This window comes from Orcinus orca, chromosome 16 (genome assembly GCF_937001465.1).
Source record: "Orcinus orca chromosome 16, mOrcOrc1.1, whole genome shotgun sequence".
Classification (NCBI taxonomy): domain Eukaryota; kingdom Metazoa; phylum Chordata; class Mammalia; order Artiodactyla; family Delphinidae; genus Orcinus; species Orcinus orca.
The window spans coordinates 70,344,953-70,486,814 of NC_064574.1; the positions used below are offsets into that span (position 1 = coordinate 70,344,953).

The 141,862-nt window shown below is 49.6% G+C and overlaps 3 protein-coding genes, 1 long non-coding RNA gene and 1 other non-coding gene across 23 annotated transcripts; 3 read left to right on the plus strand and 2 right to left on the minus strand.

Moving 5' to 3' along the window:
* Nucleotides 1–14,787: 14,787 nt before the first annotated feature.
* Nucleotides 14,788–14,860, minus strand: TRNAK-UUU (transfer RNA lysine (anticodon UUU)). Its single transcript has one exon. It is a non-coding gene; the product is annotated as a tRNA-Lys (tRNA).
* A 1,111-nt stretch (nucleotides 14,861–15,971) lies between these two features.
* On the plus strand, nucleotides 15,972–49,185 carry KDM8 (lysine demethylase 8). Its single transcript, XM_004268598.4, has 8 exons — nucleotides 15,972–16,109; nucleotides 24,613–25,108; nucleotides 27,445–27,611; nucleotides 29,121–29,253; nucleotides 30,991–31,035; nucleotides 35,128–35,277; nucleotides 36,135–36,227; nucleotides 36,320–49,185. Exons 2-8 carry the CDS (start codon nucleotides 24,641–24,643, stop codon nucleotides 36,482–36,484), a joined length of 1,221 nt encoding a protein of 406 aa, XP_004268646.1. The 5' UTR covers nucleotides 15,972–16,109; nucleotides 24,613–24,640; the 3' UTR covers nucleotides 36,485–49,185.
* On the minus strand, nucleotides 41,075–74,389 carry NSMCE1 (NSE1 homolog, SMC5-SMC6 complex component). 4 transcript variants are annotated; one of them, XM_004268599.4, is made up of 8 exons: nucleotides 74,299–74,389; nucleotides 66,550–66,696; nucleotides 49,606–49,727; nucleotides 48,759–48,836; nucleotides 47,407–47,553; nucleotides 42,710–42,826; nucleotides 41,762–41,882; nucleotides 41,075–41,292 (listed from the first exon to the last, which is right to left on the minus strand). In XM_004268599.4, exons 2-8 carry the CDS (start codon nucleotides 66,683–66,685, stop codon nucleotides 41,213–41,215), a joined length of 801 nt encoding a protein of 266 aa, XP_004268647.1. In that variant the 5' UTR covers nucleotides 66,686–66,696; nucleotides 74,299–74,389; the 3' UTR covers nucleotides 41,075–41,212. The 4 variants fall into 4 exon arrangements, with proteins under 4 accessions (XP_004268647.1, XP_049555063.1, XP_012388106.1 ...); XM_049699106.1 differs by having other exon boundaries at nucleotides 41,075–41,317; XM_012532652.3 differs by lacking the exon at nucleotides 74,299–74,389 and adding an exon at nucleotides 73,804–73,895.
* LOC125961386 (uncharacterized) lies at nucleotides 56,997–62,309 on the plus strand. Its single transcript, XR_007472064.1, has 2 exons — nucleotides 56,997–58,150; nucleotides 59,602–62,309. It is a non-coding gene; the product is annotated as an uncharacterized LOC125961386 (long non-coding RNA).
* Nucleotides 74,390–99,574: 25,185 nt separating the features above from the next.
* Nucleotides 99,575–140,842, plus strand: IL4R (interleukin 4 receptor). 16 transcript variants are annotated; one of them, XM_033426030.2, is made up of 10 exons: nucleotides 99,575–99,663; nucleotides 117,936–118,023; nucleotides 118,423–118,597; nucleotides 120,319–120,470; nucleotides 121,639–121,790; nucleotides 126,781–126,937; nucleotides 130,099–130,198; nucleotides 131,996–132,074; nucleotides 133,493–133,542; nucleotides 135,028–140,842. In XM_033426030.2, exons 2-10 carry the CDS (start codon nucleotides 117,954–117,956, stop codon nucleotides 136,562–136,564), a joined length of 2,472 nt encoding a protein of 823 aa, XP_033281921.2. In that variant the 5' UTR covers nucleotides 99,575–99,663; nucleotides 117,936–117,953; the 3' UTR covers nucleotides 136,565–140,842. The 16 variants fall into 16 exon arrangements, with proteins under 16 accessions (XP_033281921.2, XP_004268649.2, XP_033281934.2 ...); XM_004268601.4 differs by having other exon boundaries at nucleotides 118,459–118,597; XM_033426043.2 differs by having other exon boundaries at nucleotides 99,634–99,663; nucleotides 117,933–118,023; nucleotides 118,459–118,597.
* Nucleotides 140,843–141,862: the final 1,020 nt, after the last annotated feature.

Below are 141,862 nucleotides of genomic sequence, written 5' to 3' on the forward strand. Positions count from 1 at the left end.
ACCATTACAATCTGAAAGTAGCCAATATATTATTTGTCTCATTGTCACAATTCTCCCAGAGGAGAGTCAGCTCCAGGAATACAGGGCCATGTTTGCCCTTTCTACCCCCCAACACAGCGCCTGGCATAGTTTATTTACAAGACTGGGGAAAACCTATAAATAGAGGTTGGTGAGAAGGGGGCTTCCATCTTCACCATCAACCACCTTCCATCTTCGAGAAGCAGCCTAGCTAGGATGACCAACTGTCCCATTTTGCCCAGGACTGTCCTAAGTTTAGCACTCAAAGTCCCACATCCATCCTGGGACAGACCTCCTCGGTCCCAGGAAAACCAAGACAGCTGGTCACCCTAAGCACAGGACAGTGGTTAGAAGCACAGACGTTAAAGCCAGGCCACCGCATCCCAGTTCTGTCACTCACCAGCTGTGGGACCTTGAGCAATTTATTTAGAGGTTTGTGCCTCAGTTTCCCCACTGTGCAACGAGGATAACAATAGCTCCAACCTCATAGGGTTGTGGTGGGGATTTAATTGAGTTGACATTTGCAAAGCACTGTTGAAGCAGTAAGTAAAGGGTGCTGTGCCTAGCACTTAACAAGTGCCCTGTTAAATAAATAACCTACCTCTCCCTTCACCTCGAGGGAAATACCAGTTGAATAACGGAAGTCACAAGCTTGCAGCGATTCCTCTCTCTCTGAGAGTTGATAGCTCCGAGGTGGCGCTTACTCTCTCTTACTGGTCCTGAGAAGCAGCTTGTTCAAATGCCAACTGCCGCGTGTCACCTTAGCTGGAGGAAAAAGTTGTTCCCCTTGGTCATAACCCAGAAGTTATGATGCTTTGCTGTTCTACATGGAAGTGCAGGTTGGGACTCTTTGTAAGTTTTGGCACCTGCCAGTCTCAGCAGAGCAGATGAGGGAGAGAAAAGCCCAGGGCCAGGAGCAGCTGACGAAGAGCGGCTTTTGCACGCGGCTCAACCAAGATGCATGAAATGAGTCAGGCCTTTCCTACTCTTCTAGACCTGCCTGCCCAGCGGGCGTGATAACTCCCTAAAAGGGTCGCAAGGTCAACTCCAGCCCAGCCCTAAAGGCTTTCTCCCAATAAGAGACCCTGGAGCCCTTCACTCCTTAAGTAAAGAGGAGATAAGAATTGGTCCATTCTGACTGAAAGTCAATGTCATAGAAGGGGGGGTAATCTGGAGCCTGAAGGAGGGTGGCAGCAGCCCTGCATCTCATCCACAAACACGGTTGCTCAAGAAATATATTCGTTTCTTAAATTCTTCTGTAACCCATTGAATCTCTGACGCTTGCCCTCCGTTTTGGTTTTGCCGTGCCAGCATTAGAGTAAACTTCAGTCCGCTTGACTTTCCCCCTCCCTTCTGGGACTGGGCCTCGGCTCTGGGGTTCCGCAGTGCCAAGATGTTACAGTCAGTGTTGGTCAGTCACTGTCTCTGTGGGTTTCCATCCTTCCTGACCACACGACCCCTTCAGAAGCAGAAACTCTCTGTAGCTTCCAGAACATGCCCCAGAAACTTCGCTCAAGCTGTCTCTGGCACCATCATCCGGAACCTGAGAACTCAGATGCCCCCAGGGACCAAGACTAGTCATTGAAAGAAGCCAGGTAGACTGGCTGTGACACAGCGGCAAGAGGTAGGGGCTTCGGGAAGTAGCAAGTTGGTGTCAGGCTCACCCGTGGGGAGGGGCAGCCTCACAGGAGCACAGGCCCAGGGCGACTGGATCTCTCTTTCACGAGAAACTGCAAATCTGAACCTGAATTTTCAAGAGAATTTTGAAATATCCAATCTCTTATGGACAAATAACTAAAAAAAAAAAAAAAAAATTAAGACAATCCATGGGCCAAACGAAGCATAGTTGTGGGTAGGATTCAACCCAAGGGGAGGCCTTAGAGGAAGCCTCCTCTCCGGGACCTGGCCGGGGAGGTACTCAGGCCCCAGCCCTCCACCTCTCACCCCTCCCTGCGTCAGCCAAGGGAAGTCTCTCTGCAGCCTGGGGAGGGGGTTCGTTCTCCCCACCGTTATTCCAAGACGGTTCCGAGGTGCCTCAAATCCCCAGCAGCCTCTTGGTTCCTCCGAGAGCACTCTAAATTCTCCTGAAAGAGAAGAAAAGCCAAGGAAGACTTATGGGCTATTTCTTCCTCCCCTTCTCCTGTATCCCTCCCCTGAGGCAACAGCTGCCTGATTTGATGAGAAGGGAAAGGGGAAACTGGAGGCAGGTGGAACAACAAAAAAGATAAAGTAATAGATCCAAATAAGATGCCGCTTCGTGTACAAAAGCAGATGGGAGGAGGTGGGGGGAGGGGACGGAGCAGAGAGGACCGAAGTCCCTGGGACCTCAAGGGATTCAGGCCATTCCTCCCCGTGAGGCAGGGGGAGGGGATGGGTGACTGGTTGAGATGGGGTAGTCCCAGAAGGCCTCTCCGAGGAGGTGACATCTGAGCTGAAACCTGAAGGATAAAGGAGCCGGCAGCATGGAACCAACCAGAGAGAAGGCATTCCAGGAAGAGGGAACAGCAAGTACAAAGGCTCTGAGGGATATTCAAAAGAAGCCAGGGGGCAAGTGTGGCCTCGCCGTGAGGGAGGGCAGAAGAACCGGACACGTGTGCAGGACCACGGTGGCCGCAGCTTGGATTTCGGTATTAGCCCCTTTGGGAGGGTGGCGAGCATGCGAAGGGTGAGATCTGATTGACAGTTCTATGAGCTCACTCTGGCTGCTGTTTGGAGAACAAACAGTAGGGGGCGCAAGAGTAGCAGCGGGGATGGGTCCCCTGGGTGGGAGGTGACGGCGGCCCAGGCCGCGGCACTCAGGGAGGATCAGGAGACTGGTGCTTGCAGGAAAGGTATATTTCAGAGGTGCTGCTGGTCAGACTCTCTGGTGTTGGGCAAAGGAATAAAATAATAATAAAAAATAACAAGAGCAACAACAATAAAATAGAAGAAAGACTCTGGATGATGCCATGGTTTTTGCCCTGAGCATTGATGAGTGTCATTCACCTGGGCCATTCAGTCATCTCTCAATAACTATTTATAGAACAACAATTTATGAAACACCTACTGTGTGCCAAGCTCTGGGCTAGGCCCTGGGGAGCTACAGAGCTGGAGAATACAGGGTTGGTGTCCCCAGGGCGCCACCCTAGGTGACCTGGGCTTTCTGTGACACCTCCCCCTGAAATTGCAGAGGAGGAGAGTGAAAAGGGCAATGTGTCCCTCCAAAGTAAATCCTTTCATCGAGTCGAAAATATTTCCTGAGCACCTACTATGTGCCAGGCACAGTTCAGCAGGAAAGAAGACAGGCAAGGTCCCTGCCACTGTGCAGCTTCTACAGAGCAGACAGAAAATAAACGTTTATTTAAAATGCATGTCACTTTAGAAAAGCTGTGAGTGCTGGGGAGAAAGTCAAACCAGCGGAGAGAGGAGAGGAAGGCTAGAGCTGCAGTGTTAACTAGTAGGTTCTGAGAAGGGACATCGGAGCACAGATGCGAAAGCAGAGAGCCCTGGAGACTGGAGATGGAGTTGGAGAGCTCCAGGCAGGGGAAGCTGGAGCCTCAGAGGCCCTGAGGACAGGGAGACGCTGGAATGTTCTAGAAGCAGCAAGGAGCCAGAGTGGCTGAACAGACCAAGTGAGGCAGGTAGGAGTGAGAGAGAGTAGGGCCACATCAGCAGGGCTATGTGGACCATGGTAAGGACTTCGGGTTTTCCCCTGAGTGAAATGGGAACTCAGCAGAGGGTCCAACTTGCCGAGGTCCACTCCCCTCAGCTACTCTGCTACCCTCCCCCATATACCCATCAACCCCCTTGAGTCCCAGGGAAGGCCAGACAGAGCCCCCTACTCTCATGGGCTTTTCCAGCTCAGCTGCCATCTCTGGGGCCAGCAGTGACGTGATTTACAAGTCCCTCCCCGGGATGGTGTGTTTTGAGGCATCTGTTCGTTTTTATTGCTTCTGTCCAGGGCTTTGGTACTCCTTCACAGATCAAATCACTGCCTGCCTTCCCACTAATTCAAACAGCTGGTTACCGCTCACCGGTTCCCCCGCTCTAATTGCCAAGGGAAGAATTATAAATAAATGTGTACAAGCAAACAGATGCTGTCATTTAAAAAATCAATCCATCTAGCAAAAACGCCCCACTTAGGACTGAAGTGGCAGACTGCAGAGCATGTGTCTTGGTGGCATTTTGAATGAAATCAGAAAAACAATGACGGAGCTTCCTAATGGATTCCCAAGGAGGAAATGACCAAGGACGGAAGGAGGGATGAGGGGGTATGGACACAGTTTACAGCTCCAACACGTGGGACTCAGAGCCATAGCAGAGACGCAGGGCTCCATTGTTGTTCTGAATGTGATTCTCTCCTTTCCCCTCCTTCCAGCCTTCCCCTGCCTGTTCAACTTGTTGTGACATCAAGTCAGATCATTTGTTACTACATTGTGAGTCTCAGACGCAGTTGGCGGTCCTCACTTTGTGGATCCGGGGTGAGGTGTCGCCCTCTTTGCTGTCCTGGGCACACAGCTAGACCACCTGCCACCCTTCCTTGTGGCCAGCTTTGTACTGAGAGACCACTGGAAGCAGAACAGAAGTGACCATTGTCAGGCCTGGCCCATAAAAATCTCCCACATGAGATCTGCCACCATCTTTCCCATCCATGGATGGAAGGAAGAGGACTTTGAGGCCCCTGCAGAGGGTAGAGCCTCGGCTGGAGGGACTGTGGGTCCCCAAATGACTGTATGGCGCAGAGCCTCCTTGTACCTCTACACTGGGATGCAGTGAGAGGGAGAAATAAACTTACTGTGTCTGGCCAAAATGTTGGGGTAGTTTGTTACTGTTGGGATCCTACTCTGACTAATACATGAGTCCCAAAATTCCTTCCTTCCTTCCTTCATTCACTGAGCACATAATAAAAATAATATCTAATTATCTCCTTCAGACATCACAGCAATCTGGAGTAATGAATGGAGAAACTGAGGTTCGGAAAGGTTAAGTAACCTGCTAAGAGACACACAGCTGATAATAACAATAATAATGGGGGCTTCCCTGGTGGCGCAGTGGTTAAGAATCCGCCTGCCAATGCAGGGGACGCGGGTTTGAGCCCTGGTCCAGGAAGATCCCACATGTCACGGAGCAACTAAGCCCGTGCGCCACAACTACTGAGCCTGTGCTCTAGAACCCGTGAGCCACAACTACTGAGCCCACGTGCCACAACTACTGGAGCCCGTGCGCCTAGAGGCCGTGCTCCGCAACAAGAGAAGCCACCGCAATGAGAAGCCTGCGCGCCGCAACGAAGAGTAGCCCCAGCTCACCGCAACTAGAGAAAGCCCACATGCAGCAATGAAGACCCAAAGCAGCCAAAAATAAATAAATAAATTTATTTAAAAAAATAAATAATGGCTATCATTTATTGAACACTTTGTATGTGCCAAACACTGTACTATATGCCTCATCTGCAGGAAAGATATTTTTTATTCCTCATAAAAATTCTCATAGGTATTGTTATTATCCCTATTTTACAGATGAGGAAACTGAGGCTTAGAGAGACTAATCAAAGGGAGGAAGGGAGAAAGGAAGGAAGGAAGGGAGGGACGGAGGGAATAAATAAAAGCAGAAGGATTCAAACTTTCTAGTTTGAACAGGCTAACACTACCTGTTCTTACAATCCCAAGGAGTCTCTAATAAGTGAATCACATTGCGTCTTAAAATACCAGCTTATCTCAAATCAGGCAGCCCTAGAGAAACACACACACACACACACACACACACACACACACGCACGCATGCACGCATGCACACACACTCCATAAAGGTTAAAATCATTACATCAAAATAAAACATATGGCCACCCAAACCTGCATTTATTACATCTAATTGGAAGAGACACAGTCAAGTACTTGAATATTTTAGCAGTTTCCAACATGCAAATCACTGTGCCAAGACCCAATTACTCTCTAATCAGCACATGGCTGGCTGCTGGTGGCACTGAGTTGGAAAGGGCTCCATCCTTCCCCTCTCCGCAGCAGTGTTTGGGTGGTCTCTCATTCTGAGTCAGTTTGCATTTTTTTCTGCCTTTGAAGAGCACCCCATGAACAGAAAGACTTGAAAAGCTCCCTCTCACCAGGTTTATACCCTTGATTAGTGTCTGGGGAACACAATCGTCAAGGTATTTCGCTCTAAAACGAAATTGAAAATTCAGATCTTTTCATGTAATCTCTGACTAATCAGTTTTAATGAAGAGATTCTAGTGATTGTTGTTTAAGCCCTAGGACATACAGGGAACAAATGGGAATTAACAGATATTTATTTTTTCTGGCCAATCCCAATAAAGGTCAGAGGTCCCGTGCAGAGAGCAAGCTGAGAAAACAATGGCAGTATTTCCCCAAATGCTACTCATTTGAGTCCTTGCCCTGAGGATTTTCACCATATCTGGGTATCATCTAGCAAATGATTCACTTATTTTTCTTCGAACAAATTCACTTTTTACTTTGGTGAATTTTGCATCATTATGTAAATGAAAATCCGGTATCACTCACTCTATTTAACGTTTATTAGTCTGGAAAGGTTAGGCGATGCAGCAATAACAGTTGATCCCAAGAGCAAAGTTTCACACGACACATGTTGCATCTCCACAGTGGGTTGGCAGGAGGCCCGCTTTACTCACTCAATGAGTGTCAGGCAGAAGCAGCAATGCCATCTTAGAACAGGCGATGAGAGAACAGGAGGGTCGCTCACAGGCTTTTAAATCTTCCACACACAGCCCATTAGCCACAGAGAGTCACAAGGCCCTGCCAGAGTGCAGGGGACTGAGACATAGGGGGGCGGGGGAGGAGGGGGGGCGCATGCAAACTGGTAAGCAGTGACTGTCTCTGCTGCAAAGAGTGATTGCCAGAGTAAAATAAATAAATACGCTTAAATTCTACCCAGAAGGCTGTGTTGTAAGAACGCTCTGAGCCAGAACGTTAAAAAAGAGAAGAAATGAGCAAGTGTTAGAAGTGCTCCATTTGTAGCACCAAACTGAGACTTTCTCCTTGACCCCAACAAAAGGACTAGGAGAGTAATGAGAAGGCAATGATTGTCTCACAATGTGGCTCAATGTTATTGAATGTATGTCCCTCTATCAACTAAAACCATTGTCAAGAAAAACCACACCATGGGAAGAGTTTCTTTGAAGCAAAATAGAAACCAAACAGGGGTGAAAGATGTTTTAAATCAAATAAGAATCCTTGGGCGGGTAGCAGAATCACTGTCGTGACAGATGGTGTTTTCCAAAAACGATGGCACCAGTATATCCCGTCTCATAAGCTCTTATGATGTGACGGTAACAGACCTTCAACCAACAAGCGGGAAATCTGTGTTCTCTCCCCTTGATTCTGAGCAAGGCTGTGATTATGACAGAAGAGAAATCCATGACTTCGGAGGCTATGTTTAAAAAGGCAATACACCCCAGTAGCAATGAGCCCACCTAACACCCAGATCTTGGTTTCTAGTACCATTCTCCAATAAAAGGAACCAGGGCTCCTTGGAGAAATGGCTGATTCTAGACAAAGGCAGGAAATAAACACGATAAGTCTGGAGCATCTTGTAGTGCCTAAAGGTAAGGAAGTGCGCGCATGCACGCACGCTCACACACGCACGAGGAGGGGAATGAAAGGGACACAATAGTCAACCTGAAAGAGCTCCCAATGGCCAAAGCTAGAACAATTCAAGCAACAAAAAAAGAACGCACCCTAGCACAAAATAAATAAGTGAGTCAATACTGATATAAATAAATGATTGCATACATAAACAAATATGGGAAACTAGACAAATCTCCCATGCAGAAGAATTTCAAATAATTTATGTTAGATACTCTGCCCTCAAGAAGGTGGAGCCCAACTCCCCACTTCTTAAGTGTGGGCTGTGCATATTTAGTGACTTCCTTCCCAAAAATACAGTATGAAAAAGGGGGGAAAGAGTAATTTTACAGTGGAGAAAACTAATAATCACCACCTCACCACATGATCAAAATTAACATCAACAGTGATCAGTCATGCTGATGGTATATACCCTTGGTATAATGTGATAAGAAGGGCATTTCACCAGTGTGGTTTTCTCCCCCCAAACCCATAACCCCAGCCTAATCATGACGAAAACATCAGACAGATCCCAGTTGAGGGACTCAAAATTGTCACCGTCATCGAAAACAAGGAAAGTATGAGAAACTGTCACAGGCCCAGGGCACTACGGACACTAAATGTAATGTCATATCCTAGATGGAATCCTAGGACAGAAAAAGGATATTCAGTAAAAACTAAGGAAATCTGAATAAAGTATGAGCTTTAATTATATAAAGGTATCAATATCGGTTCATTAATTGTGATACACGTACAACACTAACCTAAGAGAATAGGAGAAACTGGGTGTTGGGTACATGAAAACTGTCTATATCATCTCGGCAATTTTTCTGTAAATCTAGAGCTCTTCTAAAACTGTTTTGATTTTTTTTTTTAAGTGATACAGCTTCCTTCTGGTACTCTTTTTCTTGGGTCGTACAACTTAGATGTCCTGCACTGACATGGAGAAGTCCATCTCCCTGACACCATCCCGTTGCAGCGACTGTGTAGCGGCTCCCTGAATCCTCCCAGCCCAGGGACCAGATATGTCGGTGAGCAGCCTTTCAGATGTCTCCAGTCCTTGGCCTTCTAGCTGCCCCAGCTGCCACCAAGTGGAACACAGGCAAGCTGTCCCCACCATGCCCAGCTCAAATTGTAGATTTGGGCACAAAATAAATGTTGTTCTAAGTCAGTTGTGGTGGTTTGTTAGGCAGCGTTAGATAAATGGAGCCACTGGTCTGCAAAACCAACTTTGGTGATTGGTTGGTTGATTGATTGATTGATTTTTTTACGCATATGTATTGACCTTTGCTAGGTGCTGGGCAGTGAACAGCGATTCACAAGACCTGGTCCCTGCTCCTGAAGAACCCACATTCCAGAGGAAGAAACTGAGCTCCATGAGAGTAAGAACAAATGATGACAATACTGGATTTGAGCAAAGGGATGGATGCCGTATTTCAGAGACACAGAGAAGAGAGTGAATGACTCTGGGGGAATCCTGGGGATGTGAGCAAAGAGGAGAAAGAACAAGCATTTATTGAGCACCCAATGTTACGCTGTTCTAAATGTGTTACAACAGTCATATGAATTAATCCTTCCAATTAACCCCATATATATACATATACATATACATATACATATACATATACATATATATATATATATATATATATATATATAGGCAATGCCACGCAGCATGCGGGGTCTTAGTTCCCCAACCAGGGATCAAACCTGTGCCTGCAGTGGGAGCGCAGAGTCTTAACCACCAGTCCGCCAGGGAAGTCCCTCCAATTAACCCTATGATGTCATTATTCTAGCCAGTTTAGAGATGAGGAAACTGAGGCACAGGGAAGTAAAGAGATTTCTCAGAGCTTGCCCAGTGGCAGAGATGGGATTTGAAGGGTCTCCCAGTTTTCCCATCTATAAAGTGAGGGTATTGGATAAGGCACACCAAGGCCATTTCTACCTCTGAGGTTGTGTTATGCATGGGTTTTGCCTGCCCAGCATCTGCTCTCCTTCTTCCAGTAACAGCACCCCAATTTTTGAGAGCAGAACTGCTCAACCTCCACTCTCAATTAAGGGGGAACTCATACCTAGCCATGGCCAATCACAGTATCAGAACGACTTTACACAGTGATTGGCTCAGGCATATATACAGGGATACAAGCCAGACCAATGGAAGTCTTCTCCAGGACTTTTGCTACAACTCTCAGGAAAAAGCACTCTATTTCCCCTGGAGTTGCTAATACTAGGATGTAAACTTGGAACTGCCAGGGGCCACTATAAGAAGAGAGTCTGCCTAGAAATAAAACCAACCAGTTCAGAGGAAAAAAGAGAGGCCAAAAGATGAGGCAACACCATCTGAGCACCTAGGTCCAGCCTTGCCTGAAGCCAAAACAATCCCTGGGATTATCTGTCATGTGATTCAGTAAATGTGACCATCTGAGTTGGATTTCTATAATTTATAACCAAAATATGTCTGATACAAATCAATGATGATGATATGTGCTAGGGTTTGTCCTTATTTTTATTCTCCCTGTTAATGTTTAAGTTCCCAAGAACATAAAATATGCCTTTTCATCTTTGCAGCTTCATCCCCACCACCCCTGCCAGAGCCTCACAGTGCCTGGCTCATCAGAGGACTCAGGAAAATATTCGTGGAATTGCCCTAATGGGCATCACTGATCACTTTCACCCCAAGCTTCTCCAGCTCCTTCACTAGATGTAAGCCTTCTGAAGGTCTGGGCTACCCAAGCTTTGGTCTGATTCTTTAAAGAACACGAGGCTCTGAGCAATTAAAGTGTCTTCCTGCAGTTTCTGTAACCAGCCAGGACTAGAGGATTGGGGCACAACTGCGCCCCAGCAACTGTGCGACCTTGGGAGGGTTACTGCCTCAAGCTTCCCTTTTCTCATTTTTAAAATGGAGTTTTAGGGAATTCCCTGGCAGTCCAGTGGTCAGGAGTCCGAGCTTCCCCTGCAGGGAGCACAAGTTTCATTCTTGGTCGGGGAACTAAGATCCCTGAAGCCACGTGGCATGGCCAGTAGCTAAATTAATTAATTAATTAAAAAATAAAATGGAGTTTTAGTATCAACGTCTCCAGAACCACCACTGTTGAAAACAATGGTAATCGCAATCCTGATGATGATGACGATGATGATGTTAAATGGCCCTTCGAGTCCCCCTGGGGAAAATCAACTAAGCTCTTTGTCTATATTTGCCCCCTCTCTGCTCGCGGATGATGGCCTCTCCCCATGGACACAGGGATGGACACAGGGCGAGGACAGGACATCCTGACTCTTCCTTCTGCTTCATCCTCAGAGGCATCATCTGCTGCTGGGCGCAGCTCCCAGAAACCCCCTGCAGCGGGGGCACAGCAGGGCAAAAAGGCAGCCAAGCTGAGACGTCTTGGTGGCAACTGCAACGTTCTGTGAGGAGCAGAGCCCAGGCTGCTCCCTCTCAAGACAGCCCAGAGACCTCCCTGGCGGTCCGGCGGTTAAGACTCCATGCTTCCAATGCAGGGGGCGCGGGTTCAACCCCTGGTCGGGGAACTAAGATCCCACATGCCCCGCGGTGCAGGGCCCCCCCCCAGAAAGAAGACGGCCCAGGATCTCAAGCTTCTTCCCCACCCCACCCCACCCCACCCCGTTTTCAGTCTGCACTGAAATTGCTAGAGGAAGACAGTGCAGGAAGACCCCAGGCCTCTTCAGGTTATCGGATGGGATACCTGGGCTACTGGAGATGTAAAAAGCCAGGGGCTGGGCCTGGAGGCAGCAAGACCTGGTTCGGGCAGGTACTGACTACAGAGCCGAATGTAAAGATGGCCAGAAAGGGCCACCCCCCCGCCACATCCCTGGCCCCCTGCCACACGCTCACCCAAGCCGCGCATCGTGAGTTCTTCCCAAGAGGCTCCCATTCGCGAAAGGCCTTTGCCAGTTTTCCCATATTCTGCCAACCCCTAATGATCGTATTGTTTTCTTACCCCTCCTTATCTATTCTAAGATGCATATTCTTTTTCACATTTAACGTCTGAAGCCAGGATGCCTCTTGCAGACGATGTCATCATGTAGTCGCCGTAGAGCCGGTGGTGGTTGTGACCAAGATGCTATTGCCTATACATGTGCAAACTGGGCGGCTATTCCTGATGAAATGACTGCCACGATGACACTTCAACGTTCCCGGGCGTGGGAGAAAATGCCTCCCCAGGCAGCCCTTGTATCACCGGTAGGAGCGCCCATACTTTGGGGATCTTTGCTCTAAATCACCCCTATGGTCTCTCCTGCCCTGCCCCCCGCAGACAGGCTGTTTTCTCTTCCTGGAACACCCCCTCTGCATGGAAGGTATCTGAGTTACTCCCCTTCCCTTTATTTAATCCTGAGCGACTCTAAAGCTCGTACATGTACTAACCATTCTATCTACTTGCAGATTCGATGGGGTGGGAAATGGCACGGCAGAGGCAGCTTGTCTCTGCTGCATCACATCCAGGATTCAGCTGGGAAGACTTGTATGGTTGGGGGTAGAACCTTCTGAAGGCTCATTCACTCAAGTACCTGGTACCTGGGCTTCAGGGGGGTCAGACGTCTTACATGGGTGCTCCAGGCTCCTGAGAGTTCCAGGGAACAAAGCAGAAGCTGCATTATTTTCTAAAACCCAGCCCCAGAGGTCCCATAGCGTCACTCCTGCCATATTCCATCGGTCAAAGTAGTCACAAGCCTGACAGAAACAAGGAACAGGAACTGGGGCCTGGACCAGTAGGCAAATGGGAAGTTGGAACATATGGATTCTGGGACAAACAAGAGAATAGGGGGTATAGTTTGAGAGGTACAGCTGTCTTATTAATACTCACCACCACTTTGGGATGTAGGTTCTCTTACCCATTTCCTGGAGGAGAACGCTAGGGCTCAGAGAGGCAATACGTGGACCAGTCTGTCTGACTTGACGTCAGAGACTTTTTGCCTCCATCCCAGTGGAGTCCACTTAACAAAACACCTTGTTTTTTCCTGCCCAGACTTTTAAGATCATCTTAGACTCACTAACTGAGGCAGTGAGGATAACATACCAAAGTGGAAGGAAGGCACAGAATAGGTAATTGACCAGCCCTAGGTCACTCAACCAATCAGTGGAAGAGCCAGTATGTGGGCGGTTTTCACATCATCTTTAAACAATTGGAGTAAATTAAACATCTCTTCTGTTGCCAAGCTAAATGTTGTTTTCCAGTTTGGAGTTTTGTTTGTGTGTATTTTAAATAAATGTGATAATTAAGCCGCAAACGTTCCCAGCACACTTGGATATATTAAAGTTACAGGCTGTTGATCAAATGGAGAAAAATCACGAACACGGACATAAATGACTCCTTTTGTTTGTTCAGTGCCTCTTGCAGCACTCAGATGGGTCTGTCAGCTTGATGGCGGGGGAGTGAGGGGAGGTGGTGGATTGGCAAGGAGACTACAGAAAGTGAAACCCCATGGTGAAAGATTGTCCTTCTTTTCTTTTCTAAAAACATTTCATCTGTGCCTGTATTTCATCTCAACCAGCCAGTTTTGAAAACACAAACAAGCTGGCAAAAGGGCTGTTTCTCTCTGCCTGGCTGGCAGCACTTCACACTCAATGTTAAAGGCCAGAACCCCTTTCCTGATTGTGGAAGAGAATCAGAGTGTCCTTCTAGAATCAGGGGGTCCTGGTTTCGAATCTCCTTTGGTCCTTGCAGTGGGGCCTGTCTGGGCTCTTAGAGGCCAAGTGCCCCCCCCACACACACTGTCGTCTCTGTCCATTCACTGTCAAATAAAAAAACAAAATCAGACTTAGTAAGGGGAGACTTTGATTTGAAAGGATGATTGCAAAGGGGGAAAGGGGCTATTGTAACAGAGACAGTGCTGTGACCATAGTTCTGCAAGCATCTCAAGGATTAGGCAAAAGAATTTTCCTTTTATAAGAGGAGAAAAAGAGGCAAGAAGGAACTGGGAGGTTGGATGAAAGGGAGGCATGATGGGACAGGAGGTCAGGGAGTGTTTTATCCTGAGGCCGGTCTATTCTCAGGAGGGGCTGTCTGCAGGCTCAGGCTGAGAGTGGGCCAAAGTTCAGGGGCCTGGAGGAAGGAGAGAATTTAACCAAAGTTTAGTCAACAAGTGTCAACAGGGAATTCCCTGGCGGTCCAGTGGGTAGGACTCCATGCTTTCGCTGCTGACGTTGCGGGTTCAATCCCTGGTTGGGGCACTAAGATCCTGTAAGCCAAAAAAAAAAAGTGTCAACCGACAAAAAATGTACAACCTAAACACTGAGAGTTATGTTTTATTCGGGGACATTACTGAGGACTCCAGCCCAGCATATAGCCTCTCAGATAGGAACTGTTCCAAAGAAGTAAGGGAGTAGCCTAGACATATAGGAGTTTTTGTAAACAAACAAAACCTATGTAGTCAAACAGCAAAAGATTACTGCTAATCACAAATATCAGACATCTCACGTTAATTATTTCACTGCTTTTCCATGTTTGGGAAGATGCAAGAGTCTGGGCTCATTAAAACAATTCCTTTGATATGCATCTTAACTATCGAGGGCCGGTATCCTGTTTTTCTCCATCCTGAAATCTCCTCAGGGTGCACCGGTAGGTGTGGCTACAGTAGCTGACAGCTTGATGGCAGGCAACACTTTTCTCATCCACACAGGAATTTTGCTCAGAATGATTGGTGGAGACAAGCAGTTCAGCTAGTTACTTCTGAGGCAAAGAACAGGGATTTGGAGGCTCTGTGGCTGGCCCTGTCATAGGTAAATGAAGTGGGCATCCATGAGTTCCCCTAAGTCACAGGAGGAATGGTGGTTCATTGCAGCAAGCACTTTTCCAGAACAAAAAAGGGTAAGGGGTCTTCCTCTAACCTTCACTGTTTCCAGGAGCACAGGGCTCAGGTAAAATTCAACGCTATCATCACCCAACTGGGGATGATAATTATGATAGTACTATCTACAATTTTCATATTTTAAAAGTACCTCGGAAGTGCTTGGTGCATAGTAAATGCTCAATAAATATTTGTGAATCTCACCTGTGAGATCTGTGAGGCCTGGGTAAGTTGATTCAGTGTGTTTTCTTTGGTGCCAGCACAGTACCCAAGATCCACTGATCAGCTGAATTGGCCTTGAGCAAGCCTCAGTCTCCCTGACAGTACAGTTACTTTTTTTTTTGGCTACACCACGCAGTTTGCAGGATCTTAGTTCCCCAACCAGGGATTGAACCTGGACCCTCAGCAGTAAAAGCACAGAGTCCTAACCCCTGGACCATCAGGGAATTCCCACAGTTTCCTTGACTGTAAATAAGACATGATAATCTCCACCTCACAGGCTTGTGAAGAGAATTACACAACTTGGAGGAGTCTAGGGGGCCCAGACAATGCCTGACACATCTCTGGTAACCAGTGACAAAGACTCTCTCCTCAACTTAACTCTGGTCAGACTCTTCTGAGACCTCTTTGTAACTACACCTTGCCCTTGGGCTCTGTCTTTGAACTGCTTTGTCTAGTCTTAGCAACAATTCAGCTGGGTCAGTTTAGCAAAAATCCCTTACCCTTCATATCTGATCAAAATCCTTATCCTTCACCCTTGATATCTTATCACCCTGGCCTGCCATCAGCAAAAAACCTGGGACCTTGGTTGAGCCAAAATTCCCCTTACCCATTATGTTTCCTCTTAATAAGTTTCCATCCACTGACGCAGACCCTGCTCCTTGGCTATCAATCTCCACTTGTCCTTGCTGTATTCAGAGCTGTGCCCCATCGCTCTCCCCTATCACAACACTTCCACCCCTCCCATCGCAGCAGTCCCAGTGAATAAAGTCTGACAAATAAATTTTTCTTTAACACCAGTAAATAAATTTCCCTCCTATTTCCACGTGGATTCCAAACGCTGTAATGAGCAGAACTTTCTATCGCCTCTGTTCAATGCTTCAAAGGGCCTAGTCCTCGGAGACCATGGGGAGCGTGCTCAAAACCAAAACCCCAGCGACGCCCACACCACTCAGCACCAAGCTAGCAGGGGCAGAAGGACGGACTCTGACCCCTAGCCCGCCACTCCGTACTGAAACCCTGAGTCCTCCTCACTCCCACAGGCCGTGGATGCAGCACTTGGGGGTGAACTTCGAAAAGTCGGGATCTGCGACTTTCCGAAAGTACGAGTATTTGACCACTTTATCTCCCTGAGCCTCGATTTACCGCTCTCTAAAACAGAGAGAAAAATCCCAGTTGTACGATTAGATAAAATGGTAGATGTGAAGCTGCCTTGTACACGAAGTTATCGTTACAGAGGCAATCGCAGGTGTTACCCACTTGGAAAGAGAAACCGAGGCGAAAGCACCCTCCGGCTTTTAAACGGGGCGGGGCTGGGCCACGGCATCGATCACTCGGCGCTCCTCTAGGCACGCCTTGGTGATCGATACTCCTCGGGCAAGCCTCTGACTACTCGGAGACAGCCGGAGTATTCGGTCCAGAAGGAAAAGTCGTCGCCGGCCTCCGACGACTCGACACTGTCCAAACTCGAGACAGGTGAGTTTGAGCAACTCGAGAAGGCGGGCAGCTCTGGCTCCTTAGAAGCGGGGAGGCCGGGCTGAGAGGGGAGGACTGCGCAGGCGTAGCGTGAAGGGGTGAAGCAGGAAAGGACGGTCTCGCGCGTGCGCTTTGGAAAGCCCAGGGCGGCCCTTCAAAGCAGCGAAACTGAGCCGGGTGTTGGGGGGGTCGGGGGGCCAAGAACCTGGGGTAGCGCATGCGCTCTGAGAACGCAGTTTAGCCGTTCAACTGCAGAGTCTCCAGGGGTCGAAGGCCCTGCGCGTGCGTGGTGCACTTCTTACGCCAGTCGTTTCTTTTTGCGCGTGCGTGAGACTAGGCTGTAGTGTCCCTGCGTGGTTCTTGGTGTCGCGTTGATGCGACTCTAATGCACTTGCGAGGCTTCCGATTTCTGCCGTGTTTGTAGTGGCAGGTGGTTGCTGGCTGACCCTCCCGGGCCAGTCGTCTTTTGTCGGTCTGGAGCTAGGCCCACTGGGCACGCTTAAACCATTGGGCCCCAAATGTGGACCAAGGGAAATGAAGCCCCGGGGGAGGCGCCGGGGAGGGAAAAGGTGTGAGATCTCGGGGTGGAGGGTTGGTGGGTTACGTAGAGCCCGCCCAGCCCACTCGTCGTGGGGGACCCAGTGGGCCGTGTGCATGTGGCCGCCTGGAGGACGGGGGTGTCTAACTCGATAGGGGTTAATTATGAGCAGAGATGGGTCACTGTGCTCAACAAGTTTGGAGTAAATCCAGGGGCAGGAGGTGGGCAGGTGTTGGGGCCACACCGACGGCCCAAGCCCGATCCTGTCTGCTCGTTACAAGACTGGGCAGCCTGGTCCCAGAAAGCCAGATTGAGGCCGACGTATTCTGGGAGGCGCTTTAGAGTTTTAAAGATAACTTAAGAGAATTCTGGGATGACTGCGGTGGCTTCCTAGAAGGCTTTATTTTATAAACGTCAGGAACCTACTTAACTAACAGCCAACCAAAGGCCAGCTTACATAATGCCCTCTATCTGGATGGTGAATTCATGAAGTCAGGACCTGAGTCGGGCTGTTGTCTACAGCCTGTAGTTGGCTTCTTGGTGTTTAACGTAACCAGCAAGAAGCCGTTTATGAAGTTCAGATTAGGCCGGTTTATAAAGCCAAGACAAAAGCCACTCTGAGAGGTTAGCTCGTACAACCTTGGTCTGACCCCCTTTTCAAGATGATTTCCTGTGCCAACAAACAGTCCACTGAGAAGAGCAGTTCTATGCTGCCTGTACCTGAGCTTCCTGTGGAAGCTGTCTCATGTCATGAGACCAGTACAGACAAGTGGCACTCCAGAAGGTCAGTTTACAAAGCCAGGACACACGACCACTCAGGACACAAGACCTTCCTCTGGAAGATTTGTTCATTTAATACAACCTTTTATAAAAGGCAATTCACCTCTACCCTCACCCCCTTCAAAAAAGCCTTATGTAACCAAGAAGAAGTCTTTTAAGACCAATACCTGTCTAGCCCTAGGAGACTGACTTTAAAGTGAGGATACAAGGCCACTCAGGCTTTTTCATATGGCCTGTGATTATGGGGACCATGGGTCTCAATGTGCCTGGAATAATGCCAGTTTATGATTTGTCCCTGAAAACTACTATCAGTACTTCCAGTATTCAACTTGTGTAAGATGAAATTCCTACGTGCAGAAATGGCAGTTCCAAACCGTGAAAAAAAAAACATTGGCAAAAATGATGAGAGTAAAAAATTTTGCAAAAGAAAAACGTATATTTTACCAAGCTAAATAAAGAAAAGTCTTATATATAGCATCCTGGTTTGTATGATAAATTCCGTAGTTAATCCACCTATACCTACTAGAAGGCTGTTTATGCAACTTGCTTATCCCTTTTACGTGGAGCTCTGGGAAGCCAATGTAAAGGCCAGTTTGCAGTCCCACTCTGAAAGACAGTTCACACAGTTTACCCTTGATTCCCTCCTCTGGAAGCCTCGTTCGTTTAATACAACCTTTTATAAAAAAAGGCAATTCAGTGAGGAACTCTGGGAAGCAAATCAGTAAAGCCAGGCCATGAGGCTACTCAGGCTGATATCTTACTCCAGAAAATTGCTTGATACAATTGTCAAGAAACCTTTCTATCAGACTGATGTGTGGGGAATGCTGGAAGCCTGATTTGTAAAGCCTGGGCGTGAGGCCATTGAGAAAGGCAGCGTAATGTAGCCTCTGCCTGACCTTCAGTGGAAGGCCGTATCAACTGGTTGGTTGTTTGAAGGCTGCTGGTTACAGCCCACATGAGGCCAGCTCCTCTGGAAGGTTGTTTCACACAGCTGACAAGAAGGTGTTTCACCCAGCCAGGGAAGGACCTTGCTCCTGTAAGGCCATTTCAGATGGCTAACAGGAATCATGGAACATAGGTTTGTACAACTAAGACAAAGTCCAGCCTTCACCTGGCCCTCAGATGAGGGCCCAATATGTAATGAAGCCAGTTTTTAAAACAGGTCATGAGGCCACTTTGGAAGACTTTTATGTAACACGCTGTGGCTCCTCCTGGAAGGCTGTGTGATTCGGCAACTAGAAGGCCAAATCATGAAAGATTCTGGGAGGCCGATGGAACCAAGCCATACGTAAGACTACTCAGGTGGATGGTGGCCAGCATGGCAGCTCACCAGGTTGCTACAGGCTGCAGTTGTAAGCCCCCCCGGGACACTAGTGTTTAAGATCAATCGTGAGATGCGCAGGGCCGTTTCAGGTGGCTAACACAGAGGCAACCTGTAAAACCATTTTGAAAATGAACTCACAGCCATCCCGAAGCTCTCACCTCTGAAAGGCTGTGTCGTGCAGCATCAGCGTAAGTCTCTCTGAAGGCTTTGTTGTAAGACGTTCACTGAGGAGCTCTGGATTCAAAATAAATTACTCAGGCTATTTTATGTGGCCACGAAGAGGCTGTTCTGTACAGCCAGCTTGAGGCCCTCTCTCCCAGAGGGCTGGTCCACATGGCCATCAACCTGAGGCCCACCCCTCAGCCAACTGGCGAAGCAGCACATCAGCCGCCTTACCAGGCCAGTTTATGAAAACCAAACAGAGACCACCTTGGGAGGTCATTTTACAAAGCAGCACGTGGGGCCACCTTAGAAGCTGGCTTTGTAAGGCCTTTGCGAGGGACTATTTTGTAAGGTCACCCTGGGAGGCCTGTTTACAAAGGTTAAAATCTGTCCCAGGGAACTAGTTTATAGCCCATTTGAAACCCTCCAGGAGGCTATTTTCTAAGGCCACCAAGAGACCAATTTACAAAGTTGGTACGTAGGCCCCAGCAGAAGCCATTTTTATATTAAGGCAAACAAGTCGTCTTCTGGGAGGCCTTTTTGTAGACCTTTGTGAGAAGCCAGGATATGAGGCCTCTGAGGCCTTTTGCACGCTCAAGGTGAGATTTTGCGAAATTGCTTTATGAGACTCATGTGAGACACTCAGGGGATGAGCATTGAGGCCACCCAGGAAGGCCAGTTGGTGGGTCCACGTGCTGTTTTGCGTGTGGCTAGTGGATAAGACCATGCTGGAAGGCTGCACTGTGAACCTTTTTTTAAAAAATATATTATTTATTTATATTAGTATAGTATTTTTTAATAAATTTTTTTATTTTTATTTATTATTTTTGGCTGTGTTGGGTCTTCATTGCTGCACACAGGCATTCTCTAGTTGTGGCGAGCGAGGGCTACTCTTTGTTGCGGTGCGTGGGCTTCTCGTTGCAGAGCACAGGCTCTAGAGTGCGCGGGCTTCAGTAGATGCAATACATGGGCTCAGTAGTTGTGGCTCGTGGGCTTTAGAGCACAGGCTCAGTAGTTGTGGTGCACGGGCTTAGTTGCTCTGCGGCATGTGGGATCTTCCTGGAGCAGGGCTCGAACCTGTGTCCCCTGCATTGGCAGGCAGATTCTTAACTGCTGCGCCACCAGGGAAGCCCTGCACTGTGAAGCTCTTAACGAGACCAACACAAGACATTTATGAATCTTCTAGGAGGCTGGAGATAGAAATCATCCTGGCGGGCTTGGGCCAGGCCACTCAGGCTCTCTGAGTCCTGTCATGCAGTAAGCCAGCTGGGAAGGATATCCATTGGGAACCAGGGACTGAGCTGGGATCTACAGCTCCAAAAGCTGATGCAGTCCTCATGCCCGAACATGGAGAGTGTCTGAGTGGACACTGCCACTTACTGTGAAGTTTTGGACAAATTGCTTAATCTCCCAACTCTCAGTTCATTCATCTGTAAAGCCTCACACTGTAGAATTGTGAGGGATATGTTAGATAATGTACATAAAACATGGAGCATTGGGATTTCCCTGGCTGTCCAGTGGTTAGAACTCCGTGCTTTCACTGAAAGGCCCCGGTTTTGATCCCTGTTCTGGGAACTAAGATCCCACAAACCGCGTGGCACAGAAAAAAAAAAAAAAAAAAAAAAACCATGGAGCATTGACATGGCACATACGGAAGGGCACTGAGGTTGAGCTTAATCTCAGTTCTGTCTCTGCACAATCGATTGACTGTGGTCTGGACTTTTTTTTCTGGACTGTAGTTTTCTCATCAGCAAAATCGGAGGGTGGGGTTGCAGGGGAAATGATCACATACACCCCTGTCCACTTCACAGTATGGTGAGGAACAAATACAATTCGAAAGCGGTGCTGGGGATAGACTGCAGAACTGAGAAAAACTCTGAATTACTGCACTTACTTTAGGACAGGCCCAGGAAGAGGCACCTCAAAAATAATAACAAGCGAGAAAGGTACACCCTTCTCTTATGTGAAGTGATAGGATTTTCTCATCTGTAGAATGGGGAGAATAATAATTCCTTCCTCAGAGTTTTCTTGAGAGTTAACCCAGATGTGCAGCTTCATCATGTGCTGGCTTGTGATCTTGTGGCTCTGGTCCCTTGTTTATAAGATCATGGATTTGTGAGCTGGACTGCCTGAGTTTTAAATTTCTGCTCCACCTCTTATTAGCTGAATTGCTTTGGGACATCATTAACTTCTCTGCTTTAGCTTCCTTGTCTGTAAGATGGAGATGATAATACACAGAGTTTCTGTAAGAATTAAGAGTATATATAAAGGGCTTGGAGCACTCCTGGCTTTACAGCAAACGCTTTGTAAGTACTTTATCAGCTTCGTAGGGTCATTGTGGGGGTGAAATGAGGCAAGTATTCTGTCTGCTGAAATGAGCTGAAATGGAGCCCAGCAATGGAATGGCTTGTCCGAAGCACCCTCAGGGACCATATCTCTAGCATCCTTCACACATCTTTGTTTCTCTGTCTACTGCTAACGTCTTCACACACATTAGAGCTAAAGGGAACCATGCTTTCTCCTCCTGTTCTTTGGTGTGAGTTATAGATGGAGTCCCAGCATGTCCAGGAAATCTGGTAGGAGTGTTTATTATCTATTGCTGCGTAACACATCACCATAAATTTAGTGACTGTAAAACAACACACATGTATTATCTCTGTTTCTGTGGGTTGGGTGTCTGGACAGGGTTTAGCTGGGTCATCTACATCAGGGTCTCTCACAAGGCTCCAGTTATGGTGTCAGGGCTGAGCTCTCATCTGAAGGCTCAGCTGGACAAGGATCTAAGTGCCTGTGGTTGTTGGCAAAATTCAGTTCCTGGAGGGCTGCTGGACTGAGGCCCTCAGTTCCTAGCTTGCTGTTGGCTCTAAGCCACCCTCAGTTCTTTGCCACATGGGCCCCTCCAACAGGGCCACTTGCTTCATTGATGCGTGCAAACCAAGAAGGCAGTAGAGAAAGTCTGCCAGCAAGATGGAAGGTCCAGTCTTATGTGACCTGATCCCAGAAGTGGCATCTCGTCACTTTTGCCATCTTAGACCAAAAAGTAAATAGCTACACATACCAAACCTACACACCTGTTGGTTAGAGGCAAGTAATAATAGTTTTCTATTGCTGATATAACAAATTATCACAAACGTGATGGCTTAAAACAATAAAAATTTGCTAGCTTACAGTTCTATAGGTTAGAAGTTAAACATGGAACTAAAATCAAGGTCTCAGCAGGGCTGCATTCCCTTCTGGAAGCTCTAGGGGGGAATCCATTTCCTTACCTTTTCCAGCTTCTAGAGACCACCCACATTCCTTGGTTTGGGACCCCCTTCCTCCATCTTCAGAGCTGGCAACATTGCATTGTCTAACAATTCTGTAATCACGTCTCCCTCTGACTCTGACTTTAGCCAGGAAGGATCCTTTCAAGGACTCCTGTGTTAGGTTGGGGCCAGCCAGGTAATCCAGTATAATCCTATCTCACAGACCTTATTCTTCATCACATCTGCAAAGTCCCTTTTGCCATGTTAGGTAACAGACTCACAGGTTCTGGGGATTAGGATGTGGACATCTTTGGGGGACGTTATTCTGCCGACCACTCAAATCACAGGTCCTGCCCGTACTTAAGGGGGTTAGATAAGCGTGTTCGTAACAGCAAGCAGGGATCATTGGGCTCTCTTGCGCCTTAGGGTGACTTTCTTCCCTCACGAGAAGCGGAGCATGTGATGGGGCTTTATCACAGCAAGTCTTCGTTTTTGCCTTCACCATCTGCCAGTGGCTCTTGAGTGGCAGTTACTTTTAAGGGTCAAATAAGGTTCTTTTATTATTAACCACAGAAACCCTGGTTGACATAAGCAAGAAGAAATTTCTTGGGAGACTGTGGGGCCCACAGAATCGACGGAAAGCTGGAGACCTGGGCTTGGAAAGGACAAGAACTAAAGTGCATCCTAGGAATTGCGGACAATAATTGTGAGGCCCTAGCAAGAATAGTCTGGTCCAGAAACTGCCACTAGGACAAAATGAAATGCCAGCTCTCTCTGGTCAAGTTGACCTACTTAAAGTTCACATTCAAAGGAGGCAACTCATTGTCTAGCTTGGGTCACATACCCACCCCTGGGCAACATCCCACCAGACTGATCTCAGTGGGAATGATGGAATTTCTCAAAAGGAGATGGAGGTATGTTGTCAAGAAAGAGAAGAGGATTCTGAGCCACCAGAACTCAACAAATACCCTCTACTATGTTCTCTGCCATCTGTTTCCTCAATAATAGAAGGAAGTTGTTGCTTCATTCAGGGCAGGAACACTGCTGCAACTGGCATCAACACCGTAGTGGCTAAACACAACACCAGTTTAGTTTTTGCTCCGGAAGCATTCCAGTGTGGATATTCCTAGTTGGGGGGCTGTCTTACGGCTCTGCCATCCCCTAAGGCCTCAGAGTCTTTAGCTTCCAGCCAGTGGATAGGGAAAGTGTGGAGGATCATACAGGAAGTGTTTATGGACCAGGCCTGGAAGGGGCATACGTCACTTCCATTCATTAACTGGAACAAGGTGCCGTGGTCACATCTAATTACAAGTGAGAAATGGAGTCTGTGTGCCCAGGAAGAAGATGGAATGGGCTTTGGTGAGCTTAAAGCAAGAGTTTGTTTTTGTAGATAAAGTTTTATTGGGACACACCATGCCCATTTGTTTACATACTGTATAAAGCTGCTTTCACACTACAGTGACAGAGTAGTACCAACAGTGACTGTATGGCCTGCAAAACCTAAAATACTTGATATCTGGCCCTTTACAGATAAAGTTTGTTGACCCCCAGCATAGAGCAGTCTCTGCAACAAGCATGATGGTCCCTGTTTCTTAGTATCAGATGAGGTGGGGCATATAGCAGCTGTTAGTATAATACCTACAACATTGTAGTGCAAATAAATCACCAGAAGTTGTGAGCAGTAGAACCTATTCACATGTTAGTACTTATTCCTAGAGACTGGGCTGCCATCTGTATATACTGTGCAGGCTAAAGTCACTAAAGGCACCAACTGTGATAAACCTTTTCGTGTAGGATTTATGTATTTCCAGGTTTCCTCCAGAGACGTTAAGATCTCATTCTTTCAGTAGCCTTAATTGAGTGCCTACTGTGAGCTTGACTCTGCAAGAAGCTCAAGGGCTATTCAAACCCAAAACACTCTCAGAGCATCTTGGCAGGCTTCACATAGGGGATCATTTAAGTTGGGCCTTAAAGGTTGGATAGGAGTTTGCCGGAGAAGAGGGGTGTTGGAGGCATTTCAGACAAGAATAATACATGTTACTCTCTGAACAAATATGGGTCCGGTGCCCACTGTGTGCCTAGTGTTACGCCAGGCCCTGAAGATGCAGTGGTGACACCAGACAGATAGGGACCCTGCCCTCACAGGTGCCCTCACAGGGCGGAGAAGACCGTTGTTGAAGAATCAGTGCAGATGAGATGTGTGTTATGTGGGACAAGTCCGGAAGCCTTGGTAACCTATAGGGGTCCAGGTCTGTGCGTGGTCTCTCTCTCAGTCTCTCTCTTTTTTTAGGAAAATAGTTTATATATATTTAAAATTTCAGTGGTTGACATTTTGGCCACTGGATGTCATCACAGATAGCTTGTTTTCCCCCAGTCTTATTTTATGAAAATGTAGAACTGTAAATATGTAGGTATACAACGTGGTGTTTTGCTGTAACTTATCTTTCCCCCCAGCACTCATCGGACTGAGCCGGCTGGGCTGATGGCGGGGCCGGGCGCGCTCTGGGAGGCCCTCTGGGCACTCCTGCCCCGCACGAAAGAGGAGCTGAAGCTGGAGCTGGGAGAGAAGGTGGAGGGCAGCGTGGTGACGCTGCTGCAGGAAGCCGCTGAGCTCTTCTACGGGGACAGGAGGCAAGAGTGTCTGCAGACCTGCGAGGCGCTGCTCGACTACTCCTGGGAGAAGCTCAACACAGGGCCCTGGCAGCACGTGGACAAGGGCTGGCGGCAGGTGTACTCCTTCAGCTGCCTCCTGAAAGCCATGTGTCTGTGCGCGCCGCCGGGGGATGCTGCCTCCGTGGCCGCCGCCCTGAAAGCCTGCGACATGGGCCTGCTGATGGGGGCGGCCATCCTTGGGGACATCCTCCTTAAAGTCACTGCCGTCCTCCAGAAGCACCTGCTCTCTGGAAAAAGGCCCGCCCCCAGCCCGAGCCAGGAGCCGCTCGGCATAAAGGTATCCGGGGGCGGGGGGGTGGGCAACCGCCACTGACCGCACCCAACAAAATCCATCAGCCCTGTTTTCCTAGAAGTCACAGGTCAGCTCTCCCCTGGGCTGAAGCCCCTGGCATGCTGACCCCTCTGGTTGAAAAATGGCATCTCCATTGATCTGGAAATGGAGCAGCCTCTTGTCTCAATTTTTTTTTTTTTCCCAGTTTGTGCAAAAGCCGTGCCCCTTGGGGAGAGCAGGAGGGTGAAAGCTTTGTGGTTCCTGAGAGAAATGGCTCAGAGGGATTGTGTGGCCGAGCCCTGCAGCCAGCGGGAGCCCTTCTCTTTCAGCTTCTTCCTGGCCCCTTGGTTGAGGTGTCCCCCACTTTCCTGGCTGCCTCTGTCTCTGTGCTGCTGAGTTTGGATGAGATACTACAGCTCACGTGACTGGTCGGTCCTGCCGTTTAGATACTTGACCGTGTCCTCACTGGTGTTTAAGTGCATGTGAGTCACTGAGGGTGGTTTCCTCAGGCTTCACATCCCAGCACTGACACGCGGACCCACTCACAGCACCTCTGGGCAAGTCAGTCACCTCCTCTGAGCCTCAGTTTCCTTATCTGTAAAGTAGCAGAGTGCTGACCCCCGGAAAAAAAGGGCCGAGACTGTACTGGACACTGGGTGAGGGAGTTATGGGGTGTTTTCGACATTTTTCTAAATATTTTCTTGTTTTCAGAATTCCCTACAGTGAGCATTATTTTTCTATAAGAATAATGCAAATGGATGTCATAAATACACCATACATGTAACTGAAATAAAAAGTGAGCCTGTAAACAGGGAAGAGAAATTTGCAGCAAAGCTGTCAGAGAGGAGATATCTTTATTGTATAAGAATTACACAAATCAACAGGGGAACAGAAAAAACTGGGCCCCAGGAGGTAGAGAGACCAGACACACGAACAGACTGTTCACAAGGAGGAAACAGATCTGTTAAACATGTGGGAAATGTTTAACCTCACCTCTGGTTTAAACAAACAAACAAACAAAGCAGCCGTTCTTGGCTCTGAAACTATCAGATGAGATTTTATACAACACCCAGTGTTGCCAAGGGTGCCACAGGGCCAAGGGCATGGGGTGTTGGTGGACCTTTCAGAGGGTCGGGCAGACATGCGGATCAAGGGACAAATATCTGTCCCCTTGGACCCAGGGGTTGCACCCACCCTTGCCCCGGCCAGGGCTGTCCCAAGGGATATGGCGGTGGCTTCATGGCCAAGGTGGTGTTCGCGGTCTGGAGCGGTGTATACGGTCAAGGGGGTGGGAGCTCAGGCTCTGAAGGCAGCTGCCTGGGTTCACATTCCTGCGCCACCCCCCGCTGCCTGTGCCACCTCCATTCCCCTGCCTGTAGGAGGGGCTTTGCTCAGCAGCCTTACTGAGCCCCAGCGGTGGCCCAGATGTGCCGGGAACCAAGGGCGTGGTCCAGACGCCCGTCCTGGAGCTGACATTCTAGTGAGGCTGTGAAAGAATGTCTTCTCCCAGGTGGTGAGAAAGGTGGGGAGGCTGCTTCAGACAGGGTGGTCAGGGAAGGCCTGTCTGACAAGGGAGTACAGGGAAGTCAAAGTCTACACTGGGGACAGTGAGAAAAGAAGAGGCAAATACAAGGCCTCGCACATCGCCTGCAGGGAAGAATGTTAGCTGTTGCTGCTGCCACTGCGTGAGTGTTGAGAACGGGCTTGGGGTCCAGCAGGGGGAGCAGAGGGAGGTGACAGGTGCCAGGCGGCAGTGCTGGGTGCTTTACGTGTGAGGTCTCGTCACCCAGTGGGGTTTAACGTGTGGGGAAACGGGCTCAGAGACAGTAACTTGTTCAGGTCCCTCAGCTGGGAGATGGTTAAGTAAATGATGAGGCAGCCACTCAACACATTGCAAGGACTGAGTGGCAGCATGGAAACTACTTTAGAGAAATTATTGGACAGAAGAGGCAGAGTTGCTTATTCATCGTGAATCTTAGAGTGGATCAGAGATGCATATGTGTGGACAAAGTGGGAAAGGAACATACAGTAATGAGAAGAATCCTTGTATGTTAGATGGTGGAGTTTGGGATAGTAAGTTTTCCTCTATGAAAGCAATATATTAGTTTTATAATTAAACAAACATTTTAAATGAACCGGTAGAGAAGAAAACATCTTGGTATCATGAAACGTCAGTAGTCGCAGTAGCAGCAGTAAGACTGACAATAAATGTTAACTGTTATTATTGTTACTAATGACACCTCAGCTGTCTTACTACCATTGATGCAAATTCCTAGTGGAATGCCTCGAATTTTGGCCTTTCTGCAGTTGTTGCCATCTTGTTTTGTCTTAATTTTGAACAGAAAGCAAGGAATGACCACGTTCCGATTCCAGATATGACGTCAGAAAGCACGGTGCCCCGGCTTCACTGTCCATCCCTCCAGTATTTCAGGAAGCATTTTCTGGATCCAGGGAGGCCTGTGGTCTTGGAAGGTGTGGCCAACCACTGGCCGTGCATGAAGAAGTGGAGGTGGGTGTCTGCTGAGGGCGGTGTGGTCCCTCTTCCCAATTTAGCATCCCCAGAGACCCCCAAATTCCTCCTCCCATCCCCAGGTGAATACAGCCCCACAGACACTTCACTGGCAGTGAAGTGAGGTGAACGGCCGAGGGGCTGAACAGGCGTTAAAGGCACAGTGCTCTGAAGCGATGCCGGCCGAGGGGCTGAACAGGCGTTAAAGGCACAGTGCTCTGAAGCGATGCCGGCCGAGGGGCTGAACAGGCGTTAAGGGCACAGGGCTCTGAAGCGATGCCGGAGGTTGTAGGATTCTTAGCTTCTGCAGCTTGCCGGCCCTAAGCAGTTTTTAAGGAGTGCATCGGGGAAGCCCAATGTTAAGTGCATTATGCAGTTTTGCAGGATCTCAGGAATGCTTTGGAGTTTCTTAGGGGTTCCTGAGCCTTGAGAGTAGAAATAAGAACCCAAGGGCTTCCCTGGTGGCGCAGTGGTTAAGAGTCTGCCTGCCAATGCAGGGGACACGGGTTCGATCCCTGGGCCGGGAGGATCCCACATGTCGCGGAGCAACTGGGCCCGTGAGCCACAACTACTAGAGCCCACTCAACTAGAGCCCGTGCTCCGCAGCAGGAGAGGCCACCACAATGAGAAGCCTGCGCACCCCAACGAAGAGTAGCCCCCGCTCTCTGCAACTAGAGGAAGGCCGCAAGCAGCAACGAAGACCCAATGCAGCCAAAAATAAATAAATAATTTAAAAAAAAAAGAAGAACCCAAGACAGCCCCACCCCCTCTGCGTGGGCTCCAAGGGCTCCTGTGTTTATTCTCTCCTCATGTCTGTTTCCAGTCCCTCCTCAGATTCATGGTGGAGAGGTCAGATCAGGCAGCTGGACAGTAGCCTAATTTTGAAATGAGGAGGCGTGTCTCAGGCAGGTGGATGGAGCCAGGCTGTCTCGTGGCAGTGGTTTTGCGGAGGGAGTGGTTCCCGTTGACACTTGTGTGCTTGACCACGCAAGGCAGGCACATGCCATATCTTCCTTCATTGTCCCCTCCCTGGTTCCTGTGCGATGGGCACTGTCATTACCCACAGTTTGCAAACTGGGAACAAGGGCTCAGAGAGGTGAAGGGACTTGCCACAGGTCCCCTGGTGGGTGACGGGCAGGGCTGGACTCGGCACCAGGCCACCGGAGCTGAGGACCCAGGCCCCTCACCACCCCGCACTGTCCTCCACTGGCCCAAAGAAGATCTCTGCTTGTGACAGGGCGAGCAAAGAACGAAGTTGAAAGGCACTAGGCAAGCAGGGAAATAGAGCTGCCCAGCAAGAATCAGATTCATTGGTTGTATCTGCAAAGCTGCCCAGCGCCAGGTGGGCAGGTGACCTTGCCTCTCTTGCACCTGTGTCTCCTCAGCAGTGAATTGGGTCTTCCTCCACCTCGTTTGTGCCAATGAAAGGAGACCAGCGTAGCACATTTAGCAGGGCACCCCATGGGTGTTAGCATACGAAGGCAATGCCAATCCCTGTTTTCCAAATAGTCTGGAGTACATCCAAGAAATCGCTGGCTGCCGCACCGTCCCAGTAGAGGTCGGTTCCAGGTACACGGACGAGGAGTGGTCCCAGACGCTCATGACTGTCGATGAGTTCATCAGCAAGTACATCAGGAATGAGGTGTGTCGTTTGACTCCTGCCCCCTAATACTTAGGAGGGAGGGGACGCGTTACATTTGGACAAATAACTTCCATGTGTCGCCAGGGGAGGTTTTGGAGGAGTCAAGAAGCTATTCTTTAAGGGCCTGTGGTCAGTAGGCTGGCCAGCGCAAGAAAGGCAGGCGGGACATAAGGTTCCCATTTCAGGCCCTTTGTTTTTTGGAGGTTTTTTTTTGTTTGGGTTTTTTTGGTTACAATTTAGTGGGTTTTGGTATATTCACAAGATTGCGCAACCATCACCACTATCTAATTCTAGAACATTCTCATCACCCCAAGGAAGCCCCGTACTCATTAGTAGTCACTTCCCATATCCCCTTCCCCACCATCCCCAGGCAACCACGAATCTGTTTTCTGTTTCTATGGATTTGCCAATTCTGGACATTTCACATCATTGGAATCATATAATATGTGGCGACCTGTGTCTGGCTTCTTCTATTTAGCATAACGTTTTCAGGGTTCATCTCTGTCGTAGCACGTACCAGTGCTCCGTGCCTTTGTATGGCCGAATACTGTCCCTTTGATGGATAGACCACATCTTGTTTGTCCATTCCTCAGTGGATGGCCGTTTGGGTTGTGTCCACTTTTTGGCTGGTATGAAAAATGCTGCTGTGAACATTCACGTACACATTTTTGTGCGGACGTGTGACTCTGTTTCTCTTCGGTGTATACGAGGAGCGGAATTGCTGGGTCAGATGGTAACTCTGTGTGTGACCTTTTGAGGAACTGCCAGATTGTCTTCCAAAGCAGCTGCACCATTTTGTCATTTCTTACAGTGAGGGCCTTGGGTGTCTTCCTCTTCCTGATACCTGTTGGCCACTCTGGCCGCAGTTTGGGTCAATGGTGCCCAGCATCCCGTCTGCCCTGCCCCCATCTGACCCTTGCAGAGGCCCTCGGGCATCTTCAAAGAACCCCTGAGCGTCGGGGAGCCCGGTTTGTAAAGCACTGATCTTTGAACTCATCTGATTGGTAGAAATTTTCACAAAATGATCATCTCCAGTGCAGGCAGTTGTAGGAAAGTGGACTCTCACATTAACTGCTGGTGAGATTGTAAATGATGTAACACTTGGGAAAACAACGTGGCAGAAGCTATTGAGATTTAAAATCCACGTACTCCCTGACTGCATTGTTCTCCTCTTGGAAGCATGTAAACGTCAGGACCAGAGCATTCGGCTGTTTATTGAAGCACCGCGGCAGAAGCACCTTAGTGTCCACCAGCAGGGGGATGGTTGAATGAATAATGATGCATCCTGTCTATGAAACGTGCATGCATCAAAGGAGTGAGTCACATATGCATGTACTGACCTGAAGAGGTCGTCATGGTATATCATTGAATGAAAAAAGCAGACTTCACAGTAATACATATTGTATGATTCCATTTTTATTTTAAAAAATCCTTATGTGTGTACAGCCCCTTCACGTTTCATGTGAGAAAACTGAGCCCCGGGGCTCAGGGTGACTTACTCAGGGCGGAGGCAGGGCCAGATCCTGAGTCCCCCCATCAGCCCAGTCTTGCTGGCTGGCAAGGGATCACATTCACCCCCGGGTCGGAGGAGGGGGTACCAAGCAGGCCGGAGACGAGGGCCCTCCTGGTGACGCCTAGGACAGGGTGCTGAGAGCCAGCCACACGGGCAGCTGAGGAGGTGTCCCACGACTAACGGGGCTTTTCTGTGTCGCCTCTGGTCTTTCTCCCATGGAGTAGCCGAAGGACATCGGGTACCTTGCTCAGCACCAGCTCTTTGACCAGGTAAGTCCGAGCCCCTCTACCCTTCACCCTCTCACCTCCTCCCACCTCCCTTCCTAGGCGCTGGCCCCGGAGGGTTGGAAAGGGGTCGCAGCCTCGTTTGCTCCCCAGTGGTACTGCCCCCTGCGGTGAGCAGGGAGGCCCCTGTGCCGCTACCCGTGCCCTACTCGCCAGCGGACAGCAGGGGAGCAGAGCAGGCCCTAGGATGGCCCCCAGGGGATGGAGTCTAAAGCCCAGGTGTGGTCAGAACCGAGGAACAGGTCCCCCAGGTGAGGGTGGCAGGCTGTGACCTGACCCAGAACGAGCGAGTGGCCGCTGACCTGGACTCACAGAGTTCCCTGGGCAGGGCCTGGAGCCGCCCTGACCACCTTTCGGTCGTCTGCTTACGAGGCAGGCTCCCCGCACCTGGGCCTGTGCGCTGTGGCAGGGCCCGGGTTCCACTCCTCTGGGTACCCTGACTGGCTGGATGGAGGGCCCTCAGGACGAACTGGTGGAGACTGAAAGAGGAGGGGGCCGTGGGCTGGAGCTGAGGGGAGGAGCAGGGCTCGAGGCCGAGGCCAGTCCCAGGGAGAGGCGCCTCACGAGCCAGGGTCAGAGGGCAGAACGAACCCCACGTGCTGGGCGCGTCCACCGGCGTGAGAGGGTTTGGTCAGAAAAGCAGAGCAGGAAGCCGAAGAGGGAGGCTGGGGCCAAGCTGGCAGGGCCTTGAAGGCCAGGCCAAGACAGCGAGGAGCCTGGGACGTTTGTGAGCTGGAGGGTTCCCACTCCGAGGTGGTATTCCCAGGAGAATCCAACAGGGGCGCCGGGGGATGCAAGGAGAGCGCCCAGGGGAAGAAGAGGGACGGTGGCAGGCTGTGCTAGCTCTGTCTCTGTCACACATCCTCCCCTGAGACCGTCCAGGTGTGGCCCAGACAGCGCCAGCGTCCTGGCTTTTAGAGGTGCAGGGTCCATCCTGGGCCGCACCCAGATCAATGGCACCAGCATCACCCATCACCCAGACCTGCGTCAGGTGGGGCCCGTAGCCGCCAAATGCAGAGCTGGGGAAGTGCTGGCAGGAACCAGGACCGTCTGGCTCGTGGGGAGTGAGGAAATGGGGCTGTGCAGTGCTGTGCAGGATGGCCATAGCTGAGTTGGCAAAGGACAGGAAGAAAGGCCGCAGAAGGTGAACAGGGATTGTCTGCGGGGGGCGAGAGGGCGAGGGGGTCCCTCCCTCTCTTTTCTGCAGTTTCCAAATCATCTATAATGAGTATATATAGTCCTCATAACGAGAAGAACAGAGACTTTGTTTTCAAATGCAAACAAAACAGAACAAAGTGAAGTGTAGCGTGAATCAGATTCATCCTGTGCTTTCAAAGCCGTCCAGTTAGGATGCCGAAATGCTCAGAGGAGGGCTCACCCTGGGGAGCCCTCCGTCCACCCCTTGCCTCATCCCCCGCTCTCCTCTTCGCTCTGTACTTGGGGGGTGGCCCAGGCTGTGACCCTGGTGGCGGGCGGCAGATGGCTGCTTTGTAGGCCCCTGTGCACCGGCGCTGAACCCTGCCCTGGGGACGCAGGGACAAAGGAGACAGTCGCTCTCCTGCCCCGTGGACCTGAAAAACACACGTATCTGATGGTAATGAGCGCCTTGAAGGAAAGGAGAAATGTACCCTACAAAGGAGGCTGGGCGGGGCAAGGGCTCTTTCCATCTGATGGTCAGGGAAGGGGTCTTGGGGAGGTAATGTCTGAGCAACAGCCCAAAAGATGAGCAGTAGGTACCCAGCCACATGGCAAATATTTTGCCCATTTCTTTTTTATTGGGTTGTTGGTCTTATTTTGAATTTTAGGAATCCTTTATATATGTTCTGGATGCAAGCTAGTTGTCAGCCGTAAGCATTATGGGTATTTTATCCCTGTCATCAACTTGCATTTTATTTTCTTCTTGTGTCTAAAAGGACATGACAAGCGCCATGCCAGCTGGGAGAGCAGCAGGTGTGAACTTTCACCTTCAAGGGGCAGGAGAGTTCAGCGTGGCCAGAGCCGAGCGCATGAAGGGGAGGGAAGTGGCAGATGGGGCCTGAGAGGGAGATCAGGGCTGGAAGAAGGATGGTTTTCTTAACGTGAAGGGAAGTATTTCCAGGATGGCTGTGGCACTGTCTGGGGAGGAGTTGAGGTGACAGGTGTGGAAGCAGGGAGACCACTAGAAGGCTGCTGCAGCGGTCTAGGGAGAGCTAACGCCGTGCGTGGAGAGACGGGGTTAGGACGTGTGTGAGCTGCCAGCACCTGACGTGGTGGGCGTGCAGAGATCGAAGGAAAGGGAGCAGCCCAGGAAGACTCCTAGGTTTGGGACCCGAACCACTCGTTAGATGGAGCTGAGGCATCCGGGGGGACTCGGCAGATGCGGTCTTGGCCAGGCCTTATGCCACAGCTGCCCAGAACGGGCAGTGCTGGGCGGGAGGCGAGGTCAGGGGCTGGGTGTGTGCCCTGAACAGGGAAGACCTGGGTCATTCGGGGTCAGGACCACAGCCAGTGGGAAGCTGGGGTCCCTGTCCTGACCGGGGGGCCCCAGTTGGGGATGTGCCAGCCTTCAGGAGCTGCAAGTCCAAAGTTACAGGGGGGCAGGAGGTGATGGGGCCAGGTGGGCTGTGTCCTCTTGCCCAGGCATCCCCATGTGAGGACTCGTGGGTCCTGAGTCCTGTCCTCTCTTGCTAAGTAAAGAAAAGGGGGATTCAAGTTGATCAGGCCCCTGCCACGTGATCTCAAGAGACCGGCCTGTCCTATCCCCTGGTCTCAGTCATAGTGGGGCTCGGCCTCCCAGGGCCTCTGGAAGCCACAGGTCAGCTTAGCTCCCTGTCCTGGAGCAGCTTCCCCGGGAGCCCTAACTTCACAGCCTCCCGGAGGCCCCTGATGCCGCCACGCAAAGGAGCAGCACAAGCTCACTTCCAACTGGGTCAAAGTCCATGAATGGTTTTAAGACTTCCACACCTGACCACGTCGCTTTTTTTTTTTTAACCCAATTTTTATTATTTGTTTGTTTGTTTATTTTTGGCTGCATTGAGTCTTCGTTGCTGCCTGTGGGCTTTCTCTAGTTGCGGCAAGTGGGGGCTACTCTTTGCTGTGGTGCACGGGCTTCTCACTGCAGTGGCTTCTCTTGTGGCAGAGCACGGACTCCAGGTGCATGGGCTTCAGTGGTTGTGGCTCGCGGGCTCTAGAGCGCAGGCTCAGTAGTTGCGGCACACGGGCTTAGCTGCTCTGCGGCATGTGAGATCTTCCTGGACCAGGGCTCGAACCCATGTCCCCTGCATTGGCAGGCAGATTCTTAACCACTGTGCCACCAGGGAAGTCCTGACCACATTGCTTGATGCCACCAGCAGCCTGGCATGAGGGTGCTCCCTTTACCACATCCTCACCACCACCGTGTGTTACCACTTTTTCAACTTCTGCTAATTTGATCAGTGGGAAAGGATGACAATGTTAGTGCTAATGAGACCGAAACTCTTCTTTATATCTAATTCATCTTTATGTGTGATCTGCTTTTTGTCCTTTTCTCATTTGTATACCTTATATATCGGGATCCTTATTATTTTTCCTTATCATTTTGTGTGCATGCTCTACATTAACCTTCCTTTACCACAGTTCAAATGTTTCCCATTTCACTCCCCATCTTTGTATTAAGTAACTTCTCTTAAACGTACCAATTGTGACTGCTTTACCATTAGGAAAATTTGGAAAATCTTCCCTTCCAGAGATTTCATTAACTGCTCAGTCCCATTTTCTTTCTGTTTTTCTTTAATTTGATGTTCTAAAATTAGAAAATTGCAAGCTGGTTTATTTTTAGGTACAAAGCAGTGGTATCAGGTTTTTAAGAAAAGGAAACAAAGTTAAAATGCATATGACATGGAAAGAAATCGGAAAATAAAATTATAACCCTTCCCTAGCAATTATGTATTTACTTTTTAAAATTGATTTTTAAACTCCTATACAGTAAAATGTGGCTACAGTCATATTATTACACAAGAAGAGAGTGTGTATCGGCCTTCTGGGAGAGTCAGTGGACTTCTAGGCTGCTGTGTCCCACAGGCCTGGTCTTGAACCTCCACGTCTGCTCTGACCCTACAGATCCCGGAGCTGAAGCAGGACATCAGCATCCCCGATTACTGCTGCCTGGGTGCCGGGGAGGAAGAGGAGATCACCATCAACGCCTGGTTCGGTCCCCAAGGCACCATCTCCCCGCTTCACCAGGATCCCCAGCAGAACTTCCTAGCCCAGGTTGGAGCTGCTCAGAATATCGGCCTTCCCCCTCCTCCTGGCCCAGCCACACGCAGCCTGGCCCAGCCACACGCAGCCTGGCCCAGCCACACGCGGCCTGGCCACATTGTCCACATTTAAACATTAAAGAGATGAACCACTGACAGGGACGTGGACAGAAGTGAAAACAGAGACAGAAAGGTACCAGGCCTCAGCGGGGGGCCCTCTGCCTGGTCGGGCGGCTTCCAGACATGGCTCCTGCATCGTCTGGGTTCCCAGACGCCTCCTGAGGGCAGAGTGGGGCCGGGCGCCATCTCCGGATGGAGCAAGTGCCCCGACGGCTGCCTCTCCCCTGCCGTCCATCAGAACCAGGCCAGCTTCTCCTGCCAGAACCCTCCAAATACAGGGAACCTGCTCAGCCAGTGGGTGGTTTTATGGAGACCCAGATAGAGCAGCGCGCGCACGTGCGAGCATGTATGTTGTAAGGGGAGGGGCACCTGTAATAAAACCACCTTCCGTCGCAGGAAGAGAGGTTTGACAAGTGAGAGTGTTCTTCCAGCCCGGGGACCAGTCCCCAGAGGCAGCAGAGGGGCCGGGAGCCAGACCGCCTCTCAGCCTTGCGAACGTGGCCATTCACTTAACCTCTCTGTGCCTCCATATCCTCACCTGTAAAATGCGGGGAAAGGATGAACCACCTGGGAGGGGTGTGCTGAGGCTCAGAGTTAACACACATGCAGCACTGAGACCGCGGTGCCACCGTCGAGGGCCTGTTAGCAACAGTAGCGCAGGCAGTGACTCCTAACCTGACGCGTGTGCTGGGCGCGGGGCGGCCGGGGTGGCCGGGCACCTGCTGAGGAGGGCGGCTCTCTTCCTTGCAGGTGATGGGCAGGAAATACATCCGGCTGTACTCCCCGCAGGAGTCAGAGGCCCTGTATCCTCATGACACGCACCTTCTTCACAACACGAGCCAGGTGGGCCTGGAGGACCCGGTGGGACCCACCATTTCCCCTCCTCCACACCCCGTCTCTGAGAGCAGGCCAGTGACTTCCTTCGCTTTCCTCAGGTTGACGTGGAGAATCCTGACGTGGAGAAGTTCCCCAGGTTTGCCGAGGCCCCATTCCTGTCCTGCATCCTGTCTCCGGGAGAGATCCTCTTCATCCCGGTGAAGTACTGGCATTACGTGCGGGCTCTGGACTTGAGCTTCTCGGTCAGCTTCTGGTGGTCGTAGCCCGAGAGGAGGGTGCCCGGCAAGCAGACGCGCTCGTGGTCACACATCCTCCGCCCTGTACCCGGCCCGGCCTGCGCCTAAGGACTCCCTCGCCTTGGCACACGCAGGGCAAGGGGTGCCCAGGCCAGTGTGGGCAGCAGAGGCAGGCGGGGGGGACCCCAAAGGGACATTCCCGGCCCACAACCCGCACAGAAGCTCCGGGGCTCTGAGGTTGGCTGCCTGGATTCAAGCCTGGCCCTGTCGCTTAACCGCTGCGTGATGTGGGGCAAGGAACTCCACTGTGTCTCCATCTGGGGAACAGGGCGGCGCTAGTCCTCACCACAGAGGGCTCTGGGGACGCGGTGTGGGCAGAGCTGCGCTACAGACCTCAGCCACTGTCACCAGCCTTCCTGATTGTAAATACTGTTGTATTTACTGTTGTAAATACTGTTGTAAATACTGGCCTGTCGGGACAGCCATGGCCCGCAGGCTCTGGAGCAGGGTGGCCATGGCCTGGTCACGGGGGTGCTCAGCTCAGGCCTCTGCTGGGCAGTGGGGAGCCTGGGGCAGTTTCTATCTTGGTTACTGAAGTGTAACCTGCCTTCAGGGAAGCGCACAGCCCTGCCAGCTTGGCGAATTTCCCACTCCACACGCTCCCAGCAGCCAGGAACCACCTGGCGGCCCTCCTGCCCCTTGCTGCCACCATCGCCCGGGACCACTCCTCTCTGAAAGAGGGTTTTAGGCCAGGAGAGAGGCCCAGGCTTCAGACTTTCCATAAACACGTTTGTTTTGTTTGTATAAAACATGGGTGGTTCTGTTTGAATTTTGACTAGGTAAGGATGCTGGGGGCAGGGGTGTCACAGACCTGCAGGAACAGCTGCGGAGGCGGCCCAGGGCCATGCCTCTACCCACCAGGCCTCTCTCTCTCCGTGGCCACCTCATGTCTGTTGGTCTGACCTTGGCCTCGGTCTCTTCCCTCTTGTAAGTAGCCTTCTTCCCGGGGGGAGAAGATGGCCCCAGCAGGTCAACTCCAGATCCCAGCACCTCTACCCACAGCTCAGAAACCTCAGGGAAGGTTCTGACCATTGGGCCTGGGACCTTCGCCTATTCTGGGGCAATGCCGTGGGGCAGGGAGTGGCTGCTCTGATTGGCGGGGCCTGGCTCACAGGCCCCCCTTGAGTTACTGTGAGAAGGGGGGTGGGAAGCATTGATGGGCAGCTAAAACTAGCTACTAATGTCCTCTGTAACCAGGCCAAGGAATTTGAACCTTATCATGTAGGTCTTGGGGCTTCAGCGTTTTGAGCAGAGAGATCATCAGAACATACGTTTGATTCTCGGTAGGGAAGAGGAGGGGCTGATGGGCAAAGCTGCAGGGAGGCCGTGGGTCTGATGCCGTGGGTGAGCCCGGGCGAATACGAGAGCTGTTTAGAAAGGAATTGAGGGCTCTGTGAGCAGTTGCTTGTGAGGTCGTTTATTCCCCTACCCACCATTATTGATAGTTATTTACCTCATTTTTCATATGAAGAATTTATAGCAAATATCAACGCCGCTGAAGGCAGTCAGGCATAAAATAGGGATGCCACCATGCCCACAGGCTCACCATCAGTGAGGAGACGGGCTGCAGACGAGCCATAACTCCAGGGCTGCCTGCATAACACCCACTCCTTCCCTGGCTCCAGCTCCCACGGTGGCCCAGCCTTTAGGACCCCATCCATCCCAGCTGGCAGGTCCCACTCCTGACGAAAAGCGGTTCTCCTGTAATGTCATGGTTCTGAAGTTAGGGACTAGAGGAAGCGTTCATTAAAACATATTGAGGCCTGGCCGCCTCGAGCAAGTGTCCCTTGTCAGATGGGAAGATGAAATCTTCATCTGCTCTCCGGGCAAGGCTCCCGTCTTGCTAGTATCCCCACTGGAGGGCTGGCTTCAGCTCTGAGGGGTGTGGACTGAAGGCGGCTTAGAAGAAAGGTGCCAACCAGCTGCTCGCAGGGCCAAGGGGAGGTACGGGCACCCACCCACTAGAGCTGCAGAGAGGCCTGCTCAACACCGGAGTCCTGTGCCAGGCAGGGCGCGGCATCGAGCAGGATGGGGGCCTGCCCTCCTTGTGTTTCATGCTCTGGGGGGGTCCGGAGAGGAGACGGACAATAAAATAAGTAGTGCGGATAGTGATAAGTGCCATGAAGGCAAGAGAACAGGGTGACGGTGGAATGTGACAACAGGGGAGGGATTGGGGACGTGACTTTCATAGCTGACGTCTGAGTAGAACCTTGAAGGACCTGGAGTCCAGAACTAACACTGAGATTTGAGGACGGTGCTCCCAGCAGCAGGTGCAGCAGCCCCGAGGCAGGAAAGCCTTGGCCTTGGGAGAGAGGAAGGGGCTGGTGCAGCACGAGCAGAGGGCGCTGAGGGAATGGGGAGGGCAGGGCCTGGACTGTGGCAGCGGGGGGAGGGATGAAGGTGCTAAGCAAGGAGAGACGAGGGCTGATCACATTGCCGTGTGAGAAGAGCCCAAAGGGGGAGACTGGAGGCCGGAAGAGCGGTCAGTGTCCCCGGTCCAGTAATCCCTGGAGTGACACGCTTGGGGCACCAGTGGGAGGGCAGAGCGGTGGGAGACAGGCTGTGCCTGGGGGCAGCAGGGCCGGATCACCAAGGCCTTGAGTGCCAGGCAAGTGCTCTGGAACTTGGGGTTAGGGCTTTGGTTGGGCCGTGCCAAGGGGTCCTCAGGAAGTTCATGCTGGCGTCACCGCAGGGGAGACTGGCAGCAGGAGGGCAGTGTCCCAGCGGCAGGTGCTCAGAGCTTCCTTGACACCTGCGTGGTGTGACCCTGCCTGGCCTTGACCGACCAGCCACCTGCCCGGACAGGCAGAAGGGCCACGACGTGCTGCTCTGCTTTTGGGCCCTGGCCTCCATTCCCCCTTGTCCGGAACAGCATTGTGGAGGATGCCCTTCCTCCCAGGAATGCAGCCTTGGAGGGTGTGTCAACCCGGAGCCCTTCCTGCACCTGCATCTTGAGGGCGCATTGGGAGGACGAACAGAACAGCTGGAGCTGCTGTGCAGTGGCTGCAGTCCCCACCGTGACCGGGGAGTGGGTCTTCCCCGCCGGAATCCCCGAGCCCAGGGTCCATATTTTCTCAGACCCTCCCAAGAAACCCCCTTTCTGGGTAAGCTGTCTGGGGCTGGTTTCGGTGGCACAGCTGCGCCCACCCACCCGCCCGCCAGTCGGGGCTCCCGCAGGGCTTCACCCAGGCTTGTGTTTGCCTTCAGAAGGCTGGCCCAGGGGCCGGGCCGACGCACAGCTGAGCGCCTCTCGCTGCCTGGGGGTGGGCCTCAGGGCCCAGGCCGGACCCGGGTCCCGCCCCACAGCGGGTTGATGCAGGTGAATCGGGCAGAGGGTCCTTGCCGCACAGGTGGAGGACACCCCACCCTTTGGGCGCCCACATTCATTCCCTCTCTCCCAGGTAACAGCGTCTTCAATTTGCTTAGAGAACCTCCTCCTCACTCAGCCACGTGGCTCGGGAGGGGCTGCCCTACTCACGGCTCAGAGGTGGCCCAGGCCGAGAGTGCCCATTGGACTATCCCGCCCTCCCGCACAGGTATCCCGATTGGATGTTTGCTGGGATGGAGGAGCCACTAAATGAGGCCCGCCCTCTTCCTCCTGACGGCGGGGCCTGGGTGAGCGAGGCCTGCAAGTATGGAAGCCATTTTGCTACCCTGAAGAAGGAGGCTGGATTTGCTGGAAGACCGTGTTTTAGGTGCCAGCGTGAGGCCAACACTCATGATAACAGGGCAGAGAGAGAAATAGGATGCCTGGTGACATCACTGGAACCACTAAGTCAAGCCTCTCCTGAAGGACCTCCTCTGGCCAAGTCCTTCCTTGTTTAAGCCACTCTGAGTTGGGTTTGCTGTCATGACTGAAGGGGTCCTGATTGATTCTGGGATGGAAGGGAGGCGAGACAGGGAGTCAAAATAGTGCGGCAAGTGTGATGGTCAGAGACACGCGGGGAGGTGGGGAACTGAAGTGGAGGTGGTGACAGCCTAACCAAGATCTAAAGGGTGGACAGGTGTTGCCCGCAAGGGCGGGACACACGAGGGGAGGGCAGGCAGGCTGGGGAGACGTGTGTGCAGAGGCCTGGCGGTGAGGAACACGATGGTTCGTTCAGGGACAGAAAGAAATGCCATGCCCTGGAAGGTAGGAGGGGAGAGGGGCTGCGGTACATGGAGCCCCATCGCGTGGCCCGGGCCCGCGGGCAAGGGCAGTCAGCAGGGGCGTGCCAGGCCGCCTGGCATGGTGGGAAGGTGACTCCGCGGGAGAAGCCTGGAGCCGGTGGGTGACGCCGTTCAGGCCGGTGCGTCTTGGGCCAAGGAGGGTGCAGCCCGGGGGGCGTCGGGGGGCCAAAGCCAAGGCCCCCACAAGCCCAAGTCGGGCCGGCCAGTGTGGGTGGGATGGGTGACCACAGCTGGGGACCGAAGGCAAAGCCGCCCTCAGCAAGTGGCCTCGGACGGTGCTGGGCAGGAGGAGCTCTGCCAGCCTCACTCCGGAGCCCAAGCCGGGGGGCTCCCAACTCTCAGTGAGCTCCAGGAAAGAGGGGCACCCAACCACAGACGAGGCCGAGGTGGCTGCTTAGTAAGTTTATTCCAAACCTGTTAACAAGTGAACGTAAAAGATAAAGGAGGTGAATCACGGGAAACACGAAACTGATGCCTCTCTTCCAAACGGGGCGTGCCGGTCACTCCCCTGAAGGCGGTGGCCGGCTAGTGCTGCCTGGATCGCAAGGACCTTTTGTTCGATTTGGAGATGCTGGCCTCCCTCTCCTTCTCGGGGTCAAAGACTTCTGTATGCAGAAAAGCCAGAAAATACTGTGAATGGTGTGGCCGGCTGCCATCCACAGCCACGGCTGTGTGCCAAGGACTCTGTCCTATGGAACATTCTACTCTCCAGGAAGGCAGAATTAGTCCCAGTTGACAGATAAACAGAGGGAGCTGGGGACACTGCTTATACCTCCCCTCCCGAGACAGCTGCCGGGGAGAGAGCCTCGGCTACACCAGACCCTCACATGCCTCAGGATGTCTACCAGGGTCTAGGGAGCCCTGTGGAACAGGGCAAGCAAAAGCTGGCCTCAGCTTACAGCAGAAGCTGCTTCAGCGTGTGCAGCTCGGGTCCTGCGCACACGTGGCGGCTCTGTTGGCGCACCCTGCCTCCCTGCCCCCCGTGGCCCCTCAGGGCCACGCACCACAACTCGGGCACGCTCGCAGCCCAGCCGCCCAGAGGCCAGGAGGAGACAGCGGCTTAGGGACACGAACCTGGTATCTCGTGGGGCCAGTAGTCGTTACAATGGGGGCAGCGCGGCTCCGAATGGGACTGGAAGTACTTGGCCACACAAGGCAAGTGCATCCTGATTCCACAGGTCTCGCAGCTTTGACCCTGAAATGAGAAAGGTGATGGCCGTGGAGCCTGCCGTGTTCATAAACCTTCAGGAAACTGCAAGGAAAACGTCCCGCAGGCTCAGTATTTTTGTCTTCTAGGCCCCAGATTAATAATAAGAACAACCCGTAAGTCTAACTTAGTGCAGTGAGTTTTAGTAAAGAATCTGACGAATGAGCATACGGGGAGGAAGCTCAAGGCTCCAAAGGCCGGAGCGCGGCAGCGAGGGCGGCAGGCCAGGCCCTTGGAGCAGCAAGGCTAGTCCCAGGCTCCCAGCACGTGTGGGTCCTGCAGTGGGCGTGAGGACGGCCGCTTTGCAGAAGGCACTTTAGCAACGTGGAGCAAAGCTTTCAACAGTCGTGTGTGCACTCTGTTCCAGAAGCTCCACTCCCAGGAATTCAACCCAAGAAAACAACCAGGTGCCAAAGGATGGACGTGCAAAGAGGCCTATCCCGGTGTAGGTGACGATCGCAAAAAGATAAAAAGGAAACAAACATCCAGCACCGGTCCAGCTGCTCTGCTCTGCAGCCCTACAAAGTACACAGGGGAAAACAGATGACGGGGAAACCATGGTTGAGACAGAAAGGTGTTCACCACACAGCTGTTGAGATAATATGGACCACACAGAAGACCTCTGAGAGCCTTATCTGGAAAAAAGTAGAAAGAGCCCTGGGACGAGAACAGAGGGACCAGGGAGGAGAGGCGGGCCTTCGTGTGCTCATCCTCAGACACTTCTGCGGAGACGCCCATCTTCTGCTCACACTGGAGGAAGGCCTGGGGCCCAGAGAGAGAGTTCTAGAAAGTGCCCGTCCCCGGCCCTGCGGTACCTGGATGAGGAGGCTGTGACAGATGGTGCAGACCTTCACGGCGTCGGGGTACGTCTCCCGGATGTACTGCTCCATCTCCAGGATGGCCCGGCCGTGCAGGGTGAACTCCCCTTCCTTCTGCAGGGACACAACAGGAAGAGGCATCTTTTATGAAACTGGCACACCTGGCCCTCTTCCCGCCCTGTATCTCTGCTCCCATGGCCCGAGGCCCAGAAACGGGGAGAGGTCTACATGCCCCTCGCCGCACACGCTTTCACCAACCCCAGTCAACAGGCATCCACGCCGGCCTCTTGCAGAACCTCTAGTGGGGAAAACTTAGGTTAAGACCTAAAAGGAAACCGAGGCAAGGACCCCCGCCCCCGCATCTTCTTGGCGCCTTCCTTGTGCCTTCACAGACGGGAATCACGGATCTTGCACGGCAGCCCCACGTGTGAGGCCTGCCCAGCCCCCCAGATGAGGACAGAGGCCGGGAAAGGGAGGCAGTGATCCCACAGCATGAACTCCACCCCCTACCCAAGCGCCCACTTCTTCCTCTCCTCCCCAGAGCCCCCCAGCCCCACCCCCAGGGAGCAGCACAGCAGGTGCCCCCAGCCCTGCTGCCTGGAGCCTCCGAGGGGACCATCCGTGATCACTTCCAGCCGCGCCACTTTACGGGCAACGCTGGAGACGGTCCAGGGAGGCCCCCGGCGTGGCTGGGTGGCATGGCTGGTGGGGCCTCCCGGTTCCCCCAACCAGACATGGTGGAAAGCCAGGACGTACAGAAAACCTGGCTGCGGTAACTACCCTATGGCCAGCTCACAGGGCAGAGGCAGGGGTCACAGAGGCCCACGGACGTTTATTCATGAAAGCCGACTAGTGAAGCAGGAGATGAACCTCTTAACCGTGTTCGTTCCCCTCCGCTGTCCGCGCTGGGGGAGGAGGAGCTGCCGGTAGGGCTCCTGGGCAAAGGGCGCTGGAGGGCCGGTGGGGCCGGTGGGCAGGCCGACATTGCAGGCCTCAGGAGAAGCCACTACCGGAACCTGCGGCTGCTGGGTCAGCCCAGCACTCCTTCGTGTCTCCGCTCTTCTCCACCTGACGCCTGCAACGAGCGGGGCCCACTTCACACCCCCTCCCCACCGTAAGCCAGCCAGGAAGTGCATTCACTCTGGGCCTCCAGTGGCAGGTGGGCCACCACCCAGAGGGAGACACGGCAAATGGGCGCAGTCAGAGAGCAGGAGCGCTGACCGTGGAAAGCAGGGCGGGCAGGCAGGACGCAGCCCGGGGACTCAAACAAGTGGACGGGGGCCCGGCACGAGGCGCTGGTGTCCCGTGCCGCAGGCTGTCGGGCCAGCCAGGAAGCGGACAGGAGCTCTGTGCCCCTCAGGTGCTGGGCACGGGAGGGCGGGCCTCCCAGGCTGCCCTGGGTCCTGTGGCTGCTACCTTCTCAAAAGCTCCCCAGTCCGTAACAATGCTCCATGTCCACGGCCACCCTCACCCTCCTAACCGCCCTCTGGGCCCACCCTTGCCCCTCTGCAACCCTGTCCAGTGACCTGAGCTCTGCGAGGCCCAGCCCTGTGATGCTCCGCCGTTCTTAGGCTGAAGAACCAAACCCCTTACTGCCCACCTCCAGGCGCACCTTGTCCCCTCTTCCAGAGCGCCCAGCCGCAGCTCCTTGCGCCCACCATGCCCACTCGGGCACAGGCTGCTCCTTCTGCCCTGGACCATGGTCCCCACCCCCAGTCCAGGTGCCTTCTATCCAGCCTTCAGCTGAGTGTCACTTCCTCTGCAGAGGGAAGGTTCCTCTGTTAGCGCTGTCATAAAACCCTGTTTCCTCTCTATCTGTAAAACTACTTCAGCGAGATGCGGGGCTGACCTCCGGCTCCCTCCCCAGACCGTGGGCCGGCCCAGTTTTGCTCACTCTGTGTCCCCAGCACGTGATGCGAGGCCCAGCGCTCGACAGTGCTGTGATAAACGTCTAAGGGAAGAGTTGCATCGACCCTTGCATCGATCCCAAGGAGGAACACCCGAGGCTGGGGTGAGCAAGTTCAAGTTCAGAGTCAGGCTCGAGCTGCAGTTACTAAACGTCTTCTAGCTGCCTGAGACTGCCCGGTGCTTACTGTTCATGACCCCACTCATCCTCGGGGCCCCGTCACCGGGACAGGCGGCCTGCCCTGGATTTCCAAGGAAGACCCAAACCCAGGTTATCTCCCAGGCCTCACAGCCATCCTTTGAGCTGGGATCCTGCAGTGGGGACTGGTCCCTAGGGTGTGCAGAGATGCAGCTGCCAGCAGACACCCAAGCTCCAAGGATCCATGCTTTCTCTGAGGCCTCCTCCATATCTTGGGGCTCGCCTGCTGACCCTGACCACCCCCTACTCCGCGGCCCCCTGAGGGGCTGCACAGGTGCCTCAGCACCTCCGTACCCTGTGCAAGGCCAGGGCGGACGGAGCCTTGCGCAGGGTACCGGGCGCAGGGTACCGGGCAGGGCTCTCCAGGTACTTTCGTAACAAAGTGCCGCCAGGTGACATTCCCCCACAGCGTGGCTTCTGAGGAAAGTCCCGTTTCTGAGAGGCTGAGGATAAGACTCAGACATGGTCCCTCCGGTCAAGGTGCTGCCCCAGGAAGACTGGTCGGGGAACTGGCCAGCACTCACCTCGCAGCCCCTCAGCTGTTCCTCGGAAAGTGCCACAGAACTCACCACCACACCCATGCCGACCACTTCAGAAAGCACTCCGCCCTCGCTACACAAACACCTGCGTGCCACCACCGTGCTCATCCTTCAGACGGGAAACAGGCTCAGAGGCGAGAAGCCACTGCCAGAGGTACTGGCAAGGCCAGAGGAGGACCCTGGGGGTGTCTCACCACCATGCCCTCCCCCTCCTCCCGGGTCTGTTCTTTGTCCACACGAGGCCGGAGGGGTCAGTCAGCACAGGGGGTCCCCGGAGGCTGTCGGGGCTGCGGAGGCCAGCGCTCAGGGAACCCCCAGCCCTGGAAGGACGCACCAGCACCTCCACTTCACTGAGGAAGAAGCAGAGAGCACAGGAGGCAGGGCCCAAGGCAAGTCCAGCGGACCCCAGAGGCGTCCTTTCCTTCTGTCGTCCCTGTTCTGGGCAGCAAAGCATCAGTGCCGGTAAAGTCGGGCGCACAGCCCTGCACCGTGGTGGGACAGCACCTGCATGTGCGAGACACACATGACCACCCTGCGGCCCAGAGCCGGGCACAGAGGCTGCGCCTGGGCAGCAGAGGGCGAGCTTCGGGGGATACGACGGGTGTTCGTACCCACACAGTCCCGTATGAATACTGCTATTTCCTAATCTACGAGGATTTCTTGTATTATTTTGGGGGTAAGTTTTAGATAAATGCTGTTCCCCTGGAACTTCATCTACCCACCCGGTCGCCGTTCAGGAAGTAGTACCTCCAGGAGTGATGAAGTACAACGATGAGGTCACAGTCCCCAGCCTTAGAAAGCCTGGCCCGAGGACACAGCATGGTCAGTTATGACCCGCGCTGCCCGAGAACATTCCATATCACCAGATCCACCCCAGAGAGGAAGAACTGTGACAAAGCAATTGATGGGGACCTGCAGTCACCCAAGCTGGGGCCTGAACGTGGCTCTGCCACTTGCCGGGTGTGGGACTTCACCCTGATCACAGAGCTGCAGTGGGTTTAGCTACAAAACAGAGCTAAGGGGCTCCCCGCCCTCAGAGGGCGGCTGCGAGGACCCAAGCACGTGCTGCGCAGACACGCCCAGAGATGCTGGCAGCTCCCCCTCGCCCCGCCCTCGCGGCTGTGGCCTCTTCAGACATTTCCTCCCATCAGGCAAGTACCTCAGGCACTGAACGTTTCTGGTCAGGCTACCAGGGCCCGCCCACCCTCTGAGATCAGTAACTCAGAACACTGTCGCCAGGACTCCAGAGGTGAGCTCCACCCCAAAAGGAAGTGAAGCATCGTGTCACCACAGCAGCGGCCTCCCACCAAATGAGGAAGTTGAGGGACTGTCTTGGCACGTCCTGCCCAGACACAGGCCCCCGAGGGGCAGGACTGTGGTGCACGAGGCAGCGCTGAGCCTGTCTGACTCGCGTTTCTTGGAAATGGTGGTGCGTTTGTGGAAAAAGAACTGAAACATCTGACTGCTCCAGCCAACAGAATTAGACACGGGGCATCGAGAAACTTGAACCTCTCAGATTCCTACAGCTCCTCTCCAAACGCTTATCTACACGTCCCCTTTGCTGTTTAAGGGCCACCATCTAACTGAAAGAACCCCACAGCGCTGGCCCTGGGTAACATGACGCTGGCAACGATAACCAGGACGGGGACGGCGATTCCCGGGAGGGCCCAGCACTGGCACCCAACACGGCGGCTCGCCCCGCCCCCAGGGGCGCACGCCACCCCCACAGGAACACGGGGGCACCCGCGCCAGGGTTCAGGCCCAGGGCTGACGCCAGCGCCGTGCTCCTGCGCGCCACACTACGTGGCCTGCCTGGGAGCAGAGTCTGGAGCCCACAGCTCTGCCGCTTCCAGCTGGGGCTCCCCCGGGTCACGTGAGTGAACAGGAGGTTCCAGTCCTCCTCGCAGGGTCACTGTGGGCCTCAAAGCAGAGAAGGGACCCAAACGGGCCTGGCTCAACAGACGTCCGTTAGATACAATATGGTTTTGGAGGAAAAACTGTGATTCATTCTAAAAAGTGAGCCAAGCTGGAAAATCCACGGCACGAAGTACCTCAATCAGCCATTTGTTTTGTACGAACTTCTGCAGCACATGCTCGGCTTCCTTCTTCCTCATCTTCTTGCCCTTAAGCTGATCAACCAGGTTCAAAATATTTGTGGAAGATGCAAAGCCAGTTTCTGAGTCAATAATCAGTTCCAACTGGAAGAAACAGATACCACATTCATCTATTAAACTGGCAAAAACAACTTTCAAGCAATAATACCAATTCTGGCAGGGGTGCAGTTATACTATTCCTATCACAGACAGAACTGTAGGACTCTTCAGGAAAATAACTTAATAATATGCATCCAAAGCCATAAACAGTTTTGACCCAAAAGTCTCTCCTGTAACACCATCCCAAATGAATAACCTTAATGCCCCCCCAAATCAAGAAGGGTCACTTCACCTCCCTGAAGATGGAGAAGCTGAGGAATGAATGAATAAGGAAACGGGGCAGCACCCCTCCTACTCAAAGGTGGGCAGGCCATCAGGGCTGGTCTGAGTGGCAGGCTGGAGTCGGGAAGGGCAGGAGAGCAGGGTGGGCTGCGAGAGCACGCTCGGGAGCTGCAGAGGCACTGTGGACCCAGGGCCGCGAGAGGCCGGCCGGCCGGCCAACTGCCCTAACACTTCTGCCCACAGCAGGGCACAGCCACTGGGAAGACAGCTTTCCTGCACACACAGGTGTGTCTGGCATTTTAGAGCCCAGTTCTCAACCCTGGCTGCTGATCGTCCCCAGGGGAGGCTTAGGAATGATTCTAGGACTCGGTCAGTCCTCAGAGACTTGGACTCGACAGACCTGAGGCCAGAACGTCTGCGTTGTTTTTACCTCCCCAGTTATTACGTTGCATCCAGAGCTGAGAACCACTGTCTTGACCGGGTGCTCAGCCAGGTGCGTGACAAGGTGGCTGAGGGAACAGCTCCAAAGCCAGGCAGGCAGAGCAGCGCTTCACAAATGTGCCTCTGCAAACGGGTCGGGGGCACCTTCTTAGAATGCAGGGTCACATTCAGCAGCCTGGGTGGGGGCTGGGATTCGGCCTTTCTAGCAAAAGCTCCCGGGCGATGCTGCCACAGTACCAGGCAGTGACACCTGCTCACCTGCATCACACACCCAGGAGGCCCACTGTTGCTCAACCAGCTGGGGTCAAACCCGGACCAGCCTTTCTTTCCTAGGCAGCCGTGGCAACCTCCCCAGCAATCACCTGGCAGCTGTGAATTCTGGGCGAGGCGCTTGGTGACATCCCCCTGCAAAGGGCTTTCTCGGGCAGCAGTGGTGACCCTCTAAGATTGCAGTTTCCATTTCCAGTGAAAGACAGGTATTCCTATAAGAAGCCCAGCTGCTGGGCAATGGGAGTTACTGTACTTACAGCCTTTCTAAACAGATCCAGCTCATTCTCTGCAAAATCTGAGGCCATTTTAGAAATTGAAGTTGTTGCAAGATTCACCTAAAAAATAAGTCAGCGTGAGGGTCAGGCTGTGCCCTTCACTTGTCAGTTAATTCACTTGTTGGCGCTCTCTCCCTCCCTGCCTCCCTCCCTGCCTTGCCAGTCACGGAGCACCTGTGTCCCAGTACTGTGGGCCACAGGGATAAATTTGTAACCGGTCTTATGTTACAGGCTTAAACCTATAGCTCAGTCAGTATGTCTAATTTTCAGAGATTTTAGAATTCCCAAGATCGTGCGATATCTTCCAAACTCAGATAAATTCAGGAAACTTGTCTGCATGCTAATGGAGCTTCAAATGCAAAAGGCACTGGGAAGTCTGGCAGTAAATAAATCTGATTTACCGATTTGACCCAGCATTTCCATGTTATTTGATTCTATAACCCTTTCTTCCATGGACAACGTTTGGGAAACCCTGGGCTAGAGCCCCTTTCTGTGTGGGCCCGGTGGGTAGGAGCCTGATCTCCCTTGACAGCCTAAGGTGGTTCCCGAGCCAAGGATGGGGGTTTGTATTTCACCTCCTCCCCTAGCTGGGAGGGAAAACCTGAAAACAACAGGAGGCCCCAAATATGTCTCAGTCCTTAGCGGCCATGCACGTTGTTGCTTTTCCCAGCTTCTATGTCTTGTTCTAAATGAAAAGGCATCTTATCCCTTTCTCCCTCCAAGCCCTTGGTGAGGCGGGTGTACCTGCATTCGCCCCAGTAAGGAGGGCACGGGGCTGTCTCCACCGCGGTCCCTCACACATCCACCAGGGGGCTCTGTCTGCACTCACCAGCGCATAAATGGGTCTCCCGTCATCTTCCGTGACGCCTTTCTTTATCTCGATGTACAAAGACTCCAAGACACTGTTAATGTTGTTGATGAAGTCCTCCAACTTCTCTACGGTAGCAGTGCCTGGAAATAAACAGGCAAAAGCAAAAAAGGGGGAGGGTGCTCCATCAAAAAAAGTGCAGCTTGTTTCGACCCCGCTGTCACCCTGAACACGGGACAGCAAAGCCAGAAATGGGTGGAGGCCCTGGTCCTGTTGGGTGAGCGCCAACGCCTGTGGCTTCTTTCTTCCTGGAGCAAAGAGACAGCGCTGTGAAGTACAAACGCCTGGGAAATGGCATCTGAGCCTGCTGAGGTCTTCCTGTCTTGGCTGGCAGCCCTCGGCCTCCTCCCCAGCCCCAGTTCCCTGCCGCCCTGTCACTGTCCCCACTCAGCACCTCAGTGCAGTGGGCATCACAGCCTGACTCCTCCGTAGAGCCTCTGCCCCTGCCTGTCCTCATGCACGCGTCAGGTCCACCTCTATCCTTCCTCCCTTTATTCGACATCCAAACACACATCGAACACTGGCACACCTGTGCTGCCCCGGGGCTGCGACAGTGAAGAATAACGACGACAGGGTAAGAACAGCAGCTCACACGGAGCACCCACCCCGGGGAAGGCCCTGATCTGAGCACTTTTCACGCAGTAATGAACCCATCCTGCCTGCAGAGGGGGGCTCACTCACCCAGCGTTACACCGCCAGGCACAGCGAGCAGCAGGGAGCCCTGACAGCACGGCCACAGCCCCTGACCTGTATGCCAGCCACCTCGTGCTGCCCCTGGTGATGCACAAGGCAGCAGCACCCTCTCCAGGGCCACCAGCCTGTCAGAGGAGGGGGTACGGACAGAGCCCGGGGAGCACCGCAGGGGGCTGGGGTAGATGGACAGCAGACTGGCAGGGGAAAGAAGGACGGCTGGGAAGGCTGCGGCGGCAGCAGCAGGAAGCAGATGGCCCAGGGCCCCACGGGCTAGGGGGCGTGTGCCCTTCCTCCTGTGGGACATGGGAGCCTCTCAGAGCTGGAAGCACAGGAGAGACATGGTCAGCCTTGGGTCCTGGAATCACCCTGTTGTACTGTGAGACTTTTTTAAACCAAACGTATGTATTACTGTTTTCACTTATTAAAATAATTAATTTCAAAAGATTTGTGCCTTAGAAAAATCACTGTAAGAAAAAAATTGCGGGAAAACAGACAATATATAACATTATGTTAAAAACAATAATAAAACCAACAAAACAATATGCAGGAAAAAGGCCAGGAAGGTTACCCACAAAACTGATGAACAAGGCCATTGCTAGGAAGGGAACTAAAATGAGGAGGTCATCCCAGGGCACTTGAACTTTATCTGTTTGGCTTCTTAGAAAGGTACTTGTAAGCTCCTTGTATAGCTAAATATTATGAAAGTTTAAAAAACTAAACGATCACACTGGTGGCAATGGCGGTTGCAGCCACGTAAAGTCGGCAGCTGTGACACAGGCACGGCGTCTGCTGAGGAGGCCCAGAAAAGCTAATGACAAAGACCCGGACAGAAATACTAATACGTGAATCACAGGCAGGATCTAATCTTCCTTTACAACTAAAGTTGCTTAAGTTAAAGAAAAGAAAAAAAAGCAATTTAGGGAATTCCCTGGCACTCCAGTGGTCAGGACTCTGAGCTTTCACTGCCGTGGCCCGGGTTCAGTCCCTGGTCAGGGAATTAAGATCCCTCAAGCTACGTGGCATGACCAAAAAAACAAAAAACGATGAGGAAGAAAGCAATTTAAAGAAAAAATTTGTATTAATAAACAGGTGGTACTCGGACGTGGCAAAAATCCTAACGGTAGCGTGATGATGAAATCTGGCCACAGCTGCTGAAACACCATGATCAGAGGAGTGAAACACGGTCACATTTCCTGCCTCCGTGCCCTGCTCATGCGCCCTCCTCCTCACTCCCATTGACCAGTTACGAAAGCCAACTTGCAGGGCACTTTTTTCCACGAGCTGTTCTCTGCTGCCCCGGCACGAAGTGCTCCTGTGCTTTCCTCTGCTCCCACACCATGCAAAGCATCTCGCCCCGGTGTGTGGGGCCAGCTACCACGGACGAGCCACGCGCCCGGCTTGCTGGAGACCCTTTGGCCCCTGGCAAGCACCCGACTCGAGCCTGGGAAACTCAGGCGCGGGGCCCCCAGGCACAAGGAACCATCTCCTGCCCACCAACAGGGCCTCTGCTTCGGGAGCCAGCCCGTCCGTCCCAGGTGACGCAGTGGCAAGTCTCACATCCCCCTGAAAGCGACAATTCACATTTTCCACTGAAAAGGCCTCTCCTGGGTGTCGTTCAGAAGAACGTACTCTGTGGGCAGATCAAAAGCATTCTGCTACCTCGGACTTTCCTCGTCAGCACGGAGATGAGCTAATAGCCGCCCTGAGCTTTCCCCTCTCCTACCACCTCCAGTTTGCTGTCCAGCCTCACTTTTCAGAAACATGAATGTTCTCAATTTAAGAAAAAAAAGCCCTTCCTACCACTGACCTTGCAGCAGCCGGCCGCCTACTCAGGGGCTCCCGTGGGCTCCAGCGCACAGCGGCCCTCTCGGGGGCTCAGCCACAGCCCTCTGCTGGGCGGACCTGCCTGTGCTGCCCACAGATGCCCTGCGCTGCACCATTACCTGGGAATAAGCTGCTCTCCTGTTCAGCCACACCCCCGCCCTAACTGGACTTCTTGGGGCCACAGAGGCAGCAGCACGGCCGGCCCAGTTCCGCCCCGCCCCTCTGTGGGCCCCCAGGCCAGCCTCTCCGTTCCTCTCATCCCTGAAGGCCACCCGCCACCTCACATCCAACCTCACACATTGAGAACACTTCCCCGCAACCCTCTCTCCACCACGCCTGCTCCAACCGGCCAGGCTTCTGACCGTCTGGCGTCCCAGACACGTCCCTTCCTGTGCAGGCCTGCCCTGACCACAAAGGATCAGGGTTCCGCGCTCTGTCTCTGTCCTCCCACGGTCCTCAAGCACTTCCTTCCCCATCACACTTTGTTCCAGTTACCAATTCTGGCTGCCCCACTCCCTAAATAGACTCTACCAAAGAGTCTTTCTTTACCCCATCTGTGTGATTCTGGTGGGAAAACAAATCCCATAGGCAGAAAACCAGAGTGCAGGAACCTGCAGGGGCCAGGTCCCAGGTCAGCCAACAGTGGGCCAGAACCCGTGCTCAGCCTGTCAGACACCCTCTCAGTCTGAGCAAGGGACAAAGGGATGGCGGAAGGTGGTTCTAGCCCAGTCGCTGCAGGGGGAGGGTGGCTTTGGCCGTGAGGTGCTGCTGTGCTTTCCTGTGCCTGGTGCCCTGGGGCTTCGGCCCATTCCCCAGTCTGGCCACCAGCCAACGGTCAGTCCCGTGTGTTCCTTTCCCAACAGCCTCCCAACACGTTCCTTTTCAGGTTGGCCAGAATTGGGAACTCTTGCTTGCTACCAAGATCCCTGACGTGCCCGTTAAGTGTCAAGGTAACACCAGATCAGTGCTTCCCAAAATCAAGTCTTCAAACCAGCTAATTTTCACTGCTCTGCCCCCTCTCCCTCCCCTCTTCCTGGAGCCCATGGTGGAAAAGCTACAGTTGGCAAATCTGTAGGAACAAAGTGGGCCTAAAGCAGTGTCTGAGGATCCATTTGGCCCCAATATCCCATGAGTCCACGGCCATGATGCCGTGCATGAGATAAAGACCGCATCACATGATTCTGAGACAACTATTTCCAGTCTTGGTTCTACCACTTCAAGGGACTTCAGAGAACTAACGAGTAACCTACTCCTCCCTTCAGATCCCGAACCAATTGAGAAAAAAAGACAGGCTTCAGGTAAGTATCAAAATACCAAGTTTTTACAGGTAGAACTGGATCAGAGGCTGGGTCCCTCCACACCAATGACCAGCAGTCAGCAACATGGGATGACCAGCTATAAGAGGTAAAGAACAAGGCCCTGGACCTACCATAGCTGCCTCTTCTCAGAGAGCAAAGAGACACCCTAACCAGGACGATTAGCACCATGGCTGAAGCAAGCAAGGGTCTGTAGATCTTTGGTGCCACCTGTGTTCTCTCTCCATGTAAGCAGGGTGTACCTGTGCCTTTCTTACGGGGTGTGGTGAGGTTGCTACTGTTGGGCTGAGCACAACAGGCCTGTAAATGTGGGGCTGTCATCACCTTAGGATGTGCTGGGCACTGCTCATTAGCTTGGCTCATTGCATCACTGCAAGAACACTAACTCCATAAGGTGAGCTGTTATTATCACCTTTACATACCAGAGGTTAAACAACTCGCCCAGCGTTGGAAATGGAGCCCAGGCCAAGCTCCTGGGCAAGAAGCCACGCAGCCTCTGTGGAGCAGAGCAAGTGTCCTCTGGGAACATTCCCTACCCCAGACCCCACCAAGGTCACACCTACATTCCTCCAGAACTTGGCACTGTGCCTTCAGGGTCACAAAGAGGGACTCGGCCAATACAGAAAGACAGAAAGTATCTGAGCAGTGCCTGGGAAAGACGCCAGAGGCGGTGCTGACGCCACAGGGCTGTGCCCCAAGGCCACGTACAGGGGCTGTGCCTGGCCAACATCCATCATTCCTCCAGCCCTGACTACTCAGCCAGGTCACGGGGGTCACATGAGCTGCTGCGGGAGGAGCTAAACTAAAGGCCAAGGACTCAGGAGAGGACAGAACAGCTCTTTCTTCAGCAGGAAATGCCCTTCTTCTGTTGGGGCAATTAAAAAATGGGACTCAGGGCAGTGGACTGGCTGGGGTAGCACTGAGCAAACGGGACACTTCTCTGAGGAGTGAGAGCTGGTTCAATTCATTTTGAGAGGTCGTTTTTTTCTGGCCACCACTGTTACCTCCTCTTCTTCTAAAATAAATTTTAATTTAACCAACAAACCTCTTCTTGTTAATCAGAGTCTCTGCTTCCCGGAAGCCTACTGGAACCCAGGGTTCACTGCATACTTGGGCAGCAGGAAGTCTGCCGCCCTAACTTCTGAGCAACAGATAGTTTTGTTCCAAACCAGGCACCACAGATAAAAAACTTTTAGGCAGAGGAAATACTATTTTAGGCAGAGGAAATAATAGCAAAAAATAAGACCCCAGGGGACCAAACCACTTATGGGCCAACTTGCCCCATGAGAGCTCTCTCATCTGCTGGGGCCAGCCGGGCTGTGCTCCTGAGCACTGAGGACGGGGCAGCCCAGGCCCTGGACCAGACATGGGCACTAGGCCACACCAGGCCCGAGAGCAGACCCCTGGGCTGGGAGAGGCTGGCAGGCAGGCACCCTGGGCCAGAGAGGTGTGTGGGGGTTGCGTCCCAGCCTAGGGCTTTCACCTCAGTTGCCTGGGGAAGATGGTCCCCTCGACACTCAGGTATGTGAGCTGACAACGGCACTCCCACAGTGCGGCTAGTGAGCAGCGCTGGGAAGCGCAGGGACTGAAGGACAGCGGTCTCTCATGCGGCAGACAGATCAGACAAAGAGTTCTCTCCATCTGTATGTCACGTCACCACGTGCTAAAGTTCTGCTCCCTCAGGATCTCATCAGACCCTCACGAACGACCGCCAAGGGGAGCCAGTATGTGGTACAGTCTGTTTTCCAAAAGAGGAAACCAAGGGTCAGAGAACGTAAGGACTTATCCAAGACCACAGGGCCGGTAAGTGACAAAGTCCAGGTCAGAAAACAAACATCTGGCCTTCAGTCTGGCACAGTGACAAAAGGACCTGAGCATTCATTTAAAAAAAAAATTCTTACTCAGATATGCAATGAGGTCTGAGAATTGTGTCAAAATGATATGGGGGTAAGTAATCAGGAGCACAGATAAAACAAGATCAGTCATGAGTTATCATTTTAACTGGGTGACGATGTGTACATGAGGCTGCGTTGTATTATTCTCTCTACCTTTCTTTCTCCATAATAAACAGTTAAAAAAATATTTCGACACTCAACAACATAACTTGCTGCCTTAACCCCCAGGAGTCTGAATCAAAAAAGAGAAAAATGGTAGTGTCTTGTGACAACGGAGATTAGCTCAGGGCTCTGACTGTAAGCTAGATCCCAATGACACGCCACCAGTTTTCAAATTCTGGTGTAGGCTGGAGCCCTGCCATAAAGAGACACGGTGACTGCAGAGGCCACTCCGTCCCCTGACCCACCGGATAAGCGGTTGTGGTTTCTCAGAAGCTGGACTGCAAACAACTCAAAGGAGCAGACTGTGTCACACACATTCTTCCGAGAGACTGAACGTACAAACGGACAAGAAACGTTATAGAAACAGGGCTCTGATCCACAATCTGCAGCACCCAGCCCGGGGAACCAACCCACCACCTAGAGTAACCAGCCCAGGAAGCCAGCCTGCTACCTGTAAGTTAGACCTGTAGGAGGTCAGACCACTATCTCTAGCAACCAGCTCAGGAAGCCAGCCATAAGCTCTGTAATAATTGGCTCAAAATGACCAGGTCTTGGGCTTCCCTGGTGGTGCAGTGGTTAAGAATCCGCCTGCCAATGCAGGGGACACGGGTTCGAGCCCTGGTCCGGGAAGATCCCAGATGCTACGGAGCAACTAAGCCCGTGCGCCACAACTACTGAGCCTGTGCTCTAGAGTCTGGGAGCCACAACTACTGAGCCCAAGTGCCGCAACTACTGAAGCCCGCACGCCTAGAGCCTGTGCTCCACAACAAGAGAAGTCACTGCAGTGAGAAGCCCGCGCACCGCAATGGAGAGTAGCCCCTGCTCGCCACAACTAGAGAAAGCCCGTGCACAGCAACGAAGACCCAAAGTGCCCAAAAATAAATAAAATAATCTATATTAAAAAAAAATGAACAGGTCTTGATTAATAACTGACAGCTTCCCTAATTTCTGTCCCTGCTTCCAACTTAGGACCAACCTGAGAAAGCCAGGTGTGCTCCCGCAACCAATCACAGCCTGTCCTGCTTCTAGACTGTCCGCCTCCAGCTTCCTGAGCCCACGGCCTCCTATCAGGGCACAGCTGAAGCCTTCCCTTTGTTCCTCTATACAGCTTTCCCACTCCTCTGCCTGCCAGCAAGTCTCCAAAACACAAGTCCCCCTGTCAGAGCAAGCTCTGAATAAACAGCCATTGCCTGTTCTCATCTGAGTGGCCTTCACTGATGTCCACATTCTGTACACGTGGGACTTGGCTCAGCACCCCGTTCCCGGCAGGGGTGAGGAAGGTGGCTGAAAGGCACGGGCAGGCCTGTGGTGCCATCGGAAGGATGACTACGGCCGCTTTCGTCCGGCTCACTGCAGCCCTCCTCTGAGTCCCCAGTGCCTTGCCCCTGGAGTGCGACACAGCCTCCTCCAGCCTCCCAGCGTCCACCCTAGCCCCCCACCCGTCCTCCACATGCAGCCAGGGTGAAGCCAGATACCCACACCACCACTGCCAACCTGGAAGCCACCAGTGGCTCCCGTGTGCCCCCTCGCTCTACTCTCAGCCGCGCTGGCCTTCCTGTCACTCACACCCCCACTCAGCACCTGCACTCGTGATCTCCTTCCACGAGTATTTCTGAGAAAATCCCAGCGCGAGAAATGCAGCCTATGGTCTACATAACAATTCCTATCGCCCTACTTACCAACATCCTGGATCTTCTGAGGTGAGTTCCCACCCCCACCCCCAGCCCCGGGACCTGAGAGTAGATGGTAGGGGGAGGGACATACAGGAAGGAAGGGGCAGCAAGGCGCATGCACTGGACGTGGAGCAGGAAGTACTCTGTGCCAGGCACTCCACCTAAGTTCCTGTTTAACACTCATGACTTTTCCATGAGGTAGGTAAGATCTCCTCTATAAAACAGAAAGCAGAGACTCAGAAAGTGAAGAAAAACACACTTTCCCAAGTCCCTGATTTGAACCTGTGTCTTCAAGAAATGGCTTCCCTATTCCTGCCAGTGGTGTGTGTGGTAATCCTGCTGAAGAATCCACTCCCAGCCCTCCCACACACCCACACACCCTCCCTTGTGGCTGGGAGCCAGTATGAAACACTTCCTGGAGCAAATGAAGGCCACGCTTTGGGAGAGCGTGGAGCACACAGAGGCCCCGGCTCAGCAGATCCGCACTGGCCTGGAAGGACTGCTGGGGACCATCTCCCCGCTGGGTTCCTGCGCCGCAGTCATCAAGGGCTGGCTGGAACTTGGACACAGTGAGTCCTTCAAGAGCCAGAGATGTGAAAGCCACAAGAGTTTGTTTCCTCGTGGCTGCAGAGCTTCCAGAACCCAAAGACTCTGGTCTGAGCACATCACAACTGCCTGTTATGAAATTCTGTATGTTGAAAAATTCATCAAGTTGCGTTTGAGATGTTACTTTTCATGCTAATTTTATGCCACTTTTCAGTTATGGTCACAAGCCTAATCCCCCTTGATTAACTGAAAAGGCAAGCAGGCTGACAGCGGTATGCTTATTAACTGTTCATCACGGCCAAAGGGCAGAAATGGACAATGAAATCATTAAAAGCAGGAGGAAAACTTATTTGGAGCCAGCATCTAATCATCGCTGAGTCCTCCTTGGAAAGAGAAGGTGCGTATAAACGTGACTGCAGATACAGGATAGAATACTAAACTGAAAGGTGGACAGCATCACTGCCTCACCACTAACACGTGCCACCCAACGATGAGTCTGAGCCCTGAGGCCTGCAGAGACAACAGTGCAGATGCGGTCATGTAAATCCGCAGGAGGAAAACAAAGCTAGGATGAGGGCAGATGAGAGGTTTGACAAGAACAGAAAATATCTATCATCCATAATGTTCCCCTGACACTGTGTTCCCTAATCTATTTTTGGTACATGCACTTCAGTTCACTGGTGTTTTGCCTGAACGTCATATTACTTATTCTGCTCGCTGAAATAATGTTAAGTCTTAATTTTTTAATCTAAGATTTCAGATATTCTACCTAATTTGTCCTGAGGACAAATTGTATGTGACAACTAAATGTGACACATGACTCTGGGGTGGATCCTTTGCTAAAAAAGACAATATTGGGACAACTGGAGAAACACCAATGGGGTCTGTGGACTAGATGATAGTGATGGATCAATGTTAAAGTCAGATTTAATGGTTATCCTGCGGTTATTCAGGAGAATGTCTTTGCTAGAAGGAAACACACCCTAAAGAATGTAGGGGTGATGGAATTTCAGATTGGTAACCTACTCTTAAATGATTCAGGGGGGAAAAGTTCTTTGTACTATTCTTACAACTCTCCTGTGAGTTTGGAACTATTTCAAATTAAAAAAATTAATTTAGGGCTTCCCTGGTGGCGCAGTGGTTGAGAGTCCGCCTGCCAATGCAGGGGACACGGGTTCGTGCCCCGGTCCGGGAAGATCCCACATGCCGCAGAGCGGCTGGGCCCGTGAGCCATGGCCGCTGAGCCTGCGTGTCCGGAGCCTGTGCTCCGCAACAGGAGAGGCCACAACAGTGAGAGGCCCGCGTACCGCAATCAATCAATCAATCAATCAATCAATCAATCAATAAATTTAAAAACCCTAGGAGCTCAGGCAAGGCAGGCCCTCAAAGAATCGGGCACTGACTCAGAAGGCAGCACTGGGCAGTGCTGGGGCCCAGAGTCATTGTGTGAGAAGGGGCTACACAGCACACCAGACTCCCAGGGGTTTCTGCTTCCTGCTTTGTAAGACGAGGAGGCTGGACCCAATGATCCCCTAAAACCCAACTTGTTCAACCAAACAGAACCAGAAAGAGCAGCCCCAAAATAGTTTAACAAGGCGGGTAACTCTGAAAGACTCGTTGCTATGAAACTGTGGGCTGTGGCAACTTTCTGCTTCTGCCCAGTAAAACCACATGATCAATGACACACATTCCAACCCAGAGTCAGGTTCAGGTTCAGGGCCCCCTCAGACCCCGAGCTGGGCAACACCATTCCCCGACAACATCATCAGGAATACCTACTTTCCAAGGGGACGTGGGCCTCCTTCGAAGGCTTCAAAATTCAGGCTTCCATGTTTGTTTTGTTTTTAGGAAATTGAACTAATGAATCTTCCCATAACTACTTGCCAACTCTCTTGGGAGTCAGACTTCACGGTACACGAAGGTTCAGCAGCCGTTCAGAATGAAATCCAGTGCTACCGTGTCATCTATGACAAGAAAAAAGGACCTACTACCCAGACATCACTGGATCGGTTTTTCAGGAGGGTAGATAGAATTGAACCCAGCAAGGAACCAGACCCTGTGCCATCAGCGTCAGGCATGAGTGACATTGCAGCCTGCCCTCCATCTCCTATTGCTGACGATCCTTCAGCTCTACCGTCTCCCACCTCCTCTCCCTCCTCCAGTCAGTAACTCTTCTTGCCTGTTCACTCAACGCCAGCGCCTGTGTGGCAGGTGTTGTACTGCACTGCTGTACTTTTCAAGGTACTGTACTGTAAGATTATAAATGTTTTCTTTATTTTTTGTTTGTTTTTTATGTATTATTTTTGTGAAAAGTATTACAAACCTATTACAGTACAGTACTATATAGCCGATTGTGTTAGTTGGGTGCCTAGGCTAACTTTGCTGGACTTACGAACAAACTGGACTTAAGAACGCGCTCTTGGAATGGAACTCGTTTGTATGTAGGGGACTTACTATAATTAAACAGTTAATCCCGCTAGGGGATTGTAAGTAAAGAAAAAAGTATTGGCGACCTCTGGAAGTTAATGATGACTCAAGAAAGCAGACTTGCTTAGCAACCAAACCATGCAACAGAAGTATGAGACACACCCCAAAACAATAAAACAATGGTGGCATGAGACCCACATCCTACCCATATCCTGACTCAGTAAGTTAATGATTCCTAGGACACACTCCTCTGCATGTACTAAAAACAAAAATATAAGGAAAAGGTGACATTATACCAAAACCTGAGATGATTTAGCATTTTTAGCATATGTTACCGCCTTTTTGCTCATTTCCATAGTGCCACGACAGTCCTGGCTTGACCAAGTAGGGACAAGAAAACTCCCCTGGCCAACCTGTAGGAGGAGCTGATGATGGAAGCCTGACGTCTACTCTAGAATGAGGAAGAGGGTGGCCTTTACCCCCTCCCCACTTTTCCTTTGATTATAAAAGTGTGGCCCACTAAGTTCTCGGCACACGGCACCCTCTTGCCCGTCCGCTGCTTGTAACCTCACAAGCGTCCTATTCTAATAAATCACTTCTATCTATCACTTTGCCTCTCACTGAATTCTTTCTGCACTGAGACATAAAGAACCGGAGCTCCTCGGAGACCTCCCTGAAACGCCACCTAGTGGTTTCAATTTGACTGAAACTGAGTTGAATCTATATATCATTTGGGGAAAACTGATATCTTAGCGATACTGAATTTTCCAGCCCATGAACATGGCATGTCTCTCCATCTATTTAGATCTTCCTTAATTTCTCTCAGCAATATTTTGTGGTTTTCAGTTTACAGACCTTACAAATTTTTGTCAGATTTATTCCTAAGTACTTCATATTTTTGATGCTATTATAAATGGTGCTTTAAAAAATTTTTCAGTTTCTGATGATTCACTGCTAACACACAGAAATGCAACTGATTTTTGTATATCTTGTATCCTGCAACTTTACTAAACCCACTTATTAGTTCTAGTAGCTTTTTCAAAGATTCCATCACATTTTCTACGATGATCATGTCTGTGAATAGACACTTTTACGTCTTCCTTTCCAATGTGGGTTTTTTTTTTTCCCTTGCCTGAGTGCACTGGCTAGAACCTCTAGTACAATGGTGAACAGAAATGATGAGAATGGACGTTCCTGTCTTGCTCCTGATATTAGGGGAAAAGTATTCAGTTTCTCACAATTAAATATGTTAGCAGTAGTTTTATATAGATCCCCTTTATTGGGTTAAGGAAGTTCCCTTCTTTTCCTACTTGCTGAGGGTTTTTTTTTTTTTTTGCGGTACGCAGGCCTCTCACTGTTGTGGCCTCTCCTGCTGCGGAGCACAGGCTCCGGACGCGCAGGCTCAGCGGCCATGGCTCATGGGCCTAGCCGCTCCGCGGCAAGTGGGATCTTCCTGGACCGGGGCACGAACCCGTGTCCCCTGCATCGGCAGGCGGACTCTCAACCACTGCGCCACCAGGGAAGCCCGTTTTTTTTTTTAAAATCAGAAATAGATGTTGGATTTTTCAACTCTGTGCAGACAGTTGTTGATTCCTCTCTCCTGCTCTAACGCCTGAGGTCCTGTTTATCTTGCTTACACCCTGCTCCTGAGGATCGCTTTCATTTTCTGTAAGAAACTTCTGCTTCATCATGCCAGGGTAGGTGTTGGATTTTGTCAAATGCTTCTTCTGCACCTACTGAGATGATCATATGGTTTTGCTTTTTTAGTTTGTTAATGTGGTGAATTACATTGATTGATTTTCAAATGCTAAACCAACCCTGCATTCTTGGGGTAAACCCCACTTGGTCATATTACATCAGCCTTTTTATATATTGCTGAATGAGATTGACAAAAACTGTGTTTAGAATTTTAGCATCTACATTCATGAGGGATCTTGGTCTTTAGTCTTCTCTCCTTGCGATGTCTTTGGTTTTAGTATCAGGATAACGCAAGCCTAACAGAATGAGTTGGGAAGCGTTCCCTTCTCTTCAATTTTCTGGAAGAGTGAGGGTGGAATTGGTATTACTTCTTCCTTGAATGTTTGGTAGAATTCACCAGGGAAGCCATTTTGGGCCTGCAATAGGCACTATTCCCAGCCCCGTGTGAACATGCCACATTGTTTCCCTAATTCTTTCTTTCAACTGGTTCTTTCCTTAGCCTCAGGTAGTTCCCGTGCTGATCAGTTCTCAGCTGGATCCTTGATGGGGGTGGAGGGGCACTCTATAGATCTCTACTTTTCTCTCTGTGCATCTCTCTTCTCCAGTACAGTTCTCTGTCCTACAAACCCTAGCTGCTTTCATCTCCTTGAACTCTCAGCTCCATCTCAACTCAGAGTGTCTGTCTAGCTCTGCCTGGTTTCCCCTGTGCCATGGTCTGAAAGTGCTCTCACAGCAGTGAGCGGAGGCAACTGTAGGGCGCAACCCAATTCTCCCTGTGGTATAAGAAAGACACTTGCAGGTGGGAGGGAGGGAGACGCAAGAGGGAGGAGATATGGGGACATATGTATAGCTGATTCACTTTGTTATAAAGCAGAAACTAACACACCATTGTAAAGCAATTATACCCCAATAAAGATGTTAAAAAAAAAAAAAAAAGAAAGAAAGAAAGATACTTGCTCTTTGTCCCTGGTTCCTGGCACAGAGCTCCTAAAACACTTGAAATTTCCTAAGTGATAAGGTGATAGGCATGTCTTTTGTTCTAATGAGATGACTCTTGGCAGGTCCCTAAACAATTTCAGGATGGGGGCTGGCTGCCAGAAAGACCAAGCCTTGATTACATGCCTGGAACTTTCGGCCCCATCCCACAACTCTGGGCAGAGGAGACTGAGCTAATCACCAACGGCCAATGAGTTAATCAATCATGACTACGTGATAAAACCCCCATTAAAAACATCCCTAAATGTTGAGATCTGGAGAGCTTCCGGGATGGTGAACACATCCAGGTGCTAGGAGGGTAGAACACCCAGAGAGGGCACGGAGGCTCCAAACCACCCCTGCCCCATGCATCTTATCCATATGGCTGTTCTTGAGTTGTATCCTTTATAGTAAACCAGCAAATGCAAGTGAAGTGTCTTCCTGAGTTCCATGAGCCATTCTACCAATGTATTGAACCTGAGGAGGGCATCATGAGAACCCTGATTTATAGCCAGTCAGAAGTATGGGTGGCCCAGGACTTGAGACTGGCATCGTAAGTAGGGGCAGTCTTGTGGGACTAAGCCCCTCACTGGTGGGATCTGACTCTAACTCCAGGTAGGTAGTGTCAGAACTGAACTGAGTTCTTGGACACTCAAGTTGGTGTCCAGAGAACTGGGGAGGTAGTGCTGGGAAAAAAAAATGCATATTTGGTGTCAAGAGGGAAAAACCCTCATGCTTACCTCTCAAGAGATCACTGTCCTTCACTGACTAATGACCGGTGTTGCATGTTTTTGTCCATTTTTTTATTGTTTCAGACAGGAAGGTAAATTAGTCCCTGTTACCCTATCTTGGTCTAAAGTGGAAATCCTCAAATCCAAGTCTTCTTAACCACCACTCCCCAGGCCTCCTGTACTTACTCCCATCAAGGGGGCTTATACTGGAATCGTCTGATTCCGTGTCTGATTCCAGGTCTGACTCACGAAACCCAAGGCGAAGCAAAAGTTTATCTCTGTGTCAAGTTTATCTCTTGCACAGAGGCCTGGCCCACTGGAGAGTCTCAGGAAATGGTGCTGGATGGCCACATGCTTGTACACAAGCCCTGGTTCAAAATCTAAGGTGCTCCAATGCCAGGAAGAAAGGCCAAGGCTTTATACCAGGACATCAGAAAAAAATTGAAATTCTTCACTAGCCAGAGATGTGGGAAGTTGGTCTTCCCCTAATGACAGTAAAAGGAGAGCCCAAGCAAGAGCCCAGAATAGGAAGTGCTTTGACAAAAGGGACAAATGCTCTGGGAAACTGAAACTTGCAGTTTCAAATACTCCTTTGTTTCATCATTCTCTGGGAACCTAAATATTTTTCTAGTTGGTAAAAGGGGAATTTCCTAGGAATCTCTTCAAAAGATAGGAGATTAATAATATTGGTCTTACAAGTTTTTACTTAATTTTAGATAATTTCATTCTATCATCCCTCAGTTTAAAAATCTCTCAAATAACATTAACACTTGGAAACAAGCTTTTCTCGCTCTCTTTTTTTTTAATGAACGATGGGAGAAAACACCTATAGTTCTATCCTGACTACCCTAGCCATAACCATATCTTGATGCACAGAAATGGTACATAAAGTGTGAAGAATAAATCAATTCCTAGACACATTTTACAGGACTTTCCTAAATTAGGTCATGACAACTTTAAAGGTCAAATAAAGGCAAAACCACTTTCATTCTTAGTGCCCAGGCATCATACAGCTCCTTCCAGTGAGCTCTGAAACTTCCCCTCAACAATAAAGCTCACACTCAGGACTCAGATGAGAAACTAAAAGGGAAAAGGAACTGTCACGTAGGTAAAATTAAGAAAAGCATGATTCTGCCCATCACTAAAGGACATTGAGGGCCAGGTTTAAAGTCCTGCTGTGTTTTTTTAAAGAGCAAGAGAAGGTAGCTTGACAGATGTAATATTCCCTTTCCATAAAGGAGGCTCTCACCAAAGACCCCAATCCACCACAGTACAGGCAGTTAGAGCAAACATATTTTCAGCAGAAGGAGAGTCTCAAACACAGCAATAATTATGTCACTCTCCTGCTTCAAATCCTTCTAGAAGTCTGCAATATCCACAGAATTAAATTAAAAAAAAAACCCATTACTATGGTGTACAATTATGAGTTCTTCATAACCTGTAAACCTACGTACCACAAGAACCTGTTCTCTTCCCACACGGCATATGTTCTTGTCCAGAGTTTCCCAAGGTTTGTAGGTCAATTAAGTTTGGAGACAGAAGATTAAACAGAGTTTAAAAGGATTCCTTACTGTAGGGCCCCTCCAAGCTTTTAATTTGTTGATGCGCGCCATCCAGCTCCCAGAATTTCCCGTGAACACCTCACTGGAGCAGCCGCTTCAAACCCTGCCTCTTCTCTACATGCCACCCTCTTAAGTCTTCCTTCTTCTGCACATCAGGAAGATACTGCTTCTCTCCTCACTGTCTTCCCTCTTACTGCCCTCCCCCCCTCAGCTCCTAGGGATCTGGCTTCTGCCTCTGTCAGGCCACAGACTGCAGTTCTCGAAATGTGTCACCTCGTCTTGGGTCCCTTCACCGGTGCACCCAGGGCCCCTCCCACACCTTTCCCCACCCCTCTCGACTTAGCTGACTACTTCTTTTGAAAATTAAAAATACAGAAAGACGAAAACATAGAATAAAAAACAAATACTTAAATTCCTGTTAATCAATCAGAAGGACAACCATTAGACTATGCTGACAATGCCATGTTTGTCTTTTTTTTAATAAAAGAACAAAACAGGGTAATGATGAAGTATCCTTTGATTTCTAGTGACAAAACGATCCCACGCCTCCTCTCCCCAAAGGCAAGCACACTTATGGTGTACTGCACATCCTTCTAGAATCCACTTTTATATTTTTACACACAGATGTATGTATTCATGAACAATAAAGATGGTGAAGTTTTACAAAAACACTTAGCACAATGACATCATACAATAGGTATAATTTATCAACTTTCTTTTTCACTCAACAAGATCTACCCATACTGACACTCAGTCAGTAAGATCTACCAACATTGATTTCACTGATCTATCAAAATGGATCCTCTTGCTTCTACTGCTACCTCCAGTTATTGAAACCAGGCCCTGTCTCTAAGTGCTCCGCATGTGTTATCTTACTTACCCCTCCCGACAACCCACTGAGAAGATGCTCCCAATGCCCACAGCTGGCACAGGGCAGGGATGGCACTTCACCGATCTGGCCAAGTCCAAGGCTGTGCCCTTCACCCCTGAGCTAAGGTGCCCTCTTCCTATCAATAGCCAATGCAGCGCCTTCCGTGCCAGGTGTTTTGTATGTATTATGTCTCTTAATCCTCTGAACCACCCCAGGTATGAAGTACAAATGATTATCCTCATTATAGAGATGAAGCAACTTGGACTGGAGAAGGTGCTAGAGCTTTGGTGTGAACCATGACTATCCAGCTTCAGAGTCCAAGTTCTTAGCCACTGGGCTAAATTTCAGATTTACTTTAAAAAAATAAAAAGTTGAAGATGAGATGAGAAAGGTGGGCTGGCATGAGATGGTGAGAGACTTGAACGCCCAGGTCGGCAGTATCGGTTGACTGGGTACATGGTGTTAGTCCAGTGTCACTAGTCCCTGATCACACGGTGGCAGAGCAGCCTGGGAACAGGGAAACGATACTCACGGTCATGGACCTTATAGCAGTGCTTCTGCAAGCGCTGGACGTCCCACTCCTCCAGCACGCCGTGAGTCATCAGCAGCTGCAGGAACCGCCGGTGGACATCAGTCATGACGCCCATCCTCCTCGTGCTGCCCTGCATAGATGGAGGAACTAAAAAAGAAGCAAAGGCAATCCAGTCATGTCTGAGCACCAAAAGCAACGTTCCACGGTCCGTTCCAATTTACATTAACAGATAAAAGTTTGTTATGGTTTTTAAAATCTAGTTCATCACGCTGAATAGTACAAAGATGAAAAGGACACAAGTCAGGGGTGAGGCAAATTAGTACTGGGCAGTGGTGAGAAGTATGGACTCTGGAAGCAGCCAGAAAGCCTGGATTCACAGGCCGCTCCACCACGGAGGTGTGTGAAACAGGGACACTTAACCTCCACGTGCTTCAGTTTCTGATTTGTTAAGTGAGAATAGTGATAGAAACGTCTTCACTAGAATTACTATGAGGATTAAATGAGTAAATACACATAAAAGCCTATAACACTATAAGTGGAGTATAACCTTTAAAAATTGTGAATCACTCTGTTGTACACCTGAAACTTATATAATATTGTGTATCAACTATACCTCAATAAAAAAATACATATAAGAGCCTGGTAACAGGCTAGACACTAAAAAAAAATTTGAGCTATTTTTACTAGTAGACACTTCTGGGTCTGAAACTTGGCTCAGCCTCCTACCAGATCTATGGCCTGGGATAAATTTAGCTGAGGCCCCATTTCTCACTATAAAATCAGAATAACTTTCACTGCTTAGAGAACTACTAGTAAACACTTAATAAATGCTAGTTTCCTTCTCCTTTCCCAAACCACTAATAAAACAACTGTCATGCTAGGACTGCAAGGTGTTTTTCAACATCTCCTGCTCTCTACTAAAACGCTAACTTTCCACAAAGATCAGAGCTGATAAAAGGACTGCACAAGCCCTGATCAAAAAGCCTTCCCCGGGCTTCCCTGTTGGCACAGTGGTTGAGAGTCCGCCTGCCGATGCAGTGGACGCGGGTTCGTGCCCCGGTCCGGGAAGATCCCACATGCCGCGGAGCAGCTGGGCCCGTGAGCCATGGCTGCTGAGCCTGCGCGTCCGGAGCCTGTGCTCCGCAACGAGAGAGGCCACAACAGTGAGAGGCCCGCGTACCGCAAAAAAAAAAAAAAAAAAAAAAAAAAGCCTGCCCCTGCCGCAGAGAGGTGGCGCAGTGCAGCAGCTAAGACCTGAGGGCGAGAACTAGACAGGTAGCTTTGAGACCTGTGCCTGCCAGACCCGCCTGATCTTAAGAATCACCTAACCTGCGTATTAAAAATGCAGACCCCCAGGTCTTTTCTGGAGGTTCTGACTGCAGAGGGGCTTGAAATTCTGAGGTTTTAACATCCACTTCAGGTGATGCCATGATCTTATAAGAAAGTCGCTGTTACCTTAAGCAAATATAACACAGACACATTTTTAGCTAATATGCTTAATCTCAGTCTTTTCTTCTATAAAATGGGGATAATACGATCTTTAAAGAATAAAATGCAGTTTAAATGAGATATGACTACCAAGGATTTGCCAAGAACTAGCTCTAGGAGATACGCAAAAAGGCTAGTTACTGCTCTTTTTAAATGGCATCATCAGCTGGGCCTCAGAACTGGGAAGATGCACCAACTCATGACCGGCTTCTCTGACTGCCTGCTAGCTCTCCTCGAGAATATCTCACCAGCATCTCAACCTCAACCAATCCTAAACCAGACTCATCTCCTCCTTCCTCAACCCCTTCCTCCCCCCGAGTCCTCTTCGAGAATCATCTGGTTTGGGTGTTACAGTCCACGCAGACATACAGACACCACAGACCTGAGCATCAAACCCTGATCATCCTCTCCTCTGAGGCTGACTAGATCCAGCCAGTCCCCAAGTCCTGCCAAGTCTATTTCCTATCACTAGGATCAGGTACCTTCATTCATCCATTCTATTTTTAGGTATTGAGTACCCCTTATTTGCCAGTGATTGTTCCAGACACAAGAACAGAATACGCTGGGCTGAGGAATTTGGACTTTTACCCTAGAAACTCTGGAGATTCAGGCTTTCCAAACTAAGGGTCTTTAAGTAGATGACAGAGCCAGGCTGTTAAACCAGATCAAAAACTTGTCAAATTGAATAATTAATAAAACCTAGCTATATGACATAGAAGTTACTTCTAAAACATAAGAATGCCAAAAAATTTACAGTAAAAGTATAGGAAAATATACACTCTGTGAACTAACCAAAAGACAGCTGATGTGGCTATATCAATATGACACAAAACAGACTTAAAGGCAGAAGCATTACTAGAGATAAGGATGGTCCCCATAAAATGATAAGAAGGTTCAGTTCCAAAGAAGCCATAACAATTTTAAATATTTAAGCACATAATAACAGAACCTCAAAACAGTTAACAGACCTACAAAAATAAACATACAAATCCATAACCATAGTGGGAGATTCTAAGATATCCCTCTCCATCATTGATAAATGAACAAAAAAATGTGTGTAGAGAGAAGATTTGTAAAACACAACAAAAAACTTAATCTGGTGGACATGTATAAAACATTGTACTCAACAGCTACAGAATACACAATCTTCAAGCATACCTGGAACAATTTTGCAAATTGCCACATATGGGTCAGAAAGCAAGTCTTAGCGAACTGTAAAAGACTGGTCTCATACAGAACATATTCTCTGACTGCAATGCAATAAAGGTGGGAACCAGAAAACAGAAAGAAAAGTAGAAAAACTGTTTAAAATTTAAGAAACACACACTTAATCCTTTATCAAAGAGGAATTGTTAATGGAAATCAGAAAATATTTTGAACTGAAAATAAAATATTACACATAGAAATTGGTGGGAGGCAACTAAAACAGTAGAGAGAAATTAATAGCCTTAAATGTTTATATATAAATATATATTTTGGGGGGGGAGGGAGGCGTGAAAATTAGTGAGTTAGACATCCATCTGAAGCTATAAAAATAATAACAGCAAATTAAATCCAAAGAACGCTAAAGAAAGAAAATAATAAAGACCAGAAATTAATGAAATAGAAAATAAGTGCATATCTGAAAAGATCAATAAAACCAAAATTATTCTTTGAAGGCACTTAGTAAAAGTGACAGACCTCTGACAAGATTTTCCGACAGAAAACTTATAAATAAATAATATTTGGAATGAAAAAGGGAAACTAATTGCAGACACAAACATTTTAAAAAGATATTATAGACAACTTAAAATAAGCTGTATTTTAAATATGTACAAAGTCATAGGAAATTCATTCAAAACTGACTAAAGATAATTTAAAAACCTAAACAATTTCATAACCATTCAAGACATTTTATGGGAAATTTATCTTCCCACAAAGAACACTTCAGGTCCCAATGGATTTATCAAGAAATCCTACCAAACATTCTAGAAACAAATCATTTCAAATGTTACATAAACTATCCCAGAGCCAGAAAAAGAACAAACCATCCCCAAAGCATCTGATGAAGCTGACATAAGTTGGGCACTGAAACCTAACAAAGACTGCAAAAGAAGGTAAAATGAAAATCCGTTATCTTTCATGAACAAAGCAAAAATGTTAACATACCGAACCTAGCAATGTAAAAAGGACAGTATATTGTGATCGTGTGGTTTATCCCAGCAATGGTTAAACATCTGAAAGTCCATCAAATGTCATAAAAAGAAACAAAATTGAGTTATTTACAGTGAGCAGGATGGACCTAGAGTCTGTCATACAGAGTGAAGTAAGTCAGAAAGAGAAAAACAAATACCGTATGCTAACACATATATATGGAATCTAAAAAACAAACAAAAAAATGGTTATGAAGAACCTAGGGGCAAGATGGGAATAAAGACGCAGACCTACTAGAGAATGGACTTGAGGACAAGGGGAGGGGGAAGGGTAAGCTGGGAAAAAGTGAGCGAATGGCATGTACATACATACACTACCAAATGTAAAATAGATAGCTAGTGGGAAGCAGCCGCGTAGCACAGGGAGATCAGCTCCGTGCTTTGTGACCACCTAGAGGGGTGGGATAGGGAGGGTGGGAGGGAGACGCAAGAGGGAGGGGATATGGGGATATATGTATATGTATAACTGATTCACTCTGTTATAAAGCAGAAACTAACACACCATTGTAAAGCAATTACACGCCAATAAAGATGTTAAAAAGGGCTTCCCTGGTGGCGCAGTGGTTGGGAGTCCGCCTGCCTATGCAGGGGACGCGGGTTCGTGCCCCGGTCCCGGGGGATCCCACGTGCCGCGGAGCAGCTGGGCCCGTGGGCCGTGGCCGCTGGGCCGGCGCGTCCGGAGCCTGTGCTCCGCGGCGGGAGAGGCCACGGCAGTAAGAGGCCCGCGTACCGCAAAAAAAAAAAAGATGTTAAAAAAAAATGTCATATGTCAATAATATCTCAATAAAGCTGTGGCGGGAGAGAAAAACCAATCAGTGTGAGCCACTACATTAATAGAAAGGAGAAAAAGCATACAATCATCTTAATAGATGCAGAAAATATAGTTGATAAAATTCAACATTTGTTCATACTAAAAATTCTTTAAGAAACTTGGACTAGAAGGAAACTTCTACAAAAACCCACAGCACACATAACACTTAAGGATGAAATGTTCAAAGCAATCACTTTAAAATCCAAACTGATCCAATGCAATTGAATCAATACAATTCCAATCAAAATCCTCACAGGCTTTGTGTACATGTCTGTGTGTGACTTGACAAGATGGTTCTAAAATTTACATAGAAAATGTAAAGGCAAAGCAGTAAAGACATTCTTAGAGAAGATAAAGGCAGGAGGACTTGTCCTACCCGGTACCACGACTTATTATACAGGTAGAGTAATGAATAATGGGTGATAATGGTACAGAAATGGACAAATAAGGCCAATGGAACAGAATAGACAACTAAGAAATAGAAATGGGGCCCCGCATACCGCAAAAAAAAAAAAAAAAAGAAATAGAAATGTATACATATATGGATACTTGGTATGTTGAAGAAATGGAACTCCAGATCAAAGCAGACTTTTCAATGAAAGGTGCCAGAACAACCCATTATTCATATGTGAAAAAAAATAAAACTAGACTCTTCCTTCACATTATGCACAAAACTCAATTCTTGAGGATTAAGGTCATAAGAAAGGAAACACAATAAAACTTTTAGACAACAATATAGGAGTATATCTTTATGATCCAAAGGTAGGGAAAGCAGAATTTCTTTAAAAGATATGAAAAGTACAAACCATAAAAGAATATACTGATAAATCCGATTTTGTTAAAATTAAGAACCTCTGTTCATCAAAAATACAGAAAGTGGGGGAGAGAGAGACAGAGACAGAGAGACAAAAGACAAGCTCAAACTGGAAGGTATCTGAAACACATTTAAGCCACACACAAAAGATTCAGAATATATAAAGAAATCTTACAAATCAGTAAGGGGAAGGCAATGTAAGAGAAAAATGAGCAAGAGAAAATTTATGAAAAGAATGCACAAATGACTAATAAATACATAAAGAAATGTTCAATGTCATCAGGCAAATGAGTATTAAAACCATAGTGATTAATATCTTACCCGTCACCAGAAAGGCATAAATTCTTAAGAATGGCTGAGGCTGAAACTTTCATCCACTGCTGGCAGAGTATAAGCCCTTATAACCACTTCAGACATTGATTTGGTATCACTAAAAATCTGATATCCCCAGAAATCTACTATTAGGTATATACCTTACAGAAACTTCCACATTTACCCCAGGAAGTATGTTTATGAAGCATGATGTAATAGCAAAAATCTGGCAACAGTATAAGTGCCAGTCAACTGAAGAACACCTACATAAAGCCTTTCTAATCACACCATGGAATTCAAAACAGCAACGAAGTAGAGCTACTCATAGTAACATGGATGCATCTCATAAATGTAATGTTATGTGCAAAACTCAAGTCACACAAAATATGTATTTGGATCCCATTGATATAAAGTCCAAAAACTAGCAAAGCCCTACGCTGCATTCATGAGCGATACACAGATAGTAAAAAGTACAAGGAAAAACAAGGGAATGATAACACAATATTCAGGGCAGTAGTTATCTGTAGGGAGGGAAGAAAATGATTCAGTGGCGGCTTTGAGGATATGACAATGTACTATTTCTTAACTTGGTGGTGTGTGGATGGTGTTCACTGTACTTTTGTTCTTCAAACTTATATCACACATTTTTATAGGTGGGTAACTTATCTTAATAAAAAAAAAAAGAAAATTATATAAGTATGTTAAGGAACAGCCAAAATAAATGTTATAAGAAGGAGGTATAGAACAGTATACAATGCTATAATTTGGGGGAAAGGGGTGGGAAAATGAGGGTGAAAGATACATATAGGCTTGTTTATGCAGAGAAGTCAGTAGTCTCTATGAAAGGGGGGGGTGTATCACCATTCAAATAATTTAAAAATAGAAATGTTTGTGGAATAAGCAAATCTCAAACATAACTATCTGTGCCAAGTGCTAGACACAGTATTAATGTTCCACATCCACAGTCTCATTTCATCCTCCCCAGAACCTTATGAGAAAAGCATTACTGACCCCATTTTACAGATGAGGAAACTGAGGCTGAGAGGGCACAAGGCGACACAGCGTTAGTGATGGAGACAGGGAAGTGACCATACAAAAGCAGGGTGAGGAACTGTGGCAGCCTCGGTCCGAATTAGTGAGAAATATGAGTGAACGATAAAATTATGATCCAGGGCTTCCCTGGTGGCGCTAGTGGTTGAGAGTCCGCCTGCCGATGCAGGGGACACGGGTTCGTGCCCCGGTCCGGGAAGATCCCACATGCCGCGGAGCGGCTAGGCCCGTGAGCCATGGCCACTGAGCCTGCGCATCCGGAGCCTGTGCTCCGCAACGGGAGAGGCCACAACAGTGAGAGGCCACGTACCGCAAAAAAAAAAAAGAGTAACATTAAAAAAAAAAAAAAAAAAAAAATTATGATCCAGATCCCTTATCTGCAATTTTCAAATCTCGAAAGATCTCAAAACTAATCTTTTAAGTTTCAAAACCTGACCTAAGGTGAGACTATTTATGGTTGTTGTTTACCCCTTTCGCGTAAATATGCACATATTTAGCTGTGAGAAAAGTAATGTATTTGATCACAAGACATTGCCCCAGACCCCGCTGAAGATATGACAGAACATATAATATATGCGCCATATTACCTTTCGAAAATCCGAGAAATTCGGGATTCTGAACACATCCAGCCTCAGGGCTTTAAAATAAGGGGCTGTGGACTTGTACAAAGTAAGAAGTTCTGTACCCAAAATAGAGGGGAAGCACAGAGGCCGGCGAGACTAAGAGGGTGGTCAGTGAAGGCCCTATTTTACGTATTCAGTTTAGACAGAATTTTGTATTTTGCTTTTTCAACTAATATCATGATTTAAAGTATTTTTTCACCTCATATTACGTTTTTAAAATGTCTGTCTGCGTGTGATGGACGAGCTTCCGGTCTACCTAGCTCTGCCGCCCCTCACGGGGCCTCAGTTTCCCCATCAGGAATTGAGAAGCCCCAGTCCCCGGGCCTCGGAGCCACACTGTGGCACAGCACGCGGACCGACCCCCGGGGCCTGACCCCCACCGGCCGCCCGCCCCTCGCCTTCCTGAGCGACACTCTTCCTTCCCTGTCAGCCTCGCGCCCCCGCGCCCCGATTACCCACCACAGCGCTCAAGCACAGCCCACACTGCCGGCGGCGAAGGCGAAAAGGCGGGCTCGGCCCCTCCCTCGGGGCGGGGCTAACGGGGACGCGGCGCTCCCATTGGTGACTGTAGCAGATTTGTCCCTCCCACCGGGTGACTCACTTCCTGTTCTCCAGCCCGCGCCGTTGCCTTGGAATCGCGGGATCCGTCCGTGAGGGCGGGAGTTAGCGCATCTAAGCGGCTCTCGGTACCTTACAGGAAAGGGCTACCGCTTCTCGTCCTCCGCCTCCCGCTCCGCAGTGGCACTCCGCGGCCCAAAAGGGGGAAGAGCAAGAATGCAGTATGCCCTCTTCAATGGGCGCGATTCCGTGGGCACAAGTTAGTGCCCCGTCCCGGGCCTCAGTTTTCCCATCTGTAGAACTGACAGTGTGGCCTCATGGTCAAGAAAGAGGCCTCTGTTGTCTTGTAGCGTGCGCTAGAATCCTGACTGTCACTTACTAGTTGCCAGATCTTGGGCAAGTCATGGAGCTGCACTGAGCCTCAGGTTCTTCTTCTGTCTAGTAGGGATAATAATAGTCCCTGTGAAATAGTGGGTTTGTGAGGTTTTAAGAGATAATGGCACATGGAAGTGCTGATTAAATGTTAGCTACTGTCCTACCTGGGCATTGTTGTGAGAAGTAAATGAAGTTATTAACAGAGGTGAATGGACTGTTTTGCGTCTCCAGGGCACTCATTTTACAAACGTTTGTATTCCAGTCCCTGGTCTGAGAGCTGGTCGTGCAGTCTAGCAGGGGCAACAGGTAACAGGTAACTAATTATAGACCAGTAGAAGGTGCAAGTGTCAATCCCTGTGATGATATCTTCAAGTCCCTACTTGGCCGGTTACCACTCCTGTGGTCTTGGGCAACTTCTCAGTCTCTCTGGACCTCAGTTTTCTCATCTACTGCGGGAGGAAACCAGCAGAGTACTGTGGTTAAAAACTTGAGCTCTGGAGCTGGACTGTCTGGACTTCAAACCTGGTTCTTAAACTCAGAATCTCTGAGACCCAGGGCAAAGTACTGACGCTCTCTGCCTCAGTTTGCTGCCTCTATAAAGCAGGATAATAATAGCACTTTGTTGATAGGATTGTTGTGAAGATTGAATGAGTTAATACACGCAAACCACTCAGAGGTGTGTCTGGCACATAGTAAATCCTCAATAAATGTGACCTTCCATTACTAATACAGTACCTTGTAAATTGTCCTAGGGGCAGTCGAATAAGAAAAGAACAGCCCTAATGAGACCATCCATGTTTTATTTACTCTGCACAGTTTTGGCAAACTTTCAATTCATAACCTATATTTAAAGTTGAGGCATTTCACGTAAAACCCTAGGGTATCTGACAGCTCTTGAAAAATGGGGCACTGTAGTGACAATCAGCCAGCATTCTCCCATGGCAGTGCTTGTTCGGAGCTTGGTAGAGACTGCACCCCTTCGTAATGAATTGTGTGTTTTCCTGGTGTGTGGAGGGATAAAAACTGAGGACCACGAGTAGAAAACGCTGGGGACATTTCAGGATCAAAGGGACAAGAAAGAAGGTAGAAAGACCAGAAAGAGATTCAAAACAGAGTGGTATCAGGGCAAAATAGGTAGGAGAGAGTTTTGAGAAGCAGGCAGTGGTCAGGATCTTCAGCGCTCTGGACAGGGCAAGAAAGATGTGACCCGAGTTTAGAATTTGATGGCCAGTTAGAGCCCATAGAGAGGGGAAGAAGCTAGCTTGGCCTCCAATAGGAGTGGATGCACGGAAGCTGAGGTCGGGGGTGCTGACTACTTTTCGGAAGGATGGTTTGGGAAGGGGAGACACAGGAGCAGAGGGGAAAAGTAGAATAAAAACAGGGGAGACAGGAGAGGATGGGGTCAAGGACATACGGAGACAGGATTACTTTTATCTTAAGCAGGAAGAGAGACGCTCTGAAACAGAAGGAAAGGAAGTGAAAATGTTTAAATAAAGGCTCACCCTTGATGTCTTCTATTTTCTCCATAAATTAGCAAACTATCATTCTGCTGAATAAAGGGGCTGGGGAGATGCTAGGGGACTTGAGGGGAGTCAAAAGGTTTGGAACAGAGGCCGAAGTGAGTGCAAAAGTGAGGTTCCAGCGAAGGTTGAAACCTTAAATGTGTAGATGGGACAGTCGCTTACCCGGTTCCCCTCCCCCCCCATTCCCCCCCCCGCCCCCCCCCCCACAATCTCCCGTTCGCGTGTCAGGGGCCTCAGAGCAGAAGCTAAGTGTGGATTCATCCTGGGGTGGGTCTTGGTTGGGCATATGCCACTGATTCTAGAAGGCAAAGCAACTGGAGGCGTTGGTGGGAGGGCCTTTGAAGTGATCCACCATGGTGGGCAGGCAGAGGGAGGGAGGAGGGAAAGTGCTGAGAAATTGACATGGAGGGTACTGCAACCAGAGGCCTCAGTGTGGCAGGCTGGGTTCAGGAGGAACAAGTAGTGAGTGAGGATTAGAGTTCATGATGAGGGAGTGAGTAACCCACCACTGGGTGACTGTCCTGTTCTCTGGTTGACTCCATCCTCAGAACACAGCCCATGCTCTGGTTGACTCAGTATCTATCTAATAGGACCTTTGCATTGTCAGGCATTGGACTGTCTGCTACAGGACAACTCTGACAGTTCAAGCATTTCTTCTGAAAGTTGACCCTAAAAGATACAAGAGCTACATGTCTGTAAATGTGTTGTATCAAAGGAGGGTAACTGAGGGCTTGGCTAAAGAGGAAGCTTGGGACCACATCATAGGCTAAGGCAATGGGTCTTTAACCTGAGGACCACAGAAGCTCTCAGAGAGGAAGTGATGAAATCAATTTTGTACTTTAGACAAAGAACATTAGCACATCTGTTCCTTTCAAACACAGTTGAAACACTTACAGAAATTGACTATGCACTGGCCCAGCAAAGGAAGCTTAAATTCCAAAGAATCTACAGACTGTATTCACAAACCGCAACAAAGTAAAATGAAAAATCAACAACAAAAAGAGAGCCAAAAAGAAACCTATTCAACTCACAAGAATACACCTTAAATTAGTAACTGCAGTTGCTTCTCAGGAGGGGGCCAGCAAGACAAAGTGATTGGTTTTTTTATCACCTGCATCTTTTACGTATGAAAAGTAAAATTGAAAATTATCAGCATACATTTGAGTTTTATTTCTTAAGCTGGGTATTCATTATATTATTTTTTTATATCTTTTTGTATTTTGAACGATTTTATAATACATTTTTAAAACAAAAACAACAGGGACTTCCCTGGTGGCGCAGTGGTTAAGAATCCACCTGCCAATGCAGGGGACACGGGTTCGAGCCCTGGTCCAGAAGATCCCACATGCTGCAGAGCAATTAAGCCCATGTGCCACAACTACTGAGCCTGCACTCTAGAGCCCACGAGCCACAACTACTGAGCCTGCATGCCACAACTACTGAAGCCCACACGCCTAGAGCCCGTGCTCCGCAACAAGAGAAACCACCGCAATGAGAAGCCTGCGCACCGCAGTGAAGAGTAGCCCCCTCTCTCTTCAACTAGAGAAAGCCCACGCACAGCAATGAAGACCAAACGCAGCCAAAATTTAAATAAATTAATTAATTTTTAAAAAAGAAAGAAAAAGAACATACATTTGGTAACTGAAGAATACACACGGCTTGAAAAGAAAACCAATAAAAAATTATAAAATATTTAGAAATGAATGACAATAAAAGCCTGACATAAAACTTGTGAGACATAAAACTTGTGGGATCTAACTAAAACAACAATTAGAGGAGGGATTTATAGCCTTAAGGGTACTTATTACAAAGCAAGAAAACAAAATTTAAGTGTTGCATATAAGAGGTAGAAAAATAAAAACTGAAGAGACAACAAAAGGGAAAGCAATTTTTCAAAAGCAAAATGAGAAGAGTAAAATGAAAAACAAAAGAAAATGAAGTTGATTATGGAAATCAAAACCCGACGTTCTGTTAAAGACAAATAAAATAGACAAACTCCTAGTAAGACTGATCAAGAAAATGATACACATAGGCAATGTTATAAATGGCAGAGGAGACACCAGATAGAATGAAAATGTTAGAAAACATTGGAGTACATAATGAACAACTTTATGCCAATACATTTGAAAACCTAGATAAAAGGTAATTTTTGACAAAAATACAAATTACAAAACTTGGTCCAAAAAGAAGAGAAGTAGATGAACAATCATCAATGAACTTGAAAAGGTAGTATAGAAGACTGGCTCCAACTGCCAAAATGCCTAGACCGAGATAATTTTACTGGAGTGATACACAAAAAATGCGAAAAACAAAAAACAGAACAAAACTGTATTACACAAACTGCCCTGGAATGTGAACAAGATAGAGTAGTCGATCCAACACATTCTATGAGGCTAGTCTAAACTTGACACCAAAATGAGAACAGCAGAATTGAAGAAAATGTCAGCTCCATCTATAGTACAAACATGGTTGCAAAAACTGAGTCTCCCAGTGTATCTTCCAGAAGAGGAAATTCAAGTGGCTGCAAAATGTGTAGAAAGATGTTCAACCTTATTATTACTTGGAAATAAAAACAAAGAGATACCGATTTTCCCCCATAAGAACGACAAAACGTTGCCAAGGGTGAGAGGAGACCAGTATTCTGGTACGTATATGGTGGAGTTGTAAATATTATAGCTGCTCTGGAGAGCAATTTGGTGTTACTGAAATAGAAAAAGCTCATCTATCAGCTCCACTTCTAGGAAATTAACTGGAGAAAACTTCCCTTGGGCTCTTCAGGAGGTTTGCTGTCACAGTGTTGGCAATAGAGGAAAAAAAAGAAAACATCTTTAACAGGGAAATGAAAAAGCAAAATATTCACGTGCAATAGATAATTGTGTAACGGTAAAAAGGATGAATTGACTCAAGTATTTCCGCGGATGAATCTTAAAAGCATAGAATGGAGTGGGAAAAGAGCAAGATACAAAAGGATGCAAGAGGATTAGCATTTATGCAAAACTGATGAAATGCATAATGGGAATAGTTTATATTTCCAATAGATAAATATATGCATATAAAAGTATTTTCTTTTTAAGGACTGGAAATATTATCACAAAACTGTTACTAGAGGGGCTCTAGGAAGGGGGAAGGGGTGTGGGATGAGGTAGAAAATAAAGAAGTCTTGAGGTTTATCTGTAATATGATAATCTTAAAATAATAAAACCATATATTCATATATAGAGTTTGTATAATTTTGCAAACATCCCCTTTAACAAAGGGGATAGAGGTAAATGTGCCAAAATCTTAACAGTGGTTAATGTTGGATGGTGGGAAAATGGATGACTGTCGTTTTTCTTCTCTTTCACTTTTCTGTATTTTTTTAAAATTTCTAATAGGAAGAGTGAAAATAAGAAAAAGAATGAAAACCACATTTTAATTTTTTAAAGTACATGGCAATAAAGGGAGAAGAAAGTAGAAAGGTTAAACCCTTTTCGTTTTTTCATCTTTAGCATCTGTTACTCACATAATTTGGAGATTCATTACATTTGAAGTTTGATCTGGTGGAGGTAATGGGTATGAATTTGTGGAGCAGAAAGGGAAAGTGATTCCCCTCTACTCATCCCTTATCTTAGAAGGATGGAGACAGTCCCCAAAGGTCAGCTTTAAAAATGATCCCTATTTAGAGTCCAACAGTGGACTGGGAAATGTGCTTGCTGCTGGACAGTGTAGACTGTTCAATCTTCATAAAGGGCAATTTGGCTGTGCCCATGACGAGCCTAGACATATCATGTTCTTTGACCTCATAAGTCCACTTCTAGGAATCTGAGGACATAATCAGAGACTCACACAAAGGTTAATGTACAAAGAAGTGCATCATAGCCTTAATTCCATCAGAGGAAAATAGCAACAATTTAAATGTCTCCATATAATTAAAAAGGAGAATGGTTGGCATAAGTTAAAATTCTGCAGAACATTATGCAGCCTGAAAATCATGTTTTCAAAGAATACTTGAGGTCAGAAAAAAACCATGATGCAGAATATTTTCAGAGAAAGAGAAAACTAGAGAACTAGAAGAATATATACTAAAATATTATCGGTGGATATCCCTCATTGGGGGGATTACAGGTAAATGTTTTTTCGTGTCACTTTCTTATATTTTCCAACTTTTCTCGAAAAGCATGTCTTATATTCATGAGAAATATTATTTTTCAAAATAGAGTCTGTGATCATGAAGATTTTAGATATAATGAAATTGACACTATAAAAATTGGGATCTAGTTACAGCCATATTTATCTAGCATCATCCAAGATTTGTTATACAGAAAGGAATTTTCCATATAACTAGATTATCCCTTCATACACTAACATTTTAAAAGTTTTCTCTTTTCTGTATTAATAATTCTAAAATACTTATCTGCCATTTTAAGCCAATAACGACTTTTCTTGATGAGTACAGGGAAGCTTTTGAGGACAATTACTACTTCTAGGGCTTTTTGCCTTTGCATGAAATACCCCAAGTTTGTAACTGTAGCATCAGCTGTTTACAGTATTTCCATCTTCTTCCCTCTGTCAAGCTACCAGCAGTCCTAACCTCTTCTTGTAATTGCCTTCTTTTAACGTCCCCTGGCCTGAGCAAATAAATGTTGGAAAAGTGGCAAATAATAATAATAAAGCTAAATATTAGTAAAGTGAACACATTTAGAATTTGATACACCTACTTTCTCAGGCCTCTCTTTTGCCTGTGTCTGAGTGATTTTCAGATAAGATTCAAGGTCATAGTGATTTCCTAACTGACTTAAAAAGAAAACCTATCAAAGGTTGAATTCAGGGCAAGCTGATCAAAACTCCAAATTCAGCGTGGTCTCCAGTAAGCCTTTTGAGAGCTCTTGAATTGCAGTGACTGTTCTGATCACAGAAGGAACATTCTACATTTGCTCTTCCAAGGTGGTCCACGTACTAGCAGCATCAGCATCACCTGGGAGCTTGTGGGACATCTCACAGCATGAGTCTGAGGCCCCACCCTGACCTACTGGAGCAGAATCTGCATTTTAACAAGATCCCCAGCTGAATCACGAGCACATCAAAGTTTGAGCAGGACTGATTTAGAAAACACTTAAATTTATTCACACGTCCCATGGCGCAGGCTCTTAAAGGTTATTCCAACAAAAGCATTTTCTCTCTCTTTTTCTCACTGGGAACAGGTTGTAAATCATTTTCACTTTACATGTGTTTCTTTTAAAAGGAAGAAAAGTGGAGAATTCCTTCTCCATGGTTCTTCCTCATGGGTTCAGCAACCTCTTGGGACACTTTTATTCTGATTTGAAAATTATTAATTCCTTTGGGAATGATAGACAACTATTTCCAAATTGCTGCTTCTCTCTTTGTCCACAATACAGTGTTAGACATCAGGATTGGGGGAGGGGTGGGATGGGGAGATGAAAAACTAAAAACCCTACATATAGTATCTGTCATGAATTAAGAGCTTAGTGAATATTATTTTTGTTCTGATGTTTCAAAAGTATTTTATTCTTTAGCACTTAATAAATTTTTGAAGTTATGAATCAATTATAATATGATTGAAAACATATATATATACATATATATTGCCACCATCATCATAAAAATAGAGGTAAAATCGTATGTTTAATCTCTTAATTAAAACTCACTTGAAAATAGATTTGGAAGCCAAGATTGAAAAGAATGTATCTAGTTGACTCATCAAATTTTTCATTTTCATTCAACTTTTGCATTCATCGTAACAAATAACAAAGAGAAAGCTGAAGAATCAACTCTTGCACTGAACAGGGATGAGAGCAGCTTGGGGGACCCAGCTGGCAGAAGCTATGAGGATGCAGTCAGGCTGCCATCCCTTTGGGGTTTCATGTCACCCATCTCAGGATTTGTACTGGAGGGAGAGAGCAGCTGATTGGCCCCAGTCAGGTTTTATGTCCCACCCAAGGCAGAGGTGAGTGGACAACTTGATTGACAGTTTCACCAAAAAGGAAGGAGGGGTCATCCATCCAAACAAAATTGGTGCACTGTTACAATAGAAAGGGAGGGTGCATGCAGGTGGGCAAAAACACACACCTGCTCCAGAGCTGATCCAAATACCCAAGTATTCAGGGTTGACATAATCGAGAGGTTTTAAAGAGGTGACATTCAAGATGAGCCTTGAGGATGGGATAAACGTGATGAGGAGGAAACCTAATCTAGGCAAAGTGTGGATGCAGGAGTAGTATCGTCTGCAAGAAAGAGGAGACTAGTTGAGTCTGACTAGAAGTGATTTTCACTTACTTTTTCACCCCATCTTGCCAGCTTGTCTTTGCTCCACTGGGTGTCAGTTCAGGAGACACAAGCGGGTGGAGGCTGGTGGGAATGGCTCACCCTCCAACACGAGCTGGGCACCTTGGTCTTCTGTGTTGACTGAGATTCTCAGTTCTCCTCCACATGGCCTCTCCTGGGGCTCACTTACACTGCCTCGGGCGCAGTGGTCTCAGCGCGGTTGGATTGCTTATCCCGTGGCTTAGGGCTACTGAGGATGTAACAGTGGAATCTGCTGGGCCGTCTTGACCCAGACCGACGGCATCAGGCCCTCTGCAATCGAAGAATTAAAGTATTTGACAGGACCTGTGCAGGTTCAGAGTGGGAGGAGGCTGCACAAGACTGTGGATCCTGGGAGATAGGCTCCATTGGGGGCCGTCTTTGGAGACCAGCTACCATGGAGGACATACCTACTCTTGGCCTTCTTACTCCCAGCCTCCAGCATAAGGTATGTGGTGAGAAGTGGGTAACATTGCAAGAAAGATGAGTGCAGAGTGAGGTCGTCTAGGCCTCAAATGTCAGCCTAAAGAGTTTAAACTTCTAAAACATAAATGAGGGAATTCCCTGGTGGTTCAGTGGTTAGGACTCTGTGCTTTCACTGCTGTGGGCCCAGGTTCAATCCCTGGTCGGGGAACTAAGATCCCAGAAGCCACATGGCATGGCCAAAAATGTTAAATTAAATAAAATAATAAAAAATAAAACATAAATGAAAATGATGGTGCTGGTTGGGGGGAGGGGGCGGGGCGAGCAGAGGTCTTTCTCTTCATGGGCCTCTTTCCAGGTTTCCTCTGTATGTCTTATTGGTCAAAACTGAATCACATCACCACCTCTTGGTGCAAAGGAGCCCAGGAAAGTGAGAATCTGTCAAAGAGGGTTAGGAGTGCTGTTTCTGGCTTCAGTCAGTCATGATTCATTCTTTAGGCATGGGCCATGGCAGCTTGAATGAAGTGAGAGAGAAGAAGGGGTGCTGGGTAGGCTATAATACAGGGGCTACCACCAGCGACAAAAAGCAATTTGTTGCTTTAGTTCATATGAGAGGGAGTTAGGGCCTGGACAAGGGCAGAAGCAGCAGGGAGAGGGAAATAGGGCAGATGTGAAAATGAACCCAGGAGTGGAGTGGGCAGACCATGGTGGCTTACAGCTGTCTTTCATGAGAGAGAAGGGGAAAGAGAGAGACCGACAGACAGGGGGAGGTCAAAGATGGTGACATCATTTCCAGCTTGCTTAATTGGATGGCGACACCATTAACTGAGGCTGAGAACACAGAAGGAGAAGTAAAGTTGGAGAAAGATGATGAGTTGGTCTTAGGCATGGAGTTTGAGAGGTCTGAGAGATAGCAACAGGGGAAACGCACACAGATGGGGGTCGTGAAACACTGGGACACGGAGGACTGGCAGGGCCGGATGTAGAGACAGAATTATCAACATAGAGCTGTGGTCAAAACCACACTATCAAATTATGTCTCTGTTTGTACAAGAATGCACATCTCAATACTCATAGAGCTTCCTTCTGGGAAGAGGGATTGGGCGGGTCGGGGGTGGGGGAGTAGATCCAGGGGAAAACATTCACTGACTTTACATCCTTATGCATGGTTGAAGCTTTGATCACGGGCACGTATCCGATAAGGGAAAAGTAAGTTTGTAAATGAGCTGAACAAGAAGGAGAGTGCTAGAGGAAAAAGAAGAGGACATGGTGAATGACCCCATTTAGAGGGAAGAAGAAAGGAAAGAGAAAAAGGTGATTAGAGAGTCTGTGTGGAATCTTATAAATCAACACAGGAGAACATTTGAGGAAGAACGGGCAGCTGCAGAGGTTGGGGAGACTGCGTGGGACCTGGAGAAAGAAGGCCTTTGTGTTGAAGCTGCCATTGTTGACCCTAGAAAGTTCTGTAAGTGTGGAGATGAAATATGGTCACACACACAGAACTGTGGTGACATAAGGAGAGAACACGGCAGCTCAAGAAAGCGCTGGAGACAAGTGCTGCCACAGAAATGATATTTCTTAACTATAGCAGACCTATCACATCCTTAAAATGTATGACCCCACCCCTTCTCAAAAATTTTAGCTAGTTTTTGACCTATGGGACTCCCACACCAAGTGTTAAATAAACCTGTACAAGGCACACACCAGTTATTGCTGTAACATCCTGCATCACCATGGGACCCGTAGTTGTGGTGTAAATAGGTTGTGCATCTGTCTTTCCCACGAACTTTTTTCTAGTCACAAAATTAACCAGAAACAAGAGAAACATAACCCCTGTCTCCCCACCGACCCCTTTTCTCAGCAAAAGAGAGACAAAGTTTCCAATACGATAAAATGAATAACGTACGGAAACTAAGTTAGAAGTAGTCATAACAAGGTGATGATAGGTAATGGTTTCTTTGCCCATCCATGACAGGCTGACCCCCATGTTACAATTCTGATTACGGGATGCCCCCAGATGAAATGAACAAGGCTGTGTGATCAGACTGAGCACAAACCAAGCCCGAGGAATCTGGATTATTCACTTGTGAGTGGTTCCTCCCTTCCTTCTGCATTTTCTTTTGCTGTGCGTCCACCCACTGTCCTATGGACACACTGTAGAACTGCCCATGAGCCCAACACACGTACTAGTGGACCAAGAAGCATTACCCATCTATGACCTCGACTGGCAGTCAGCTCTTGTGCTAATGTGAATCTGGGTGGGGGAGTGGAGGCTGGAGAGTAGAGGGTGTTCATTGAAAGGGCCCCAGGAGTCGTACTGCCACTTCCTTTCAACAGTTACTGAGCATAAATTTCTGTAATAATGTATTCAGTGGAATACTTTCAGCTGCTAATACCAGAATCCCCAACTCAAAGTAGCCCTCATAATAAGGACATTTCAGATCCAATTTAACAAAGTGTTCTAAGATAGGAAGTTCCAGAGTTGGGGCAGCAACTCAACAATGTCATGGGGCTTCCCTGGTGGCGCAGTGGTTAAGAATCCACCTGCCAATGCAGGGGAGACGGGTTCGATTCCTGGTCTGGGAAGATCCCACATGCCATGGAGCAACTAAGCCTGTGAGCCACAACTACGGAAGCCCGCACGCCTAGAGCTCATACCCCGCAACAAGAGAAGCCACTGCAATGAGAAGCCCATGCACTGCAACCAAGAGTAGCCCCAGCTCCCCACAACTAGAGAAAGCCCGTGCACAGCAACAAAGACCCAACTCAGCCAAAAATTAATTAATTAATTAATTACTTTTAAAAAAGATGTCATCAGGGCCCCTGACCCTTGCATCTTTCTGCTCTGACATTTTCAGCATGTTGACTTTTATCCTTGCCTCTGCCCTCGTGGTCACAAGATGGCTGCCACAGCTCCAAGCATCACCTCTCTCTATGATAGTGTCCAAGGTCTCTATCTCACTGTCTTTTTATCAGAGAGGAAAATCTTTCCCAGAAGCCTCTTGCACACTTTTGTTCAAGTCCTGTTGCCCAAGATTGGGGCACAGGCTCCTGTCCCAGCTGCAAGCAAGGCTGGGAAGATGAGTACTTTGCACTTTCAGTCTCTAAAGTGGAAAAAAAGGAGCTGGGAATGACTGTTGGGTAGGCAACCAAACACCCACAACAAGTAACAATAATAAGAATAACAAGTAATAATAGCAGCTAATATTAATTGAGTTATTGGTACACGACAGGCACTGTTCTAAGGAATTAATATGCATTACCTTTGTTCATCCCAACCAAACTACTATAAGATTGGGCCCATTTTACTGAGGCTCAGAGAAGTTTAAAAAACTTGCCTCAGTGACACAATGAGAAAGCCCACTCTTGAGCATTTGGAGACCAAGGTCAGTGAGACTGTTCTTGACCTCAGAAGACTCACAGTTCAGAGAAAGGTCCAGGCCAGGAAATAAATCACTGTAACGTGGTGAGTAAGCGCTGATCCATGTGTAACAGGGTATGAGTTAGTAAGAAACTGTCTGGCCTCGGTATCCCTTGCCCGCCCCCCCCAGGCAAGCAAGACCATGCTGTGTTTCCAGTGAAAACTCCCAGGGAAGAAGGGAACAGAGGGAAGAGCTTGGGGGAGATGGGCAGAAGCAGCGAGTTCCTCAACTGGGAGGAGGGGGTGCGGGCCTTTGGGGATTGTGTGACAATGCCATGCTGCCTCATGGTGCACAGGGAGGTGACAGGATCCCCTCCGTGGTGCCTTTTGTAGATCAGAGCCCAGAGGGTTCTCCGTAAGTGTCTACACTGCATACATGCCCTCTGTCTCAACCTGGAGGCTGGGAGAGTCTAAGCAGCTACTTAGAGTAATTTGTTATACTCTGGGGCATGAGGTCTCGGCACCAGACAACTTTATTTGGAACAACAAATTCCTGTGGCGTTTCGTTCATCCAAAGAGAGAGCCAGCTTGACTTTACAGCTGCTCGCGCAGATAGATGGAAATGCCAAAAAAGGAATCACTGCCTCTGCTGTAGGAGAAGGAATCCAGAAAAATCACCACAGAGGAGGTGCAGGTGAAGCAGAGTACTGAAGGACGAATAGGAGTTTCACCAGGGGAACAAGAGAGGGAAAAACATCTATGAAAAGGCAAAGAGGTATGAAAGGCATTGCTCCTCTCCGGGACTGTGAATATTCTGAGCGTTGGGCAAATGGCACAGAGCTCAGGTGATGACTCTGGTAAAGAAGACACCAGGGTTTTGTCTTGAGCTCCAAGACCGTGGGTAGGTAAGCCCAGCTCTTAAAATTGCAGAAATGACTTTGAATGAGGGCTTCCAAACTTGCACTTTGAAGTAGAAGAACATTTTTTTTATGCATGAACACCTCTACAAATTGAAATTAACTGTAACTCCAATATAAAAATCACATATAATAGAGATACATTTTTCCTTGACCCCAACTGTCTTGAAGTTAGGAAACACAATTTTAGTAATAAATTAAATTAAGCCTGACCCTGTATGCCCAGTGACAAGGCTGGTGAGAAAGCTAATCTCTGTCAGAATGGGAGAATTTTCCCATCCAGCGTCGAGTGAAAATCCAGGGTCCAATCCAGTCCAGATGGTGGATGAGAGCCTTGTGGTTTTCACCCACCCAGATGACTTCGAGAACGCTGACTGCCTTCTGCTGTCACCTCAAGCGGGCTCTCTGATGCAGGAGACAGGATTCTGTCCGTGGTCCAGCTTCCCTGGGGACAGCAGACAGCTATTTCCCTCTGAGCTGGGCACGGGCCCTGGCCTGTGGCTGGGCAACTGGCCCTGGTCCCAGAGTGGGGAACCCGCCTAGCTCTGCTCACTTCTGGAGGCCCCAGTCTCCCCAGGCTCTCTCAGGTTAAACCCTAAGTGCCTTAACCTGGTCTAAAGCAGTGTTTTTCAAACTGCAGGTCACGACCCATCAGTAGCTTATAAAATCAATTTAGTGGGTCATGACCTCTAATGCTTTAATTATTAATTTATTATTTAATCTCTGAAGGGTGAAATGACTCACTATTTTTTTGTGTAATTAATTGTTTGTTTTGGTCATGAGTACATTTATTTATTTTTATCAATCGCTTAATCTTTTTGATGTTTTTGCCAAACATCTGATACTGAACTTATTCAAACATACCAAGAAGATATGAATACACATATTCCCACCATCTAGATTCTACCATTAATACATATTTTAAAAAATTTTAGATTAAGGTATAATTTACTTACAGTAAGATTCACCTACTTTAGCGCACAGTTCTGTGAGTTTTGACAAATACAGTCAAGCAGCCACTACCACAATCACGATTCAGAGCAGTGCCTTCAATCCAAAAAATTCTCCCCTGCCCCTTTGCAGTGACGCAGCTTCCCACCCCGTCCCTGGCAATCACTGGTCTAGTTTCTCTCCCTAGAGTCTGTCATATAAACAGAGTCATACAGTAGGTAGCATTTTCAGTCTGGCTTCTTTCATAACACATAGTACTTTGGAGATTTTTCCACAGTGTTGTGTGTATCAGAAGATTCTTCCTTTTTATTGTTGAATAGCATTCCATCATATGGATGTACTGAGGTTCATTTATTCATTCACCAGCTGGGGGACGTCTAGTTTTTGGCAGTTACAGATAAAGTCACTGTAAACATTTGCAGACAGATTGCTGTGTGAACCTGAGTTTTCATTTCTCCAGGATAAATACCTCAGAGTGGAAAGGCGGGTCGTATAGTAGAACATGGTTTACTTTATAAGAAACTGTCCAACTATTTTCCAAATGACTATATCAATTTGCATTCCCACCAGAAGGTGTGAGAATTCCTGTTGTTTCAATCCTATCACTTGGAATTGTGATATATTAAAAAAAATTAGTATAAAAATATAAGCCATTCTAATATGTGTGTTGAGGTATCTCGTTGTGATTTTCATTTCTAAACCCCTAATGACATGATGCTGAGCATCTTTTCACATGTTTATTTGCTATATGTCTATATTTATTGGTAAAATGTCTGTTCAAGTCTTTTGTCCATTTTTAGGAATTGAGTTGTTTTTTATTGCATTTTAGAGTTCTTTATATTATAGATACAAGTCCTTTATTAGATACATAGTTTGCAAATATTTTCTTACCATCTGTGGCTTGCCTCTTTATTTCCTTAGTAGTATCTTTTGAAAAGCAGAAGTGTTTAATTTTGGTGAAGAGCAATTTATCAATTGTTTCATTTATGTCTACATTAACATTTTTAAACAGCTTTATTGAGATAAAATCCATAAACCATGCAATGCAGCCATTTAAAGTGTATAATTTAATCGCTTTACTATATTCACAGATCTGTGCAAACCATCACCACAATCAATTTTAGAACCTTTTCATTACCCCAAGAAGAAACCCTGTACTCCTTAACCATCAGTCTCCTGCTGTCTCATCCCCACCTCCGACCCTGGGCAACATAATCTACTTTCTGGCTCTTTAGATTTGTCTATTTTGGAACTTCCGTATATACTAAATAGAATCACACAACATGTGATCCGTCACAGATGGCTTCTTTCACTTGGCACAGTGTCTTCAAGGTTTATCCATGTTGTAGCTTGTATCAGTGCTTCATTTCTTTTTATTCCCAAATAATATTCCCTCGTATGAATAGGGCACATTTTATTTATCCACTCTTAGTGGATGAACATTTGTGTTGTTTCCACCTTTTGGGGATTATGCATAATGCCGTTGTGTGCAAGTTTTTGTTGTTTACATATTCTAGATACAAGTCTCTTATCGGATATATGATTTTGAAAAATTTTCTTCAATTCTGGGGATTATCTTTTCACTTTCTTAATGGTGTCCTTTAAAGCCCCAAAGCTTTTAAATTTGATGATGTCAAACTTACTTATTCTTTTTTCTTTTGTTGATTGTGTTTTTTGTGTCATAGCTCAGAAATCATTGTCTAGTCCAAGGTCAGGAAAATTTATATCCATGTATTCTTCTAAGAGTTTTATAGTTTAACTCTTCCATTTAGGTCTTAGATCCATTTTGAGTTAATTTTTGTATATGATGTGAGGTAAGGATCCAACTTCATTCTTTTGTTTTTTTGGGTTTTTAAAAAAATATTTATTTATTTATTTATTTAGGCTGCACTGGGTCTCAGCTGCAGCACTCGGGATCCCCGTCACGGCATGAGGGATCCCTCAGTTGAGTCATGCAGACTTCTTAGTTGTGGCATGCAGAGTCTTTAGTTGCAGCATTCAGACTCTTTTAGTTGTGGCATTGCGAACTCCCAGTCACAGCATGTATGTGGGATCCAGCTCCCCGACCAGGGACCTAACCCAGGTCTCCCACGGTGGGAGCGTGGAACCTCACGTGCTGGACCATCAGGGAAGTCCCCAACTTTATTCTTTTGTATGTAAATATCCAGTTATTCCAGCACCATTTATTGAAAAGGCTGGCCTTTCCTCATTGAATTGTCTTGACATGTGTTAATAGTTTTTTATATTTGCTTTATCACGTATCTGTAAATATTTCCATTCCTCTATCCATCCACCAATCTATTTTATTTTTTGATGCATTTCAAAAAGTGAGTTGCCAACACCAGAATATTTTCTTCTAACACTTCAGCCTGCATATCATCAACTACAGTTCTCTAATTGCCCACAATTTTTTTCCTTTTGATATAAAATGTACATACAATGAAATACACAAATCTTAAGTGTACCACTTGATGAGTTTTGACAAATGCATTCACCTGTGCAATGCAAATTCCTTAGCAAGATATAGAACATCAACACCACCCCAGAAAGTTCCCTCCCATGCATTTATTTTTATGTATTTATTTTTGACAAATGCATGTGTCCATGTAAGCACCACCCTAATCAAGATGCAGAATATTTTCATCTCCTAAGAAAGCTCTCTTTCACTTCTTTGCTTTTAATCTTGCCTCACCCCATCTGCAGCCCAGACAGCCACTGACCTAATTTATACCACTGTAGTTTAGATTAGTCTTGTCTGTTACAGAATTGCATATAAATGAAATCATACGATGTGTACTATTTTGTGATAAGCTTATTTCACCCCTGACCAACATTTGAAAAACAAAATAGAACAGAATACAACATTTCAGAATGAATGGCAAGTCGCAGTGCAAAATATTGCTTTGTTGATCTTTGTTTCACACATGCATGCACACACGTGTGCATGTGCATGTGTGTGTGTGATTGTACCGGGCCAGAATAGAAAATGCATTTCTTACTGTGGGTTGTAATCAAAAAGATTTAAAAGCTACTATTCTCCTGGACCAGAACCCTGTGTTTCTTTTCCAACTGTCTTGTCATTCTCCCTGTCCCCTCAGCTTTTTTTTATCTCATATCAATTACCCCAGTAGTTGGTCTCCTCTTAATAACCTTGCAAATTCTGTTTCTTCCCCTGGGTCACTCTCCCCACCTCGTCCCACTCACGTTTAAACTGGAGAATGCCTACTCACCCATCAGATGTTCCACATTTGGCCCTTCCTCCAGAAAACTTCTGTTTTCATGCTTCCCTCTCAGAACTGGTATAACATTGTACCCTAATTACTTGGTCATGCTTTCCTCCAGCTGACCATAAGCTCCTTGGGGACCGGGACCATGTCTTATTCGCCTTTGCAGTCCCTAGCTCCCAGGATGTGATGACATATAATAGGCATCAATAAATATACACTGAATGAATGAATAAACCCCAGGGTTCTGGGTGACAGGGTTTTAAATAAACCAGCCTGTTTTTTCCCAAGGCCCCATTCCTGCATATTTTATTGTCCTGTATATCTCTGATTTCTTAACCATCATTTTTTATAACGTCCTTCAATCACCCTGAGACTTTAGCCTTTCAACTTTCTTCTCTCCATGCCCCATACTAGTCCTTTCATCCTTGTAACTTCCTTCCAGACATGCTGAGGCAAACAACTGTCTTTATGAGGATGACATAATAGCCTTATCTTTTTTTATTTTTATTTTTGTAATAGCCGTATCTTTGTGACCTCTGTCCCAGAATGGCCCCGCATCTTCCAAAATAACGCTAATTCTGTGACTGTGGATATGGGAGTGGGTGTGTAGGGTGTGAATGCACATGTGCATGGAGAGATGGTCATAGGCAGGAGAGTCATTGGCTCATTTTGGTCTGGGTCTTGCCCTCAAGGCAAAGAAGCCCACTGATATACCTCCCAGATAGAATCCCAGAGAGGAAGTATAGCAGAGTGGTCAAGGGCACAGGCTGTGGAGTAGGAGGGATATTGGGTATTGTGCATTTTTACCACTTGCTAGCTGTGAGATCTTGGGCAAGTTACTTAATCTCTCTGAGCTTCAACATCTTCGTCTATAAAATGGGGATACACAGTGTTGTTTGAAGATTAAATGGGACAATTAATTATATGGCACTGGGCACATGGCAAGTTTCCAAGGAATGGAAATGAGTCCAGTCTGGAGGAATGACATTTCCCAAGAGGTATGTCTGAGTGTCCGAAGGAGAAGAGAAAAGACCCAGCCAGAGGTAAGCTGAGTTAAAGACCAAAGACACAGATGGCACTCAAGGACCAGCAAAAGGCCACTCAGGGAACACAGAGACATCACAGGAAAGCATTGGACGTGGAGCCCCAGTGTGCCGAGAGCTGGTTTCCACGTTCTTTAACTGTCTGGGCTTCAGCTCCTCCTTGGTCACTTCCTGCTGGGCAGTCGAGGGTGACTCACCGAAGCTCTGTAGGTCTCAGCCACGTCAACGATCCCACAGTCCACGCCTTCATTCACTCACTCACTCAGCAGGTGCTCTGTGGGTGCTGGAAATACAAGACTGTTGTTTGTAGCTGTATCCCAGTACATAGTACAGTGCCTGGCACATAGTAGGTGCTCAATAAATATTGGTTCACAGAGTAAATGAACAAGACAGACAGAGTCACAGCCCGCAAAGAGCTCACATCTAATAGAGAAAACAAGCACAAAATCACAAGGTGCCCAAAACTCCTGAACAAGCGCATTGGGTAAGTGGCCACAGGCATACAGAGGAGGTACCCTGTCTGGGAAGCTCAAGACCTCTCCACTGAGGACATGTCAGGCCTTCAAAAAAGACGGTGGTTTCTGCAGGCTGAGGAATGCAAGAAGAGCACAGCCAGCCCAGGGAACAGAGATGGAGAAGGGGAAGCTCATATTATTAACCACTTACTATGGGCCGGAAATTTTATATTTGCTTTTTCACTCTTGGAAAGGATTAGGATTTATCCACAATGAAACAGGAAGACACTGCCGCTTGCCATGCCTAGAATCCTTCTGCCTCTTGCTCTCCCCTCTGCTGGGCCTCAGCTCTCATGTGCATTATTGCAACACCCTAGCTGGTCACCAGCCGTGTCTCCCTCAGATTCACCATCCATGCAGCTGCCAGAGGGATTGTTCTATAACCCACGGTTGAACCTCTCTTGCCTTGGTTTGGAATCCTTTGACGCTCCACATCACCTGGGGCTGGTGTTCAAGACCTTTTGTAATATGGCCCCAAGCTGCATCGCTGGCCCCAGCCCGGCACTCCCTGAGATATACTTGTACACCTCCACCCCTTGCTCGTGCTGCTTTTTCTGCCTGGGTGCCCACCTTCCCTCTTGTCTCCTTCAGAATGCTGCCCTACCTTCCACTGCAGCTCATTCCTCTTCAGAGATGCACTCAGGACCCATTTCGGATGCCTCCCTCCCTGGTAGTCCCCACGCTTCCTGCTTGTAGCCTTTTACCCCTGATCACAATCTGGTTGTACTCAATTTGACTACTATCTCTTGAGTCCTCATTGCTCTGAGCTACAGATCAATCTCAGGGGAAGAGAAATAAGCCAAGTAAGGCTGGGTCTTCACCCTTGGGAAGCCCGCTGTCTGATGGGAGGGTCCCCTGAGAGTCCTGTGGTCAAATTAGCTTTTAAAGGTTGGAAGCCTGTTTCCTTTAACCCAGTGGTTCCATGCCTGGGGCCACCACCACTTCCCACCCCACTTTGCATTTGGCAAAGTCTGGAGACATTTTGATTGCTACAACAGGCAGGAGGCTTCTGGAATCTAGTGGGTAGGGGCCAAGGATGCTGCTAAACATCTTACAATGCATGGGACACCTCCCCACAACAAAGACTTATCCAGCTCAAAATGTCAATAGCGCCAAGGTTGAGAAACTCTGGTTTAACCATTAAGCAATGAGAAGTCACAGGGAGATTCTCAATCAAAAGAGAGAGAGATTTAACTTTGTGAATTCTGACAGCTGAGTCCGTGGTGGCCTGGAGGAAGGCAACCCTGGAGACAGTATAATTCAGGACTTTTTTTCCTTTGTCCCAGGACATCAGTGAAGTAAGCAGGCAGGAGTGTACTGGTCTTCGGCCAGGAACTCTAAGCTCTGTGTACATTCCTCCCAGATGGCAAATCAAGCATATTGCAACAAGCGCAGTGTTGCAACGTCAGTTAGGCTCCTGAGAGGAGCTTCTCTCTCCTGAGGAAGTGTGCTCACTCAGTACTCACCAGCTGTGCAATCTTGAGCAAGTATCTTACCCTCTCTGTGTCTTTTCCCCAACTGTAAATGGACCTAATCATAGTACCTAATTCCAAGAGTTTTTGTAAGGATTAATTAATATATGACAAGAGCCTACAACAGAGTCTGGTACATAGTGCCACACTACTACGTAAATGTCAGCTCTCAACATCATCCTCTCATCACTACCACCATCACCACCACCATCCTTATCATTATCATCAACTTCAACACCCCCACCACTATCATCATCAACATCCCCGGCACCACCACCATGATCATCCCCACCAGCACCATCACCGTCATCATCATCACCATCATCATCATCACCACCGTCATCATCATTCCTTTCTTTTAGAAGAAAGCCTGTTTATCGAACCTGAGCTACCTGAGGTTTGATTGGATGTCATTCTTCCCCAAGGGTGGTAGCAAAAGGGATCAACCCGCAGCCCCATTGACACAGTCTGCTGGCTATGTCCACAGAGCTTGGTTCAGGGTTGTCATCAATCCCTTGGTCCTCACCCCCCAAAACCAGGTGAGCCAGGCCAGCTTGGAGGCCCCAGATGGCTCCAACTCTTGAAATAAACCCCCTGGATCTGCTCTGTTCAAAACTGCAAAATGACAAAAAGTCAAAATTTCTCCTGTGGAGAAATGGTGTCTGGAGGTAGACCACAGCTGCTGCGGTTCAGCTGTTCAAAGATGTCAGGGCTCCCATGTCTGGAAAATTCTTTTCACCTTACAAGAATTCCAGATATTGGCCCTTGCTGGAGTTGCTTCCGTAGCCCGCAGACATCAGGACTCCCGCACTGTGGTTGTCTCGGCCTTCCCTCCTGGCGGCAGGATGGTCTGTGTTCACAGCCGCAAGACCCCTTCTATCAGGAATACTAACATTGCCCCGGAAGCACTCCCCCACATACAGACTTCCATGTGTGTTTAGTTGGCAGAACTGGGTCACTCAACCACCCATAGGACAAGGGAGGCTAGGAAAGCTGGAACGGGACTGTCATGATTGGCTGAAACAAATCATGATCCATTGCCTCAGGGAGGGTACATCACTGCCCTGAAGAAGCCTGGGTTCTGTTGGCAAGCAAGAACGTGAGAGGTGAGTATTGTAGGTCTGCAGCAGTTCAAGGTACAATGGCTGCAAAACAAACTATCCCCAAACTTTGTGGCATTTATTTAGCTCATGAATCTGCAACCTGGCCGGGCTCAGTGGGGACAGTTTGTCTCTGTGCTACTTGGCATCAGATTGAAACAGTAGCAACATTCATTTTGCTGGTGACTTTGCAATTTGGTCAGGGTTCAGTGGGCTCGGCTCATGTCTGTTCCTCTTGGTGTCAGCTGGGATGGCTAAGGAATGGGAGCTGGAAACATCTGAGGGCTCGCTTGCTCACATCTGGGCCTGGGCTGGGAAGTCCCGTACAGCTGGGATTCCTCCGGCCTTTCTCTCTGTCTCTCTGTGTTCTCTCCATGTTCTCTCTCCAGCACTGTGGCTTCAGGGTAGCTGGACTTCTCACATGTCAGCTCAAGGATCCCAAGTGTGAGCTGAGAGAGAGAGAGAGAAAAAGAGACAGAGACAGACAGACAGGCAGACAACAGAAAGAAAGAAAGCAAAGAAAGAGAGAGGGAGGAGGGAGGGAGGGAGGGAGGGAGGAAGGAAGGAAGGAAGGGATTCTATACATAGACCTTCTACCTTTCACAAAAAATAATGCAAAATGGATCATAAACCTGAATGTACAGTGCAAAACTATAAAACTTCTAGAAGATGACATAGAAGAAAATCTAGGATGTGGGTTTGGCAATAAGTTTTTAGATAACAACACCAAGAGCGTGATCCACGAATGAAAAAACTTAATAAGTTGACTTTCATTTTTTAATAAGTTGACTTTCATTTAAAGTCAAAAATTCCACTTTACAAAAAACTCTGTTAAGAGAATGAAAAGATAAGCCAAAGCTTGGAGAAAATCTTTGCAAAACACATGTCCAATAAAGGACTTGTATCCAAAATATACAAAGAATTTTTAAAAACTCAACTCTAAGAAAACAAACTACCCTATTTAAAAATGGGCAAAAGATCTTGACAGATGAAAAAGAAGATACACAGATGGCAGATAAGCATATGAAAATATGCTCAACATAATACATCTTTAAGGAACTTGTAGATGAAAACAACCATGAGCTACCATTACACGTCTACTACACTGGCTAAGATCCCCAAAACTGACAACACCGAATGCTGGCAGGAACGCAGAGCAACAGGAACTCTCATTCGCTGCTGGCGGAAATGCGAAATGGCACAGCCATATTCTTACCATATGATCTTAGCAATCACACTCGGTATTTACCCAAAGGAGTTGAAAACGTGTCCACATAAAAACCTGCACACAAGTGTTTATAGCAGCTTTATTCATACTTGTCAAAAACTGAAAGCAGTCAAGGAGTCCTTCTGTAGGTGAATGGCTAAATAAGGAGTGGTCCATCCAGACCATGGAATATTATTCAGTGCTAAAAAGAAATGAGGTAGCAAGCCATGAAAAGACATGGGGGGACCTTAAATGCATGTTACTAAGTGAAAGAAGCCAGTCTTAAGAGGCTATATACGGTCAGATTCCAACTACATGGCATCCTGGAGAAAGCAAAACTATAGGGACAGTAAAAAGATCAGTGGCTTCCAAGGTTCATGGAGAGGAGGAGGTGAAGCCTAGGGGATTTTCAGGAAGGTGAAACTCTTCTTTATGTTGCTGTCCTGGTGGATAGATGTCACTATGCATTTGTCAAAACCCACAGAACAGCTCAGAAGAAAGCGAGCTTTAACCTTAATGTAAAGAGCAGACTTCAGTTAATAATAATGTATGAATACCGGTTCACTAACTGTTACAAATGTACTGCATGAATGCAAGACGTTACTAATAGGGGAAATTACGCACAGGGGAGGGGGTACTATAAGAGCTCTCTGTACTAACAATTTTTCTGTAAAATCTACAACTGTTCTACAATTAAAAAAAACAATTTAAACCTGAAAGACAGGATTAAAAACAAGTAATGTAATGTGAGCTGAGCTCGTAGTGAGGCCGAACTTGGCAACCGCCTGTGTTGAGGGCCTGAGTTGTTACTGCTTTGGGGCCTCCAACTCCCCCTCCAAGGCCTGACACAGAGCAGCCACTGACAAAGTTTGGACAGCTCAGGCAGGCATCCAAATAGTGCGGCTATATGCGAGAGGGCAAACTTTACATGTATTATCCTTCTAAGGCTTCAGGACAATGCCTTATTTTCGTTAACTCTTTTTTTTTTTTTTTTTTTGGCTGCGTCGGGTCGTTAACGCTTTACATTGACATAATTTCAGACTTACAAAAAAGTGGCAAGTACAAAGAACTCCCATATTCCCTTTCTCCAGATTTCCCAAATGTCTTCACATCCAACCACATCTGCCCCATCCTTTCCTGTCTTTTCAGTGCTGTTTTTACCCCCATTTCACAACCAAGCAAACAGGTGGAGGAAGCAGGCTCTGAATTGGCTTCTCATCTTCCTTCTGATCAGAACAACAGCGAACATCTATCGAGCGCCTACTATGTGCCAGGCGTTGCTCCAAGAACTTGTCATGCATCTCATCACATGTATTTCAGACCCTATGAGGTGGGGCCTGTGATCATCCCCACTTTGCAGATGTGGGAGCTGAGGCGCAGTGCACGAGCCACTTCACCCAGAGTCCGACAGTAAGCAGTGGGGTTCGTACGCAGACGCAGACGCAGTCGGTCTGGTGGAAGCGAGGGAAGAGTGAAGAATGACTTAAAGATGCAGAAAACAGGGTGGGAGCCCAGTTCGGGAGGCCAGGAGGGCAGACAGCCCAGACCACACATTCCCAAAGTGAGACTTCCACTGTCTCCAGATAAAAGTTGGCACAAACTCAGAGACACAAAGACGGGGCAAAAGAAGATTTCATGTTTAGGAGGGGACCCCAGCACTATCCAGCCTGGGTCTGCACACCTCCTACCTGACCTTCTTCCCCTCTCCCCTCCTCAAGGCTCTCCAGCCAACCTGGCCTTCAGGCAATTCCTCCAACATGATAAATTGGTTCCCACCCCAGGGCCTTTGCACTTGCTGTTCTCACTTTCTAAACTAGTCTTGCCCCCATCCCCTTCAGGCTAGAAGCTCAAACGTCTGCTCCTCCAGGAGGAGATAAGTCTCTCTCTGTTTTACTCTCTTCTTGGTATCTCTTGTTACCTGAAATACTTTGTTCATTTACTGTTTTTCCCTACCTTCTGGGCTCCAACAGGGCTTTTACGGTGTGCAGTGATTAGTGGTCCATGGAGCGTGGGTTGGAATCCCACACCGGCTGCATGATTCTGAGCAAGTTTCCCCATCTGTAAACTGGGGGACAGTAGTATAGCTCCCTCACAGGGTAGCTGTCAGTTAATATATGCATGGCCTTAGAAAGGGGTCTGCCAGATGGTACTAACTGTTGATTGAAGAGTTGTTTTACAATCTACATTTTTTTTTTTTTTTTTTACAATCTACATTTTGATATAGCCCGGCATATCGAAGGCGCTCAGAAAACGTTTGCTGAAGAGAAGAACACACGTCCGCATCCAGCAGAAGTTGGGCTGTCGGGGAAGAGTAGCAGGATTAAAGATGCCCAGCCCCCCAACCCTTAACGGCCCTGCCCCCTGTGCCTAGAGAGGCAGAGAGGGGCCTCAGCAGGACAGGCAGGGGCAGGGGCGGTGGGACCGGCTGGTGCCAAATCCGGAGGCTCCACCCGGAGCTGGGATTTTATTCTGAGAGCTAGGGGAAGCCCTGCGGAGTTCTCCCCGCTGGGGTGTGACCTCCAGTGGCCTTGGGGCCCGGGCGCTGGGATCGCCTCCGGGAGAGATCGGCAGCCCCTTGGACTGCGGGGACGGAGGGGACCGGGACAGGGACTCAGCTGTGACCGTCGGCGCCCCTGCCGGGAGGGCGACCCGAGGAGCGCGGGGTGAGCGGGGCGGTGAGGGGCGGTGCAGGCCAATGGGCGGGGGGCGGGGCGGGGCGCAGGAAGCTGGGCGGGCTTGGCAGGCGGCCTAGGAAAGCCCCGCCCGACGCAGCCAAGGCTGGGACGGCCGCCCGGGGTGTCTCCCACTTCCCGCTCCGGCGCTGGAGCGGCGACTGGGCTAGGAGCACACAGGTAGGACCCGGGGCCCGCGCACGGGTGGGAGGCTGGGGGATCGGCCCGGGCACGCGGCGGCGGTCCACAGAGCGCTGGGCCGCCGGCGGGACGCCAGGCGGCGGGGACCCCGGGATTTCCCGATCCCCAGTGGGGATTGCTCACCTGCCGGCTCCTCTTCGCGCGAGGGGCAGCGGAGCCTCCGTGCGTTCCGCCCAGCGCACCTGAAGCGGGGCTGGGGAGGTTAGGGCTGATGCTCAGACACCCGCACGCCCCAAACTCGCCCCGTCCCCGACACGTCAGAGGGGCGGCCCCTTGAAGGGGCTTGGGAACGTCGTGAGCGTGGGGGGAGGCAGGTCTTGGGCCACCAACCTCCCCCGTCTTCTCTGGGCAGTCACCCCCAACCCCGCGCACGGGAGGTCGGTGAGGATTTGGATAGAGGAATCTGGTGAAACAAGGCCTTTTCGACCTCTGCTGTCCTTATTTGAGTATTGGATGGGCCCAATAATAGCGATCATTTGCTGGGACTTATGTTGTACGGGCCTGCCCTGAGCACTGAAAGTATTCTGAGTTAAAGTTCAAAATAACCTTTCTGGTCGCTGCTTTGTGTTTATTGTGGCCATTTTGCAGATGAGAACTGCCGAGGCACAGGCAGCTTACATGACTTGCCCAAGGTGATGCCCACAAAAAAAGTGCAGAGCAGGATTCCAACGCACTCATTCTGGCACCAGAGCCCACTGCCCTCCACATGTCAACATTTGTCAAACTACCCCGGAAACAAATTCTCCAGGGGATTCGCTTAAGGTGCAGTTTCTCAGGCTCTTTTTGGTGAGATTCAGATTCAGTAAACCCAGGAATCTAGATTCCTCTTCTCCTTCCTCTCCTTCTCCTTCTTCTTCTTCTCTTGAACAAAATCTATGTTTCTTGTAATCAGGACAGTCTGGGGACCAGCAAACGGTGCCTGCTGCTGGGATTCATACATCACCCCCAGGCCAGCACTTACCCTGCCTGAATCCCAGCCTTTGCCCTCTGCGGCGAGGTAGGACCCCCGCCCCCCTGCAACTCCTCCCCTATGGGCGGCCTTTTAGGATCACCAGGCATTTGCTGGGACAGCAGTGCCTTTATTAAAATCCTTAAGTCCAGTGGGAAAACTGAGGCTCAGGTTTACTTTTGTCCAGGTTTCCCCCACAGTCAGGGGTTTCCAGAGTCCTACAAAGGCCACTTGAACTCAGCTAGCCCCACCCTGAGTACAGATGAGGATGCTGAGGTATACAAAGAGGGGTGACCTACCCCAGCCATTCATTCACTCATTAGCACTCACTAGGCACTGCTTGAGTGCTGTTCAGGGCACTGGTGTTTGCCCTCAAGGAGCTCCCTCTCGGGGGGGCGGTTGGGGAGAGCTATGAGGAAGGGAGGAAGCACAGGTAGGGGGTGATCAACCTTCATGGGTCAGTGGGACGGACTTCATGGAGCAGGGACCTCTGAGCCAGCCCTGGGAGAGGAGGAGAAGAGCTTGGTAGGTGTAGAATGAGAGGGAACAGCATGCTGAACAGTGGGAACAGCATGGATAAAGGCTAGGAGGTCGTTCAGGGAGCGGGGGGAAAAGCCAGTGCTGGATGGAAAGGTGGGGAGTGTTGTGAAAGGCCTTGAATGCCATGCCGAGGAGTGTAGGCCAGTGTATTTTACCTTTGCCTGAACCATAAGAATCACGATACAGATTCCTGGGCCCCACCGTGGACCTCTGGAGCTAAATCTAGAGGGAGGCTGGGGGAAGGCCGCAGGGAGGGAAAACCACTAACCAGTCACGCTGGTTACAATACACCCAGTTACCAGCAGGTCTGGGATGACCTGAGGTTTTCCAAATTCTGGACAGTGACTGAGTAACTGATGTGTTTTGTACAGCAAAGCCCAGGGTTGCAGAAAGCCGAGGGAGGGGCAGGAATGCTGTCCCCGAAGGCATTCACAATTTCCTGCTGTTCAGATTCAGAAGAGGAGCTGAAATGAAGTATCAAGGAAATGAGAAGAGAGACCCTTTCCCGGACCCCCTTCTCTCTACCCCCCTACCCCCCATCCCTACCCCCCGGATGGAGGAGAGAGTTTGGGATCAAATGTCCACTGCCCTTGATGGCAGCTGGGAGTGGGGCAGGGACAGAGGTCCCCTGGGTGCTTCGTTTCCTCACGTTTGTAAAATTGAGCTTCTGTGAGTGCTAATGACATCATGTTTTATAAGCTCCTTAGCACAGTTTCCAACACAACACATCCACAGTCAGTATCCATGTCTGTTGTTAGCTGTCGAGAAATATAGCTTGGAGGTTAAGAGCATGGACTCTGGGGCCAGGTCGCACAGGTTCAAATGCTGGCTTTGCCACTTCTCAAGACTTCAGTTTCCCCATCTGTGAAATTATAGTGTCTACTTTATACCATTTGTAGTGATGATGAACTGAATTCATAAGTGCCAAGCATACAGAACAGCGCCCAGTGTGAAGCAAGCACTATATATTTGTTAAGTAAATAAATGCACCCCATTGGATGGCATTTAATCTGCCCATTTTGCAGGTGAGGAAACCAAGACTCAGAGATGTGTGCGGCGGCCTTGCCTAAGGTCGTACATCTAAGAGCACATCTAAGAGTGACAGATGGAGGGATTCAAACCTGCTTTCCTTCCCAACCTCTGTCCTTTCCCACTGTGCCACTTTGCTGGGGTGGCCGAGAGGGACATCTTTTGGAGCAGTCCTCAGGACCGTGGAGACATACCAGTCTTGTTTGACCAGATTTCCCTTGGCTCGGCTAGAAGAGAGGCCGACGCTTGCCTAGATGTTGTACGAATTTGCCCGTGCAAGAATGTGGATGGGAGAACCCCAGTGGAGGATGAGAGACCTAGAGAGACCAGGGGACCCTGCATCTGATGGGCCGTAACCCCTGTTGCTTTGCTTCCAGCCAAGTCATTCTGCTTCTCTGACCCTGAGGCAGAGAAAAGGCTTGAAGACAGGGGCCCCAGGTTCAAATGTCAACTTGCTGTTCTTCCTATCTGTGGGATCTGGAGGAAGTTGCTTAACCTCTCTGAGCCTCAGTTTGCTTGTCAGTAAAATGGGTGTTTGGAGGGGGAGGGGGCGGTATTCGTGAGATGATTTTTGGAGATACCTTGCCCACAGCCCCGTGATTGCTATTTCTCTCCCCAATCAGGACAGAGTCACTTCTTCACATCCAGCGCCTGGCTTCCTCATTCATTTCTTCTTCGGATATTTATTGGGTACTTGTGTGCCAGGCAAGGTGCCAGGTGCTACTGATAGAGCACTGGACAAAGTCCTTGCTCTCCTGGAGTTCGACTTCTAGTTCTGAAAACAGGCAGTACACAAACAAACATACACAGATCTATACTCCTTATCTAACATTGGAAATCCACAAGCTCTGGAAACCGGAAGCGTTCTCATCACTCAGGTGGAAGCAAGACCTGACATGAGCTAAATGCGAGGCTCTTTGGAGGCTTTACTTACTCCCCTTGGTGTGAAGACTCGTGTGTCTCGCTGCAGAGATGTTCATGTGACTGGTCACAGTGTGCTCCTCGGGCCCCATGGCGGGCAGGGGTAGTTTTGATGGGTGGTATTTTATACAAGATGACCTTTCTCTAATCTGAGTAATTCTGAATTCGGAAACACACCTGGCCCCCAGGATCTCACCCAGGATGACAGGCACCTACAGTATCGTGTCACATAGTGACAGTACTTGGAAGCAGTGTGGGGGTGGAGTCGGGGGAGCCTCTCTGAGGAGGGACATTTAGAAGGACAAGGGGCAGAGACCCTGGAGGAGCGGGCCAGGTGGAGGGAACCAGAGAGGATGCTAGAAAAGGTCTCGTCCGCCCGACCGGCCCCATTTCCGGGCCTGCTGCTTGCCCCCGCTCTGCGTGCACAGTTTTGTCTAAATGCACACATCTTCGCCTTTCCAAGAAGTGGTGATGCCTCTGAGGTTTCGGGTTTGCCTCCGACTGACTCATTTTCATTCTTGGGGCCCCCTTGGGACTCCTCATCTTCTCGACGTCACTTAAGAAATCCAAGTCTTCACCAAAGCAGGCCTGGGAGCTGCGACTGTCTGGGGATGCTCACCGTCTGGGCTGGCATCTGAGTCCCCCCTCCCCCTCCCTCCAGAGAGAGAGGGAGGAGGGGGGTCCGGGTGAGGGGAAGAGAAGCTTGGCCCTCGAGGGTTTGGTGGGACGGCTTTCCTGAGAGGGAGGAGGTGTTCTAAGCAACAGGACTGTGAAGGGACTAACAGCCTCCGGCCTGCAGAGCCAGTTTGCGAAGCTGAAAGTGACAGGCGCGCACATGTCTTGAGTGCCAGCGTGGGGGTCGCTGCTTATACTCAACTCAGCAAGCTTGCTGGGGCTGGGGACACAGCAGTGACTGATGCAGCAACAAGGGCCCTCATGGAGCTGACCATCTAGTGGTGGAGGTGACTTTTTTGTGTTTTTTTTTGTGGTACGCGGGTCTCTCACTGTTGTGGCCTCTCCCGTTGCGGAGCACAGGCTCCAGACGCACAGGCTCAGCGGCCATGGCTCTGCGGCCTGTGGGATCTTCCCGGACCGGGGCACGAACCCGTGTCCCCTGCATCGGCAGGCGGACTCTCAACCACTGCGCCACCAGGGAAGCCCTGGAGGTGACTTTTGAGCTAAGACCTGACATAGACACGTGGATATCTGGGGAAAGAGTGATCCCAGCAGAAGGAACAGCAAGTGCAAAGGCCCTGAGGAAGCTGATGTGGTTGGCTGGAGTTGAAGCAAGTTGAAGAGGCCTGGGGAGAGAGGTCAGGCAGGCCAATAGCAGCCAGAGACCTGCATTGTCTCTCTCAACTTGTACAGTAACTCTACGGGGTGGGAACTGCTCACCTCCCATCGATCTGCCCAGCAGCCCTGTGCACATGGTCAGGCCAGGACCGACGTCACAGGTGATCCAATCATTGCCCAGATCATTTTACAGATTATTTTACCGATGAGCATCTTCCCAGCATGGCAGACACCCTAAAGCAGAGGGGGCGTGGTGGGGCTGAGGGTCGTGGAGGCAGGTAGATGCGTCGGTGCCTCCCCAGTTCCCTGGGGAGGAAACTGAGGCTCAGGGAAGAGACTTACTCGGTGATACAACTTGGAAGGGGCAGAATCTGGATTCAAATCCGGGGCTGGAAGCCTATGCATTTAACTACTATTCTGAGCCATCCAGCCCAAGGAGCAGAGTTTAAAAGAAGTAGGTTTCTAGGTTAGAAATAAGGGAGCACAGTCACCAAGAGCTGTTTTGGTGAACTGCGGAAGGCCTGAGGGTTTCCTGAAGCAGCCAAGAGAGTGTTTTGTCTTTTTAAGAGGAACTTCTCCAGAGAGGAGGGACGCCAGATCTCTGCGGGGGCAGCCCTCCAAGCCCGCAGACCCTCAGCTTCCCAACAGTCTTGCTTATGGGGAGTAGGCCTTCTAGAAACCAGATTCTACTGTTGGACAGCTCTAACTGGGAGAATATCTTTCCTGGGATTTAGCCAAATTAGCTTTCCAGGAACTTTTGCTTTCTGGCTTTGGTTCTACCCCTTGGAGGTAGTAAGCATCCTCTTCCATCCCAGCGCAGTGATTCTCTTATTCAGATGACACAGCCATAATTCATTCAGTCATTCTTCCTCTTCAGTCTGGCTTTGGGCATGATCTAATTGGTCAGAGTCCCACATAGAAACCATTGCCTCCCCCAAAGCCTGCCCAGTCAGAGAGGAGGGAGACTCTCACCTCCTTGGATCTGGAGTCCATACCTCTGTTGATACCACCTGCAATCATACTTTGTAGTGGCCACACCCCAGTTGGGGCTGGTATTGAACTTGTCAGCTAAACCCTCCAGTTCTCTCCTCTACACGAGCTGCTGTCAATTAAGGTTTCTTCCATTCTGAGGTTCCTTGTTTGAGGCTAACAGTCGTTCTCAGTCTTTCTTGTTTTCTAATAAATCAACTGCAGGCTATAATTTTTTCTCTGAGTACTGCTATGGCTTCATTCCACAGGTCTTGTTACACAGTGTCATTCACTGCTAACTATTATGGTTTATAATTTCCCTTTTGATTAAAAGTGTTATGTGCCTTATAATTTTTTAAGGTAGATGGAATATTTTAAGTTATTTTTTGATTGTTGATTTCTGAATGTATTGCATAATGGTCAACATTTGTAGATTCTATGATATCAGTGATGGAGAATTTGTCGAGATCGTCTTTGTAGGATTTTCTGGTCCATTTTTTTTCTGTTTGTTCCTCTTGCATTTGAAAGGATGTGTGTTTTTGTTGGGTTAAAGTTCTAGAAATATATTTTGTTCACGCTTACTAATTATATCCTTTATATTTTCTCTGTTTTTATGTAGTTTTCTCTACCTGATATATCTCCCACTATGATAGAGGATCTGTTCATTTTTCTCTGGCCTCCTCTCAGTTTTTTGCTTCGTTTTTGTAGGTATGTTGTTAGGTGCTTATAAACAAAATACAATACGAGTAGAAGAGGGCTCATGATTTTTATACCTTCTTGGTGAGCTGCTCCTTTTATCAGTATAAAACAGCTACCTTTCTTTTAATACTTTGATGCCTTAAATTCCATTTTATTCAGTATTAATATCGTATACCTGTTATATTTATTTGCATTTTTCCTGACTAACTTTCCAATTCTTTATTTTCTTTTCTTCCCCTCTAACGTCGAAGGACTTTTCTTTGACCCCAGTCTGGTAGCCGCATGAGTTTAAAAAAAAAACAAAAAAGAAACTTGCATTTTAGTCTCAGCTCTGCAACCCACTTGCTCAGTGATCTTGGGCAAGTCATTTTCCCTCTTTGGGCCTCAATTTCCTAAACCATAACATGGGGATATGACTCGCTTTGCCCCTCTCTAGGGTTTTTGTGAAAATAACAACACATAGTGAATATGAAAGGCATTGTAAACATCCCTGTACTCATACTAGTCATTGGGTGTAAACACTGGCCGGCATTCTAGGCAGTGAGAATGGCATGTACAAAGGCCTGGAGGAAGGAACACATCCACAATGAGGCAGCCAACGACTTCAGTTTCGCCATCATTGGTTGGCTGCCTCTGCGTTCGCGAGGAGACGTGCATGAGACACAGTCCCTGGCCTGGAGGACTTTCAGTCTGGAAATGGAGCAAAATGATGCGCACGGCTCACTCTTTATGAGCATGGAAATGATGTTTGGACAGAGGGACAGGCAGAGCTGGGAGGTGGGGGGAGGAAAGAGTAGCGTTTGATCAAGAACATCCTGAGAGGGTGGCGTAGGAGGAGGGCACTGAGAGGCAGAGGAAACAGCCCAAGGGAAGTGGGGAGTCTGTGGCTCATATGGGGAGGGTGGGGCAGGGCTGGGGGGGGTGTAAGGACTGCCCTTTGATCCCCTCGTCCGCACCCCCTGAGGAGGAAAGCAATGGGGCTTTTGCAAAATTTTGGAACTCCTCACTGACAAATGATACTGCTCGGCCACAGGAGGGCAGGCGGTGATGGCGTGTCTCCAGGCTTGCTCCCTCTCATCACCATAACAACCGCATCCCACGGGGACAGAAGGAAGGAACGTTTGGGGGTGCCAGAGCTTAGGGAGCTTAGGGAAGGTGCGGGGGAGGGGTCTCACCTGTTGCTTCTTTTCTCTCATTGGGGGTCTTCTGGTGTCTCAGGACACCCACTCACCCAGGAGGACATCACCTCTGTAAGCCACAGAGGGACCACAAATGTGGGGTGTGGTTTTTAAAAATTGAGCATTTAAAAACCAGGGTAATATACATACAAATCTGGGTTTCTAGCTTCTTGTGAAAAATCGATCACCCTAGTGACCCCTAGGTCTTCATTTACATGGTGCAAAGCAGAGTGGCGGGTGCCTGTTAGGACTGGACATGTTCTCGCCACCTGCCCCCGTCTACTCACTGAGGTCATGCATCTGCACTCTCTTAGATATTTGGTTGACGTTGGGGGAGATGACCCTCCGTGGCCGTGAGAGGTGGCTGGGAGCTGGGAACTGCCCCCGGAGGGAGTGAGTGCCCCATTGCTGGAAGCAGGCAACTAGAGGGTTGATGGCCCCGTGGCAAAGGCCTAGGGGAACTTGAAGTGTTAGCTGACTTGGACTCCGGGGTCTTTGGGGATCCACCAGCTCTGAGAACTGGCTGTTCTGAGACCTTCGATGACAAAGCCCAGTAGCCTCGTGCACCCTCTGCTCTATTCCCTTCCCTCTCACCCATCGTATTTTTCTTTCTCTTTTTATTGCAATGTGCATGCAGACAAGTGCCCGGCTTCACAAAGTAAACACAAGCGTGTATAACCTGATCAGGAAACAAAGCGTGACTCGCCCCCCAGAAGATTCTCTCCCGCCCCACCCTCCCCAGGACACTTTCCTGACCACTAACCCCAAGATTGGTTTGTGTCCTTTTGGACTTCATATAAATGGAATGAGTATTGCCCTTTCAAGCCCAGCTTCCTATACTCAGCTTGTACTCTGAGACCGTTCTGTGCTGTCATGGCAGCTGTCATGTACTCAGGGTCTGTACTTGGCGTTTGGAGACGAGCTTTTGCTGCCTGCTCCATCAGCACTGCCCTAAGCCTCTTCTACCCAGCTATGCCAGCCATGGTCTCTTTGCCTCCCCTCAACCGCCCCAGGAGGCAAGTGGTTCAGCTCTCATTTCACAGATAAGGAGACCGAGGCTCTGAGAGGACCACAGTGTGTCAAGGTCTCCCAGCCAGTCAGTGCAGAGTCCACGCGCTTAGGCTCAGAGTTACGCTTCCGCATCTTAGATGCTCTGGGGTCCCTGCCCATGTGGGTGTCCCTGCCCATGTGGGTGTCCCCACACATCTGTGTGTCCCTGACCGTGCCAAGAATGATAAAGGATGAGACAACAGAAAGAACTCGAGGGACAGCCCCATCCCAACCCCCGCCTGTCTGCAGACAGACCATGAACAGGGAGCTCTTATCTGTGCTGACTGCTTTGTGTTTGCCCAGGGACCAAAGTCCTGGTCCCTGTTGAGACATGCTCCCTGTGAGGACTGGGCAAACAGTGGTCGTGGTGGAGGCCAAGTTCTAGTTCATCACTTCCTGCCTCGTTACCTTGAGACTATTTCTGAATTCCCCTGAGCATCAATTTCCTCCTCTGTGCAGGTAATGTTTAACCACATCTTCCACACGGGGCTTGCTGGGAGGAGCAAACAGAGAGGTGTATAAAAGGAGTGAATTTACGGCTGCTTCCTCCATGCCAGGTGCTGTACTGTGACTCCAGAACCAAAAGATCTGGGTTCAATTCCCAGGCCCACCTCTTACTAGCTGTGCATCCTTAGGCAGGTTCCTGGACCTCTCTGGGCCTCAGTTTCCCCATGTCTACAAAGGGAATGATAATAATTGCACCTTCCATGTTCCTCAGTTGGGGAAGGGTGGAACCTATGGGCAGAAGGGCCCAGGGCATGGTCTCTAAAGACTCAAGGAATTGGGGGCAATCATGGTGACTTCTGGTGACCTCAGTAAGAAGGCGAACTGGGAGCCGTGACTGTCACTAAGACAGCCAAACTCTAATCAGCATCTTGGGGCCGGGACATCTTGTATCTGTGTATCAGGGCAATGAGCAGTAATCAGGGTAACGCCCCAATTACCAGCTCACTGGAGATCAGCTCCCCCCTCCCCTCTTGGGGTGGCCAAGATCGGTGTGGTGCCTGCCTTGGGCTCAGAGGAGACTCTGAGCCAGAATTGGTCAGTGTTTATCCAGCAGTAAGAGGCAGAAAATGCCAGCTCTGGGAGCTGTATCCCTGCCTCCATCAGGGATGGCTGGCCAGGCCGCACTGCACACAGCCAGGGGGAGTGTGTGCATTTATTCTTCCATTCAGCAAATATCTATGGACCCCCCCACCCCGGCTACTGTGTGCCAGGCGCTGTGCTAGGCTGTAGGGCTATAGCAGTGAACAGGGTGGGCACAGCCTGTAGGAGCTGGTGTTCTCTGGGGGATTTGGACTGTGCACAGCACACATGCGTGTGTGATAGGCAGTGAGGAGTAAGTGCCAGGAAGAGAAATAAAGCAGAAGAAGGGCTTGCAGAGTGAGGGAGGCTGGCCGCTGGTCCTGAGCAGGTGACGTCTGCACTCAGGTCCTCAGGCGCAGCCTCCTCCCTGGGGGCACTGGTACCTTCTGAGGATGGGCGTGGCTTCCAGGATCCTAGATGGAGTCACCCGGCTGCCCCTCCCGTGGACATTTGGACTTAATGTGTCCGCAGCCAACGTGAGCGTCCACATTGCCATAAGGTGGCTGTTAGCACAGGATGCCAGCCTGTCCCGGAGATGGTGCACCACCTTGGGGCTCTGGCCCAGCCGAATCCCACGAAGGAGGTTCACGGTCTCCAGCCCCCTCCCTCCCCTCTCAGACAAGGCTGTGTCTCTCACTCTGCAAGCTCCCGCGGGCTTCAGCCACAGCTGATGACCTGCAAACCTGTCTCTAGCGTGAGCCTTCCTTCTGAGCTCCAGGCCGCTAGGACATACTGCCTCCTGGATGCCTCTTGGGGCCCGTCGCCTACTTGGACTCACCAGGTCCACAGTATGGTGAAGTGCATGGTCTTCCGCAGCAAGACCATGCCCTTCCCGGCACCCGCCACTGTCCATCCGCCCGTGCTCCAGCCCAAGGCCACCTCCCTGCTCCCAGCTCCCAGCCACCAGTCATCACCAAGTTCTGCCACGTCTACCTCCCAAACAGAGCTAGAGCCTGGCTTCTCTTCTGCAGGTCGAGCGGCACCACCTCTTCTGTCAGCTACTCCTGCACTCGTTCTCCACACGCAGGTCAGAGTGGGCTTTCTGGAAAGCAGCTCCTCTCCTGCCCAATAGCCTTCAGTGGCTCCCTACTGCCCTGAGGAAGGAGTCTGAATCGCTTACCACCCCTGGTAGACAGTGTTGTCTTCCGGCCCTTCTGACTGCACTGCTCTCATCCCCTATGACCCCTACCCCTCACTGCAGCCAAGGGCCTGTCTTGTAGGATGGGAGATGGGCCGCGTCCTCCCTATCTTAGGATCCTTCAGAATCTGTAAAATGGGTTTAATAATTGTACTCATCTCATACGGGGTCTTAAAGCATCCTAGAACAGTACCTGGCATGAAGGAAGCACTGTATAAGTGTAAAAGTCAGAATAAAGTAAAGTACATAAGCTCATTTATCAAGTACCTGCCCTGTGTGGGGCACCGGCTAGGCGTTCTGCTTCCAGAAGATGGAGCACGTCCCCTGCCCTCACGGAGCCCACCATGCCTTCTGGGGGACATTCTTCCTTCCTCTCCACATGCCGCCGTCCCTCCCCTGGAGGATTCTTGTTCATTTACCTGCCCCCTGGCCCCCCACCAACCCTGTAGGACCAGGTGGCCCTTCCTCGCCCCTCCTCATGTCCTCAACAGCCTCTTGCGTATCTGATGATGCCTGACCTCACGCTGGTCCTTCCCACAGCCCACTCCATCTTGGTGGGTGGCACCCCCATCCTTTCAGTGGCTCCGGCCGAAAGCCTCAGAGTCATTCTTGACCCCTACTTGTCCCCTTTTCTCTGACGCAGCCCCCGAACTCCATTCTGTCAGCAAAGCCTGTTGACTCTACCTTCACAGCAGATCTAGAATTTAACCTCTTCTTACCTCTTCTTCCCTACAACCCTGGTGCACCTGGTACCTGGTGCCTGGGCTAGTCCAGTGGCCTCCTCATGGGTCCCTGCTTCTGCCCTTGACCCCAGAGGCCAGAGGGAGCCTTTGAAGTCTCACCTCTGTGCCCCAAATCCTCCAGTAGCTTCTCTCCTCGCTCAAATATTTGTTAAGGGAAAGAAGGAAAAAAGGCACAACTGAATGAATGAATGGCCTTTTTCACATCTGTAGTAGCTGGCACGCAGTAGGTGCTGAGAAAACACCTGCAGCAAGAATACATGGGGCCCAAGCGAGGGGATGAGGACGCGAAGCACACAGTAGGCGCGGGGGGAGCCTGGTGGGCTCTTGGGCCGAGGTGTCTGGTTCTTGCTGCTGCCGCCCCTCCCCTCCACTCTCTGGGCTGGGGGTGGGGCAGGCAGGCAGAGCCCAGGCCATTTTGGGGCCCTGGCCGGACTTCCTCACTATCCTGGGTGGGGCTGGTGATGTGGCTTTCGCTTCTGGGAACCCTAGCCGGACGGCAGTTCTGGGAAGGCTGCTGACCCGTGGAGAAGTGTATCCCTACCCCCCCTGCCAGACCAGCTCAGCAGACGCTTCAGGCCAGCGTAAGATTGTGGAGTTTCAGGGGTCAGCGGCTCCAGAGGGAGGTCACCCGCAGCGCCTGCTGTCCCGGGCTTCCTATCCACATGCCTCTTGTCAGAGGACCGGCTGCATCCTGTCTGCTGATCCAGCCTCCCACCCCCTCCACGTCGGTTTGCAGCCAAGAGAGGGGAGAGGACCCGGAGGCCTGCACACCCCACTGGCTTCAGGAAGAGCCCCGCTGGGTCGCTTCTGTGCCGCTGCTGGCTTCTGACATTTCAAGACTCGCCACTCATCTCCCCGCAAATAAAAAGAGTGAGTTAAGTGTGTTTCCCGGTCAGCAGGAGTGTTTTCCCACTCTGTCTGCTTCTGCTCTTTTCTTGGTCAGGCTTTCACCCATTCTGCTCCTTCCTTACTCTATGAACTTGGCTTTGTCACTTGCCCTCTGTAGGCCTCAAGTTTCCTCTTTGGCCAATCGGACTAATAACACCACATGCCAGGGCTGCAGGGACAACATTCTGAGAGGCAGTGGTGCGTGGATTCTAGAGTGAGATTGCCTGGGTTCAAATCCCGGCTCTGTGACCACAGACGAGTGCTCTGGCCTCTCCGTGCCTTCATCTCCTCATCATTAAAATGAGGATTTTTTTTTTTTTTTTTTTTTTTTTTGCGGTACGCGGGCCTCTCACTGTTGTGGCCTCTCCCGTTGCAGAGCACAGGCTCCGGACACGCAGGCCCAGTGGCCATGGCTCACGGGCCCAGCCGCTCCGCGGCATGTGGGGTCTTCCCAGGCCGGGGCACGAACCCATGTCCCCTGCATCGGCAGGCGGACTCTCAACCACTGCGCCACCAGGGGAGCCCGGATTTTTTTTTTTATTATTATTTTTTTATTTTTGGCTGCGTTGGGTCTTCGTTGCTGCCCGCAGGCTTTCTCTAGTTGCGGCGAGTGGGGGCTACTCTTCGTTGCGGTGCGCGGCCTTACCGTTGCGGTGGCTTCTCTTGTTGTGGAGCACGGGCTCTAGAGCGCAGGCTCAGTAGTTGTGGCGCACGGGCCGAGTTGCTCCGCAGCATGTGTGATCTTCCCGGGCCAGGGGCTCGGAACCCGTGTCCCCTGCATTGGCAGGCGGATTCTTAACCACTGCGCCACCAGGCAAGCCCTAAAATGGGGACTTTAATAGCATCTACTTCATAAAGTTGTGAGAACTAAATTGCTTAATATATTATAAGCACTTAGAACCATGCCTGGCACGTAATAAGTACTGTACATGAATGACAGTTATTAGGGGCAAAGGCTTGGTACGTACTCCATGTTTAAAAACAGATTATTGTATTCATTGTTGTTGAATTTTAACCAATCATTGATTTAATAGATGTTTCATGAGCACATACTGTGTACATGTCAGGCACTGTTTAGGCACAGGGGACAAAGCAATGACCATGGCTATTTTACTTAAAGGAATGTTTGTCATGCTGATTTGTAAGACCACTTTATATGTTAAGGCCCTTCACTTTCTGTAACGTAGATTGCCACTTTCTGCTAATCTTTTGCTTGCTTGCTTTTTTTCTTTACGGTGTGTTTTGATCTGGGGACGTTCAAAACATTTCTGCAGTCAAATCTTTCTATCTTTGCCATCTACCTACTGAAATAAAATAAACATTCACCTATATAACCTCAGAGATATGATGAGAGATGGTGATAAGTGTATGACAGAAATAAACCGGGTGCCGTGATGAGAAGTAACAGAGGGTGTCCTCGCTGGATGGTGTTTCCGGGTGTAAAGGGTGCGAGGGAGGAAAGGGACAGGGGTGTGTCAGAAGGCCAGTGGGACAGAAGGCTCGTGGGGGAGGGAGCACGAGGGAGGGAATAGGAGGGGATGGTAGTGGGGTCTCTGGGGGCCAGATCATCAGAGGGGCTTGGGTGGTTTGGGTTGGGGTTTTTTTTTGCATTTTCTTAAACTTCTTATTTTATGGTAATTGTTGTAAGGATTAATCCACGCAGTTGTAAGAAATAATACAGAGAGATCCCCTCTACTCTGTTTCCCCCAAGGGTGACATCTTACAAAACTATAGTTCGGTATCACAACCAAGGTATCGACATTGATAGAAACCACCGATCTTCCTCAGATTGCCTCCGTTTTACTGGTACTCGTTTGCGTGTGTTTGCGTGTTTGCACACGCACGCACATGTTATTTTTATTCGTTTTGTTAGCTTGCTTCTTATTAATTTAACTGTATCACGTGTACAGTTTTTGTCTCCACCACTGCAGTGAGATACAGAACAGTCCTATCATCGCAAGGATCCCTGTGTTGCCCTTTTATAGCCGTGCCTCCCTCCCTCCCTGCTGCCCCCCCCACCCGTGCGGGCAACCACGAATCTATTCACCATTTCCATAGTCTGATCATCTCAAGAATGTTACATAAAGGGAATCAAGCGGCATGTAGCCTTTTCGATTGGCTGCTTTCATTCCGGGGCTTGGATTTGATTCTGACTCAGAGATGCTGCTCTTGGATGGGCTGTGGACCCCTGGGGCTCTGTGCTCCCCCTCCACCCCAACCCCGGGGTGAAGACATCTTTCACCAGAGGCCAGAGGCCAGTGAAGTGAACAGACAGATCATGGCCTGGTTTCCAATTTGAAAATGACTCTGGTTTCATCATGGAGAAGAGACTCGCGTTTGTAGCGACTGCTAACTGCCCCCCACCCTGCCGGCTCCCCCTCGTTTCAGCGTTCTCCCCAGCCCCAGACTGGGTCTTGGAAAAACCTTGCCACGACCCTATTCAAAGACCCTCAAAAACCGCTCATTGCCTGGGGGGCGGGTGGGGCTTTGACCTGGAGTCCTTACTTGGGCTTCAGTAAGCTCAGGGAGCCGCTGTGTCTGAACCACTAAGATGGAATGCAAAATTGAATGTGTGCACTTTTCTGGAAACAGCTTGGAGTTTGCATCAGAGGTTCAGATGGGTCAGGGACCTCCAAAACATAGAGAACTCTGGGGTCTAAACACAGATAGTGGTTAAGAGCCAAGGCTCTGGAGCCCGACTGCCCCCCAGGACTATCACCTCTCTGTAACCTCAGACAAGTCACTTAACTTTCCTGAGCCTTGATTTCCTCCTCTAAAAATGGGAAAAAATACTAGTAGTTACTGAAGAGGGATGTTTTAAATATTGAATTATTGTATGTAAAATGTTTAGAAAGAAACTTGGCATGTTTAAATATTTTGGTAAATATTGTATGCTAGAAGAGCTGGCTGGGGGTTTTTTTGTTTTTGTTTTTGAGGTACGTGGGCCTCTCACTGTTGTGGCCTCTCCCGTTGCGGAGCACAGGCTCCAGATGCGCAGGCTCAGCGGCCGTGGCTCACGGGCCCAGCCGCTCCGCGGCATGTGGGATCTTCCCGGACCGGGGCATGAACCCGTATCCCCTGCATCGGCAGGCGGACTCTCAACCACTGCGCCACCAGGGAAGCCCTAGAAGAGCTGTTTTGATTATTGAATTAATCGATGTAAAATGTTTAGAAGGAAGCAGGTTGACCAACTCTTCCTGGCCCATTTCATTCCATCTTCTTGGGTTCAGTCTGTGGTTCTAGGAGAAACTGGAGTTGGTATATTGAAAGGTACCTTGGTCTCAGAAGCCAGCAGACCTGGATTCTGACTCTGGCCCTGCCCTCTCGCCAGCTGTGGGACCCGATGGGCAAGTTATTTGATCTCTCTGGCCTCGGTTCCCTTAGGAAGAAAGTGGAAATAACAGCCCATCTTGCAGGATTCTTGGGCAGAGTCAATAAGGTAATAACTCTAGTACACATGGCAAAAGGTCAAGCACATGTGAGTACTTAATAAGCAGGACTGTGTTTACACAAATGCTTGGTTCAGCATAAGGGAGCTGTTTCCAATAGTCAGGCTCTGCTCAAAAATGACCTAGGGGTGACCACCCCATCCATGGAAAGAGTACAAGCAGAAACTGGATGGCAACATGTCAGAGATGGGATCTCGGCAGGCACCCCTGTTCAGGTTGCCACTTGGGCTGGGCAGGTGACCCCAAGACTCCCCCCAACCCCTACATGTCAGGGTGTGGACTTGAAATTATTTCCTTTTGCCATGTGTCTTACACCCTGATCATTTGGTAATTATTCTTTTTAATTCCTCTGCTTCTCTGCACCTTCGTCCTTCGTTCCCTGTGATGTTCAGAGAGGCCTTGTCACCACCACATCTGTGCCGCGGTTTCTCCTGAGATGCAGCACCTGCCATCCCTGTGAAACCAGTCAGTGTGCGTGTGTGGGTGTGTGTGTGCACATGCACACGTCTGGATGTGCCTTCCAAAACAGATCAAAGATAACACCCTGACCACTGTAGATGTCATGATTTAATCTACCCTGGGGGGGTTGCTTCACTCCCCCACACCTTTTTAAAGCACTTTACCACGGTAGCCTTTCTGCTGTGTGACCTTGGACACGCATCTTGACCTCTCTGTTTCTCTTTCTTCAAAATTGGGGCTAGAGTGACCCCTTTGACATCTCTGCCACAGGATGCTGTGGATGTCTGTGAACTCACAAGAAGGAAGGCTGCTGGGTCTTGGCAGAGGAAACCAGCATCACTGTTTTCCAAACCCCACCCCCACCCCTCCTTCCTTGGTCTTCACTGTGGCTCTGCCAGGAAGGCCAGTTGAGACTTTGAGTGGATACCAAGTCTCCCCCTAGGGAGAGCTTTCCAGCCCCGTGCTGAGCCCATCAGCGGCCCCACATCATGTCCAAAGTGAATTTATTCGACAGACTTGCCTGAGCACGTGCTGCGTGCCAGGCATTGCCGTAGGTACTAGGAGATTGGCCGTGCACAAGACAAGCACAGGCTCTCGGGATGACAGACACACAGTTGAAAGGAGAACATCTCCCATTCTCCTTGCCTTTTGCCCCCAGGGCACTTTTGGAAGAGTCTAGGCCGCTTCCTGCATAGACTGCCCCTCAGTGTAGGCTTGTCTGATGTTTCCATGTGATTTGTACACTGGGGGCAGGGACCCCAGGGAAGTGATACTGTGTTCTTCCAAGGGCATTGTTTTCAGAAAGCTCATGACCTTGGTTTGTCCCATTCCTGGCCATGTCGACACTGACCATTTGGTTAAGGTGGTATCTGCCAGGTTTCTGTATATAAGGTTCTATACAATTACATATATCAAGTATTGTATGTGAATTATGTAAAGTTAATTCATGTGAGTTTGTGGGGAGATACTTGGAGCCTGCTGTGGTGAAATAGAGCTGTCCCTTCCCCCCACTTACTCATCTTTATCGCCGTAGACTCCTGCACCCCTATTTTAACTCTAAGGGTTACGGCTGGTTACTATAATATTCATTGTGAGGTTCTAATTGTGCCCGTTTGGGCCAGTGGGCATCCATCCTAGCTGGCTCCTATGTCTTTTCAAGCGGTCCCCATCATTCGTGGAGTACTTCCTTACTTTCTGGCACAAGAAGAATTCCAGGCTTTTCTTGTACTTTCCCTGCTCCTGGAGTCAGCTGTTTCTCCGAGGAGCCCTGGTTCCTGTCAGTCGAGAATAGTATTTAGAAGCCAAGACCTGGGCACTGGGATGGCATGATCATCAGATGCAACGCATGATTCTGGACCAGATCCTGAACTTATAAAGAGCATTGCTGTGGCAATTAGCAAAGGGGAAACAGGGTCTGTGCATTAGCTGGCAGTAATGCATCCATGTTAATTTCCTGGTTTGGATGGTTGTGTTGTAGCTATGTCGGCGGCTGTCCTTGTTTTTCTTAATAAACACTGGAGTATTAAGGGGCCATTTATTCATTATGAATAGATGGATGAATAAGATGAACAAATGAGAGAGAAGACAGAGACAGAGACTGAGAGAGTATCAGTGAGGACAGGGAGAGGAGAGGCACGGGGATGAGAGTGAATCTGTGGTATGTTTGAAGAGCAGCAGGAAGTAAAGGTGTGCAGGGGGGCAGGTGCAGGCCTGGCGGAGTGGGAGGTGGGGCCGGGTGGAGGGGGCATGCGGCGTAGGGGGAGGGCTGTATCTGGAGGTGAGCTCTGAAAGCTGGGCTCGGCATGATGGGGACCGTGGGAATCATGAATCAGCGCTAACGGGCTCACTTGCTCCCAGCAGGCGCTGTAGGATCTCCCAATGGGGTGGCTTCACTCTGGGCTCACGTTTTCGGTGGGCTGTCTGATCCTGGTGTGGGCGGCAGGCTGTGGTAAGTCACCATCTCTCATTCATTCATTCCTTCCTTCATTCAGCAAACCTTTACAGTATTGATTGTTTATGCACCAGGCTCACGCCGTGGGATAGATGCCTGTGATGGTGGGATAGCTACCCTTAGACTGACATATTTTTCCTTTAATTCGGCCAAGGGCAGGTAGTTGCATTTGCATACTATAGAGGTGCATTTGGTCTGTCTCCGCTGATGGACCCTGTACCCAAGGGTATTTCTTCAGCTGCAGGCATCACCCCAGTGCCAGCTGGGAAGCTCACAGAGCCCCATTCCTGGCCCCTGCATTGTGAGGACCGTGCCTCGGACAGTGGTTTTGTTGTTTTGTGATGGGCCCCTTGGTCTCTTTGGGCTGGTTTCCAACTCATCCCGCTTGGTCGTCAGGCTCCAGCTGCTCAGAGGTCTCCTGTGTCTCCCCAGGGAGCGTGAGGGTCCTGCAGGGGCCCACCTGCTTCTCCGACTACGTCAACATCTCCACCTGTGAGTGGGAGATGGCCCGGCCCACCAACTGCAGAGCTGAGCTCCGCCTCTTCTACCACTTGAAATTCTTCTACTTTGAGTAAGCCTGGGCTGGAACTGGGAGTTGGGGAAGGTTTGCCTCGGAATTCACCTGGCCCACGTGGTACCCCGGAGTGCGTGTGCTCAATGCGGTTCATGGGGGCTTACTGGGCATGGTAGAGGAGAGGTGCCCTGGGGTGCAGCGTGTGTAAGACACAGCGAGTGCGTCACGGTGCTCCAAGCTCAGTGTCACCAAGGCACGTGGCATGTGGATGTGGTGGAATCCTGGACTAGACCAGCAGTTCTCAAGCTTTTTCATCTCAGGACTCTCTTGTGTGCTTAAGGATTAAGGGACTTTCTAGGTGGTCCAGTGGCTAAGAGTCCATATTCCCAGTGCAGGGGGCCCAGGTTCTATCCCTGGTCAGGGAACCAGATCCCACATGCCGCAACTAAGAGTTCGCATGGTGCAACTAAAGATCCTGCATGCTGCAACTAAGACCCGGTGCAACCAAAGAAAGAAAGAGAGAAAGAAAAGAATTAGTGAGGACCCCCAAAGCTTTAGTCTGGGTAGCTCACATCTACCAATATTTCCCCTATTGGAAATTAAAACAGAAATTTTAAATCACAACAGCCCACAAGTTCACATTCAACAGGCTGTTGGAGCAACGGCCCATCATCACACATCGTGTACCCTCTGGAAAAGTCCACTGTACACTTGTGAGAGAAGGAGAGTGGAAATGGCAACTAATGTCAGAGTATTACTATGAAACCAGTTTGACCCAGTGGAATCTCAGACCACACTTTGAGAACCTCTGGGCTAGGCCATTGTTTGGGGGTACAGTGTTAGCAGTGGAGTTCACAGCCATGGTTGGTGGACCATGGAACTTGGGATATGTTTTTCCAGGTGGTTCACTGGGACAATCCATGGTACACAGGGGTGACCACTGGTATAGGTGGTGCTCCAGGACATGATCCAGTACACAAGGCACACAGTTATGGAGCACACTGGGATATACAGCACACCTGATGTGGGCTACACTGACAGAGCTGTTATTCCACGATATACTAAGGTGGACCAGCTGTGCTTCTGTATGTGCTACATTGGCCTAGACCAGGGATCTGCAAACTATGGCCCATGGGCCACATCTGGCCTACCACCTGTTTTTGTAAATAAAGTTTTATTGACACACAGCCATGCCCATTTGTTTACGTATTGTCTATGGCTGGGGCTTTTTGTGCTGTATCAGCAGAGTTGTGTAGTTGGAACAGCAAGAGTATGGCCCTCAAAGCCCCAAATATTTACCATCTGGCCCATTACAGAAGACGTTTGCTGACCCCTGGCCTAGTCCATGAGACATGGGGTTGGCTGTTTTGGGTGACACATTAGGATTAGGCTGTGGGGCACAGGGTATGTGTCTGCCAAGCCACAGTCCGCTGTACTGGGCTAAACTGTGCTACCAGAGGGGTGCTGGAACAGACACATATGTTGTTACAAATTCTTTCATGCTGTGGGTTCTTCCCTTTTGCTGGCTTTCAGGGTCCAAGGCTGGGGTCAGGGGCGGATAAGAGTCCATGGTGGGTGTGGTGAGGGGCTGTGGCCAGCAGGGAGGCGGTCCCAGGCCCCTGTCCCCATTGCATCCTGGCCACTCTGCTCCCAAGTTCCCAGATCTGGTCCTTGAGGCAGGGTGACCAGGAAGCTGGAAGGGCCTGTGGTTCCTTGAGGTGTATCCTGGGATGCCCGTGGGTCACATGACCAGCCTAATGCAACATCTGTGTCTGCAGAAACCACACGTGTGTCCCCGAGAACAGAGCTGGCGCGGTGTGCGTGTGCCATATGCATATGGATAACGTGGTCAGTGTGGACACCTACCAGCTGGACCTGTGGGCTGGGGAGCAGCTGCTGTGGAAGAGCGCCTTCAAGCCCAGTGAGCATGGTGAGCAGGGCGGGGCAGGATAGGGCGGGGCTGCAGTTCTTCCCACATCGCCAGGGCAGGGAAGGCAGGCTCCATTTGGGGGAGGGGGCCATTCAAGCAGCCTCCAACCCCTGATGGGGTTGTTGCCCCTTTCTGGGCCTCAGTCCTCCCATCTTTGAAATGGGGCTGGGCTCAGCAGTACGTCAGGACCCCTTCGGTTCAGATATTTCAACGCCCTGTGTTTAAGTGCCCAGATCAGGGTGCTGAATGAGGCATATTTGGTGGAAGGCATGTTTGCTGCAGATCAGAAACTGAACCGGGAACCGTCCTTCTGCCCTCTGTCAACTGTTCAGCTGCTGCTTCTTCAGACAGCCTAGACCGTGGGAGGCTGACCTCATCCTGGTACCCAGAGTTCCCGCAGGAATTCCCCAAGAGCTTGCCGGGGTGTAGTGACAGGAGTTTAAAACACTACTTATTGCTGTATGATCTTGGGCAAGTCATGTTACCTCTCTGAGCCTCAGTTTCCAAAAGACAGTTATTATCCCTATTTTGCAATTGAAAAACACCGTACATAGTTCAGAGAAGGCAAGTAACCTGCCCTCAGGTCACACAGCTCCTCAACAGCAGAGGCAGTATTCTCACAGAGCTCACAGTAGTCACCACTCCATCAGCAATTCCGGAAGGGCTTACTCATACCCGGAGTTGGAGGGTGTGTGGGGGGGTGATTTAAATTGACCCAGGAACGAATCCATGAATTGAGTTTTCATGTGTGTGTTGATTTTAATGCTCATAATATACCTGTGATCTCATGGATGTGATTGCTTTAAAAAGAGACTAAGTTTTAAAACACATGAATCAAAATAAAGAAAAATACTTGGTAGATAATAATACAGAGCACGGAGATGGCCAATAGAGTGAAGGATAAAGGTAGAAAGGCCAAAGTTTGGGTTACTTTGCTTATGCATTTTGCACTCACTGTGGAAATGTAGTTAACAACCACTAAAGTGGATTTTAGCGACGTGAGAATCGGTATCAGGGTTTTAATTCTCCACCACGACGAAATCTGTGTGGTATCCCATCAACGTATTGCGGAGGTGGTGTTGACTGAAAATCTAAATGGTCTGCAGGCCGGGCCGGGCCTCCTCCTGACGCCCAGCCCAGCCCCTCACCAGGCACCACTTCTCCGCAGTGAAACCCCTGGCGCCCAGAAACCTCACTGTTCATGCCAACATCTCCCGCACGTGGCTGCTGACGTGGAACAACCCGTACCCTCCTGAGAATCACCTATACTCCGAGCTCACCTACCTGATCAACATCTCAAATGAGAACGACCCCACGGATGTGAGTGGGCGCCCTGTGGGGTCTCTCTGTGACCTCTTGAGACTCAGACGGGTCGAGACTCAGGCTCTGGGGTGGGAGATGGGGAAAGTGACCCACGATTGGACAGCAAACCCTGGGGATCTGGACCCCCAGCTTCTCCTCTGGCTCTATGCCAGGACCAGGCCCTCCACCGCTCCAGGCCCCTGATTCCCAGCGTGCACATAGGGGAGTTTATTTCCGGGCACTGTTCCTCATCTATAAAGAAGGACTCTGGACCACATTTGTTTCCCAGGGGGCGGGACACTTGGGATTTTAGGTGATGCCTCCAAACACACTTAAATGAGCGAATCCCAGGGTGAGACGGTCACTCCACGCCCGCGCTCCTGCCCGACCCTGACTGTCAGGGGAGGCATCTCAGCTGAGCTGATCGGTTTACTAATCCTTCTCTTTAACAAAGAGAAGAGGCTGCAGGCTCAGAGCCTTCCCCCAGAAAACAAGTTCAGCCGAAATTTCATGCCGTTACGTGGTTTTGATTGCGTTTCCTTTATGAGATGCTCATGGCATTTCGTACTTGCTTTCCAGTCATAGCAGTGGCAGTGAGGTTCCATTTTATTTTATCTTATTCTATTCTGTTATTTTATTTTATGATGTTCCTTTTTTAAAAAACGAATGTATTGACATTTTTAAAATAGGGAGAGCTGATTTGTAGGAAACGATGAAGTAAAGAATCACAGGGGCTACACAGTGGGTGGCTTGGCCTGACTATTTTAGGTGCAACTGGGGGTGGAGGCCATTTGCAACCACCCATGTTTTCCCCTCAAATATTCCCATTGCAGGGATGCCATGTGAATACCAGGGGCCTCAGAGTCCTACAGAGCTGGGTTCCAGTACCTGCCCTGCCACCTGCTGCATGATCTTGAGGTTTTTGCTGAACCTCCTTGTGCCTCAGTTTCCCCATCTGTAACGTGGCGATAACAAGAGTACCCATCCCATAGGGCTGTGGAGAGCAGGCAATATATGACACAGACAGGCTCCCCTGTCATCAACGTCATCCTCCTTTTCTCCTGAGTGCCACAGGCCTTGGAAATCCCATCTGACTCTCCCTCCCGCGCCCTGGCCTGTAACTGTTGAGGGTCTGCTGGGAGCCATGCCCTCGTGTCCCGGGACCCAGGCTGGCCTGGCTTCGGCTGCCGGGGAGCAGGCCCCTGACACCTTGAGCTGTCACATCAGCTTCCGTCCCTGCTTCTTCTCTTCCTGGCCAAGCTGGGGGCGGGTGGCAGGTATTGATTACATCTCTCAAGTGTGGTTTTCCTCCTTGGCACTGGGCCAGGATGTGGGGTAGAAGCAGGAGTGGGGCAGCCAGGCTCTCAGAGCAGTCGAGAAGAGGTGGTTGGCACAGACGCCGAGGAAAGACACAGGGTCAGTTTTGTCAGTAAATCCCCTTCCCGTTCCTGGGCCTGTGCAGGCTTCGTTCAGGGCATAGGCTGGAGGGGAGAGAAGGGTACAACCTATAGGGCCCAAAGGAATATCAGTTATTTGCTTATCATGGCTGGATCCAGGTTCCAGGAATCTCCATCCTTTGGTCCTGCTTTATTCTATGTTGGCTTCACTTTTAGGCAGGCTCTTCCCTCATGTAGCTGCCAATATGTCTACTAGCAGCTCCAGGCCTGCATCTTAAAACCGCAGTGGGAAAAGTTCTTCTCTCCAGATAGTCCCAGTAAAAGTCCTGGGGCCAATGATCAGTTATCTGCCTGGGATCACATGCCACTCTCTGAACCTGTCGCAGGCTGTGGGCAGGAGACGGGGTGCTGGTGCAGTGTTCTCACTGGCCAGGGCTGAGTCACATGCCCACCTCTGGAGCAGGTCAGGTCAGCCTCACCCAAACCAGATGGGCTGAAAATGAAGGAGGGGTGGCTCCCCAAAGGAAGTTCTGCGGAAGAGGAAACAGAGACTGGGCTGGCTGAAACACAGCTGGGTTCAGGACCTAGCACCAGACTCCAGCCAGCGGACAGAATTGTGCCTGGGCTATGGCTTAATGGTCATGTAGGTGCTCGGGGCTGCCTCAGGCCTCAGAATTCCAGGTCCAGCTTCTCTTGCTGGTGGGGCAGAATCTACTGAGACACCCTTCCGCCGTCTCTCCCTTTCCAGGGACAGAACCGGGCCTGAAGAATTCCCCTCATTAGTCATTGGCCAGAGATAGTCACATGCTCCTCTCTAACCAGTCACAGGCTAGGGAATGAAATAGCCGTGATTGGTTTAGACCAATGATAATTAACCCTGGAACTGGAGACAGAGGCTTACCTGCCCTGAGCTTTCGGTACCTGACCCCAATTGTGTAGATGCTGGGTGGGTGCCCAGCTGTGTTTGCTACAGTATTGCAGACACCACCTGTGGCTCAGACTGGTGGGATCAATTCTAAAAATATTAGAAACTCGCTGTGGAATTTGGGAGATGGAGATGCTCATTGTCCTGGATGACTTCTGGACGAGGTTCTATAATGGAGTTAGAGTTTTGGCTTGGGCATTGAAGGATGTATAGGAGTTCTCTAGCTAGGGAATGGTAGGCCAGGCAGAGGGAACTACATGAGCCAAGGCTTGGAGGCATGAAAATTCATGGCATCTCTGAGGATTATGGGTCTGTGGGAGTGTGTACAGTGAAAAGGCAGAAAATGAGGCCACAAGCTTACTGAGGGCCATGAATGCCATGTTCATGATAATGTCGCGGGTGCTTACTCTGTGCCAGGCTCAGTGTGTATTATCACTAATGACTGGGAAAGCCCTGCAGGTGGGAAGGTGTTTGTCTACCCATTTTAGTGACCAGGACACTGAGGTTTGGAGAGGTGGAATGACTCGCCCAGTGTCCCACAGCTGGAAATGGCCAAGCTGGGATTTGAAGCCAGGATTTGGACTGAGGGACCTGTGCTGTTCTCTTCTTCCAGATCTTTCTCTCAGAATGGTCTCCCGAACACCTGGCCTTTTTTGTTAAAAAACACACCAACCACAAGTAGTTCCTCGGAAGCTCAATTTCTTTTTCTGTTTCTTCGTAAACCATTTCCCAATTCCCTACTCCTCTCTAAGGTGTGTGATTCCTTCAGTGAACGAGATCCAGCTGCTGCTTCCTGTTTACTGCGATTTAGAAAGAAAGGAACACCGGCAGTAAGAGTGTCCTTCTGTCCCTGCCCTGGTCTCCTCCTGTCACTTCCACCCTGTCCCCAGCTTCCCTGGAAAGTTCCAGCTGCCCTCCAGTTTCTCCAGCAAGCTGTTAGGACTTTGCTTCCTTGCTGTGCACACCTCCCCTCGGCTCCCTTTACACCAGACCGTTGCCCCCAGGTGCTTCCAACCTGCCAGCAGGAGTAGTGTTGCCAGGAGCTGGGAAGGGGCTGTGGGGGATTGGAGGAGGGGCTGCGAAGGGATGGACCCTCCACTGGGGGAGAAGCCCAGGCAGAGGATTCAGGCCACTGTCGTGCTGTCAGAATCCATCCTGAACCCAAACTTTACTTCATTTTTTATTTTTTTAAAGTCTTAAAAATAAAAGTAATATTCACATGAAGTAAAAAATTCAAAGGCTACCGAAGGACTTAGAAAGGAACTATGTTTCTCTCCTAACCCCAATCTCCAGTACCTCTCCCAGAGGTTGACCACTGCTCCCCATCTCTTGCCAGGAGGGGAAGGCCAGGCTAGAGCAGGCAGAGGGTGTGGAGGCATGTGTGTCCTTCTAGAGAGAGTTTATGCCTGTACGAGCAAATGTGTGTGTGTTCCTTCATCACCGTGAAGTTTTTATTATTACATGATAATATTACTGCAAACAGAACTGCTTTAAACAGCACATATTTATTGCCCCAGAGTTTCTGGGGGTCTGGAGTCTGGGCACGGCTCAGCTGGGTCCTCTGCTTAGGGTCTCACAAGGCCGCACACACAGGGGTTGGCCAGGGGATTGCTTACAAGCTCCTGTGATGTTGGCAGCATCCAGTTTCTTGTGGGCTTTGAACTGAGAGCGTCGGGTTCTTGCTGACCTTTGTTGGGAAGCCGCCTGCAGTTCCTTCCCTTGTGGCCTTTTCAAAGCCAGCAAGGGGGAGAGAGTCTCCTAGCAAGTTGGAGTTACAGCCTTGCATAATGGAATCACATCCACGTAGTCCCTATGTATCCATCACCTTCACCATATTCTGTTGGTTAGGAACAAGTCTTAGGTCCCCCTGCCCCTTTAGGCAAGGAGAGGGGATTACACAAGGGCGTGATACAAGGTGGGGTCACGGGGCCATATGAGTCTGTCTGCCACCATCACTATGCCTTCTCCCTCTATGTTTTGAACATGAAAGGCAACAGACAACACATACTAATCTTCATGTTACCTTTTTCACTTAACAACAGATCTTGAACCTTCCTTCCCAGTTGGGGCTAGGTTGGGCGGGACTGAGATGATGGGCCATTGTGTTTGGGCTTGACTTTGGAGCCTCTAGAGGGCCCTTGAAGGAGAGAGAGGGACACAGTGACCCTGTCTGTGCCTCAGAAAGATCACTCTCATGCTCTCCGCATGCCTGGCCCTGTCCGAAGTGCTTACCTGTGTTAACCCACTTAATCCTCACAGAAACCCTGGGAGGTAGGCACTTTTATTATCGCCATGTTGCAGAAGAAGACATCAAGGTCCAGAGAAATTATGGTTACTTATCTAAGGTCACACAGCCAGAAAGTGGCAGTAGGAACTCTTACCTTCATTGTACAGATGAGGAAACTAAAACTCAGAAAGGTTCATCGACTTGCCCCAGTCACGTCAAAATGGCTGATCAGGGTGGGAGTGAGGGTCAGGATAAGGGCTGATTCCCTGACCCATCCTGCTCGATTCTGGTCACAGTTGTGGAAGTGACAAACAAGGGCCTGAAATTGGAGGAATAACCAAATACCTAGGCTGGTGGCTCTTACACATTGTGGGGTCAGCTAAGGACAGCAGCCCGGGTGGGAGCTGGTACTCCCCTCCCCCAGACTCGGTGCACTAATGGCTCCCTTTCCTCTACCAGTTCAGAATTTATAACGTGACCTACAAGGGGCCCACCCTCCGCTTTGCAGCCAGCACCCTGAAGTCTGGAGCTTCCTACAGCGCCCAGGTGAAGGCCTGGGCTCAGAGCTACAACAGCACCTGGAGTGAGTGGAGCCCCAGTGCCAAGTGGCTGAACTGTGAGTATCCTGCTGGGAGTCCTGAGCAGTCGGCCGCGCCACGTGGCTTGCAGGATCTCAGTTCCCTGAACACGGAACCAGGGATTGAACCTGGGCCACGGCAATGAAAGCCCGGAATCCTAAGCACGAGGCCACCAGGGAATTCCCAGCAGTTAGCATCTCTGTTCCCCACTTTCATTCTGTGGCCAGAGACTTCCCCAAGCCAAACATCTGGTTTCCATATCACAGGATGCTCTAATTGCAGTGACGGAATTACCAACTGATGTGGTGTACTGGTCAGGGTAGGGTAGGTTACTGTAACAAACACACGAGTTCTGCGGCTTAACACTGTAGAAATATGTTTCTTGCTCACATAACAATTCAACACGAACTTTGCTGATTGGTAGGTGGTTTTCCTCCCTGTGGCTCCGTCATTCTTTAGGACAGAGATTCTCAGCCTTTCTGTATCATGGACCCCTTTGGCAGTCTGGTGAAGCCTGTGGACCTCATCTCAGAATAATATTTTTATTTTTTTAAATTTTATTTTAGAGTATAGTTGATTCACAACGTTGTGTTAGTTTCAGGTGTCCAGCAGAGTGATGTAGTCATACATATTCATATATCTATTCTTTTTCAGATTCTTTTCCCATGTAGGTTATTACAGAGTATTGAGTAGAGTTCCCTGTGCTGTACAGTAGGTCCTTGTTGATTATCTATTTTATATATAGTAGTGTGCATATGCCAGTCCCAACCTCCCAATTCATCCCTCCTCCCCACCTTCCCCCCTTGGCAACCACAAGCCAGTGTAATATTTTTCAACGTATAAAATAAAATACATAGACCTTCAAGGGAAACCTAATTTTATTGAAATGTGATTATAAAAAGATTTTAAAATATACTTGTTATCTAGGAATACATGCTTCTTTAATAACACATTAAAAACAGGATCTAGTGGTAGTTGTCATAAATACTGTAATTTCAAAGTAGATGAACATAAATGGTATTTCCTGCTACTGCAGCTGTCAGGTGATTTGAGAATAGCTGTGACTTCTGATGGGGGCTAAGTAACTAATGCTGCTATTACTGTGGTTTGCTCCCTCTATTCCTAATGGGAGGAAATGCCAGGTTTCAGAAGTTAGTGAAAACAAAGATATCATTTCTTTCCCCTCCAAGTTCCCAGACCCCTAAATCCTAACGGCAACCATGTTGGAGGTCTGTGGACCCCAAGTTAAGAATCCCTGCTCTGTGGACCTGCCATCATCTGCATCCAGCCAGCAGGAAGGGAATGAGAGCGGGGAGACCACACCTGCTTCTTAAAAGTCTTAGCCCAGAAGTGACACACATCCCTTCCTCTCAAGCTCTATTGGTGGAGCTGGTCACATGGCCACACATAGCTGTAAGGGATTCTGGGAAATGTAGTCCCTCACCTGGTAGCTGCATCCTCCAAACAGCTCTTTGCGACTTTATCACACTTTTGCAAAAGAGTATTGAATTATCTTACATAAAATGAAGTCTTTATTTTATTTTTTTTTGGCCACGCAGCATGTGGGATCTTAATTCCCCCACCAGGGATCGAACCCATGCCCCCTGCAGTGGAAGTGCAGAGTCCTAATCATTGGACTGCTATCAGGGAATTCCCCTAAAATGAAGTCTTGCCAGTGGACCTTCCTGGTTCATACAGCCGCTCAGTTACATCACCCCAGAGTCTTTTCTTTCCCTCTGCCATCCCTAGCATGGTAGCATTTTATCCTTACCCTTGTCACCTCATGGCCCCAAGTTGTCTGCTGCACACACCCTCATGCCCAAGACCCAAAGGAAATGGAAGTCTGCCACAAGGAGTGTATCCCGTGCATCTTTTATCATGAAACAAAAACATTTCCAGTCCTGGTGGCCTTTCCCTTGCCTTTCATTGTTCAGGACTGTCACGTGGCCTCTCCCAACTGCAAGGGAGGCTGGGAACTGAAATGTCTGAAAAGGGGACTAGTTTTGGCCCATGATTGGCCCAAACCTCAGGGTGGGCACATTGCAGCCTAGCAAAGAAGAAGGGGAGATAGCTGTTGCGTGGTGGAGGCTGCCTCGGGCATCATCCGTACAATGGAGAGAAGGAAGGGCTGTTGTGAACATTCAATGAAGGAAGGATTCTTCAAAGTGCTGGGCACAGTGGTGATTGGCAGGTACCTCAACCCAACCCACCACACGCCCCTCTCAGCATCGCCTATCCTGTTCCATGGATACCTCTTGACCACCTGTCTCCCACTCCGGGCTGTGAGCTCTATGGGTAGTATCTGCTCTGTGTCTATATCTCCATTGCCCAGCATGGTGCCAAGCACACAGTAAGTGCTTAGGAAAGTTTTGTCAAATTGATTTGATTCTTCCTTTAACCTGGAGAAGGGAAGGGAAATAACTTGTATGGGACAGATACCATGTGCTGGACACTCATTATTTCCACAGATATTTCTTGAGTTCCTACTACGTGCTGGCCTAGTGGTGAACAAAATAGGCAAAAATCCCTGTTCGTGTGGAACTGACATTCTAGAGGGGGAGACAGAAAATAAACAAGTAAACAAAAATATAAATGAGATCTAGATCCCGAGGACAATAATTCTGGGAAGGAAATAAAGCAGGGGAAAGGGATGGGAGGAGGCAACAGTAGAGAGGGTGTGAGGGAGAACTTTTGGGACCTGACAGTCAGCAAGGAGAGGGGGCCAGCTGTGTGAATGGACGTGCGGGCACGGCGTCAAGTGTATATTAAATCGTACGATCCTCAGAACAACCCTATGAGTTAAGTAGTTATTAACCCCGTTGCACAGAGAGGAAACCAAGGTACAGAGTGAGTGAGGGGCTTGTCCTGGGTCGCCAGCTTGTATATGACAGAGTCAGGCTTCGAACTGGGGCCGTCCAGCTCCAGAGTCTCTGCCCTTGACTTCACTTATTTCAAAAAAGAGAAAGCAGCACGTTCAAGATCCTGAGGTGGCCCCGAGATTTGGAGGAACAGGGGACAGCAAGGAGGCCGATGTGGCGAGGGCTCCATGTGCAAGAGAGGGGAGTAGGAGGGGATGCAGCGGCCAGCTCACGCAGAGTCTTGGAGGATGCTTTCACGAGGCCTCGGTCTCCTGCTCTGGGAAATGGAGACCAGGCTGGACGCAGCGCGATGCAAGCTCATGGCTTCTCTCCACTTCCAGACTACGAGGCGACCTTGGAGCAGCGCCTCCCGCTGGGCGTCAGCATCTCCTGCGTCGTCATCCTGGCTGTCTGCCTGTCCTGCTATGTCAGCATCATCAAGTGAGTCCTGAGCTGTGCAGGAGGCTGCCAAGCCTGTGGTGTGGAGTGGGTGGGAATTTCCCCTCTGATCTGTCAGCTTGCAGCCCTTTCATTCAACGATAGATATTTATTGAGCAGCTACTATGTGCGAGGCACTGGGACCGACAGGGACCCTGTGTCCTTGGGGAGGCACAAGATGCCAGGCCACCAAGTAACCATGGCTGTTTTCCATAGTGATCCTTGCGCTGAAGGAGATATGCCAGGGCGAGGGGGCCTGTTTTGGATGGGGAGGCCAGTGCAGGCCGCTCTGACGAGGTGTTTGAGCTGAGACCTGACTAGGGCAAAGGAGCTGGCCAGGGCAGGAGCTGGGGGCAGGGCCTTCCTTTGGCAGAAGTGAGATGGATCATGCCCAGGGTATGGCCCAGACACTTGAAGGCATGTGGCAATAGACAGAGGAATTCTAGATGATTGTCCTGCAGAGTCAGACCTGGGTTCAGATCCTAGCCTTGCTGCTTCGTAGCTGTGTGACCACGTTTCTGAACCTCTGTTCAGCCTTGGGTCCCTATTTCATCAGTCCCAAGAGTCCTAAGGGACTCCCCGATCACTCGGTGTAGGGGGACAGAAGGAGCCTTGTTTCCAGTGAGCTTGAGCCCTTGGAATCATGGAGTCTCAGAGCCTCAGTCCTCCCACCTCTGAAATGGGACGAGCGGGCCCCAGGTGACCACTTAAGGATGGCGATGGTTGAGGATTGATGTGAGCAAGTGTCTGTACTCTGCCAGGCACACAGTAGGTGTGCAGGGAATGCAAGGTCCCCTCTCCACGTCTGTTGCTGATGCCTCTGAGCCCCCCTGGGCTGGTCTTTCTCCTTCTCTGAGCCTCAGTTTCCCCATCGTCTGTCTTCCCTACCCCTACTCACTGTGTTCCAATGCTCCAACCTTGCTGTTCTTTGAACGCCCCAAGCAAGATCTTCCCTTGGAGCCTTTGCACTCGCTGTGCTCTCTGCCTGGAAAGCCCTTTTTCCAGGCATCACCGAGACCAACTCCTCCTCCACCTACAGTTGCCTCTCAGAAGTCACCTCCTCAGGGAGGCCTTCCTGGATCACACTATTCCTCTCTAGTCCCTATCTTCTTTATTTTTATTCCTGGCACTTATCGCCAGGAATGAATGATGTCACATAATCATTTCTGCAGGGGTTTTGCCTGTCTTGTTCACTGTGTGTCCCCGAGGCCTGGCACAGTGAGTGGTACATAGTAGGTACTCAATAAATGTGTGTTAACTGACTGAGTGGAGTGGGTGGAGGCTAATCCAGGGGGTGTCTGAGGACCTTCCCTCCCAGCACTGATGCTCCGTGGCTCCAGGCTGACCCAGGAAGGGAGAAGGAATACCTCAGCCTCTCAGGCCATCCCAGGCCTCTCCCCAGCACCTTATCCTCAGCTGCTCCAGAGTAAAGGTTGTTGAAGGGGAAACCCAGAATTCTCTCTCTGCAGCTTGAGTGTCTCCTGATTCCCTGGAACTTGTTCCCTCTGGAGCAGAGGCGGCCACATTAGGAACTCCACTCTGGGTAGCAGGATGCTGGAGCCCAAACCTGGCTCTTCTGCCCACCAGCTGTCACTTCACCTCCCTGGGCCTCAGTCTTCTCATCGGTAGAGTGGGGTTAGCAGTAGAACCTGTTTCACGGAGTGAGGGTGAGACAGCCAAAAAACCTATCGACATGATCTCTGACCCCTGATAAGTCTTGGTGACTATGATAATTTTTATGGGAGGAACGTCAACCTGTTAGTGATACAGGGACCAACATCTTGTCCTTTTCTTTTTCAGGATTAAGAAAGAATGGTGGGACCAAATTCCCAACCCAGCCCACAGCCCCCTCGTGGCTGTTGTCATCCAGGATTCTCAGGTAGGAGAGGGGGTTGGTAAGGATGCTGTGCACTACGTGTACCGGGAAATACGACTCAAGATGTCTGGGATGTTCAGGATATTTCTTGGCTTTTGGGGTTGCACATGGGAAGTCAGGAAGGTTTCAGGGTAGGTTGAGTCAGCAGCTAGAGGCTTTCACTCCCTTCCCTTTGGCTTCCATGACTGTTCTTTCAGCCTGGGTGGGAGACAGGCGTTCCTCTGGGGTTGGTTTTTTCCCTCCCTTGGGAGGAGATGATCCCTGAGGTCATTGGCATGTCATCTCTTGGCAAGGTACCTGTACCAGAGCAGGAGGCCAAAAGGAGAGGGAGAAGGGGACAGGCTTTCTGTATATTCCTCTTAGGAGCAGGAAACTGCCCCCCAAAACACTAGCAAATCTCTCCATTCTCATTGGCTTGAATTACATCACAGCCTCTTTCCTAAACCACTCAGTTGTAAGGAGTGGGAATACTTGAGACCAACCAGGTGACCACCCCTGAGCTACGGGTGGGGTCAGCTTCCCCAATGCGATGGCCAGGTGGGGTTTGCCTTAGTGCCATCAGGGTTCTCTAGGACAGGGGGAGGCGGGGATACAGGTCCCGTCTAGAACAGAAGGTCTGAGTGTCCTCAATTCTCCAGGGACCCTGTAGCAGGCTCTGGAGTCCAGTGGTACTGGCTTTGAACCCTGGCTCTGCCACTTACCTGCAGGTTAGACTTAACAAGTTGCTTAACTTCTCTGAGCCTCAGTTTTCTTGTGTGGGTTATAGCAGTGGTTATAACAGGGCTGGTGTTGGAATTCACCAAGACAATCCACATGAAGTGTATATTACAGCGTCCTGCACATAGTGTCGTTTATGTATCAGTTAGATTTTGCTGTGTAACAAATCATCCCAAAATTTAGAAAGTTAAAACAGTAGCCACTTATGTAGCTCTTGCTTCTGCAAGTCTGTAGTTGGGCTCTGCTCAGCAGTGGGGGTGGAAGGATCCTGGGTTTGGCTGGGCCTGTACCAGTGGTCTCACTCACAGGTCTGGCAGGTGGCTGACACATCTGGGGCCATGGAGGTTACTAAGCCATGTATGTGTCTGTCATCCTTCAGCAGGCTGACCCAGTTAGCACAGTATCACTTCCACCACATGCTATTGGTCAAAGCAAGTCACACAGCCATGCCAGGTTCAGGGATAGGAGGAGCTTCAGAGACTGTGGCCGTTTTTGCCATCAGCCACAGCAACTTAATAGTGCAGCCTCCTTAATTCTCAGAAAACTGAGGCTCAGAGAGGGGGAGTGACCTGATCAGACCTCAGACCTGTGTGATGTCAAGACTCAAAGTCTTCTCACGGCAAACACGTGCTGAGCATTGCTGGACGATAGGCTGGGCCGGCAGGCCTCTCGGCTCTGTGTCACTGGCTGTATCTATGTTTTAGGTGTCACTGTGGGGGAAGCGGTCCCAAGGCCAGGAACCAGCCAAGTGCCCGTATGTATATGAACTTGGGTCATCGCCTATGTGGATTTGGAAGGGGATGGAATTGGGGTGGTGGGCCCCATCTTGAGAGTCTGCCTTATCTTCCTTGTTGTTCAGCACTTGTCCTGTGACACTAGACTTCAAGGGATAGCAGGGGGAGGGGTGGTCTGGGTAGGTCAGCTGCTGGCTGAGTCCCCTGAGTTACACTGGGGGTCAGGTACATACTGAACCCCCTTGGGATGCCCAGTCTGTCCTGAGCAAGCCTGATGGGGGTAACAAGCAGGGCAGCTGTACCACTTGTTAAAATGTTGACATAGTGGCATACTGGTGGGCAGATACCACTATCCTGGACCCTTGAATATGCCACCTGGCCTCCTTAACCCCTCTCTCAGGGCCCCTTGAACCTACCCACAATCCAATAACTGAAGGGTTTATACCTAGCACAGCAGGGGACTCCAGGATGCTGCCCTAGCCCTAGGACTCCCCAGCCATTCTAATTGGCCCTTACTTATGCTATGGTGTTGATAGGTATTTTATTTTTATTTATTTTTTAACGTCTTTATTGGAATATAATTGCTTTACAATGTTGTATCAGTTTCTGCTGTATAACAAAGTGAATCAGCTATATGTATACATATATCCCCATATCCGCTCCCTCTTGCGTCTCCCTCCCACCCTCCCTATCCTACCCCTGATAGGTATTTTAAATACCATCATCCCTGACAAAGACTTCTCCTTATTCAATAGATTGAGTTTGTATTATATGCCAGGCTCCAGAAATCCCAAAGTAAGACACAGGCCCTGCCTTCAAGGAGTTCCCAATCTAGTAGTGAGGGTGGACTGATAGATTATTGATTATAAAGTCTGGAAGTGTGTTTGCAACAGGCAGACATTGACACCCACCAGGGTTCTCGGCCTTCCCTAGTCAAGAGAAATTGACTAGATGCCAGACAAGAAATTCAGGCAAGGCTCTACTGGGGCCCCTGCTGCAATGGGGCGGGGCGGGGTGGGTGAGGGGCTGGGGGGTGTTGGAGAACAAGTAGCAGGTTCTCTTGCCCACTCCCCGAGGGGGGCAGGCGAGCTGGTTCCTGATGTGGGGTGAGGGTAGGGGTGTGTCCAGGGATTGGGCCGGAGGGGTGGCTTAGGTGTCCTGCCCACCCCTCTGGCGGTGTGAAGTGCAGGCGGCATGCGCAGTACCCTGGTTTTGCTCCTGGCTCTTCAGAAGTGGCAGTTGCGTTTTTTGGCCTTTCTGTATCTTTTGTACAAGCCCCAACTGCGCTTGCAGCCAGTTTTTTTTAGTCCCATATAGTTTCTTTGTATTTTGTTGCTGGAGGTGAGGTTTGTCCACTTGCAAGCATCGTAGCACTACAGCAAAGGGTCCTGGCTCCCAGCCTGTCTCAACATCAGTCCAGGGTGATTTTGAGCTGGGCTTTGAAGGATGAATAGGAGATTTTTCAAGTGGAGAAACTGAACCCTGATCGAACTTTGCTCTTGTAGACACTGGAAGACTTGTCTTGCCAAGCTTCTGCCCTGTTTACTGGAGCATGGCATGGAAAGGGATGAAGATTCCTCCAAGGCTGCTAGAAATGAGCCTTTCCAGTGTCCTGGAAAAGTAGCATGGCACCCCATGGAGGTCAACAAGACAATCCTCTGGCCAGAGAGCATCAGCTTGGTTCGGTGCGTGGAGCTGTTTGAGGCCCAAGTGGAGAATGAAGAAGAGGAAGTGGAGGAAGATAAAGGGAGCTTCTGCCCATCACCTGACAGCAGCGGGGGCAGCTTCCAGGAGGGCAGGGAGGGCATCGCAGCCCGGCTGACAGAGAGCCTGTTCCTGGACCTTCTCGGGGGCGAGGTTGGGGGCTTTAGCCCACAGGGCTTGGAGGAGTCCTGCCTTCTTCCACCTTTAGAAAATCCAAGTGTTCAGAGGCCCTGGGCCACGTCCCCAAGTGTGGGGCCCCAGGAGGCATCGTCTGAGGACAAGGAGCCTTTGAACCCAGAGTCAAGTCCTCCAACCCAGAGCCCAGCCAGGCTGGCTTTCCCAGAGATGCCCGGCGTCACCGCAGACAACCCCACTTACCGCAACTTCAGCACCTTCCTGAGCCAGTCCTCAGGCCCTGGAGAGCTTGACTCAGACCCACAGCTGGCCGAACACCTGGGGGAAGTGGACCCCAGCATCCCCGCCGCCCCCCAGCCTGAGCCAGAAACGTGGGAGCAGATCCTGCGCCAGAGCGTCCTCCAGTGCAGGGCAGCCCCGGGCCCCGCCTCGGCCCCCAGCAGTGGCTACCGGGAGTTTGTGCAGGCGGTGAAGCAGGGCGGCGCCCGGGACAGCGGGCTGGAGGGCTTTGGCCCTTGCGGAGAGGCTGGCTACAAGGCCTTCTCCAGCGTGCTCACTGGCACCGCTAGCTGCCCGGGGACATCTGGGCTTGAGCCCAGCAGTGGGGAGGGGGGCTACAAGCCCTTCCAGAGCCTCACTGCTGGCTGCCCCAGAGCCCCTGCCCCAGTCCCCGTCCCCCTGTTCACCTTTGGACTGGACGTGGAACCCCCTCACAGCCCTCAGGACTCACTCCTCCCAGGCAGCACCCCAGAGTGCCCTGGTTTGGAGCCAGTGGTCAAGGAACAAGACAGCCAGAAGGCCCTGCTATCCCCGGAGCCAACCACAGACCCCCCCGGGGATGACCTGGGCAATGGCATTGTCTACTCAGCCCTCACCTGCCACCTGTGTGGCCACCTGAAGCAATGCCACGGCCAGGAGGAACGTGGCAAGGCCCACATCGAGGCCAGCCCCTGCTGTGGCTGCTGCCGTGGGGACGGGTCCTCACCCCCGGTGAGCCCCCTGAGGGCCCTGGACACCCAGCTCGGTGGGGCTCCATTGGAGGCCAGCCTCTCTCCGGCCTCCCTAGCACCCTTGGGTGTCTCAGAGGAGGGTAAGTCCCCCCTGTTCTTCCAAACTGCCCCCAACAATGCTCAGAGCTCAAGCCAGACCTCCACGGTGGTGGCCATGCTCTCCCCAGGGCCCACGTGCACGGACGCTTCCTAGGTGCGTGCCCACTTCTTGCTGGAGTCTACAAGCGAGGACTGGGCCTTACCCATGACTGCGAAATGCCTCCCTCCAGAAGGCAGCCTGGCTGGCAGGGTTCTGAAAGACTCAGGGAACCCTGCTATGAAGTGGTGAAGTTGTCCAACACTGGGGCTACGGAGACCGGCCGTCCCCGGCTCCCAACGTTGGCCCGGGCTCGCCACGTCCCATGGGAGTGGAGGCACCTGCAGAGACCAGGAGGTTCCCGGGCGCCTTGGCTTGTGAATGAGCTGTTGGTCATTTCACGGGTCCACAGCTGCCCCAGTGGACTATCGCTGTCACGCTCAAGGTGTGTTTTGTCCACCGAGTTGCTCTGTTACTCGTGTCTTGCCCAGGCCTGGGGTTAGCTGCCACCATCTCACTGGATCGGATGCTGAGCCTAGAAGCTAACCAAGCCAATGGGAGAATGACTTGGGAGGCCTTGGGAAACTGAGGTCCAGAAAGGGTGGTCATTTGCCCAGAGACGCCTGTTCATTTAACAGAGGTTGACACTGGCAGCAGAGCCTGAGCTGCGGAGGGGCGCTTAGTCAAGTGGAGTTAACGAGGACATGAAAAATTGTGATTACCGAGCAGTGACGGCGTGCTGCCAGTTTCCCACACAGCTGTAAGGTTGGGGGTTCCTGTTAATCACTGGATCCCCAGAACAAGCATGCCTGGTGACCTTGGGGCCGGTGTGTGCCCCCATGCATGCCGTTGCTGGCATCGGTGGTTCAGAGGGAGTGGCTCAGGTCTCCTGATCCAGCGAGCTGGGCGTCCAAGATGCCGACACCAGGCACGTCACCTGCACCTCGGCCCCGACCTCAGGTTGAGTAATGTGCATTGTTTGTGTGCATCTCAAAAATTGTTTCATCACCTGGTGTTTGTGTTTGCTGAGGAGGGTAGAATGGGAGGGGATGGAGTTTTGTATAAATAAAGGTTCTTTACCTCCTTCCCCACCCTCCCCACCCCATTTATTAAACAAACATACTGCCAGTCACTGTTGCGAGTGCTTTATCTCTATTAACTCGTAGAATCCTCCCATCCAGAGGTACTGAGACCAACCCAAGAGGTTAAGTAACTTCCGGTCTTCTTGGGTTTCCCTGAGACCAGGATTCAACTGCAGTTTGTTGAAATAGGTGGCGATCCCAGGAAGCCCTGCTTGGAGAGTGGGGAAAGGAGTCAGGGAAGGGCAGGAGGCAATAAAAGGTGTTATCGCACAGAGTGCCAGCGCGGGCAACAGGTGCTTCACGCCGCAGGGGAGCTTGGGCAAGCCAGGCACAGTGCATGCCTAGAGGTGGGGAGCTAGCTGTTTGTCCACCAACTCCCATCTGTCATTGGTGGAGGGCTGCTGCCAGGGGCAACTCCCCAGCACTTCCAGCTGCTCCAGGAAAAATTCCTCCGATTGAGAGCTGGGGGGGTGGGGGAGGAGCGGTGTTGGAGCAGCTTTGGGCACGTGGAGATGTGGACAGGGCTGTGATTGGCAGCTGCCCCTTTGCCAAGGTCACACAGCTAGTGGCAGACCCATAGCTGAGCCGTTGCTCAGCCTCTTTGTAGGTGATCCCTGCTTAACATCTGGGCGGTCGGTGTATGGAGTGGGCCTCAGACAGGCAGGCAGGGGATCTTAAGCTCCTTTGTCTGCGATCACTCTGTGTCTGGGTAGCCGCCCTGACTGCCACGCTTGCAAAATGAAGGGCTCGGCTGTTTGAGGTTCCTTCCTGCTCTGGCATCTTACGTAATACATTACAGAGGTGACGGGGACCTCACTACCTCACATGCAGCCTAATGTTTGTGAGAACTGCCTCCTTTGTGCTGAGCCCAAATCTATCCCTTTAGCTGCCTGAGTCACCACCCCACACCCACGGTTTGCAGATGAGGGAAACTGCTCTAGAGAGGAAAAGGGACTTGCCAACGTCACACAGTGAGTGGCAGAACCTGAACTAGCCCTCTGGACCTTTTGTCTTCAAGAGTTCTTTGTAATAAAATATAATAATTTAAAATAAAAATAACTAGTTAGGACCAAGCAATTTGCTTGCTGTCGTACACTGACTGTGTCACAGCTCTAGCGAGCAGGTTATTATCCCAACTTTACAGATAAGGGAGCAGGCCCAGAGAGGTTGAGGTTTAGCTTAGGGCCACACAGCTGGGAAGTCCGGGAGCTAGGATTTGAATCCAGGTCTGATTGCAGAGCTCCCAGCCACCATGGTGTGCCATCTCATGTACAGCATGGCACTGACTCGATTGTCAGCTCTGATTAGCCTGCGGGTCATCTCAGAAAATCAAATTTTAAAACTAAGCAGCCAGTGGATAGGACTCGGTGCTTTCACTGCCGTGGCCCAGGTTCGATACCTGGTCCCGGTATCGGGATCCCGCAAGCCTCGCGGGGTGGCCAAAAATAAAATAAAAACTAAAAAAACCATGCAGCCAACCAAGAAAATATATTTGGGTGAGTGCTGGAGAGCTGGTTGGATTGCAAGTCCAACAGAATTGAGACTGACTTATTCTATCCCCAGGATCTTAGGAGGAAGACACCCAACTTGTCAGCTGAGGCTCATATTACAGAATATGGGCTGGGCTTTGGGAAACTAGAATGGAGAACTAGGCAGAGACACCGCCCATCTCTTATCCGGATTTCAACCCACCCTCCCAGGTTCAGGGAAGCTGGAGAGAGGTCACCGTTCTGGCTTCCCCAACCCCCTTCTCCATCTTAACACAGGGAAGGAGGAAGCGGAGAGAGCAGGAAACACATCCCACTGATGTTTACTGAGAACTTACTATGGGCCAGCCACTGTGCTGGATGTGAGGAAACTGAGTGACACAAAGTCCCTTCCCTCTTGGATCCTACAGTTCAGTGGGGTAGACAGAAATGTAAAAGACAAAAGGAAAAAATAGGAGTCTGAGATGGGGGGGTTAGTGGAGAGGTCTTTAAGGAGGTGACATGTGAGCTGAGCCTTCAGTGACTAGAAGAACCAGGATGGACTGGAGGAAGAGCATTCCGGGCAGAGGATAGAGCAAGTGCAAAGGCCCTGGGGCACAAGGAGTTTGGCGTGTTCCCAGTAAGAAAGATCAGCTACAGCGCAGTGAGCCAGGGACAGTGGTGAGAGATAAGGTCAGGCAGGATGGGGGACTGGAGTGAGGAATTTATATTTTGGCTTAAATGCACATTAGCCCCACCCACTGAGAAACATGGTCCAATAGACACCCATCTCTCTTCAATCTCTCCAGTCCCAAACGTAATCCATCTATAAGCAGGAGCCCAGGAGAGGAAGTGGAGGCACTGGAGATGTTCCTCCAATAGGACTCCCTCTCACCTCGCAGAAGTGGAGAACTAAGGTTCCTTCTGACAACAGTGACGGGGGTGGTTAAAATCCTCCTTGCTGCTCTTCTCACTCAGGAGTGAAGTGAATCCCACCAGAAATGTGTTGATTAGCACAGGGGAGTGGCTGGCCGCCAGGGTCTTCCTTGGGAATTTCTTTGATAAAAGACTTTTAAAAATCCCCTTAAAATCTGATCTTGACCTCCCAGGCATGTCTCCAAGTTAGGCAGGGAACCCAAGGGTCTTCGGGGTGTGAAGTCCCAGCCCCCATCTCTGCTCTCTCTGTCTCCTTAGTCCTGCCTGTGTCTTCATTTTTTTTCATTTGTAAAATAAGAAGGATAATAAAATCTGCATTGGAGCGTTGTCCTGAAGATAGTCTACATTATCATCATCTTCATCATCTCCTGGGTTTACTCCAACCTGGCGGGGGCACAGGTAACAAGAGTGAAAAGGTACAACCAGTTTAGAAATCTAGAATTCTCAGCCTCAGCGACTGCTCTGGGCTTCCTCCCGTGGACCAAAACCAACCAACCAAACAGAATGTTGCCTGCCGTTCAGTCAACAAAGAATGGTGTCTGCATTCTGGTAAACAAACATAGTGCCCACCATCAAGGCTTCAGCCACTGCAGCTGCCCCAGGACAGTGAGCCCCGAAGGGAATTCGGGAGAAAAACAGGATGCGCCCTAGACAGCTAAGATGCCCGGACTCTCGCATCTTCCCAAACACAGAAAAGCACTAAAATCATTAACTTGAGATGTCTGCTTTTTCTTGTGATTAGCAATAATCTTTCGACGTTCTACTACATGTTTTGTTTCAGCAAAAACTCCTATAGATCCAGGCTGCTCTCTTACCTCTTCGGAACAGTTCCTCAGAGCGCTGAGAGGCTGTATCCCAGGCTATATAGTTCTCAGTAACGTCCCTGAATAAAACATAATTCTCAGCTTTTACGGTGTGCTTTTTGTTTTGTTTTGTTTTGTTTCAGTAGACACTCCAAATCTCCCTGGTAAGCCCCTGATGACTCCCACGGCCGCTGGTTGATCCTGACATGGGAGATCCCCAGCTCATGCCCGCCTCCCCCATGCTCTCTGGCTTCTGCCTACTCCTTCAAGGTCAGGGCTTCCCCAGACTAAGCCTGGCGAGTCACTCCTTCATTCAAATATAATTACTCCCTGACAGCAATTGTTAAAATAAATTTCTCAAATTATGAAAGTGGATCAAAGTTTTATTTTAGATTTTTAGGGAGGGAATCAGAAAAAAAGAGAGAGAACATTGGTTCAAGGAACAATCTTAGTGTTACCAAATGCAAGTTCATGTGCCGGACACACAGTGAGACCAGCAAACCAGAGCAGAGAAAGGTTTATTGCAGGGCCGTGCAAGGAGAGTGGATGGCTTGTACTCAACCCCGAACTCCCCAAAGGGCTTCAGCAAAGCATTTTTAAAGGCCAGGTGAGCGGGGGGAGGGGGTGGGTGGGCGGGGGCGTCACAGGGTGTGTGATCAGCTTGTGCACAGTTTTCTGATTGGTTGATGGTGAGGTATCAATTGTTAGGCGCCAGTAGGTCTGGGGTCATCAGTATCAAGCAGTTAACTTTCTTCCATTTAGTGGTGGTTTTAGCATCTGTAAAAACAACTGACGAAATGTGCATCAGATGCTATTATCTAGATATCAATACCTCATAGAGGAGCTACAGCAGAGGATATGGGGGAGGGGTCTGGCCCCAGAAGGCCCCAGAAGGTCCCGCTCTGTTACATTAGGAAGGGGTTTATAGCAAGACAAATGAGTGTCCGGAATAACGCTATCCAACAGGAATTTTTGCTGTGATGGAGAGCTTTCACGTTGTCCAATACAGTGGCACTAGCCATGTATGGCTATTACACACTTGAAATATGGTTAGTGTGACGGAGGAACTGATTTTTTAATTTTATTGAATTAACATTTAAATTTAAACAGCCCCCCCAAATTTTAAAT

Coding starts and splice junctions, on each gene's coding strand:
- NSMCE1 (XM_004268599.4), bottom strand. CDS start 66,685: ATGCAGGGCAGCACGAGGAGGATGGGCGTCATGACTGATGTCCACCGG. Junction 42,827..47,406: donor AAAACAAATGGCTGATTGAG/GTACTTCGTGCC, acceptor GTGTCCCTGCAG/AAGGAAGGGGAGTTCACCCT. Junction 41,883..42,709: donor GTCACAGCCTCCTCATCCAG/GTACCGCAGGGC, acceptor TTCTCATTTCAG/GGTCAAAGCTGCGAGACCTG.
- IL4R (XM_033426030.2), top strand. CDS start 117,954: ATGGGGTGGCTTCACTCTGGGCTCACGTTTTCGGTGGGCTGTCTGATC. Junction 118,024..118,422: donor GGTGTGGGCGGCAGGCTGTG/GTAAGTCACCAT, acceptor CTTGGTCGTCAG/GCTCCAGCTGCTCAGAGGTC. Junction 132,075..133,492: donor TTGTCATCCAGGATTCTCAG/GTAGGAGAGGGG, acceptor TCTATGTTTTAG/GTGTCACTGTGGGGGAAGCG.
- KDM8 (XM_004268598.4), top strand. CDS start 24,641: ATGGCGGGGCCGGGCGCGCTCTGGGAGGCCCTCTGGGCACTCCTGCCC. Junction 25,109..27,444: donor AGGAGCCGCTCGGCATAAAG/GTATCCGGGGGC, acceptor AATTTTGAACAG/AAAGCAAGGAATGACCACGT. Junction 35,278..36,134: donor AGCAGAACTTCCTAGCCCAG/GTTGGAGCTGCT, acceptor TCTTCCTTGCAG/GTGATGGGCAGGAAATACAT.